Raw genomic sequence first — 123,330 nt, forward strand, 5'->3', positions numbered from 1 at the left:
TGTGAAAAAGGGATAGTTCTGTGATGGGCACCTGCTAGTGTGATGCGAGGAGGGGATTGAGCTGGGTGCTCTGGGCTCGGATCATTCCCAGAAAGGCTCCTGGTTTGAGCTCTGTGTGAGTGTGACGTGATGAGTGTTGGGGATGTGGCAAGCTCTGTATCACAGAGGCACCTGGTAACCTCTGAGGGCAGGATGAGGTGTCTGCCACGATCCTGCTGTGGAGAGGTGAGGTTGGGGGAGATGCAGCACTGGCTAGCACAGAGTCCAAAAGCTGTCAGACCAGATCCTGCTCAGACCGTGTGCGGAATACAATCATGTGTAAGCTTGGATAGAGCCCAGGCAGGAGCTGGATTCTCAGAAGGACTTTGCAAACTAAGGGGCTGTGTTAAGAAATCCTTAATCATTTCTGGCTAACCTAGGTGTGAGCACCAGCATCAAGCAGTGCAACTGCTGCTAGCACCACGCAGTCCCTGGAATAGTGAGCACTTGGCTGTAGGTGACTGACTGTGGCTTCAACCACGGAGTGTTGGTGAACAAGGGTGAGGGGATGTGAGCCGTAGTGCGTGTGTATGTGTGTGCTGCAGCGGGGTGAGCTTGCTCCTATGCAGAGGTGGAGGGTTTGCGGGGAGAAGCAAGCCCTTTTCTCAGATGGACAGGGCATACAAAGGAGTAATGCCAGGTGATGGTAACACTCCCGGCTCCTCTCTCACACTTCTGGGTGAAGCGAGTCCCATCAGGATTCCTGAGGATGACATAGGCTGGTGCACAGCAGGAAGGGTCAGCCCCTCTGAGTGGGGAGGCTCAATAAATATGCAAAAAGAAAAGGAGTACTTGTGGCACCTTAGAGACTAACAAATTTATTAGAGCATAAGCTTTCGTGAGCTACAGCTCACTTCATCGGATGCATTTGGTGGAAAAAACAGAGGAGAGATTTATATACACACACAGAGAACATGAAACAATGGGTTTATCATACACACTGTAAGGAGAAAAAAGAAAAGCAGTACTTGTGGCACCTTAGAGACTAACAAATTTATTAGAGCATAAGCTTTCGTGAGCTACATGAAGTGAGCTGTAGCTCACGAAAGCTTATGCTCTAATAAATTTGTTAGTCTCTAAGGTGCCACAAGTACTCCTTTTCTTTTTGCGAATACAGACTAACACGGCTGCTACTCTGAAACCTGTCAATAAATATGCAATCTGTGTTTCAGGCTGGGCTGGGGAGTGAAGGGGCTCTGTGTTCTGTGGGGAATGACGACTTGCTGTGATGCAGTTTATCTGCCGAGTCCTGTACAAATGAAGATGCTGTCAGGAGTAAAGCTAGCATCGGTGCTCAGTTTTATTACCTTCCACTGCAGGCTGGGGCCTATAAAGGGTCCCTGCTCCCCCAAGCCAGCTGGTGTCCAGCTCTGTCTCTGAGATGCAGGACTTGCAGGAGGAGACTCATTCAAACTCACCCTCAGCTAAACTCTTTTTCTGATTTCACACACTGCTGTTCACAGTCACCCTCTGGCTATTTCCATTAGGCTGCAATGCTGGTTACAATGGAAGCATCTGGGCTCCCAAGGTCTGTATTATATCCAGTGACTGCATTATGTACGGGGGGTGAGGGATGGATGACCAAGAACGGGATGGCATCAGTGTGTGCAGGATGAGAGAGCAGTGCAGAAACTAGACCATGCTCGGTCCTCCTCGGCAGCCGTTTTGGTTAAGGAGGCTCGTCGGTATTCAGGACCCATGCTTGGTGCTGTGAGTATTGCACTGTGCATGGGACACTGGCCTCTTTCAGAGACTCAGTTTGTTCAGAAGATTAACACAGCTTCTGGACAATTATGTAGTAGCAAAACCTCACTGCTGTTTGCCTGCTTTCTCCTCCATCCTTGCCCCGATCTTCACAGCGTGCGTGGTGCCTGGGAAGTGCCCGTTAGAGCCATCACCACTCTCACAATGCAAACTACATGTGTAATGGCTGCGTTTTACTTAGGAGCGCAGTCTCTTTCCTTGTAACCAGTTGTCTGCAAATGCTAAGGTCTGTTCTAAGTGGAGAGCAGCTTGTCCCATGCTTCACTCGCCAGGCATTTGAGAGCAGTAAAGGATTAGGAGCCTGCTCCTTTGTCCTTTCCTGACATTTCCAGTCAGAAGTGAGACAGAGTGCACAGGATGGCATGGGGGGCTGGAGGGGAGAGAGGAACCAGCTGGTAAGTAAAACTTGAGCAGAAAATAGGTGTCTGGCTGGGAGGGACATTGGCTCACACCTGACCCCCACCCTGTGGGACTTAGCCAGTGTTTGGGAGGAGGGGTCCCAAGGAGGGGTAATGATGCAAATCTGCATTGCTGCTATGCAGGCTGTTAAATTATTCAGGTAATAATGGGCTCCAGTATGCGCCTGGTGAGCCTGCCAGAGATGAGGGGATTGGACAGCGAGGGGGAAAATGTCTAAAACCTTGCAGAGTTCAGGAATCTGATTGTGGACTAATTCCTGGTCCATGGGCAGCACCCATCACAGCCATGTGCTTGCCCTTATCCTGCACTCCAGTCAGCAGGGCCAGGATACCAGCCCAGCCCTACCCGCAGACCCTGGTGTGTCATGCTGCAAGGGGGACAAAGGGGCATGCTGTGCTCTGAAGGACCCATGTGTGCATGTGCAGGGCTCTGCGTTTGCTGTAGAAAGCTGCCTGCAGGTCGCTGCTGCTGCAGAGGCATGGCAGCCGGAGTACAGCTCAGAGGAAGCATTTACAGAATGCTAAAATTAGAAGTTTTGTTTGAATTATGCTACTTTGGTTTAATTGCCTAAGTATGTCAAGGTTCTTCAGAAACAAACCCTCTCTGCCAGCCTGGAGCCCCACAGGGAGCTTGGTGCAGGAATGGGTCAGTTATTAGACAGGCTTCTGGGCTCGCTGCCCCACTTCAATCTAGGCAGCAGCCCTTGCCTGCAGCTCTTGACAAGACCCTGATAATGTCCTGCCCTGGGTAAGATCATTGATGTGAGAAGCTCATGTGGGCACAGAGCTGCAGCGCTTCAATGCTCGCCATGGAGCTCACGGCATCCTGGGGGCTGGGGAGTGTCTGACAAACACCTCGGTATAATGGGACTGCACAAAGCTCCAGAACATTGTGCAGATTCGCGCTCCCTTTCTGCTGCTAAGCCACATAGTGTTTTCAGACATAATGCAGCTGGGAGCAGCAGAATTCTAAGTCCCTCTCCATTCAGGGGCCAGGATGCTGGTGGATTTTGCTGAGTAGCAGAAATATGCCCGCAAGACCCATACATATCATTGTCTCTGCCTGTGCAGAGACTGGGAGAATAAGGGAACTGCCTATTAAATGTGGGGTTTCCAAACAGTCCAGTTCCTGGGATTGTTAGTGAAACACAATCGACAATAGAACCAAAACACCAGGTATCGAGCAAAGAGTCTGGGGAGGTGGAAGGAAAGAACGTAGCAGCAGGGGAGCCTTTAGATAACAGCCAAGATTTCTATATTTATACAGAGAGATGTGGGGTTGGGGGGGGAGAGTGAGCATGTGTCCGGGTCATTGAAAAGGCTTCTGTTTCAGCAGAAAGGTACTGCAGCAAGGCAGTGAGTGGGCACGCAGCTTACTGTCCTTTGCTGCAGTGTGGTGACAGGCCTTGCACAGGACCTGGGCTGGAGGGGTTGCACGCGCACACTAGCCAGGAAATGCAGAGTGCAGAAGTCTGAAACCTCCCGTGCTTGTGTATTGCTGTATGGGCTGTATTAGGTTGCCCGCTGCTCTGTGGTTCCTACAATATTTCTTAGTACTATTATAATCTTGCATCTATTCAGTGCCTCTCATCCAGAAGAATGGGACCCTAAGGTGTTTTTCAGATAATTTGTGTATCCAGGGATCATTTTATTTCTTTCATGCAGCCACGTCTACGTAGGAGCACACTGCATCTTTCTCAGCACCTGCAGCTTAGTACAAGCAGTGAAGAATAGGATAAATTCCAGTGCAAATCTGTCGGCAGGCATGGTGGGGTGAGCTAAGGACATGGTGGAGATCAATAAAGAAAATAGAGAACTTTGTGTGACGTACATGCTGGGAGGCAGCACAGCTTCCCTCTGCCATGCACATGTATCACGAAAGGCTCTGGACATCAGAGAGGTTTGTGATTAGTATCTCTAAGTTCTTATACCACATTTATCCCATAGTATCTGGGGGTTCCATGGTATTTGAGGCCTTCAGCCCAGCCAAACAGATGCCTGGATTCAGTGTGTTCTTCTATGGGATGTGGCTCCAGGCATGGCCAGCTATCTGGGTAATTCACTAGGGTGGGGCCCCCTCTGCATTCTCACTTCAGGGAAACTGTGTAGACACAAAAAGAAAAGGAGTAAGGAGTACTTGTGGCACCTTAGAGACTAACAAATTTATTAGAGCATAAGCTTTCGTGAGCTACAGCTCACTTCATCGGATGCATTTGGTGGAAAAAACAGAGGAGAGATTTATATACACACACACAGAGAACATGAAACAATGGGTTTATCATACACACTGTAAGAGAGAGTCACTCTCCTTACAGTGTGTATGATAAACCCATTGTTTCATGTTCTCTGTGTGTGTGTATATAAATCTCTCCTCTGTTTTTTCCACCAAATGCATCCGATGAAGTGAGCTGTAGCTCACGAAAGCTTATGCTCTAATAAATTTGTTAGTCTCTAAGGTGCCACAAGTACTCCTTACTCCTTTTCTTTTTGCGAATACAGACTAACACGGCTGCTACTCTGAAACCTGTGTAGACACACAGGCCCTGTGGTTCTCCCTAGCTCCATGACTGGCTGACACCTCCTGTCACCACACAAGGTCTCCTGACATCTTGGCCTAGAAGAGGCAGACCTGGAGGGCTCTGCTGATAGCAGTGCACTCTCCAGCGACTGAGGATAATAGTTTGAGCCCACATGCATTGCCATTTAAAACAAACAGCCTGCAGCAAGCCGTCCTTCTTCGGAAGTGCTGCAGTCTGTCCAGTGATGGCCTTGAGCCAGTGTGTGGCTTTGAGTCTTGTTATTTGCCTGGTAGGATGGAGCTCTTGGAGTCCATTGTGCTAACGCAGAGGGCACTGGACAGTTTTTAAAGTGTATTATTCACCTGCGAGATGATGCTGGCTCCTTCTGAACGGTCAGGTAAAGCTCTAGCGAGGCACTCTTGGAATGACTGTGTTACCACTTTCCGAGCTAACCCTTGGCCGTGCTACTGGAACAGGCAGCGTATTGCTCTGCAGCATGGTCTGTTCTCGTGGCAATATTGGTGTTTGCATAGAAATACGTTATTGGGGGGCTTCTATGGACATATATAAAACTTGACTGACTCAGCTTGCCAGGCTGTCTGGAATGCTTCACGCATGTGGGTGCCAATCTCAGGGCAGACTGTTACAAACCGGGCACAAACTCCTAACTGGCTGTTGTTCTTTAATTAGATTTCACCAGCCAAGTGTCAAGCGTGAACTCCTCAAGCACTAGAAAACAGCCTTAACATGGCGTTACAGACAGGCCTCTTGGGCATACCGGTCTGTCTTTCCAGCAGGGTGAGCCTGCCTTTGTGACAGATGGTCACTTACACCAAAAATCACAGTGCTGTTCAGGTAACTCCCAGTCCAAAGGACTAGTCACTTACCCCAGGTCAATTGCACTTCAGATCACACACCAAAGACAGTGTTTGTAGCCAATCCTGTAATAAACTAACTAAAGATTCACTAACTAAGAAAAGGAAATGAGTTATTTTTAAGGTTAAAGCAGGTAAACGTACACACAACAGTGAGTGACAGTCTAAGGTTCTAAATAACAACAGAAGCTGCTGTAATGAGCAAGCTGTATAAGTCCTTAGCTGTATATGTCCAAGCTGTATATGTCCCTAAGCTAAGCAGCTGGGGATCCCTTGCTTATGCTTAGAAATACTTCCCTCTCCAAATTCCAAGCAGCACAGTGATGACAATTTCTTCTTGACAGGAATTTTTATTCCCTTCCCCCAGAGTTCAAGCTATGATGGGACGAGCATTTGTGCACATCCCCTCTTCAGGGGTGTGGGGAAAACAATCAACAAAGTCTTTTGTCCACTTATGTTCCACAATGGTTTGTCTGGAGCCTATAGGCCTTCTTTTGTTGGCACCTCTTGTGGTAAACTAGGATTCCACACTTGGCAATGCTTCTCTCCTGACTGTGAGGATTGCCAGTTTCATCGCAAACACTTAAACATTACCTTATCACATGGGGCACAGAGATTATAAGTGTAATTGATTCCTGCAGCAACTCATAAACATTTCCTAAAGTCCAAACACTGAACACATCTCACTAACTCTGACTATTTTAACAATACTAACACATACGTGAGTTAGACTGGCTTCCAGCTATGCATGTGTCAGTGTTCAGTAAGGCCTAGGGACCTTGTCATGAGCTGGCACCTGCTCTGCCAGCATCACACAGACATTTAAAATGCAGAGCCCTGAACATGCTCTAGTTCCCATTTGGTCCTGTTGTCCTTTACAACAGTGTGTAAAATGAAGCTGTTTCTGAATTACTCAAGTTCCAAAGTCTCGGAAATGACTAGCCTTTTGGACACCTGAGAAAGACTAAACTGTTTGGGGGAAATGATGTTTAGAAACACAATTTGCCACCAGACTAAGACCATGAGAACAGGTTCCAACAAGAGTCAAATTCCTACAACTGAGATGCGCTTCCTCTTGCAGATCTGACATAGGGATCACAATGATGGGACAGACTAATGGGCCAGCTTGGGCTATGTCATGCTTCTATCGGAAGAGAGCAGGGAAACCCTATAACGCATCTATTTATCAGTGTATGGGGAGTGTCCTTTCTCAGCCTCGCTGGGGATCAGTGGTGCCTGCAGCCTGGTGACTGAGAGCTTTGGTTGTATTCAGGCTAAGGGCACTGCAGAGTCTTGTGCTTATACACATCTAAGCCCTTTCTAGGTTCATGCTGTACTATTTGCCTCAGTAATATCCTTCTGCAGTGAGTTCCATGGGTTTAGTTAGAGTGCAAAACTTGAACAGTACCCTTAGCTGAACTTGCAGAACTCTGTCATTCAGTTTCTCCCATTCTGGTCTCTGCCTGATTAACCTCATGGTAAAAGTATTCAGTCCCTTTTGCAAGGCTCATCTTCTGAGGCTTTCCCTCGCAGGGAAAGTGGGTTAGAGGAACTTTTTCTATAGTGGATAGTAAGTTTGGGGCTGTATGGGTGGGCTGCAGAATTTAGATGGCTATGAAGCCTGTCAAAATCATGGTACAAGTTCTTACAGATGGGGATGTGTTAAAGAGAAATAAGGCAGTGAACTGCAGCGTCACTGCCCAACCTGCCAGACCATAAGGAAGAGGGGCTCCATGTAGGCTGTAGCACAGACAAGAATCCCTTCTCCTGCCTCGTGCCAGTGACCACAGCACCAGCATACAAACAATTGGCACTAATTGCCACACGTAGGTCAGATGCTTCATTGGCCGCAGAGACTGGGAACTCTCCTGGTTCCCTAAAGGGCATCCTGGTGGAACAGGAGCTGCAGCAAGCACTAGTCTGAGCTCCTGCCTTTCCGTGCTGCTGATGCTGGAAGGGCGTCTTGTGTAGCTGATGAGGGGTAGCACAAATACCCAATGGAAGCAGACCTTTGCTTAGCTCCAGTAGAGATATTGGCCAGGACTGTGCTCTGCTTCCCAGCCTTCTGTACTGAGTTGTCTCTGTGTTAGCATTTTTGACGTGGGGTTAATGTAGCTCTGGAGTAAGTGGCCCAAGAGAATAAGTAGGAGTCATGCTGCCTGCATCAGGGCTGGATTTGGCCCACGGTCCATAATCCCCTAAGCAGGTCTTTCGGATTCTTCCTAATAGGCTCAGTCCTGCCAGCAGTGACACTGGCTTGCTGGTTCAAGCCATAATTTCTCACTGATGCCTGGCGTGGCTGCTTTCTCCACAAGCTGACTGGACTCCTCTCCAGGCTGGCACATAACACAGCATTCCCATAAAGCAACAACACATTGGTCAACAGACTGAGCTGTTTTCTGTGTGTGCTGGTGGAACATACAGATTGTTACCACCACTTTCAGACTTCTGCAGCACTGAGATTGCAGTAAGAGCAGCTGCAGTATCACAGGATGAGGGAAGGTGTAAAATGCTTGCTGGGCATTGGTACCCAGATACACCTGGGACTTATCCCCCTGAACAGCAAGAGTACGCTTCTCAAATGTACCAACCAGTGCCTTTAAGACAGCAGTGATTTGATAGGGAAGGGCAGGTTCAAAGGCATGGTAAGCAAGGGAGCAACCCTCCTTATTGCCAAGATGTTTGACTTTAATATGGTTGCCTGCTTTTTTTTCATTCCCCAGCCAGTGCTGTTAGCAAAGCAGCATGGTGGCAGGTGTTCTCACCATCTTTCGACCAGCGCCTGCCAAGGGATCTTAAGTCAGCAGCACAGGGGGCAGAGTGAGGAACTCATTCTGCCACTCCCTGTGCTGCTACCTGCTCTATGGGTACGAGAGGACTTCAGGGAGGATCCTTGGTATCGTTTGCTAGCACTACACTCATCTTGAGATAGCATCCTGGAGAGAGAGGACTGGACAGGAGCTGAAGGGACAAGCTAGCTTGAGCAGCAGCCATGACAGCAAAATAACCTACCTCTAAAAGAGAACAGGGCAGGGAAGCTCAAGCAACTGAACCAGAGAGATGGAATCTTGGTCAAAGCAGAGTCCTGCTCTGGGACACAATCTAGCATTTCTCCAAGCACCGGAGTTCAGACCTGCGTGATGCCAGTCTGAGGGCAGGAAACAGCCGGAGCTGCGGAGTGCTCAGAAGCTGCCAATGTAATTGGCATTCCCTTTGCCTTATAGATTCATAGATTCATAGATACTAAGGTCAGAAGGGACCACTCTGATCATCTAGTCCGACCTCCTGCACAGCGCAGGCCACAGAATGTCACTCACCCACTCCTATGAAAAACCTCACCCATGTCTGAGCTATTGAAGTCCTCAAATCATGGTTCAAAACTTCAAGGAGCAGAGAAGCCTCCCTCCAGTCAACCATGCCCCATGCTACAGAGGAAGGCAAAAAAACCTCCAGGGCTTCTCCAATCTGCCCTGGAGGAAAACTCCCTCCCGACCCCAAACATGGCAATCAGCCAAACCCTGAGCACATGGGCAATATTCACCAGCCAGATACCCAGGAAAGAGTTTTCTATAGTAAATCAGATCCCATCCATCTAATATCCCATCTCAGGGGATTTGGCCTATTTACCCTGAATATTTAAAGATCAATTACTTACCAAAATCCCATTATCCCATCATACCATCTCCTCCATAAACTTATCGAGTAGAATCTTAAAACCAGATAGATCTTTTGCCCCCACTGCTTCCCTTGGAAGGTTATTCCAAAACTTCACTCCTCTGATGGTTAAAAACCTTCGTCTGATTTCAAGTCTAAACTTCCTGGTGGCCAGTTTATACCCATTTGTTCTTGTGTCCACATTGGTGCTGAGCTTAAATAATTCCTCTCCCTCTCCTATATTTATCCCTCTGATATATTTATAGAGAGCAATCATATCTCCCCTCAACCTTCGTTTAGTTAGGCTAAACAAGCCCAGCTCCTTAAGTCTCCTTTCATAAGACAAGTTTTCCATTCCTCGGATCATCCTAGTAGCCCTTCTCTGTACCTGCTCCAGTTTGAATTCATCCTTTTTAAACATGGGAGACCAGAACTGCACACAGTATTCTAGGTGAGGTCTCACCAGTGCCTTGTATAACGGTACTAAAACCTCCTTATCCCTACTGGAAATGCCTCTCCTGATGCATCCCAAAACCGCATTAGCTTTTTTCACTTATGCTGGAGGCATCAGACATGTACAGTGCATGTTCCTTTGGAGCAGACTCTCTCTCCTCTTGCCACCTGGGGGTGGCAGCTGCCTGGTTCCACACGTGTCTCATGCTGCTCCCAGAAGTCTGTGCATTGTCAAGTGTGCAGAGAGAAGGGCGAGATCAATGGGAGTTTTGCAGCAGGCCTGGGCCAGGAGTTCCAGGCAGAGTAGGCCGCGTGTGGTGCACTGCTCTCTGTATATGACACTGAGGGGGTCAATGCCTGAGCTTGAAAAATGCCCAGTGCCTCATGGGATGTACTGAGCGTTTTCATGGAAGTCAGCGAAGGAGCTCATCATCTGGCAGTGCTGGGTCTCTAGCTCAGCAAGGAGCATCGTGTGCTGGGATGGAGCTGTAATCTCCCTGAACCTCAGTGGTGTTTCCACGGTGGTTAGATGCAATCTAGAAATTCTGTGCAGGTTATGGGCTGTCAACAAATGTATGATGTTGCCCTGGGTTGGGCAAAGTTTGGGTGCCCTGCACTAAGGCATAGGTGTATAGTTTGTTAAATTAGGCCACTCCTGATAGATCATACAGGGAAAAAGGGGGATAGCTGATGGAGGAGAGAGCTTTGGGGCTCCTTCTTGAGTTTTCGATTTAATGCTCTTGTGCAGACATGAGAGAAGCCTGAAGCAGGTAATGTGCTTTTTGTCCTCTTGCTTATAGCTACAGCCACTGCCATTAACTCCCTGCCCCTTTCTAGCCAGCAGCTTCTTCCTGCACAGCACCACTCCTAGCCAGCAGAGGGTTATTAGGATATAATTCTGTTTGCTTAGTGATTACAAGGGAAACAAAAATTCCCAAAACATATCCATCCGGCATGTTTATGCTTAAATGAAAACATGGATACAGTAGATATGAAAACCATTGATGTCAATGGGAGCTGCTAGGTCAGTGCAGAGCTTTAGAGCAGTTAGGTTCGTGCCTAAGTATGGCTTTAGGAGCCTACTTTTGGCCCAGATTTTCAAAAACAGGTGTCCGAAATTTTTTTTATATAAACTTGTGTGTTTATGGAGGCTGTGGAAACTATACACTCGTGTATATGCATCTTATGTGTGTGTTTATAGAGGCTGTGTATTGAACGGTGTAGAAAAGAGGGATAGGAATTATTTAGGTTTATCCTAAGGGCCATCACTAGGTAAGGGGAAGAAATTAAAGAAAGGGAAATCAACACTGAGCACATGAACATATTTTAACTGTGGAGCAGGTTCTGAATGGAAGGGCTCAGATTCTCATAACTGGTATCATTTAGGACTGAGCAAAATGTAGAATACATTAAAATGTTTGAAGTGTCTGCAGGAGCCCCGCATGCGTAAAACTCTCCCTATCAGGGTGCTCAGATTATGGCTTGATCGAAGGTTCACTGTTCACTGAGTATATTTCACACATGCTGCTAATGTTACACATTGGAGAAGCAGGGTTACAAGATTGTCTGTCCAGCCATAACCTATGTATTCATTAAACCACTATGGCAAACCTGATCAAACAGTTGGGAAATTAATTCTGTGGTAACTGAAGAGCTGTGTCTGCAAACTGCAAGATGTTAGCTACTGTTCTGATTCTAAACCCTATGACAAAGCAGCTGGAGACCCAGGTTCGGTCTCCACTACCAGCTGATGTAGGGATAGCAGCGTCGCTCAGCGACATAGTTCTACTGAACCAATCCCTGCTGTAGAGAGAGTTCTGTCAACAGAGGGCTGCTCTCATCAACATAGCTACTGCCACTCGGGGAGGTGGAGTACCTGCGCCAAAGCAAGAAGCTCTCCCATCGTGTTGGTGGCGTCTTCAATAAGTGCTGCTGTTGCACCGGTGCAGCTGTGACGCTGCAGCGCTGTAGGCATAGACAAGCCCTTAGTCTCCTTTCCTTCACAGAAGCATTACCAATGCTTGTATCTTGTTCTTGTTCCAAAGCATGAAGCGCGATCAGCAGAAGGCTCAGGAATGCCAGTAGTAACTAAACTTGTGTATTTCCCGCTCCGCTTCTCAGTGTGCGTGTCCTAGTGAGATGTGCGTCCCAGCCCTGAGCTGCCAGGTTGCTGGGCTGAGCAATTGGTTTCCCCTTTTCCTTTAAAAGGAATTCAAAGGAATGCAAAGGTCGAGTGACTGGGTTTGACTGGTAAGTTAATTCTGTTTGCACGTATAAACACCCACAGCCTTTATGGCATAAGAAGGATGCTCAGTCCCTTCCCTGTCCTCAGTTAAAGGGCAACGTTACCTTCCTGTTCAGAAATATTAAAAGACACGGTCAAAGGGTTTGGCTTCAAATGTGATTTATGGCTGTGTGGATGAGCTTTGAAACCAAAGCCCTGCCCACTGGGGTTATCAGAGCTCCTGTGGTGCTTTCCCCTTTTAACTATGCTGCTTTGGTCAAACTCCATCCCAGGTAATTCTATTCCTCCTTCATTCCCTCTGGAGTTTTCACTGGAGACTGGTTTATTGAATTGCTGTGTGGTGTTTCTGTGGGCTGTTTGAAGGCTATTTCTTCTTAGCCCAGAGGTGGCTGCTTTAGTTCAAGCACAGGGCAAATGATCCTTAGCCTTTGCTTTGTAAGAGGGCTGAGTCTTTAGGCTATGTGGAGGAATGTGGCGATAGATATGGCAGAGGTTAGTATATGTGAGTTTTCTCTTGCTCCATTTCTGGTTTCCGTGGCTCATATTTTAAAATTAATTTTGGCTGCATTTAGAATAAAGATCTTGCTTAGGAATATTTTAAAAATTGAAATAAATAAATAATTGCTCCTCCTTGCTCCCTTGACACAGGCTGTATGGATCGTCCCAGCCTAACCCAGCATGTTAGATTGGGGAGGGGTGAGGGTGGTTCATGGATCAATGTCTGCTAATGTTTCTTGGTGCTGGCAGCTTCGGTTTCACACAGAGCCTTGGGGAATCCTGAAGTTAAATGCTACATGAAAATTTGGCTTTGAAGGCAAGCAGTTGTGCAGGCCTTTTAAGCTTGAAGGTGTTCGCGTAGCACAGGGGCTCTCTGTAGAGCTGTATCTTGCTCTTTGGAGAGGAGATCAAACTGCCTGCTTTTCCTGGGGCTCTCAGAGCCTCTTTGTCACTTGGGATCCTTCCTCCTCCTCCCTGCTGCAATGGGAGACAGAGGCAGGTCCACACCACGTGCTGCCTGGCATGGCTGGTGTTTCCACTGCCTGTGCTGGCACCCCGCTTGGCTTGCATTGACTCCTCTGGAGCAGGTGCCCTGTGGAGCCCCACTCCCGGAGCAGCGCAGCGGTTGCAGTGTTAATTTGAAGTAACACCATTTTATCATTTCTGAATCACATAATGGGAGATTTTTTAGTAATAACCCAAGTTAGCCTGCAAGCCCAGCTTGTTGGGTGTTCCATATAAACCCGCCAAGGGGTGCGCTGGAGCGCAGACCCCAGAGTGCTCCATGCAACGGGCCTGCTCGGGTAGGCAGGGAGGGGCTGCCTGTGGATAGGTAGTTGCTGCTCTGGGGGATCACCCCTGTCAGCAGGAAGGGCAGGTGCATCCTCATGGCTGCCAGCCTTCAGTGCCATTTGACACGCTTTAAACGGCTCATCACATCAAAGGCTGGCAAATCCCCGCTCTGGCGTTGCCATGACAGCGACAGCAGCTCACAGGACTTTCATGTTTCTCAAGCAGGATTTTGTAGGCCTGGCTCCTTGGAGCAGGGTGGCTGCCCTCCCCATGCAAGCCCTGTGCCAGCATCTCTGCTAAGCTGTGTTGCAACGGTGCCTCCTGCCGGTATGCCCTGCACACTCAGCAGTGTCTGGTGCATGGAGAGCTCTGTCATCATGAGGTGTGCTTCAGGGCTCCCCCTCCTCCCATGGCTGCTCCCAGCTGGGGACAGGGCTCCGTGTGCGAGGACAGAGTCTTTAATTGCTTTCTGTGTGAGCCCCTTTGAGGTCCTGGGGCGAAAGGTTCTGTGCACATGCCATACGTTAGCGTTACTACAGCAGAGATACTGATATGCCTGTTCCTGGCAATACAGATATTACTGTTACCTCCAGCTAGTTGAAACTCTGTGTTTGCTTCGACCAATTCCAGACCCTCACTCTCCTTTGTTGTAACTGCCACTGGGAATTCAATACGCCCAGGCAAGATCTCTTGTGGGTGTTTCTGGCATCCATAGCTAATCACCTCCAAGGGGATATGGGGATATGCACATAGACCTGACTTAATCAGAAACCCTGTACACCCTTCCCCTGGGATAGCCATTGTGAGCTGCTTAGCAGGCCCTTTAGTCTGAGTGGGATGCACTCTTTGGGAGAGCACTGGTGTGCTCCTTGTTCAGCTCCTGTTTCCCTGTGTTTCTTATAATCAGCCGTCAGTTACATCTGCTGGCACATTGGTGTCAGAAATCATTTATGGCTGTCGGGAGATACAGCAGTATCACCAGGTACCATGTGTCCCACCATTGTTCACAGGAGTTACAGGGTAGTTACCATGAAGTTTCTGTGAATAACTTGAATTAATTACAAACCTGTCTGCTCTGGCTCATCACTGACACTGTGTGCACAAGACACTAACTTCCCCTGCTTCTGTAGAGAAGCGTTTCTGGGTCCAAATTCATATAAAACTTTATTTTATAGAGACCAGGCTTTCAATTCAGACAAATAAAGGCTTCTTTCCCACCCCTGCTCCTATACTGACCAGATCAATATTAAACAGGAGGCACAAATTCTTAGTTTACTCTAATATCCATTTAATATCCATATCAGAAATCAAATAACTTGATTCCTGGCTTCCTGCAGGCTGGAATTGCAAAGGATGAGGAGGAAGTTAGGTGCCTATTTTCAAAACTGACTTGTGTGCCTTACTCTCTCAGCTCCTCTAAAACTCCCAGCCTTAGCAGATATAGACTGTTGCCTTTTTCCATTTCCCCAGAGGGGACTGGCTATATCTGTCTTTTCCCTGGCACCCTTCTTCCCTTCTCAATTCCCCTCTTGTTTTTGCAGCGTTATTCTCCTCTCTGCCTTCCCTGCTTTATTCTACAATCTCTTCCATGAGTCCTTTTTCTTTTTCTGGGTGTGTCTCCTGCGGCTGGAGGTGGGATTGCAGCATATCCGTGCTAGCTTTAATCTGGCTAGCATGGCTAAAAATAGCAGTGAAGACGAGATGGCACAGCCCCAGCACAGGCTAGCAATGCGGGTACGTGCTCAAGGTCCTGGGCAGGTGTGTAGAGCCCACTCTGAAGCCATGCCGCTGCCTCTCCACGTTCTCTTTGGAGCTAGATTAAAGCTAGCACAAGTGTGCCTACCCAAACTGCAGTCACACCTTTGATCGCGGTGTAGACATACCATTCTTCTGGAGTTTCTTTTTGGTCTGGTTTACACTAGGGTTAATAATGGAGGAAGCGGTAGCAGAGAGAAGGTATCAGCAACTGCTGGAATATTAACCGCTGTGTTATGAAGACCTGGACAACACTGTGCATAAAATCCCAGTGCCCGCTGGAGTCCTGTCTATACTAGGGCTCCTACTATTGCTGCCAGTGGTGGGTACCCAGAAATATTGTAGATTCTGATGCTGAATTACATGCCTAATCTGTGGTGCTGGCTGCATGGAACCTAGTGCCATGAGCCTGGTCTGGAGCTTCTCACTGGGATAGGATGGCATAAGCAGACTCAGGCCAGGAGACCTACACTGGACATTTTGAGACCAGCCACTCGGGGAGGTGGACCATTGACATCAATGGAAAACCCCTTTCATTGCTGCAGGAAGCATTTACTCTCTGGTGCTACAGCAGCATAGCTGCATGGTGCTGCTGTGGTACCCATAGCGTAGATATGCCCCCGAGCTTTGCTTGTAGGCATGTCTCTTGCTGTGTTTTCTATATCGTAAATGCTTGAGCCTGGCTGCTGATTGCAGCTCTCCAGGCACAGGCCTTTCTTCAGGCTGCTTCTCCTTGTCCACGTTTTCACACCTGCCGATCAGCTCTTTCCCCTCCTTCCTTCTGCCTTTCCCAGACTCCGGCAGGGGAGCAGAGCTCTCTCCTCCACAGGTCCCTGCTGTGTCCACAGGACATCTCCCATGGAGACTGCCATCACTACCTCTGGACACTGCTCCATACAAGCCCTCCTGGTCTGGAGCGATGGCCTTGGTGTGTCGCCTGCCTGCTCCCCCATGCTGCGTAAGGGAACATCCCTGGTGTTTCTGGCTCTCTCTGGGATGTCTCGATGCAATGCCGAGCTGCTCAGAACGGCCTCGCCAGCTGGTGTGTGGCCCAGCAAAAGCTTTCTGGAGGGGTGATGGGAACCATCCACCCCATTGCCCTAGCTGGGTGCCTCTGGTCCTCTACACACTCATGTTCACTTCCCTGGGGCTTCTATGCCTGGAAGTAATTTTTCTGGTTCCCTGCACCCATGAGGATGCCCCTCCCCTTCTGTTACTGTGGGGTCTGGCCCCGGGTTGTAGGTGCTCTGCTTTTCACCTGCAGCCCAGTTTCCCTGCAGAGCCTCTGCTTAATGGAGTTGACATTTACGGTCTCTTCCTGCCCCGCCAGCCCTTTCTGAGCTGTAGCTGCTCAGTCTCTGCTCAGCCTGTTCTGGGGCTGCGAGGGGACAAACCTGCCCTCACTTCAGAGGAGTTACCAGTTCTACTTCTCTAGTTTTCCCTTATGCTCTTCTCTCTCCAGGGTGTGGCTCAGCCAGGGGGCACAGGCAGGAGTGCTGTGCTGTGGGGTGCAGGGGAGCCCCGAAGGGCCCAGGTGGTTACAGCAGAGCTCTGTAATGACCCAGAGAGACACAGATTGCCCCTGGAAGCAGCAATGTGGTGTTACCTACAGCATTGACTCAGGGTACCTACAGCGCCTGCCTCTGGGAATGTGCCTAGCCTAGTGCCTAACATCAAAAAGGTCTTGGAGTCCACAACAGCTGGAACAGTCTCCACAGCAACCTGGGCTGCAGACCTTTCTATGCTATTGTTGAGGATGCTTTTCAACAGCAGAGTCTCCTGTGAAAGGCCCAATTCTTCAGGTTCAATAACCTCCAGCTCCTGGGAAAGTCAAGTTCTCGGCAAATCCAGGCTGCAGCATATTGCAGTATTTGCTTGGAAAACAACATTTTTCACCTCGCAGACTTGGGCCAGATGGTGCAGGGCAGGAGACGCAGACACAGTGCATGTCAGGAACATGGCAAGCTAGGCAGTAGGCAGGGATGGAGCTGTGACCATGGGTTTTGGTTTGAAATCAGTGGGCCACATCTTGTTCCTCCTTTACCCCCATGCAGTCCCAATGGTGACAGCGCATGGACTGGTTTTAGTTGCTGTGGAGTTGCTTGAGGCATAGGGGAGACCAGAACCCAGCCATGGGTATGCAATGTGACTTAATCAGGGCCCTGATGGGTCCTTCATTGCTCTCTGCTGGAAGCCTCATCTGTTCCTGCTGCACACCAACACTGCCCCTGCACTGAAGGGAGAATAGAAAGAGGGAGACAGCTTCTATTCTAATCTTTACCAGTGTTCCGTTCAAGCCTTCTCTAGAGGTTAGAACAGGAGGCAGGGGGTCAGGACGCCTGGCCTCTAGTCCCAGTTCTGCCTCTGACTTTCTACTGGGCAAGTCTCTTTTCCTTGGTGCCCTTCAGTTTTCCCATCTGTGAAATGCACAAACTAGTGAAAATTAAGTACAGTGCCTGGACTGTCCACTCCCTTAAACCAGTGGTTCTCAATCTTTCCAGATTAGTACCCCTTTCAGGAGTCTGGTTTGTTTTATGGACCCCAAGTTTCACTTCACTTAAAAACTACTTGTTTAAAGAATCAGACATAAAAATACAGAAGTGTCAATGTACACTATTACTGAGAAATAGCTTACTTTCTCCTTTTGTCTATAGGAAATTATAGTTTGTACCGACTGTTTTGTTTTCAAGGGTCTGAGCAAGAGTTAACATGCAACTAGCTGGCAGTTGAGCTGCAAGAGTTGTGCAGGGAAGTGGCCCGGGTGCTGCCTGGCACAAGTTCATAACCGAGGTGCCAGCTTACAGCACAGGATGGGGATGGCAGTGGGGGAGTGCCACTCCTTTTTAAACCAGAAATGCTAAAATATGGGAGCATAAGCAGCAGCTTCAAAGGAGAGATTTCAGTCTAGCCCCTGTCCATTTCATGCCAGTTCAGATAGTGCTTGCATGTGGTATGGGAACAGTTGCGGTGGCATTTTGCAGTTGGCAGTGGAAGGTACTATTTCCTGCACTACATGGCCCCCTGTCCCCTTGCTCAGTAGCTGGTAGTGTGTTAAGGGGCAGGTTCCAGAAGAGGCTCTGGTTCCAGAGTGAATGCATTCTGGTCTTGTTTCTGAGGCCAGAGAAGAGCCCTGGTGCTGCAGGTGCTCAGTGAAAAGTTGTCAGCTGGGGGAAATAAAATAGTCAATCTCCTTCCATTTTAGGACAATAGTGAGGCTCCCATTAGCTCAGCTGGGTCAGCAGAGCTTTGTGCTCACTTTTATTCTTCACAATTGCTCACTTTCCAAAGTAGAGTCTATGCGAGTGTTTCTGGGATTCTGCTGCTCACATCTGGAGGCATCTTAAGTAATTGAATTAGATCTTAGGAAAAGCTACCACGAGATAAAATCATCCTAAATGCTGCTCGGTGAGAGCAGGGCTGTGGGTATACAGCAGAAATGTGCACATCTCTCTCAGAACAGTCATTAATTACCCTGCCTTATAATGTGTAGGGTTTAATCAGATTTAAAGTAGATTTTCTCCATATCAGAGCCACTTTTTCCTCCAGAACATTACAATAATGGGAGAAGGGCTCAGGTTAGTGTCTAATGAAGTGGAATTTGGTAACACAGGGCTGGGCTCTTGTGGTAACGTTTATACCATGTGATACACAGGCCAGGGGCAAGGGGAGCTGGCTAAAGGAAAATCAGCGTTCAATGGGAAAGTTAATTCAGCCTGGAAGCTGTGCACAACCATTAGTGCTTGGGGTGTGGGGGGGTATGGATCTGATTCTAGGAGGAAGACATTCGTCTCCCTGTGTAGACCTGTGCACTCGGGATTTTGGACAGGTTTCCCCACTCCTGGATCATTGGGAGAGGTGGCTGCTCTTTGCTAAGTCCCGTTGTGGAGCTACCACAGGGCAGCAAGTGGGAATCTTCCTCCCTCAGTGCTTTGGATCAGGCCACACACTTACGGGAGTGAGGCCTGTGCAAAACAGAGAGGCCAAAGCTGCCATTTACTAACTGGGAACAGCACAGTTTCCTCTGGGTTTATGTTACCAGAATAAGAAAGCAAGGCACCTGCTCTTGTGCACCTGTGTGTGCTGTGCTGTGAGGGACAGTACAGCCACTGGCTACCCAGTCACGGGTCAGGCCTGCCTGGGAACCAGTATTTGTCATGTCAGTTTCTTAGCAGGGAGGTGCCTAGAGCCAGGTGCTCTAATCCTTCAGCAGCTTCACTCTTTGCAATATAGAACACTCCAGCACATGGGTCACTCCTTCCAGAGAGGCTGTCTGCATTGCCTGTGAGGGTGCAGGGGAGACCTGCTCCTGCAGATTGCAAAGCATCTTCATTCAGCAGGTCTGTGGGATTGATCCTAAAATCCCACCAGCTGTGACATCCTACGGCACCCCAGAGAAGGTTCCCCCAGCAGGAGAAAACACAATGGTTTTGTACCCTGCCCCCTCTGGTAGGTTTCTTCAGGTTGGGCTGCAATATGCCTAAACTTCAATACACATCAGAGTAAAAACAACCATCCAAAGAGCAAATCTGGGGATGCTACTCCCAATAACGCAGCTTCAGAATAGTTAGAGCCAGAACGACAGCAAAAGGAAATGTCAGAGCACACTTTCGTCCATCGAAGTCCGGGGCTGAGGCTCTGCTCAGGAGTCTAGCCTGCACCTTCTCTGCCTGGTGCCCCCCAGACTGCCCCAGAAAATGCACGTGTTTGCCTGTCTCTTCTCCTTGATGCAGCTGGATAGAGCGGGGCTGTCAAACCATCGACACTAGGGCACGAGGTCAGTTCTGCTTAGTTAATGAGGTTGGCTCTCTCCTTTCCGAGGAGGAGTTCTCACAGGGGAAGTGAGTCTTCTGCTCCCCATGTAACTAAGCTGCCATCACCCCCCCCCCCCCGTGCCCTTCCCAATTGCCAGTCTTCCCAGGGGCTCTCTAGGAGTCCTGTGTTCTGTTGCATGTACTTTGCCCAATTCTAACTGTCTGGGCTGCCTCAGGCTGATTTTTATTTATTTATTTATTTAAAAATTTCAACTAAAAGTTTGTCCATTTCCAAGAATGAGAATTGAGGAAAATACATTGTTTTGCCCATGTTTTAAAAAAACTTCTTACAGCCATTTTGTTGAGGAGCTCTAGCATCTTCGTGCTTTGGAGAAGGGACTCAACATTCGGCAGGTTTTGCCCTTGTGTCAGGAATTTGCCGTTTGCTACCCCCATCAAAATGTGCCCAATCACAAGCCTCTGCAAAACTGCAATTCACACATGCTTTATGGAGGTTTGTGAGGCTGGCAGTATTATTCTGTTAAAGCGTCTTTCTGCCTTGAGCATCTCCATCCCCACCCAGCTCCTAGAAGCAGACAGAGCATATTCCATCCCCACAGAGGCGGTGAGCATGCACCATTGCGAGGGTATAGAAGCTGATCAGGACTTTCTCTGCAATTGTTCCTCCTCCTGGCAGACAGACACTGCTGGGGTGTTAGGCATTGAAATGCCAGGAGTGTTCTCAACGCTCCCCCTGCTGTCTCTGGGTTGTATGGTAAAGGAGGCTGTCATCCCTAGAAGCCCTGTCTTAATTGTTTCAGAAGTGGGGAAGCATGTCGTGAATGAGGCAGGAGATTGCAGGAAGAGTAAGGGTGGTATCTGGCTATGGCAGCTGAAAGCTGTCCTGGGGACCTGGATTCCATCCTTGTCTCTGCCACAAAGTTAAGCCAAAATGTTTGTAGCTGGCCACTAATTGCATAGGCCTTGTTTTTTGGTTATCTGCCTTGAAACACCTGGTGCCAGATTTGCAGAAGTGCAGTGCACTCACAACTACAATGGAGGGAAAGGGGAGCTGGGCTTTGAACATCGGCGCTGGAGCTGGGGGTGCTGCCACACCCCTGGCTTGAAGGGGTTTCCATCATACACAGGATTTACAGTTGGGATCAATGGCTCTCAGCACCCCCACTATGCAAATTGTTCCAGCGCCCCGGCTTTGAAGACATAAAGTACGATAAAAGTGCTAAAAGAAAAGGAGTACTTGTGGCATCTTAGAGACTAACAAATTTATTTGAGCATAAGCTTTCGTGAGCTACAGCTCACTTCATCGGATGCAAGTTCTCTAGGGCTTGATGTTCCAGGTGTTTCCCGTTGGGTACCCAAAATTGTCTGACACTTTTAACAATTTAGGCCATAATCTCCCTGGGTCTCAGTTCCCTGCCTATAAAATGGTGATAATGCCCTCTAACCCCACAAAGGTGTCATGAAGATACATTTGTTAATGTTTGTGAATACTCAGATACTCTGGTGAGAGCACCATGGAAAGCCCACAACGAAATTAATAAGTTGGTAGTCGGTGCAGGGTTTGGATGGTGTACAGTAAATAAGACCTAGGACTGCATGCCGAGTGAGGAGGATAAAAAGAAATACTGAATAGCGACCCATTCAGTGAGCACCAGGATCCTGTGTGGACTGCATGGGGGGGGGGAGCAGTGTATGATCATGTAATTAAAGACAGTATTATTTCATAATGCGCACACATAAGGTGGTTGCATGCGCAACCTTAATTCTGGCAATTTGTTACTTTTCAGTAACCGTAACATTTTTCACATTCTCCTTTTGTATCTAATTACTAGAAACAGAGTCTTCCTCAGTACTGAAAGAATGGCAGTTCAGGTAGGAATTTCTCTCTAAAGACCACGGGATGACAAGGTCTGGCTTTTGTGCTCCCACAAGGACCCCACCGAGATGTAGGTTTCTACTCCAAGCTTCAGTCAACAGCAAGTTTTCAGTTTTCCATTCATAGTAATTACCTTGTTTTGCCTTTTTTTGTTTTTAATTTGTAAGTGAGGCTTTCCACTTCAGGTGACTGTAACAATAACACCGCCCTACTCCAGGCTGCTCCGTGCGATGTCTGCAGTGTCCTGTCTGCTGAACAGCCCAGGTCTCCTGTTAGTATTGGCCACACCATACAACTGCCGAGGGGTTGCATCTTTGGCCGAACTGCTGAGTGAGTTCCAGTTGCAGAGTCTAATTCTGGGCTGAGCTACTTGTAGGTGAGGGGGAGACATAGGTGTAACGAAGAGCAGCATTTGAAGGCAATGGTGTTGCATAGGAGCATGTAACACCATAATATGCAAGGCAGGGGAGAACCATAGCTTGCACATCTTGCTAAATCTGTGGCTAGAGGAGTTATTACCAACCAAGGCAGCAGATATGAGGCAGTTTGGATGTGCACCTGTAGGTTGGGGTGAAGCTTCAGAATGGACCCCTCGTTTGTGTGAGATGAAAATGGCTCTTCAGTCATCCTGCCTAGACAATGCCATTTTATACATGGCACTTGGTCTTTTCCTTAAGTGGAGCAGACCATTCACCTTGATCACAAGCCTGAGCCCAGCCCAGACCCCTTCATTGCTCCACTGCTGCTGGTGTGACCCAACACAAGAATCAGGTTGTTTGATTTGGAAACATCTTCTCAAGTGACTGCCCTTCTTTTTGGATGTAGCTGCCAAGGAAGGGATGAATAGACATAGATTATAAAGTCAGATGAGATCATTGTGATCATCTAGCCTGACATCTTGTATAACATGGACCACAAGACTGCCCTAAATTAATTCCTGTTTGAACTTGAGCAAAGCTTTTGAAAAAACATCCAATTTTGATTTTAAAACTGCAAGCGATGGAGAATCCACCATGACCCTTGGTGAATTGTTCCAGTGGTAAATTACCTTAATTGTTAAAAATGTGCACCTTCTTTCTAGTCTGAATTCATCTAATTTCAACTTCCAGGCATGGGATCTTGCTATAACTTTGTCTGCTAAACTGAAGCACTAGAAATGCTTTTCAAAGTTGTGCTCTCCATGTAGGTATTTATAGACTATGATCAAGTCACCCCTTAACTTTCTCTTTGTAAACTAAACAGACTGAGCTTGAGCCTATCACTATAATGCATATTTCCCAACCCTTTAATCATTCTCGTGGCTCTTCTTTGAATCCTCTCCTGTTTATCAACATCCTTCTTGAACTGAGGACACCAGAACTGGACACAGTATTCCAGTAGCAGTTGCACCGGTGCCAAATACAGACATAACATAACTACAGACTGCTGCTCAGTATTCCCCTGTTTATACATCAAGGATCACATTAGCCCTTTTTGGCTACAGTATTGCCCTGGGACCTCATGTTCAGCTGATTATCTACCACAATCCCCCAATCTCTTTCAGAGTCCCTGCTTCCCAGGGTAGCGTCCCCCATCCTCTGAGCATGGCCTACAGACTCTGTTCCTAGGTGTATACTTTACATTTGGCCATATAGCAGCACAGCACTGTGCAGGAAATACTAGATTGCAATCTAGACAACAGAACCTATGGTTAGTTACAAAGTACCAAAGCTTGTGCCAGCGGCGCGGCATGTATATGCCGGCTTGTTGGCATGCAGTCCCTCAGACATGCCCCTTTGGGTGTAAGAGATGAGGGGGTTTGTCTTTAATGAGAGGAGGGAGACTGGTGTAAGAGAAGGCAAGACTAGAAACTCTTGGGTGCAGGGGCTGTGTCTCTTTGCTTGTGTCTCACCAAGAACAATAGGGCCCTGTCCTGCTCTGTGAGCGACTGCAGTATAAATATGACATAATGATCTCCAGGAGTCTCCTTGAATAAAGCCCCAGGGAGCATGTCTCAGTGAGAAATGGGTTTCCCTGGCACTTCATTGTTTTGGTGGCTATCCCGGGCAGTGTTTGTTGTGGAGTTTGTTCTCCTCTGATATTGGTGGCATTCTCCCAGTTTGTATTGCTGTGTGCGGCTGGCCTCAGGGGCTGCCTGAAGGGCGGGTCAATTACAGCTAGTCAGAAAATGGAAATTCCTTATGACTGTTTTCTTCAAATTTTTATTGGGATGGAAATTTTGTGGCCAGCTGCCCTCCAATGCCCAGCGCAGCACAGCGCTCTAGCTGCTTGACAGCACTGCCTCTGAAGGGCCAGGCGGCTCTTGCAATTCCAGAACGTTTCCTGCAGATCATCATTTTCTTATGTCTACCCAGACACTTGTCACATCCGTTCAGAGAAGTGAAGAGCTGAATAAGCTGCAGGAGATGCCGTGGTTTGAATATAGATTAGAATTAATTGAATTTCTGGTGTGAACGTTCCTGCCCTGGTATTGCGATCTGAGCCCTTCCTCAGACATTAAACAATTCCTGTAGCAGAGGGCAAGTGTGGCACCCATCTGTACTCCTGCAGGAAATGTGAACTCTGGCTTTCTTTGACTGCTGTTCTCTGTGGCTGCGAGCAGTGGAAAGGCAGAGCTATGGTCTCCAGAGGGACCGTGCCACAACGCACCTCCAGAGAGCAGCTTCACTCCATAGAGAAGGGTGCTAACCCCACTTCCCAGTGACGGAGCCTTGGCACTCATGGATGGTTAGAGGGAAGAGGACTGAGGAGCAGGTGGGATAGAAGGGTGGTAGCAAGAGGAAGGCGTACGGGTGGGTAGGGGGAGAGAGCGATTTTAGCCTGGGGTCACGACTCAGACCCTGGCTAGGCTTCTGCATCACTGCCATGGGGCTGTGCACAGTGGAAAGGGTCTCCTCAGCGGCCCTGCATGGGCTGTCATGGAAGGACATGATGGGGATGTGGCTAGCTTGGAGCAGCTGCAGCCCCTTTCTAGCTCCTAGCCTGGAATAGCAGGGGAGGGGTCTGCACAGCAGCCCTGCTCACTGACTCCATGTTGAGCAATCCACACACCCAGCCCAACTCTGGGGCTTTGCAGGATGGGAGTGGAGTAGATTTCACCCATCAAACTCAATAAGAGCATAGAAGTTTCTGGACGGGATCAGACCAGGGCTCCAGTTAGCCTGTGTCTGGCAGTGACCAGCACTAGCTTCAGCGGGGGCAGTGATGGGCTAACCTGCCCCCAGTGGCCATTTCTTCCCTTATCTCCAGTGGGTAGAGGGGGTGCATGCCTTGCCATAGGAGAGTTTGTAGCCCTTTCTAAACACTCATTTATCCATTTAATATTTTCTGTCACAACTCCGGGTGTTTCTGTTATCCATGTACATGTACAGTCTCAAGCCTGGTGAATCTTGCCCTGAGTTTTCCTGTGGCAATTATTTCTGCTTGCTAAATTATATGCTGTGTGAGAAAGTATTTCCCTCGGTGGGTGGGGATTGCCCAATCCAGGTGGCAAAGCCCTGTGGAGAGGCTGGGCTTTGACAGCCTGCTCTCTGATGCACGACCAGGTGGGAAAGGGTTTGGCAAAACGCAAAGCAGCACCATATTTATAAAGATGGCTTCTTTCCAGCTGTCTGAGCCCATGTGACCCAATAAAGGGGCCCTGGTTTGCAGGACCCAACATCCTGGCATGTTGCAGGCCTAGAGAATCCAGGAGGCTGTGTGGAGAGTAAAGGCATATTAGGAAGGGCTTGAGCCCACCTAAGGGACTAGTCCTGAACCCTGGTTCTCCATTGCTCCTGTGGAGAGTTCCCACTCTCCTTCCTGCAGGAGTCCACGAGGAGCAGGTGCAGGTGGCATCTCGTGTTCCTTCTGCACCCTCAGGATTCCCAGTCTGCCCTGCACGCTGGCGTACAGCATTCCTGGTCACCAAGAGCAAAGTGCCAGCCTTCGTCTTGAGCTCCCCAGGCAGGCGTGCTGTCTGAGCACCCGGGTGCAGCTGTAATCTCTCCAGTTACAACAGGACCAATGGATCCAACCAGGAGCAATAGCTGGGATCAATTAACTGCAGGCTGATGTGGGGCTCAGGATGTCTCTCAGACTGGTGGCTGCCCAAGCGAAAGCATAAACCTGCACTGTAAGCAGTAATTAAGAAGCAGTTTGCCCTTGGACCATGCTGCTGGGCGCAGTGCCAAGCTCTGCAAGTTCCCAGAGCTGGGATTTTTCACAAGAGACTCAGGCTGAGACAGATACCACTCGGCTCTCTGACTAGCCTGGCCTCTAGCTGGGAAACAACAGTGGGTGTTAAACCTGGGGGTGGGCTGCTCCCTGCCATGGGGGATGGAATGATCCAATGGGCACTTCTCTACAACTACAAAATTTGCCTTCTCCATTCAGGGGCGACTCTAGAGCTGAGCTAGCGGAATAAATGCTTACCCGTGAATATTCATTTGACTCAGGCAGCAGCTGGGTTTGTGCCCCTTTTGTGTTTGCATTCTGTAAACGTGTGAGCGCTTGAGCTTTACTTGCACAAATTGCATGTGACCCAGATGGTATGTGCAGTAGTAAAATTGACAGTTTTCATTAGCTAAGTCATCCAGTCAGGGAATGAAGAGAATAGCAATGTGAGTCATGTAACAAGCCAATGCTGTGCATATTCTCAATGGGCTGTGTACGTACAATTCCCAGACCAAGAACTATCCACTAGAGAAATTCACAGAGAACATAGAATATTTCATGTGTTTGAAAACTTCACTGTCTGCTTGTAGTTGGTTCATGAACAGGCACAAAAAGGAGCGATGTGCCAGGAAGTGGGGTGTTGTGAATTATTTGCTCAGTTCTAGGAGAATTCCTTTGGCCCTGGAGATACCAGCCAACCCAATTGGTATAATGTGCTATGATGTATTAGCAGCCAGGTGCTGGTGAGGAGCCCACTGTGCCCAAATGAAGTCAAACGCACCGGTCAAAAGATTTAAAAAATAATAATTAAAAAACAATTCAAACTTCAGGCCCCCAATCCATGTGTATTTGGTATCAGTCAATTTCACACTGAAGTCTGTCCCTTTTCTATAGACTTTGTCAGCCAGACTCTAATGGGGACTGGCCTCACAACATTCCCTCTCCTAAAGCCCCAGCTGCTCCTGACTGGCTCTACAAGAATACCATCATATGCATTTCATCTGGGATTATTTTTAACCATCCTAGACACTTGCCCTTCTGGGGTACACAAGTGGGGTGAGGTGATCGCCTCCCTCACTCCACTCAAGTTCTGGAGAAATCCTTGATATCACAGTAGCATTTAAAGCTATTTAAAAGGCATCACTCTCCTTTTTGCTTAGCCTGGCCAAGTGGTGTTTCATTATCATCATTCACGTATTGTGTGTATTACAGAAGTGCCTGGAGACCTAGCTAAGATCAGGAGCATTTGGGCTGGGCATGTTACCTCCTACTAGCATGTTGTCCACAGACATGGAAATGCAGTTGTCTGTATGTCTGTCTGATTTTTTGCAGTTCTTTTTATTATACATAATTTACTAATCTACTGAGATTTTAGAAGGGTTAAGGAGGTGACATCTCTCCAGGCCAATGGAGGGAGAGAAAACAGCAGCAGCAGCAGAGAATGGGAGACAGTTACATGTTAGCCTTTGTCTTGGAGAGATGTCACCTCCTTGCCCCTTCAAACCCTTACTCCTGAAAGTAAGGGCAGCTCTTACTCACTGCAGTCAGTGGGACTGTTTGAATCAGTGATGCTCATGTGAACAGTGATTTGCAGGGTCAGACCCTAGACCTTATGCTTGAGGGGACATTATTCTCTTGGTGCTTGCTGTAATGACAGGTTTGTGAATGGCAAAGATTTGATTTATCACTGAAATTGCTCCACACTCAGCTCTGTCAAATGCCATTTAATTCCATCAGTTCATATTGCATTAGTGTTATGTGTGTTATGATAGTGCCTTGGGACCCCAACCCAGAACACAACCCCTTGACCTGGGTGCTGTACCCTCACAGAATAGGAATCTGGAGGCCTTATAATCTAAATATTGTCTGGGAGGTGCCTGCCTTTTAGCTGGATTTGAGTGATAGAAGAAATCTATTTGTGGGCTAAGGGATTCCGCGCCTCTGGATTTTTCCCTGTTGGGATCCTTGCCAAGAGGAAGGACAGGAAACTCTCCTGTTTGTGTAACTGAAAACTTCTGCCAGTGTTGGGATTGATTGATTGATTTGGAAAGGTTTTTGCAATTGGCTCAGACTATCTGGCCCTGCTGTTTTAAGTTTCTCAGTTGTTACTGCTCTTTAATATCTTTTATCTACTGTATAATTTTGTAATGTGTTTCTGGCTTTCAAGTGTGATCTGGTGACTCAGTATATGTACAGTTGAAAAGTCTGGCTTTCATGTTCTAAGGCTGTGTTACTGCATACAGAGTTTGCTGTAAATCTGAGTGAAAGCTGATTGATTTCTCAAACTTTATTCATATTTCTCTTGTCTCTTCATGGCTGTCCCTGCCACTGGCTCTTTATGTCTAGTTGCAGGACATCAGTCAGTGCAGGAACCTGTGAGTTCATGTCACAATCTAGTTATGCCTCCGTCTGTGCAGCATGTCTCGCACAGCTCCTTGTGCATTGTCCCAGCTAATTGCTATCAGCTCCGAAGTTCCAAAGCACCTGGTTGGCCCATTTCTAGGAAGGGCTGTTCCCACCCTTTCACCTGCCTTATTCTCACAGAGAGGCCTTCTCTACTCCCACAGCTGTAAAGAAAAAATATGCAGTTGGGGAACTCTTCACTGCACAGTCAGATCCGGTACTGTAAGAGCCATTAAGGCAGCTGTCAAGGTTCCTTCCCCACTCTGAACTCTAGGTTACAGATGTGGGGACCTGCATGAAAAACCCCCTAAGCTTATTTTTACTAGTTTAGGTTAAAACTTCCCCAGGGTACAAACTATTTTACCTTTTGTCCCTGGATTTTATTGCTGCCACCACCAAGCATCTAACAAATATAACGGGGAAAGAGCCTGCTTGGAAACGTTTTTCCCCACAAAATCCCCTCAAGCCCTACACCCCCTTTCCTGGGGAAGGCTTGATAAAAATCCTCACTAATTTGCATAGGTGAGCACAGACCCAAACCCTTGGATCTTAAGAACAAGGAAAAAGCAATCAGGTTCTCAGAAGAATTTTAATTAAAGAAAAAGTAAAAGAATCACCTCTGTAAAATCAGGATGGTAAATACCTTACAGGGTAATCAGATTCAAAACATAGAGAATCCTTCTAGGCAAAACCTTAAGCTACAAAAAGACACAAAAACAGGAATATACATTCCATTCAGCACAGCTTATTTTATCAGCCATTTAAACAAAACAGAATCTAACGCATATCTAACTAGATTGCTTATTAGCACTTTACAGGAGTTCTGAGCTGCATTCCTGCTCTGGTCACACACACAGACAGAGAGAACCCTTTGTCCCCCCCCCCCCCCCAGCTTTGAAAGTATCTTGTCTCCTCATTGGTCATTTTGGTCAGGTGCCAGCGAGGTTATCTTTATTTTCTTAACCCTTTACAGGTGAATGGGTTTTTTCCTCTGGCCAGGAAGGATTTAAAGGTGATTAGCCTTCCCTTTATATTTATGACAGCAGCGTTTGCTGATAATGACTGTGCAGTTACTGTAGCTATCTGCTATTCTAGAGTGGGAAACTGGTAACCCTGTGGTACCACTCTGAGCTAACTCCTGGTGAATAGTGAGCCCCAGATCTCGCTGTGCCCTGCTCCGTCTTTTACCCTCTGCTTTGCACTCCTGGGCCGGCTCTGCTGTAACCAGAGCATCAGCATGAGGTGGGTAACATCCGTCAGCCTGAGTCTTCCAAGCTAGTGGTTTGCACCCAGGGGGATGTGTATTACTGGGGGGACGTAGGGCTCTTCCAATGGGTCCATCACCTCAGCTAGATATTTGTGTCGTTTTACAACAGGCTACATAAAAAGCCCTAGAGAAGTCAGTACAAATAAAAATTCCACACAGACAGTGACTGGTTTATACTGCTCTATATACTATACACTGAAATGTAAGTACAATATTTATATTCCAATTGATTTATTTTATAATTATATGGCAAAAATGAGAAAGTAAACCATTTTTCAGTAATAATGTGCTGTGACACTTCTGTATTTTTATGTCTGATTTTGTAAGCAAGTAGTTTTAAAGTGAGGCACAACTGGGGGTATGCAAAACAGATCAGACTCCTGAAAGGGGTACAGTAGTCTGGAAAGGTTGAGAGCCACTGCACCAAGCCACCTGCCCAGCTGACAAACACAGCAGTAACTTTGGTATCTTCCGGGTGTGCAGAACCCCCAGGAGAGCAGCTGGGCAGCATGTATAGTTTCTGACATTGGGTGCTCACACTGGATGTTGCACTGTTCAGGGTGAGCTGCCAGCAAGAGGCTCCGAAAACCAGGTCCAAATCAGAGAGTGTCTTTCAGATTTTCCTTCTGGGTTATTTCTGGGGGGTTCCTGGGGGGTTTATGGAGGTTGACTTGGAGGGGAGCCACCCAAGTACCTCAAGGTGGAAGTAAAGCAGCTTACTCCTGGGGGAATTCTGCACCACTGCACGTGTGCAGCATTCATGTCCCCCACAGACTTCTTTGCTTCCCCACAAAAAAATAACTTTCTGACAGGGAAGAAAGAGAAGCTGCAAGAGCAGTGACGCACCACTCCCTAGCAGTGCAGGTACATCATTTAAGGAACTGGAGCAGCCAGCGGAGAGGTAAATCATCGAAGGGCTGGGGACACCCCAGCCAGTGGCTCCTACCCTGAGCTGGGATCAGCTGCTGGGCTGGAGGCAGGAGAGGACGGGACTTCCTCTTCCCCTGCAAGGAGTGGCTGGGGCTGTGTCAGACCCACCCCCAGAAACCTCCCCCAGCTGCAGGAAGCTCAGCACCCTCTCCTGCTTCCTGCCCCCATAGCTCTTCAGCGGCAGGTGAGGGGTCATTGTACAGGGAGCAGCTCCCACATCTGTCCAGCCGCTGTGCATCTGGACCTCCAATACCCAAACACCTCTGCCAAGCCTCACCCCATACACCCAGAACCCTTCTAACTCTCCATACTCAAACCTCATCTCATTGAACCTCAACCCCTGCATCTGAAGCCTCTATCCCACGACCTCCCGCCTTCGGACCCCCACCCCTGCACTCAGACCACTCGCCACTGAGCTCCCTGCACTCAAACCCCACCCTGATGAGCCCCACCCCCTGCACCACCCTGAGCCCCCACATCCAGACCCCCATGCCACTGACCCCCAATTAGGTACACCCAGACTCTGACCCCATCAAGCCCCACTCCCCCAGTACCCATACCCTTCCGCTGAGCCCCAACCACTTTCACCTGGAAGCTCCTGCAGAGTTCAGTTGCCCCTGTACTTGGAACACACACCCCCCATGAGCCTCTGTGCATCCAGATCCCACCACACTACACCCCCCATTGAGCTGCTGTACCCAGATTGTCCCATACAGAATCCTTTCTCCCCACACTGAGCCCCTCCACACTTGGATCCTGCCTGTTTGAGCCTTCCTGCCCCAAACCTGGTGCACCTGGCACAGAGGGGCAGGGCCCAAGGTGTTTCTGGGGCAGGCCCAGGCCTTGTGCTGTGTCAGGGTTGGGTGCAGCCTCACCACTGAGTCCATGTCCCTGGGGTAGGGGATGGGGACACTGGGGAGGCTGCAGGATGATCTCCCACCTTCATGCAGCCAGTGGCCTGTGCTCCCCACTTCCATGCTGGTGCCTCTGCATTTATTTATTGACAAATAAAATTTTCAGAATTTTGTAGAATTTTAAAATATTGTGCACAGAATTTTTATTTTTTTGCAGCAGAATTTTTAATTTTTTGGCACAGAATGCCCTCAGGAGTAAATGCAGTAAAAGGGTTTGTTAGGTAAAGGGGAGAGGTTTCCAGGTCCTGGGGGAAAGTGCCCCTTACTTGCTGGGGTGAGTAAAATTGGCCCAGGCTTTTTCCAGGAAGGTGTGGTCTCGCCCATTTTTCTGGGAGCTGGAAATTGGCCTGGTTTGGCCGAGGCACTTGTTGCATGGTGCTTTCTCTCCATAAAGGAAAGAGACCAGAAGGAGGGGTAGTAAGAATTATAGCCTCTCCTGTGTTTGGCAGGTGTGTGTGTGTGTGTTCATCAGACTACTGGCCTGCCTGCTCTAATGCAGAGCTAACCGACAGATATGGAAAGAGCCAGGTGTCCCATGCGCGTTGTCAGCAATCTGCCTTGGGTGGCTCTTTGGAAGTGGAGGGGCTGGTTGTCAGAACAGCAGAGCTGCGGCCACACCCATTGAGGTCCCTTGGAGCTATGCGTTCTCAACACCTCTCAGGACTAACTAATGTAGCAGCAAAGCAGGTGGCTAGACAAGGCTTGTGGGATCTTATTCCAAACTGCAGAGGACCTGGAGCCTGCAAAGAGCCTCCTGCCCTACATTAAGGGGCTGTATGCAGCACTGCAGGTCATTGCTGATCTGCTCATCCCTGCCTGCATGACTGCTGCACTGTTTTCCATCCCATCTCCCTCTGTACCCCAAGCTGAGTACCTTTCTGTATCCAGAGCTAGGCAGCAGTAATGGAATTGCTAAGGATTTAAATTATTTAGCATCAGCTGCTGACTCAGCTTTAAAACAATATGCATGTTTCTTACAGTAACAGCCTGGTGGCCAAAACCTGAAGTGCCGGTTGCTCCCTGAAGCCACAGACAGGTGAGTGGAAAACAGGGATTATCACCAGACAGGATTGAAGAGGTAATACAGTGCAGGGACCAGGTAGCTGTTGATGCACCGGTGCATGGTGAATACATGCACACTTTGCAGTCACCTGCCCCAAACTTACCCAACACCCAGGACCATTGCAAATGCCTGATGGGAAAAGTGCAATTACCTTCCGAGTGATTCAGATCTGCACAGCTGTGGTTGCACCAAGACCATTATGGTTCAAAAAAGAACTAGATAAGTTCATGGAGGATAGGTTCATCAATGGCTATTAGCCAGGATGGGCAAGGATGGTATCCCTAGCCTCTGTTTGCCAGAAGCTGGGAACAAGCGACAGGGGACAGATCACTTGATGATTACCTGTTCTGTTCATTCCCTCTGGGGCACCTGGCATTGGTCACTGTCGGAAGACAGGATACTGGGCTAGATGGACCTTTGGTCTGACCCAATAGGGAAATTCTTATGTAAATGCAGAAAGCTGCTGCATACCAGTTCCCGTCAGTGCAGCAAAACATATGGCTTCCCCTAAATACCACAGCAAGCTATTAAAGGAAGGCATTTACTCTTCCCCAAGACAGTGTATTTAAGAGCTCTTTGCCGCATGGCCTCCCCATTCCCTTAAGTGAAAGAAAAAGAACAGCTGAGGATGGTGTCTTGAATATTGGCACCAGGCAACAAACAGTAAAGTGAGTGGTGCCCAGATTTCTCTGCTCTAGTTACAATACACGGACGATAACATTACAGTCAGAGGAAGGAGCCTTGCATTCTTTTGAGCCGATAAAGTGAGCTGTAGCTCACGAAAACTTATGCTCAAATAAATTTGTTAGTCTCTAAGGTGCCACAAGTACTCCTTTTCTTTTATCTGAGTACAGTTGAAGGTTTTCTTCAAAGTCTCTCAAGAGAAACTCAGGGACAGAACTTTGCAGCTTTAAAAAACTCTTTGTAGCTAAAGAAAAAGTTATCTTTGCAGGTCACCTTTTCCTTCTCGCTCCTGTCACAAAAGACAGGCTCTGATTGTTGGAGTCCTGACCAAATCCTAATCTGGTAACTGCTTTCTGCTATCCTATATTCCCCCTGCAGTTGCAACTGGAATACAGTATTCTTCTCACTTCCTACCTAAAACTGTAGTGCAGCATAAAGGTGGCAGAATGGCTGCGGTGTTCCAGCCCAGATGTATCTGCATTTCAGTGGGGGAAGAAATGAATTTGGGGGAAGTTGTATGGCCTCTGTGTCTGTGCGTGTAATATGGCCATATCCTAGCCTCAGATGACCATGGCTGAATTAAGGGAACTGCATGTTTTTCTCGCCCAGATTTGTATCCTAGTTTGCGAAGTGTCTGGAGGCCCCTGGGGGCAGAGGGGACAGTGTAAACCAGAAATGATAGCTGGTACTAATTGTGAGTTTTCTTGAACTTCTGTTCCTGCCACAAGTTTGACCTTCCGTAAAGGGCATCTTGTTGTGTGCATTGTAAATGGCTTTCCTTTGCAAATGCTCCTCGAGGGTGTCTGTAAGGAGAACTCCAGGTGCTCAGTCACCAGAGATAGAGGCATGGTACAGAAGCTTAGTGAAAGATTCACACACACTCCCAGGGGGTTTAGGGTCTGGAAATAGACAGATGAGGCCTCTTAGTGCATGTCTACACTGCAAGTAAAAACCTGCGGGCCAGCTGACTCAGGTTAAGGGGCTGATTGATTGCTGTGCAGACGTTTAGGCTCAGGCTGGAGCCGGGGCTCTAGGGTCCTGTGTGGGGAGGGTCCCAGAGCTCAGGCTGCAGCGAGAGCCCAAACATCTACACTGCAATTAAACAGTTCCTTAGCTCGAGTCAGCTGGTAAGGGCCAGTTGCATGGGTCTCACTGCAGTGTAGACAGGCCCTCAGTGTTAGTGAATCTCCTGAGGAGAAACATCCTGCCACCAGCACTGGCTTTGTTGGGTGGTTGAATGGGGGTGGAGACTGCTTTCCAGGCTCAGATCCCCAGCTTTATTGGGACACTCATATTGTGAAAGGTTTAAACCCTTCTCAGCCCTGTCTGTCCGGATGGGATTGCTCTCCTGTGCGGACGGTAGCCTTCCCCAGAACCCACAGCATTGGAGCTTTTAACTTTTCTGTATGGAGAGAGGCTGCTGATGGCAGGTTTCTAAGACTCATTGCCATTCACCCCCTGTGCTTACCCACAGAGCTAGCCACGTGCAGCCGTAGCCCATCTGTGGTGAGGGCAGGAAGGAGTTTAGAGATGGAGTTTGTTGCAGCTACCATGCTAGTGGGTGAGGTGAGGTGTAATACAGGGATGAGGGATCAGTGGGAAGTGTTAGGAAGCGTGATTAAAATGGGAATGCAATTAATGTAGCAAGGAGAATGGTTCCACTGGGAGCGGAGCCTGCTTCATCTACAAATAGCAACAAAAACAATTAGGGATTAATTTATTAAATGCGCTGTACCACAGAGCTGACTCTGGTGAGAAGAGAGAGCCAGGAAGGTACAAAATGACAGAGCCCATCACCCGTTACCACTAGATGCCTAGTGATTTTCATAGGATAGCAGGAATACAGATAATGGCAGGATTTGGCCCTAAGAGTCTGCAAATGTCTCCTCCAATCACTGCACATAATAGAAGAGGCAGGGCTGGTTCCAAGCTGCCCGGGGTTGGTTGTGGGGCACACTCCGAGGAGGACAGGGTGCGAGGCTGAACGGGGTGGGAGGTTATGTGGCACTGGCTCTGGGCAGAGGTTCAGTTTTTAATGGGATGAGTGAAAGATTCAAATGATGGAATTCGAATTGCTTCCCAATCCTGTGCCAGGCCCCAGTGAGCGCGGAGCCTGGGGGTGAAACACTTGGCTTTCTCAGAGGAGTTTCAGCCTGCCAATGCCCCTGGGTGGGACCCAATTTGTGCTGCTTCCCCATTTTCGCAGCCCAAGGAAAGCTCTTGTGGGCTGGTGGTGCTAAGCGGCAGTGACCCGCACTTTGCTCTTGCCCACAGCTTGCTCCAGAGACTTCTACAAATCCATCCGGTTGTCACCATTAAGATACCACACAGTCACCGCAGTTATTTCCTGCTCTGGGCACTGTGGGCCTGGAGCGTCCCATTCACTGCTGTGCCCTAGCCGTGGGCCTTTAAGAGAATTCCGAGGGGATGCAGGGCTCTGAGAGGAGGCTGTGTTATGCAGGCTGGCTGTTCCCTGCTTCCAGCTGCTCACTGGGCCTGAAGGAACTGCAGGCAGCAGGGACTCTGCCCAGTACAGCCATGGTGCTTCATCATGCAGGAAGTGACTTCCTGAGTGAGCAGGAAAACCCAGGCTCCCATTCTGGTGACCCAGTCTCTAGCTGGTGCCCTGCTAAGGAATGAGTTCCCTCACCAAGGAAATCATACCCAAGAGATGGCCTGTCCTCTGTGGGCCTCTCTGCAGCAGCGGAAAAGTTGCTCTTCTGACTGTTGTTAGTGGTTTCTGGTGGCAGCCATAATGTGCCGGGTACTATACCAACCCCAGATAAAGGCCCCAGCCCTGAGGAGCTCACATTCTCAGAGGACACAGCTAAGGAGAAGAGAAGAGGATCCACGATGCAGGGGTAGTGGCCAGGCAATGAGCAGGCTCAAAGGGATGGTGTTAGGTGATATGTTTGCATGGCCGGCAGTGTGTTCCTTAGAGGCAGGTGGGTTAGCCCCAGCCATGTGCACGTGCCTGTCTCTGGGGCCCATTCAGCAGTGATTTAAAAGTGACTTGGTTTAAAAATGGTTTCAAAGTGAGCTTTTAACTTGTCTGTGTGGAGAGAGGCTGATGATGGCAGGTTTCTAAGGTTCATTGCCATTCACCCCCTGTGCTTGCCCACAGAGCTAACCACATGCAGTTGTAGCCCTGGCCTTGTAGAAGGGTGGTCTGCATGGGGCTACTCCTGGAGTTTTGGAGTGGCCCCTCCCAGACGCCACCAGCCTTCAGACTCTGATCTACATTCATGACATGCAATTATGCAGAAAAAAATGCAGCATTGCATAAACTTTTGATACTGCTTCCTAGGTTAGGGGCAGCAGCATCTACCGACAGGCAGGTACCATGGACTTTCCGGGATACATTTAACTTCTCTAGCATTTTAAGGCAGGTGGACAAGTGTGCTAGGGAACAAATTCCAGAGAGATTTCAGGCTCCTAGGGAGGGTATTGTGCTCTGCACCTTTCCCTAGGCTCTACACTCCTCTTTGTGGTAAGCATGGGGAGTGCCTCCCAGCCCTGGCCTGCCCCCTACTGCCTCTCCCCCCTTAGCACCCACTGCCATGGAGCCCCAGGTCTGCTGGGGCCTTTGGTTCCTGCCATAATGTAAATGTTTGTTAGGGTAGGGGCTTAGGGTCAACCAGCAACAAGGCCCCCCAACCTGTGCCAGTACTGTCCAGACACTGAGCAGCAGCTGTCACTGCCCCAAAGAGCTGACAGTCGTGATGGACTGGGCAGACCAGGGTTGGGGAGAGGGAAAACGCACAAATAGAGTGAACAATGATAGCTGGGGGCATGCGTTTCCTATCAAAAAGAAATGCCTGGCCTGAGAGAGAGTGCCTGGCTTGGGAGCCAAGGAGCCGCTCCCTTCAGCCCCCAGTTACAGTCTGGTGTGTGTGCAGTGAATGTTCAGTCCTCTCTGCAGTTAGCTGTCTGTGTAAGGAGTTGGTGGGCCTGGTCTAGCGCCTAGTGGACAGCTGACCGCACTGCCATTATCCCTATTGGCAGAGTGAGCACAGAGCCCAAACTGCCTCACCCCCCAGAGGTGGTTGGCTCAGACCGGGGGGAGGCTGTTGGGGGAGGAGGTGAAGCCCACGGTGTCACTGCCTGCTCAGTATCTGTCCCAGGATAAGTAGTGGTCTTCAGCTCCTAGGCGTTCAAGCACACATCTTTCAGCAGCCCGACATTAACTTACTAACCAATGCATCACCCTGGACTGGGAGCGTGCTATGGCTGAGCGCTCTTCCTGGCGCTCTGCATCCCATTGTTTCCTCTGTTCTTCTAGCGCTCATTGCACACAACCGGTCAGCTTGGAAATTACACACTGTGCATCGTTAACATGAGAACATGCTTCACTCTCCGTTGGGTGGACACTGTGGGGATGGTGTAGCATGGAGCAGCACCTAGTTATGTATTCGGAGGAGTCTGTACCTTACCAAGTTCTATGTGTACACAGAAGAGCCAGTGGCCACTGGTAAAGCTGGACTTCCCCACAAGCCTGTCCTGACTGCTCAGTCCCCTTTGCTCTTTATATTCTCTCTTGCTTTTCCTCCCATCAAACAACTCAGAAATGCAGGTGTAGGACCTTTGTGGGGAAATGGGCTGACGCTGAATCCTTGGACAGGATTCTGCACAGATCCACAGTTCAGTAACAGCTGGATGGCTGGCTAGCTAGCTTCTTCTACAGCACCTGTCAGTGCAGGGATCAATGTACTCCAATCATTCACAGAAGAAAAGGAATGTGAATGGAATACAGGGGAAGGCTTGGTTCTGATGGACAGGCCCACTCACTGTTTTGTTTGTGCCCCACTCACACACAGTGGACATTCCTGCACTTGTATCACAGTGAGGGATTGTCAATGAACTGTGGGACTGTATTGATTGATGTGGGACACAGGACGCTAGACACCATGGAAGGGATTGGGGTCACCAGCCTGCACTGGTGTCGGCAGCCTGTGTGGTGACAGTGACAGTGCTTTGCATCAGAAGGGACTCTGCAGGGCTGTGATTCAGAGCTGCACGTATGTTATGTTACGCAGCAGGCAAGTGGTTTAATTTCAGGTCCCTGGTTCTGGCCTCCCTGACCACAACGGGCTCCCTAGAACCACATTCTGTGTCTCCCTGAGCTATCAGGCCCGCATCTGGCAGAGCATCTTCCACCCAATAACCTCTCTTGGGCAGCAGAACTGGGCAGTGTCTTCTGCTCATTTGACCCTGGGAAGTTAATGAACAAAAAGGGCTTTTGTAGCCCTTTCTTGCTCTCTCCTCTATGTTTACATGAGAGTCTGCAAACTCCTGCAGACTGTGGCAGTGTCTGCAAAGGATTCCTGGCTAATCTCCAGAGAAATTGGAACTGGTCAATGGAGCAGGATTAGCTGCGAATGAAGAGGGGAATAAAAATCTGAAAGGGGACCCAAAAGGGGGAGACATTCAGCACCAGGGAAACCATGCAAACAGGTCCTGCCCTTGCTAGCAACTGTTCATCTCCACTGGTGTTACTAATGCAGGGTGGCTGGGTGAAGATGGTCCACGAGCGACAGCATTTCAAGCACTGTGGCATCTGTCCTGGCTAGACAGGAACACGGAATATGATGTGATGCTGGCAGGCCAGGTGCCAGCTCAAGCCAAGGTCCCCGTTCCTCACCTGAACACTGACAAATCCATTGATGGAACAAGTCTGGCTCACTTGTGTGTTGGTATTGTTATGATAGATGTTAGGATTATAAGAATGTGTTTAGTGTTTAGACTTTATGGAATGCTGGTGAGTGGCTGCCTGCACTGATCTCACAGCATCTGTACCCCATATTGTATGGTAATATCTGAGCATTTGCATTGGGACCCTTGGTAGCTGTATAAATCACTGGACAGGAGAGAGGGATTAAGGAGTGTGAAATGCTGGTCTCCAGCAGAGGGTGTTCTACCCTGCCCCACAAGGAAGGCCCCTCAACACCAGCCAGACTAGAGTGGGACATTAAAGAGGACAAAAGTCCTTGTTGTTTACTCTCCCCCTCCAATGAAAATGGGTCTTGTTTACTCTCCCCCTCCCATCAGCTGAGTTTGCAGCAGCAAAGCAGAAGAGGGGAAGGGAATAAACCCCCCTACCGTGGTGGAATTGGAGCTCCTGAGCTGAATGCATACCTGTGTCAGGGTGGCACATGCATAAGAATTGCACTCTGGCTCTAGGAACCTGCCTGTTGCATTGTGGCACCTACTGCTAGAGTGAAGGCTCTGCCAGTGTTTCCATCAGAGCCGTGGGGGTGGTGGCATGCGCATGCACATGTCCAAAGGGGATTGTGTTTTAAAGGAAACTTTTTCTAATAAGGCCTGAGCTCTGCTGCCACTGCTGTAACTTGGAGCACAGCCCCTGCTGGGGTTAACCCACATCTTTCCATCATACAAAGCATTTGGCAGGCTCCATTTTTCATGCCTGCATCTGAGCACATCCCAGAGCACTCGCTGCAATGAGCGCTTTCCCAGGGATGGGCTCACCTGACTTGCAAGCATCCAGGTGGATGAAGCTGCTCAGCCATTGCTGTGAGCACCCCAGTCATGTTTGTGCTCAATGGCCTGTTGCATCCGATGAAGTGAGCTGTAGCTCACGAAAGCTTATGCTCAAATTTTTTAGACTCTAAGGTGCCACAAGTCCTCCTTTTCTTTTTGCCCACATGTAGTCACCTCAGGTTCTGAGGCATCTGCTGGCATGGCCCCAAGGCATCCAGATCACCACAGGTCATGGTGTTCCTGATGAATGGGAGCTAAAAACAGAAATGGAGCACTGTGCTGTCTTGTGTTCACCTAGCGCTTTGTAAACACCAGCTAATTAATCACCACACACCTGAGCAGGGTGAATAAAGCCACTGGCACCCTTTAGTGGAGAGCAGAATCTGGTCTTCCAGCCTGGAGTGCCAAGTAAACACTCCCCCGTCAGTGTTCATAGTGCACCCATTGTCATGGTATTGGAGCACAGACTGTCTGGAGGAGCTGTTTTCAAGGGGTCTGTTCTCATGAACTGTGCCATGACTTCCCGCTTCCTGTTCCAAGTAGCTTAGGGCTAACTCTCCTTCTCCCTGCATGCAGGGATCTCCGGGAGGGAAGGCTGGAGCCAGCATCTGCCCTGTGACTAGGAGAAGGAAGTTTCATTGTGTTGCAGTAACATGTAGGGATCAGGTCCCCTTGTGATGGTGCTACATGTAGAAAGTCAGAGGCAGTCCTGTCCCTGAGCAGCTTTCAGACGAGGAATTCTGTCCTTACTGTGTCTCATGTTTCCGAGACCTGCCCTGCACTTTTCCTGTTTGAAAGGCAGGGTTCAGGTGCCTGAGGTCGGAGCCCCATTCACCTGCCTGCAGACTTGTTTAGAAAGCATGTTCCAGACACCCTGCCCTCTCAGACGCTCGGAGAAGAGCCCAGCCGCTGTTTACCATGGGCCCTGGCATGGGGCAGCCCCTGTAATCTCCAGTCCCCAGGCAGGAGCCTCCCCTCGGCATCTGCACGTGTGAGGTGCGATAGGGCGGAGGTCTGCTGCTGCTGATAAAGCCCTGTGCCTGCTGGGATCTTGGGCACTTGTTTTGGAGGTAGAGCTCACTGTGCGTCTGTGGAGACCGCAAGCCCGGAGATGGGGGCTTCCCTTTCACCAGAAGGGATGCCAGGCCTGCTGCACCTATGGAAAGTGAGTACTCGGGCACTAAAGGCAGTGGGGGGCTCTTGCAACTCAATTCCTAGGGGAAGGATAGTTGGAAGGCTGTTTACCTATCCCGCCTGGCGTGTGTGTCTGTCGGAACTGGTAGCATGGGATCAGGGCCCCGTGGTGCTGGGCACCTGTGTGTGCACATGGTGAGACAGCCCCTGCCCCAGAGAGTTTGCAGACCAAACAGACGAGAGACACAGGATGAATCATTGTACAGATGGGGGACTTGGCCAAGGTCACACAGGGAGACAGTGGCAGAGCCAGGAACTGAGCTGAGCCCCTTGTTTCCAGGCTGGAGAGTTAGTAGCAAGACCATCCCTGCTCTCTACGCCAGCGTATTCTGAGCTGATATAGCTGAGGGGGGAGAGGGATTGGCTGCCAGTTTTTAACGGTAAACAGCAGCTGCCAAATTGTCATCTTTGCAGCCCACCTAAAGCACTGGGTTAGGCGCACTGGGTGGGGTTTCCATGCAGGCTCCATCTGCCTTTGCTGATGAACTGGGGGCTGGGCTGCCTTTGAAGCCATGCTAGCAGCAACTTTCCTTCACTAGGTGCAGGTGTTGCTCACAGGGTCCTAGCACAGCTCCCCTTGCCAGTGCAAGGTGGGATCTTTTCTAAGAGCTGTGCTGCAGGCAACCTCCCTCGGGGCCTTCTTCCCTTGATGGCTTAGAGCAGTGGTTCTCAACCAGGGGTCTGGGGCCCCCTGGGGCACTGCAAGCAGGTTACAGGGGGTCTGCCAAGCATGGCTGGTATTAGACTTGCTAGGGCCCAGGGCAGAAAGCCAAAACCCTGCCATGCAGGACTGCAGCTCGGGGCTCCGAGCCTCGCCACCTGGGGAAGAAGCCGAAGCCTGAGCAACTTAGCTTTGCGATGCCCCCTGTGGTATAGGGCCCTGGGCAACTGCCCTGCTTGCTACCCCTTAATGCCAGCCTTGGCTTTTATATGCAGAAAAACAGTAGTTGTGGCACAGCTGGGCCATGGAGTTTTTATGGCATGTTGGGAGGAGGCTCAGAAAGAAAAAGGTTGAGAACCCCTGGCTTAGAGAGGACGTCACATGCACAGCAGCCCGGACGGCATGAGAGCCCCTGTGTGTTCAGCCACAGTGCAGCGCCTGCCTCTCCCACAGTTTCAGCACAGTGATCAGCCACAGCTATACAGATTCTAACAGACAGTTCTCTGCTCAGGGCCTTTGCCCACTGCACCCAGGCAGAGCAGGTGTGAATTAGTCCTGCTGAAGCAGGGCTAGAAAAAATGAGGGGGAACAGATTGTAGAAATTAGAAGCTGCTCACAAGCAACATTTAAAAGCCTTCCCCTGGGCACAGAAGGAATCTGTTTGGAAGGAACCTGATTTGGGTCTGGGGCACTGTTGGTGGGTGCTGGAACCCAGCCCCTCTCCTCAGTGCTGGGAGCCATGTGCAGTGTCTGGGATAGATGAGGGTGGGTGCACCATACATGCCCTTTGCTGGAGAGGCTGCCCCTGCTCTGAGCTGCACCAGGCAGGCCCAGAATTTGTCCCTGGTTTTTATCAGCAAGTGGAATCTGTCACATACTTTCTGTGCACTGGGTTTTCCTGGTGTGTTCTCTGCACATCCCCATCTGCACAGACTCAACTATATTTATTTGCTGTCATGATTCAGGAAGAAAGTGCATTAGGAGAGTAAGAGGTAAAAAATCAAGTAGTCACATTGCTGCTATGTCTCTCTAACCAGCTGTAAGCCCTGGTAGGTTGTAATAAGAGGTGTAATGCATGAACAGCAAGCTCTAGAGGTTTGTCTTAAATTGGAACCTGTTGATACAAAAATAGCATTCCCCGCTCAGGAGGCACAAAGAGCGGGGGCTTCTGCTAGCCTCAAGAGGGAGTGACAGGTTTCACTGGGGTGTGCATGGCCCATGCTGACAGGAGCTGCAACCATGTTAACTCTTTCATAGCCTTGGCGCCCCAGTCTGCAGCTCCCTGGCCAAACACCATGGGATGCTGTTCCATTGACACCTCTGCTGGTGCTGGCTGCCTGGCTGTTGATCAAGGGCGATTGTGATTTGTGAATAACAGGACAGACTCTTAATCCTGCTTCTTAGAAAACCCATTCATGTCAAATGGGTGTAGTCTGGAAACAAATGTGCTCAGAGCAGCAGGATTTACGCCCTTATCAAAGGGATTTGATGCCTGCAGCGTGGGCTGTTCCCTGCTTGTGGCACCCTCCCTCTCTGTGTCCCCAAAGCTGCTCTGGCTGCAGCTGCCAGCCAAGTGGGACCCACCATGGGGGAGCTCAGCCACAGCAGCTGTTTAAGATCCTAAATGGCTAACCAGAGCTCTAGCTAACCCGGGCTCTGAGTGCGCTGTACATTGGTGAATGGCAGGCTGGAAAGCAGTCGCCAAGAGCTGTCTGTGTTGTCAACTGAGGTGACAAACTATAAGTGGTTCCTGAGAATTTGGCCCCAAAATGAAATATTTGAAATATAGTTTCCTCTCTCTCATTCCTGCCAGGGTCTGTGTTCCAAGAGAGAGGGAGCATGGTGGAGTGGGAGTCAGAGGTCCTGAGCTCTGTTCCTAGCTCTAAGAAAAGGAGTACTTGTGGCACCTAAGAGACTAACAAATTTATTAGAGCATAAGCTTTCGTGAGCTACAGCTCACTTCATCGGATGCATTTGGTGGAAAAAACAGAGGAGAGATTTATATACACACACACAGAGAACATGAAACAATGGGTTTATCATACATACTGTAAGGAGAGTGATCACTTAAGATAAGCCATCACCAGCAGCAGGGGGGGGAAAGGAGGAAAACCTTTCATGGTGACAAGCAAGGTAGGCTAATTCCAGCAGTTAACAAGAATATCAGATTTCAGAGTAGCAGCCGTGTTAGTCTGTATTCGCAAAAAGAAAAGGAGTACTTGTGGCACCTTAGAGACTAACAAATTTATTAGAGCATAAGCTTTCGTGAGCTACAGCTCACTTCATCGGATGCATTACAAGAATGCAAGAATATCAGAGGAACAGTGGGGGGTGGGGTGGGAGGGAGAAATACCATGGGGAAATAGTTTTACTTTGTGTAATGACTCATCCATTCCCAGTCTCTATTCAAGCCTAAGTTAATTGTATCCAGTTTGCAAATTAATTCCAATTCAGCAGTCTCTCGTTGGAGTCTGTTTTTGAAGCTTTTTTGTTGAAGTATAGCCACTCTTAGGTCTGTGATCGAGTGACCAGAGAGATTGAAGTGTTCTCCAACTGGTTTTTGAATGTTATAATTCTTGACGTCTGATTTGTGTCCATTCATTCTTTTACGTAGAGACTGTCCAGTTTGGCCAATGTACATGACAGAGGGGCATTGCTGGCACATGATGGCATATATCACATTGGTAGATGCGCAGGTGAACGAGCCTCTGATAGTGTGGCTGATGTGATTAGGCCCTATGATGGTATCCCCTGAATAGATATGTGGACAGAGTTGGCAACGGGCTTTGTTGCAAGGATAGGTTCCTGGGTTAGTGGTTCTGTTGTGTGGTGTGTGGTTGCTGGTGAGTATTTGCTTCAGATTGGGGGGCTGTCTGTAAGCAAGGACTGGTCTGTCTCCCAAGATCTGTGAGAGTGATGGGTCGTCCTTCAGGATAGGTTGTAGATCCTTGATGATGCGTTGGAGAGGTTTTAGTTGGGGGCTGAAGGTGATGGCTAGTGGCGTTCTGTTGTTTTCTTTGTTGGGCCTGTCCTGTAGTAGGTGACTTCTGGGTACTCTTCTGGCTCTGTCAATCTGTGGCTGCTACTCTGAAACCTGTCATTATGCAAGGCACTGAATTTAGCCATATAGAGTGGAAATCTGTCAACTTCATGAAAAAACTTGCACAGATACAGACAGACATCATCTTCCTCTCCAAATGCAAACAGATGGACATCATACCGAAAGGACTGAAGGTAAAAAATCCATTACAATCTACATACCACACAGACTATGCTGACAGCTTGTGCCACACACTCTCAAAGAAACTGCGGAACCACCTGATCAACATCCTCTACAGCAAACAGGGAAAGATTAAGAATGAGCTCTCAAAGAATGAGCTCTTAAAACTGGATACTCTCATAAAGAACCAACCTTCCACACAAACTGCCTCGTGGCTAGAATTTACAAAAACTAGACAAGCCATTTACAAAACACACTTTGCTTCTCTACAAAAGAAAAAGGACACTAAGCTATCTAAACTACTATATGCCACAAGGGGCCACAACAATGGTTCCCGTAACCCACCCAGCAATATTGTTAATCTATCCAACTATACTCTTAGCCCAGCGGAAGAATCTGTCCTATCTCGGGGCCTCTCCTTTTGCCCCTCCACCCCCACGAACATGATACAGTTCTGTGGTGACCTAGAATCCTATTTTCGACGTCTCAGACTCAAGGAATATTTCCAACACACCTCTGACCAACATATTAACCCACAGAGACCTTCCTGCCAACACTACAAAAAGAAGGATTCTGGGTGGACTCCTCCTGAAGGTCGAAACAGCAGCCTGGACTTCTACATAGAGTGCTTCCGCCGACGTGCACGAGCTGAAATTGTGGAAAAGCAGCATCGCTTACCCCATAACCTCAGTCATGCAGAACACAGTGCCATCCACAGCCTCAGAAACAACTCTGACATCATAATCAAAAAGGCTGACAAAGGAGGTGCTGTCGTCATCATGACCAGGTCGGAGTATGAACAAGAGGCTACTAGGCAGCTCTCCAACTCCACTTTCTACAAGCCATTACCCTCTGATCCCACTGAGAGTTACCAAAAGAAACTACAGCATTTGCTCAAGAAACTCCCTGAAAAAGCACAAGAACAAATCCGCACAGACACACCCCTGGGGCCCCGACCTGGGGTATTCTATCTGCTACCCAAGATCCATAAACCTGGAAATCCTGGACGCCCCATCATCTCAGGCATTGGCACCCTGACAGCAGGATTGTCTGGCTATGTAGACTCCCTCCTCAGGCCCTTCGTTACCAGCACTCCCAGCTATCTTCGAGACACCACTGACTTCCTGAGGAAACTACAATCCATTGGTGATCTTCCTAAAAACACCATCCTAGCCACTATGGATGTAGAAGCCTCTACACCAACATTCCACACAAAGATGGACTACAAGCCGTCAGGAACAGTATCCCCGATACTGTCACGGCTAACCTGGTGGCTGAATTTTGTGACTGTGTCCTGACCCATAACTATTTCACATTTGGTGACAATGTATACCTTCAAATCAGCGGCACTGCGATGGGTACCCGCATGGCCCCACAGTATGCCAACATTTTTATGGCTGACTTAGAACAACGCTTCCTCAGCTCTCGTCCCCTAATGCCCCTACTCTATTTGCGCTATATTGATGACATCTTCATCATCTGGACCCATGGAAAAGAAGCTCTTGAGGAATTCCACCATGATTTCAACAATTTCCATCCCACCATCAACCTCAGCCTGGACCAGTCCACACAAGAGATCCACTTCCTGGACACTACGGTGCTAATAAGCGATGGTCACATAAACACCACCCTATATCGGAAACCTACTGACCGCTATTCCTACCTACATGCCTCTAGCTTTCATCCAGATCATACCACTCAATCCATTGTCTACAGCCAAGCGCTACGATATAACCGCATTTGCTCCAACCCCTCAGACAGAGACAAACACCTACAAGATCTCTATCATGCATTCCTACAACTACAATACCCACCTGCTGAAGTGAAGAAACAGATTGACAGAGCCAGAAGAGTACCCAGAAGTCACCTACTACAGGACAGGCCCAACAAAGAAAACAACAGAACGCCACTAGCCATCACCTTCAGCACCCAACTAAAACCTCTCCAACGCATCATCAAGGATCTACAACCTATCCTGAAGGTCGACCCATCGCTCTCACAGATCTTGGGAGACAGACCAGTCCTTGCTTACAGACAGCCCCCCAATCTGAAGCAAATACTCACCAGCAACCATACACCACACAACAGAACCACTAACCCAGGAACCTATCCTTGCAACAAAGCCCATTGCCAACTCTGTCCACATATCTATTCAGGGGATACCATCATAGGGCCTAATCACATCAGCCACACTATCAGAGGCTCGTTCACCTGCGCATCTACCAATGTGATATATGCCATCATGTGCCAGCAATGCCCCTCTGCCATGTACATTGGCCAAACTGGACAGTCTCTACGTAAAAGAATGAATGGACACAAATCAGACGTCAAGAATTATAACATTCAAAAACCAGTTGGAGAACACTTCAATCTCTCTGGTCACTCGATCACAGACCTAAGAGTGGCTATACTTCAACAAAAAAGCTTCAAAAACAGACTCCAGCGAGAGACTGCTGAATTGGAATTAATTTGCAAACTGGATACAATTAACTTAGGCTTGAATAGAGACTGGGAATGGATGAGTCATTACACAAAGTAAACCTATTTCCCCATGGTATTTCTCCCCCCCACCCCACCCCCCCACTGTTCCTCTGATATTCTTAGGTTTCAGAGTAGCAGCCGTGTTAGTCTGTATTCGCAAAAAGAAAAGGAGTACTTGTGGCACCTTAGAGACTAACAAATTTATTAGAGCATAAGCTTTCGTGAGCTACAGCTCACTTCATCGGATGCATTTGGTGGAAAAAACAGAGGAGAGATTTATATACACACACACACAGAGAACATGAAACAATGGGTTTATCATACCCATTGTTTCATGTTCTCTGTGTGTGTGTATATAAATCTCTCCTCTGTTTTTTCCACCAAATGCATCCGATGAAGTGAGCTGTAGCTCACGAAAGCTTATGCTCTAATAAATTTGTTAGTCTCTAAGGTGCCACAAGTACTCCTTTTCTTTTTGCGAATAATTGTACTGATTGAGATGGAATAAATGGGTTTACGGGATTAGTATAATTTAGTCACCATTCAACATCAAACAGTATTAAATGCTATTAACACCTCTAGCCCATTTATTCCTTCTCATTCCCAGAACAGAACCCTTGGTGCTGCCGCTGCTGGACTTGCTGGTAGCTCTGTTTGTGTGGGGAGGGACGCCAGCACTCTGTGCAGGCTCCAGCTATGCTGCATATCACTGGCCATGAGGGGAAAAGCATAAAGGCCCTTTCAGAGTCGGAGCTCAAATCGATGGCAAATCGTCTGGCTCTCAGCTCACCGTTGCCAACTCTGTCCACGTATCTATTCAGGGGACACCATCATAGGACCTAATTGCATCAGCCACACTCTCAGGGGCTCATTCACTTGCCCATCTACCAATGTGATATGTGCCATCTTGTGCCAGCAATGCCCCTCTGCCATGTACATTGGCCAAACCAGACAATCTCTTCGTAAAAGAATAAATGGACACAAATCAGACGTCAAGAATTATAACATTCAAAAACCAGTTGGAGAACACTTCAATCTCCCTAGTCACTCGATTACAGACCTAAAAGTCACAATATTATAACAAAAAAACCGTCAAAAACAGACTCCGAGAGACTGCTGAATTGGAATTAATTTGCAAACTGGACACCATTAACTTAGGCTTGAATAAAGACTGGGAGTGGATGGGTCATTACACAAAGGAAAACTATTCCCCCCCCCACACACTGTTACTCTCACCTTCTTATCAACTGTTGGAAATGGGCCATCCTGATTATCACTACAAAAGGTTTTATTCTCCTGCTGATAATAGCTCGCCTTAATTGATCACTCTCATTATAGAGTGTATGGCAACACCCATTTTTTCATGTTCTCTGTGTGTGTATATATATATATCTTCCTACTGTATTTTCCACTGCATGCATCCGATGAAGTGGGTCTTAGCCTATGAAAGGTTATGCTCAAATAAATTTGTTAGTCTCTAAGGCGCCACAAGTCCTCCTCGTTCTTTCTTCCCACAGGGCTGGGCTTGGCTAGGTGCTTGCTGTGCTCTGGCCATTCCACTGCAGGTGGTGGTGGGGCCTGGGGAGCTCTGCAGCATCAAAGCATTGGGGTCATACAAGAAAACCCATGGGGAGGCTCCAGAAAAATGGATCTGGGTGCAGAATTGCTTCCTAGAGAGTGGCCCTGGGAGCCATCTGGCAGGTGCCAGCGCTTTCCCCAGCACTGGGAAGCAGCACTGGGGTTTGCTTTTGGTGGATTCCACAGGCACCTTTCTCTGGGGCTGCCAGCCTGGGAAGAGTGCAGTGCGTAGATGTGCTGGATGGCCGGGGGATCCCTGACTTGGGTCACAGGCCTTGGGATCTCTTCTCTGCCATGTCCCTAGCCAGGTCATCTCCCTGGATCCTCCACGTGCACATCTCCCCTCCCTCACAGTGAAGGTCCTCAGCAAATTGGAAGCGATAACAATTATTTTGCTGCTGCTGTCCAGCGATAAGTATGACAGATGTGCACCGTGCCACTGCTATTCAGCATTTCCAGTGCAGTCCAGCAGACCGGGGGGGTGGGGGGCTTTGTGCTCGGTGCTGTACAAACGTCCAGAAGTGACAGTCCCTGCTCCAAGTCGCGTACAGTCCAGCAGACAAGCAGACGGGGAGAGTGGGGTCACAAGTGTCGTACATGTGCCTATCCTTTAGTGTGTCAGAAGCAGTGATCACTACGCGCTACCTGCCTAGCTCAGTGGCTGAGGCAACATTGCTGAAGCAGCCTTAGCCTCCAGTGTTCCTAGCAACTGGGGCTGAACTCACGTTGCTGGGTGTTTGCCTGGAAAACATTATCTGCTCAGAGCTCCATAGGCAGCAGCGGACTCCCTGGGCTGATATAAATGTGTCTGTGTTTCATGGAACAAGGTGGAGTTACTAATAACCTCCCTTCCTTTATCAGGCTTGTGCAGAGATGCCTGGGTGGAACTGAAGGGGAGGAGATGAGAGCAGGACTCCGTCACTGTCCAGTGTCCTGAGCAGTGAGCTGGGACATCCATCCTCTGATCACTGGTCTGGAAACCCAGCCTGAGCCCAGGGTTAGGGACTTGCACAGTCGCTCACATATGATTTGTTAACTACAGGAAGTTTTTAGCCTTTCTGTTTGCAGATAACTTCAGCAGTTCCCAAGAGCAGCAGTTACTGCAGGGGACTAGGTGCCAGGGCTGTGGTTCCCCCTCTGGCTCTTCCAGCGGCTCACTGTGGGCTTTGGGCAGATACTTGGGCCTGCATTTCAAAAGTGGCTCCCAATTTGGGTGAATCCCACAGAGGCTGGTGCAGTGAGTGCAAAGTGAGTCTGAACCGAGAGCATAATGTGTGTATTGCATTGGGCTGGACTGCTTGGAAGAGCCCAGCGCTCGGGATTGGAAGGGAAATCCCCGCGCCGGAGAGGGACAAGGGTGAGAGTAAATCGTCAGCAGAAAGCAGGTAGAATAAGAGTAGTGTCACGTGCTCCTCTCTGGCCATTTGTCCTGGGCGTTGCAAAGCCTTTGGCAAAGTCTGGGTCTGATCCTTCTCCCATCAAGTCTCTCTTGTCGTTGCGTTCAGTGGGCAATGCCATGCCCAGCATCTCATTGGATCAGGGTCTGTATATGCATGAGCCCCTGGAACACAGTGCGTCTGGGGAGGAATCTGTGCCTCTTTCAGAGTGCAAGTGGTACAGGACAGGGAGTCAGGAAGAATATCTCCTCCTATTGGACTACACTGTCCCAGAAAACTGCCCGGGAGACGGAAAGGGACAGAGACTCGGTCCAAACAGTTTGAAGACAGAAAAATACAAATGGCTTCTCTGTGTATGGAGACAGTGAGTGCGTGTGTGTGTGCGAGCATGCAAGCACTTGTGTAAGTGGCAAGCGAACATACTGGGGTGTGTGTGTGTGTGCAGGGCTGATGGCAGACACACCCTTCTGAGCTCCTCTCGACCTGCCTGCCCTTATTTTAAGAATGATGCAGAAGCTCCTTTTGTTGGAAATTAGCCCTGCTGTGTCATCCCCTTGGTACTTTTTCAATGGCTGAGTTCATCTGCTCTGGCCTCTGACATGGTGACTCACTGACGTAGCAGAGAATCGCCATGAAAAGACACCCAGAAGTGACAGACAGATGTGCTGTGGCACCAAGAAGACAGTAGAGTCACAGATCTGTTTCCTGTGCTACTCACATCCAAGCTGAGCTGTCCTCTTTTCTCAGGCTGTCCGCGTTGTCTGGCTGCTGCTGTCTGACGTCCTAGGATGCGATATGCATCCCTGAGACATGCACATGGGTTGTGGGGAGAAAAGCTACAGTTTGCCTGGCTCCCCCAGGCCTCAGCCTGGTCTGCAGGGCCCTGTCCCCCAGCAGTTGGGGGCCTCAAGGACACCATAGCCCCCCTCCCTGGTGGCATGTGTTGCCCATTGAATGCTAGGCTCCTTGGCATGTCTTCTGAGCTCATCCTCTCTGCCGTTCTCAGGAGGGCACCTGCAGCTCCGACCTACGCCCTAGCCTGGGCAGCAGCCAGCTGCTTTCTGGAGGAGGCTCAGTAGTAAATATCCCAACTGACAGAATAATGGAGAGAAAATGAACCAATTCCATTAGTGTCTGGCGAGCCCTGCAGGGCCCGTGCTGGAGCGAGGAGGGAGCCTGTATTTTTAGCTAGAATGCAGTGTAACTCACTGGCTTGCACAAAGCTGGGGAGTAGCTAGCAAAGGAGGGGGAGAAGGGAGACCAGGTTCGGGTTTCAGCTCAAGTGCTGAACAATGGCAGTTCGACAGGGCAGGTCCGGTCTAGATGCGGCTGTGAGTATTCAACACGACTCTCCTTTGTGCACCAGGCGAGCTCTGCTTTGCTTTTCTGTTTGCTTTCTAGCTGCATTCCTGGCCACCTCCCTGCTCTGCTCTGTGCTGGGGCTTTGGCAGCCATGGGCTGTTGGAGCCCATGGAGTTATCTCATTTTAATCTTTGCAGTGCTATGTGTGAGTTATGGACAGGGAAGCTGTACTGTGCTCTGCTCTTCCAAGGGGATTTCTCTGCAAGGTCTCTGGGCAGTGGCTGAAATGCCCACACCAAGCTGAGGTGCTGCCCTTCTGTGGCTCCTGACTGAGCAAAGGAGGCTTTTAGCAGGATTCAGAGCTGGAAAATCCCTCTGCATTGAGGCTGCAACATAAAACGCTCAGCTCTGCCCTGCTGTGAATTGTGGGCTCTCCAGCTCAGCACCCCAGGCTCAGCGTGCAAACTGTGCACTGCTGAGCACGGCACGGGGATGTCTCTGGCTGCAGGTCCTGTCTATCACAGTAGATAAACCTGATTGAGCAGAAGGCATCTCAGTGGCACGTGATGCCTTCCTCATTACTCTGCACCATAAACAACGGGTCAGTCCCTGGAGTTGGGTCTTCCTTGGAAGGCTGGAGGGAGCCAGCAGGCAGGGGGGTTCACGCAGACTGTATACGCTTGCCTGGCATGAGGAGGCTGCTCTGCTGTGATCGGAAACCGCAGTGCTGCCTCCAGCACCTCTTCCCTGTATGCTAACGCCAGGAGCCTTGTTAGCCAGTGCTGGGTCCAGCGGCTCCCGCAAGAAATGCGGCTGAGGATCTTGCTGCATTTTGGGGTTGAATGGTGGCAAGGCCTGGGTGAGCCTGGTGGGCTGGGTGCTACTGGGGGCAGCCAATGCTGCTTTGACGGGACCTCCGCCCAAGTAATAATCAGACTCTTGTTTCTCTGGTGCATGAGATTGGATCGATAGCCGGGGCTTGGCTGCATTTCCCTGGAGCGAGAGCAGAGAGGTCAGTCGGCACTGGGTTATCGGACCAGGAGGCTGCAGTTGGAGTGGAGAGAGAGCTGGGTGATTGGGATGTCCTCACTCTACTGAGCGAACCCACAACTACTGCAGAGAGAGAAGAACAGAGCCCCAAACCCAGATACTGCTTCAGCCTGCAGCCATGGTACCACTGGCTTGTGTAGCAGCACCCACACTGCATTTTCCACCAAATGCATCCGATGAAGTGAGCTGTAGCTCACAAAAGCTTATGCTCAAATAAATTTGTTAATCTCTAAGGTGCCACAAGTACTCCTTTTCTTTTTGCGAATACAGACTAACACGGCTGCTACTCTGAAACCTGTCACTGTGCATTGTGCGTTCCAGAAGGAACCGTCCCTGCCCTGAGGGCCTTGCAGTCTCAAGGTAGCACCCAATGGAGTTCATGGACCAGGCTGAGCTGGGCCAGGCCCCCGAAGGAAGCAGCACTGGTGATTATGTGCCGGCTCCTGCTGGGTCAGAACAGAGCAGTGCTGCTGTCTGCCATGAGGGGTGCTATGCTGCAGAAACAGCTGCCTTTCCACTGAGTGGGCCTGCCCACTTGCCAGACGTATTCCAGGGCGCCTTGTGAAAGATGACTCTAGGGGTCAGATTGCTAAGAGCTCAGACTCACTGTGCTGTGCTTACCTGAATATCTGGCCCTAGGTGTGTTAACTCTGGTGTCCTGGGCAAATCCCAGTCTGGGTCATCACCTACAGCCACTCAGGATTTGCCCCATAGTTTCAGCTGGATTCACTGTTCTTCACTTCCTATCCCAAGTTGTTGAATAGTGTTACTTAAACAGCTGCTGCATCACCCCAGAGGTGGCTGCATTTCAGTGGTGGCTGGATTCCTAGTTCCTGATTGTGAAATGTTGTGTGATCCTTCAGAGTGCAAGGCGCCCAGTAAATGTGTGTTACTGTCATTACTTCCATTGCTTTAGTAAAGGTTTCAGAGGAGCAGCCGTGTTAGTCTGTATCTGCAAAAAGAACAGTAGTCCTTGTGGCACCTTAGAGACTAACAAATGTATTAGAGCATAAGCTTTCGTGGGCTGCAGCCCACTTCCTCGGATGCATAGCGCTGTGACGCTATGATCCCTTCTAGACCCATTTGAAGGGTTTTCTCCAGATAGCAGAGTTGGTTTTATTATTATTGTAGTTTAACCCACACCAGTTGTTGAGTTTCTGTGCCAAGAGACCCGGCTCTTCCCAAGTCACTTCTCACATCCTTCGAGCATCTCCGCCCCAGTCTCGCTTTGCTCTGCTGCTAATAAGTCATGATTTGCTTTGAAAATGTTACCGAACCGTGGCTGGGGCCTGCCAGCTCTGCCATTAGGTGCTCGTCCGTAGAGAAAGGATGGCCGTGAGCCTACAGCTCTGGACTGGAACACCGGAGATCTGGGTTTTGGCTCTGCCATAGATTGCCTGTGTGATTCTGGGCAAATCTCTCTAGGCCTGGTCCCCGTATGTGATGGAAAGGTGGTTATCTTTCCACCCGGCCTGTCTGGCCTGTTTACAGCATAAGCTCCTTAGGGCAGGGACTGTCTCACTGTGTATCTGTGCAGAGCCCAGACCCCTGGGTGCTGCCATAATACGCACCCTAATGCGCATAGGCAGTTGTAGTATCCAGGGAAGCGTGTGGTCTGGGGATGGGCTGAGCCAAGGGTTTGACCTGCTAACCAAATCTCTTGTCTTCCCCTCATGTTAGCTAATACACCTCTCTTCCAAATGACGACACGACAGCAAGCCGCAGCCCCAAGTGTGCACTCCTAGGGGGTTCTGGTCAGAGGCTTGGGGTCTGCATCACTATGCGAAGCGCTTCTCCCTGCCCCCCTGCCCTGTGCTCTGTCGCCTCCTGCTTTATGACCCGTGACTATATTAGCATCGCCCTGCACAGGAAGTGCAAGGTTAATAATAGCCCAAGTGTCTCAGTTAGCCATGTCTCTCCGGGGGCTCTGCCTGCTTGAGGGGCACTACGTTGCTGCTCAGGCTGGGGCCAAGGCCCGGGGCTGCATCCCAGACAAGCACCCAGAGCTGGGAGAGGGCCCTGCAGAGCCAAGCAGGACCAACAGCGGCTGGAAATGGTTCTGGATAAACTGGTGAGATTTCTGGTGTGGAGTAGGAGGGCATTGTAGCAAGCTTGGGTTCATTGTAGATTTGCGGCACTTTTATTTCAAGGGCTTTTTCATTGATTTCCATGCCAAGAATGGAGAAATAGTCCATGTCCCTCCCACACTGACTTTTCCTGGCCAGGGGAACAGGACCCTGGGCCAGACAGATGTGCCCAGCTGTGGGCAGGGCTATGGCTGGGTTATAAACTCTGTAGCTGTGGAAAGCCTGGCTGTGTGACTAGCTTCTCCATCTCTTCCCAGCTGCTTTGTGTCAGAACAGCCTTGGGAGCCTCACCCAGGAAGTGGCCAGGGACCACGTCCCTCATGGTGCCCCATCATCCATTTCCTCCTCTCCTGGTCCCTGTGCAGCCATCACTGCTGGGAGGTGCAGCCCCGAGCAGGCTGCTGGAGCTCCGCTATCTGGTGCTGGTTCTTTAACTCCCTCACACAAGACTGTGATGATGGTGGATTGTTTGCACTGCATTGCACTCTTTCTGCTAGGTGCACAAACACACTGGGCGTGACAGAGCTCTCCTCTCATCCCTTCCACTGACCTGATGTGATCCCCTCCCAGCACAGCAAGGGGGAGCCTGCCCCGCTGGCAGGGACCGGGAGGGGAAGCTGGTGCTGGGACGGGCACAGTGGAGGATTTGAATGGGGCATTGCATGCATGTTGTTGCAGCACTGAGAGCCCTGCTCCCTTTTCTTGCACATCCAGCGGCCGGCTCAGGCCTTTCAGCGCCGGTAAGAGCCAGGCGGGGTGAGAGCATTGGGGAAGGAAGCCGTTTCCCTTGTGTTCCTGAGCTGGGTCTGCATATAAATGGCAGCTTTGCTGCGGGGCATTTCAGAGACAGCTCCTTCTGCTTCAGCACAGACCCCCAGCCAGGCTCCAGCACTGAAAAGGCCACCTGCTAGCGACAGTTCCCTGTGCTGGTGTGGGACAGGGGCAGCAGGAATTGGGGGGATGGGGTGATTGAGCCCATGGTTGTTGCAAGGTCCCTGCTAGGTCCCCTGGAGCTGGCTGGTGCAGCTTGTTCCCTACGGTGTGTGCCCAGTGGTAGGAGTGACTCATGCCCCTAGCCCTGCAATGGGCATCCTGGGCTGGTAGGAGCCAGGGCACATGCTGACTCATGTGCTCTCTTTTCTCTCCCAGGCTGATGCTGCAACCAGCTTTCTGAGGGCTACGAGATCTGGGAACCTGGACAAAGCCTTGGATCACCTGAGGAACGGGGTAGATATTAACACCTGCAATCAGGTAGGTTAAGGTCACTAGGATTCTGGTACCAGCCCCTGAGGTCCTATAATAATGTGCCCTCTTAGCCCATGTATGACCGCCCCAGAGAGGGGGCGTTTGCTGGGTAGCAAGGGGAGCGAACTGGTAGGCAGGGAGCATGGCTGGCGGCTCCCCTGAAAGGTGTGAGGAGCTGAGGCTGCTGGGTGGGGTGCAGAGTGCTTGTCACAGGATAGAGGGCAGATCAGCAGTGGCGGGTGCAGTATGTGGGCCTGGAGGCCCATCCTCAAGGCCCTTTGTGGACCTCCCCTGCCCACAGCACTTGGTCTCCTGGCTCTCAGCAGCAGTAGATGAAGGTGGAGAGGGGTGTTACCAAAATGCCAGGCCCTTAGGGCTCCCTGGAGGTGCTGGGCTGGCAGAGCCACTCACACTGCCAGGCCCAGCTCCTCTGTCCAGGCAGTGAGAGCTGCAGACTCCAGAGGGATTGTCAACAACAGCTGGGCAGCTGCCAAAGAGCAGGGCCCGGGCTGAGCAGGGGGAGGCGCCTGCGGAGGGGGGGAAGGGGTGGGATGGCTCAGGCTGCAGTGGGTGCTCTCAGAGGAGGCTGGGCTAGAGGGGGGTGAGCTCTGACGCACAGACTCTGCAGACAGTGTCAGTGTATGTGCGCTTGCTTCGTGCTGAGCCCCAGAGCCGCCCCATTCATACTCACCACTCCCATTGATCCAGCCACTGCAGCTACGGGAGCAGGTGCTACAGCAGGTTGCACCTGAACGTGCCTTTTCTACACCGCCGGGTGGAGGGGTACATGTACAGCGTTGCTGTGCCCTGGCTCCAGCGAGCCCCTGGGAGCACATCAAAGGCCGCGCTCTGCTCCCAGTGACACTGGGGGAACTCCATTGACTGCAGGGGGTAATTCTTGTCACCGAGAGCCCACCCCAGCCCCAGCTCTCTGTAACAGAGTTTGCTCCTAAGGGGGAGCAGGTGCCTGCTGTCTCTCCCAGCTTGGAGAGAACTCCTCTGCTCCCAGCATCCAGCTCTGGGCTGGGCCCCTGCAGCACCTTTGCTGACCAGCATCCAGCAAGTGCAGGGGCGGTATGTGGCCACTGGAAGGTTAGAGGAAGCATCGCTGTGGGCAAAGGAAGGCGAAAGTTATAATGTCTCTGTCTCAGCTGGATGAGCCATTGTTCTCTTCGGTTTGTCAGACGCATACGTGGCTCATGCAAATGTACACGCTCCTCGCAGTTGTGTGTTTGTGTGTGGTGCTAGGGAGGTGTGTGTGGTGCTAGGGAGGTGTGTGTGCGCTGTGTGTATGGTGCTCTGTGTGGGTGTGGGTGTGGCGCTGTGGGGGTGTGTGCGGCGCTGTGGGTGTGTATGGCACTGTGTGTGTGGCGGTGGGTGTGTATGTGTGTGAGCTGTGTGGGTGGTGCTGTGTGTGTGTGTGTGTGTGTGTGTGTGTGTGTGTGGCGCTGTGGGTGTGTATGGCGCTGTGTGTGTGTGGCGGTGGATGTGTATGTGTGGGTGCTGTGTGCATGGTGCTGTGTGTGTGTGCGTGTGGTGCTGTGGGTGTGTACGCAGCGCTGTGTGTTTGTACGGCACTGTGTGTGTGTGTGTGTGTAGCGCTGGGTGTGCGGTGCTGTGTGTGTTTGCGTGGGGGGTTGGGCTGTCTGGGTTCAGCAGTCCACAGTGCCCTCACATGGGGCTTTGTTATCCTGCCATGCAGTGACCTGGCAGCAGCTTCTTCAGCTGGGCCGAGGTCTGGGGCTCCAGCTGCTCCCATATGCCTGCCACAGGCCCCACCTGTGCCTGAGACCTGTCCCCGTGGCTGCTGTTTGAAGGCAGCTGCCAGGTGGTCCTGCTCAGCGCTTGTCTGATCCAGTGTCCTGCTCGGGAGGCTGCTGAAGTGTGTCTGGTAGCCAGAGTCCAGGGCAGTGCTGTCTTGACAGCAGCCAATGTTCACAGGAGCCCAAACCAATGCAGGGGATATAAGGAACCGGGGCGGGAGTGGGAGGGCGATTCTCACTGGGAAAGTGCTAAAAGGCTGGGGGCAGGGGCAGAAGGAGGTGAGAGCAATGTGCTCTCAAGCCAACAGTATCTGGAGGGAGCCCCACTCATGTCCCAGTCCCAGGGGAGTTTCCTAAGCCAGCAAAGAGAAAGCCAGAAACCAGGCTCCTTGGTGGTAATAGCTGTATCCTGGCTGATGGAGGGGCCAGGCTGGAGCCGTGATCTCTGCATGCTCAGGAGGTACCCCAGGGGGCTGTTGCTCTGACACGTTGGAGCTCAGGACTGGTGGCATGTTGTTAGCCGGGGAGGGTTTCCCCAGTTGCGGTGGCTGTAGGAGGGTGAGTGTGGAGGGCTGGGGTCTGTGCAGTCACTGCTCCAGACCGTGCAGCGGTGAGTCCATCAAAGGCATCCTCCTTGCGCTGCGCTGGTCTCGCAGCAGCAAGGGAGTATCAAATTAGCAGCCCCCAGCTCAACACTTGGACCCGTCTCCAGGACGCATTGTCATTGCAATTTACGCTGTGTGAGCCAGTCACATCTGGGCCCATCATCACATACAAAGGCTTCTAGAGCCGATGCTCTGTTCTGCTCAGGTTCTCATGCCCATCACCATGGTGTATGAGAGCCTCTAGCCATCTGGCTCAAGTTCACATGCGGCCTGTGACTGCGCTGGGCTTGCAGGGGTGGAAGTCAGAAGTGAATTGGCCCAGAATTGACCTGTAGAAAGTCTCTACCTTTGCTGATCCTCTAAACTCTTTGAATGAGAGCTGCTCCCTTGGGCTCTCCCCTTTCCTGGGCTCCTTTCTCTGGGACAGAGACTTGGACCCCTGCCCAGGTCCTGGCAGGTGTGCAAAGCAGGAACTGATTGTATATTTTGCTACCGTGTAAGTCTCCATGGGGATGCTGCTATTGAGTCTCTGGCATGTGAAGGATTTGTAGATCTGAACAGTTCACCCTCACCTTAGTGCCAGGCCCCTGGGCTTTGTGCCAGGCTCCATGCTAAGTAGATCACAGACTTACACCGAATCCAGGCAGGATCTTCCGAGCGGCTGTGCTTTCGTTTCTGAATCCAGCACGCTCATTAAACCCAACTGCTGCTCTCTCCTGTGGACTCTCTGGCAGAGCAGATATTGATATTGAGCTGCAGCATGAGGCCGGTTACTTGGCACGCTCGCCCTGATCCTGGGCACATTCACTCACTCCTCAGTGAGGGTATTTAACAGGCCCGTTGCTCTCTCAGATCACTGGGAATGTGTGTGGGGGTTTTTTTTAAAGGGGGCGAGGGAAGTTTAATTCTGAGTCACGTTCTTTTCCTATGAGTTCTGGAGCTCCCCCCAGTGCAGCACGGCGTTGCTGGATGCAAAGGGAAGCTGGGATCTATTAGTTCTGCCTGCTTTGTGCTCAGCTTTGGGTGTCCCCAAGGTGGGGGGGTAGCAGGCAAGATTGAGCTGAGGGGGCTGTGGCTACTTCCAAGGTGTGAGAAGTCATGAATAGAGGGTGACTTGAACCATGCTGCTACTTCACCTTTGAGAATAACTGAAAGCTCCTGAGGAGACCTGGGAATGTGCCCAGCCCCATCGCTTTATTCCCAGAGAGAAGGAATGCTGGGGTCTGGAGGAGGCTGTGCGGGCAGAGAGCAGAGCTCACGCGGCTGGTTCTGGACGGCCCTTTCCTAGCACGGTGGGGAATGCAAGTTCCCGTCAGCCAGAGTTTCCATTCGGTGATGTGCAGGGAGCCCTGCCAAGCCTGCTGCTGGTGAGATGCTGTAGTGCCTGGACTGGGAGGACCTGGGAGCGTGTGACTGCGGCAGTCAGGAGCCTCCGTCAGTGATGTCTTCAAACTGGTTCCCGTTTGCTTTGTGCCATCTTGCTGTGGTTAGATGGCACCTTTGGGTTTCCCTCCTGGGGAATATCAGACCTGTGGGAAAGGTCCAACCTCACATGTCCTGTATATAATAAAGGGGATATATGTGGTCAGACCTATCCCACAGGCCCTGTATTCTTACACAAATGCAGAGACCTTAACATGCCATCTGATCTTCATCCCCATCCTTCTGATTCCATCATCATCGTCAGCACCAGTACCAGCATCTTCACTGTGCATCTCCTTCCTCCACGTGTCTGTCCGATTCCTGAGCACTTCACTGCCCTCACTTTTGGTTCAAGACCTGAGAACAGGCAAAGCCCGTTGCTGCCAGCTCCTTGGTCAATAGGAGCTAGCATTACCTGCTGCCCTCCTGCCATCTGGGCTGTCCAGGTGTGCAGCCAGGTCAATCTCCTAATCTATAACCTCGCCCAGGCCCTGTACCTCGCTCCCTGCGGAGAGCAAAGACCCATCTCTCATGTTTTCGGAATGGTTGAGTGTATTGTGCATGCAGCCACTGGCCAGAGTATTTCTGGGCAGCGTTCTCAGCAGTTAGGTGTGGGAACATGACGCCTTTCCGATTAGGGCACTGCATAGACTCCGGTCCTGCAGATTGGTTTGGGTCAAATGCTTGAACAGACTGCGTTGTTCTCGAGGCTTGAATACAGCCCTTGTAAACACTCAACTCATCACTCTGGGGCCAGAGAATAATGATTTTTCACAGGTTTCCCAGCATCTGAGAGGATATAAACTGGCCATCGGAAAGTTTAGACTTGAAATTAGATGGTTTCTAACCATCAGAAGAGTGAAGTTCTGGAATAGCCTTCCAAGGGAAGCAGTGGGGGCAAAAGACCTATCTGGCTTCAAGATTAAGCTTGATAAGTTTATGGAGGAGATGGTATGATGGGATAACATGATTTTGGCAATTAATTGATCTTTAAATATTCATGGTAAATAGGCCCAATGGCCTGTGATGGGATGTTAGATGGGGTGGGATCTGAGTTACTACAGAGAATTCTTTCCTGGGTATCTGACTGGTGAATCTTGCCCATATGCTCAGGGTTTAGCTGATTGCCATATTTGGAGTCGGGAAAGAATTTTCCTCCAGGGCAGATTGGAAGAGGCCCTGGGGGTGTTTTGCCTTCCTCTGTAGCATGGGGCATGGGTCACTTGCTGGAGGATTCTCTGCACCGTGAAGTCTTTAAACCACGATTTGAGGACTTCAATAGCTCAGACATAGGTGAGAGGTTTATCGTAGGAGTGGGTGGGTGAGATTCTGTGGCCTGCGTTGTGCAGGAGGTCGGACTAGATGATCATAATGGTCCCTTCTGACCTTGATATCTATGAATCTATGAATCTATATTTACTGACCCTGAACGTGACAAGATGTGTGTGTTACAGAGAGAGAATCTGAGTGTTTATCGCCGTGTGTGTGTGTCACAGACAGAGTGCCTGTGTGTCTATGTTCACGTGCCTGGTATGCAAATGTTCCAGAATGTGTGTCTATAGCCATGTAACCACTGTGCGTGTGTGTTAGTTACAGAGTGAGTGTGTCTATGGCCGTGTGTGTTTTACAGAACCTGCTTTCACTGCACAATATCCATCTCTCCACTTCAGCATGTTTTCTAGGAGCTTTGCATCCTCCCAGGCTAGGTGCATTTCCGCTTGGCATGATGCCTCTCCCCTCTTGGGATCTGAAAGTCTTTTGAGTCAATTTTCAGCAGATGTGTGTTGATTTGTAGATTTTACTCTGGTACGATTGGGGCTGTCTCCAGAGCTGAACAGAAGAATATTTTACAAGGAATAAATTCATCTCTTGGCTCTGGTACTTTGCAAGGGGCTTTTCTAGCAGGAGATAGAAGGAAAGAATTGAGTCGAAAGAATAGTAAATATGGCAGGCGACCAGCTTGGCTTAATGGTGAAATCCTAGCGGATCTTAAACATAAAAAAGAAGCTTACAAGAAGTGGAAGGTTGGACATATGACCAGGGAAGAGTATAAAAATATTGCCCGGGCATGTAGGAAAGATATCAGGAGGGCCAAATCGCACCTGGAGCTGCAGCTAGCAAGAGATGTCAAGAGTAACAAGAAGGGTTTCTTCAGGTATGTTGGCAACAAGAAGAAAGCCAAGGAAAGTGTGGGCCCCTTACTGAATGAGGGAGGCAAGCTAGTGACAGAGGATGTGGAAAAAGCTAATGTACTCAATGCTTTTTTTGCCTCTGTTTTCACTAACAAGGTCAGCTCCCAGACTGCTGTGCTGGGCAACACAAAATGGGGAAGAGATGGCCAGCCCTCTGTAGAGATAGAGGTGGTTAGGGACTATTTAGAAAAGCTGGACGTGCACAAGTCCATGGGGCCGGACGAATTGCATCCGAGAGTGCTGAAGGAATTGGCGGCTGTGATTGCAGAGCCCTTGGCCATTATCTTTGAAAACTCGTGGCGAACGGGGGAAGTCCCGGATGACTGGAAAAAGGCTAATGTAGTGCCCATCTTTAAAAAAGGGAAGAAGGAGGATCCTGGGAACTACAGGCCGGTCAGCCTCACCTCAGTCCCTGGAAAAATCATGGAGCAGGTCCTCAAAGAATCAATCCTGAAGCACTTAGAGGAGAGGAAAGTGATCAGGAACAGTCAGCATGGATTCACCAAGGGAAGGTCATGCCTGACTAATCTAATCGCCTTTTATGATGAGATTACTGGTTCTGTGGATGAAGGGAAAGCAGTGGATGTATTGTTTCTTGACTTTAGCAAAGCTTTTGACACGGTCTCCCACAGCATTCTTGTCAGCAAGTTAAGGAAGTATGGGCTGGATGAATGCACTATAAGGTGGGTAGAAAGCTGGCTAGATTGTCGGGCTCAACGGGTAGTGATCAATGGCTCCATGTCTAGTTGGCAGCCGGTGTCAAGTGGAGTGCCCCAGGGGTCGGTCCTGGGGCCCGTTTTGTTCAATATCTTCATAAATGATCTGGAGGATGGTGTGGATTGCACTCTCAGCAAATTTGCGGATGATACTAAACTGGGAGGAGTGGTAGATACGCTGGAGGGGAGGGATAGGATACAGAAGGACCTAGACAAATTGGAGGATTGGGCCAAAAGAAATCTAATGAGGTTCAATAAGGATAAGTGCAGGGTCCTGCACTTAGGATGGAAGAATCCAATGCACCGCTACAGACTAGGGACCGAATGGCTCGGCAGCAGTTCTGCGGAAAAGGACCTAGGGGTGACAGTGGACGAGAAGCTGGATATGAGTCAGCAGTGTGCCCTTGTTGCCAAGAAGGCCAATGGCATTTTGGGATGTATAAGTAGGGGCATAGCGAGCAGATCGAGGGACGTGATCGTTCCCCTCTATTCGACACGGGTGAGGCCTCATCTGGAGTACTGTGTCCAGTTTTGGGCCCCACACTACAGGAAGGATGTGGATAAATTGGAAAGAGTACAACGAAGGGCAACGAAAATGATTAGGGGTCTAGAGCACATGACTTATGAGGAGAGGCTGAGGGAGCTGGGATTGTTTAGTCTGCAGAAGAGAAGAATGAGGGGGGATTTGATAGCTGCTTTCAACTACCTGAAAGGGGGTTTCAAAGAGGATGGCTCTAGACTGTTCTCAATGGTAGCAGATGACAGAACGAGGAGTAATGGTCTCAAGTTGCAATGGGGGAGGTTTAGATTGGATATTAGGAAAAACTTTTTCACTAAGAGGGTGGTGAAACACTGGAATGCGTTACCTAGGGAGGTGGTAGAATCTCCTTCCTTAGAGGTTTTTAAGGTCAGGCTTGACAAAGCCCTGGCTGGGATGATTTAACTGGGACTTGGTCCTGCTTTGAGCAGGGGGTTGGACTAGATGACCTTCTGGGGTCCCTTCCAACCCTGATATTCTATGATTCTATGAAAGACTCTGTAGTAAAATTACTCAACCATGATGGGTTTTTTAAGTTGAATGTTAGTGTTGAGTGCTTCCCGGAAGCTGGTTGGAGCTGGAACTCCAGGGATGCTGCTGGGAGCCCTTCCTTGTGTCTCCGCGCAAGCCGGATTTCAGTGTAGACAAATCAATGTCCTAAAGTGACCTTTTACTGCTTTAGAGAAGCACTGGCAGACAGCCAGCACGTGTGATGCACCAGGCAAGAGTGTGTCCCCACAGGGGATGCTCACAGCTCAGATGGGCTCCACACACCCAGCTGCAGGAACAAGGAAGCACCCACGTGTGGGAGGCATTCTCTGGGGGCAGAAGTCCTGGTTGAAACGGCCTATGAGGGTTTAAGTCCCTCCCCACCTGCCACCCCAGCCCTGTTGGTCACCCCTGGGATACTGAACTGGGCACCAGAAATAAGAGCAGAAGCTGCCTCCGTGGCCTCTCGGGTGCTGGCTGTGCTGACAGCTGGATGTGGTGAAATGCTAGCTGCATACCGAGGCTGTGTGTAGGAGAGATGCCAAACCGAGCACTAGTAGAAATGTCCCTGGTGCGTTTGTTTTATTGATGACACAGTTTCCTGGAGTGTGTGCAGCTTATCAGCCACACAGTCTCTTCCTGACCCTGCACTCCTCACTACCAGTGAAGACAATGGAAGCTGTAACTGAGTGAGAGCAGCATGCCTGGGCCCTCCCTGTGCAGCTTGCAAAGCAAGGAAGAAACCAACAGCTTGTTTGGGTTTTGGCCTCCCCTTGCAGAGTTTGCAGCCCCAGTAGTGCAGCGCTGCAGGAGGGTGGGGTGCATGGGAACCACAAGGCAAGGTTGGCTAGGAATGGGCTCAGCTGAATGAAGGGCAGAACAAACAGTGTCAAAGGGGAAGGTGAATGAGCTGCACATCGTGTCGGGCACTGCAGGGTAACAGAGATATGTAAAAGTCATTTGCCATTGGACACAGGCCTCTGCAACTGGTTCTTCTGCTGATGGAAAATAATGAGCTAATATTTGCACCTAATGTTTTGTACAGTAACTTCAGTGAAAAATATTCCCCTGGGGCATTCCCTCTAATACCTGGCGGGTTTTGTGTGCCTGTGTCTGGAGCCAAGGTTAAAGGCATCTGCTGTTTCTGATACGATCAGTGGCCCAGACAGAGCGCCAAGGTACATTTTAAGTTTTTATTTAAACGTTGGTGAATGTTAGGGCTTCTGCAGACTTGTCCTGCCTGGCTGGTCCGATGCAGCTCAGTCCTGATCAGCAACCCCCTGCTAGCCGAGCTGTGGGTGCGTGCTGCCCACCTTCGCTCTGCCAACGCACTGTAACCCTGACCTGCAGCACCTAATGCTGGGTCCTCTTCAGCAGGGCCAGGAAGTCATTCCCCACTGTGTGCTGTGGGGACTGAGCTGAGCCCGTTGTATTAATGTCATTGTGCCAGGGTGGGAATTTGCCAGGACCTCCGAAGTGAGCAGATAAGCCGTGGGCAGGGAGAGCTGCATTGTGGAAGAGTCGTTATCTTTCTCACAGAGCTGCTGATGGCTCACGGCGTTCGTTGAGCCCCCTCACAGAGCCCACGGCTCCCAAGTAAGCTCCAGCACCACGCACTAAGTCAGCCTTTGTCACGGAGTCCCCGGGCGATGCTCTGGCACTGCTCCCTATGAAGCCAGTCAGGACTCTTTTCAGAGTAGCAGCCATGTTAGTCTGTATTCGCAAAAAGAAAAGGAGGACTTGTGGCACCTTAGAGACTAACAAATTTATCTGAGCATAAGCTTTTGTGAGCTACAGCTCACTTCATCGGATGCATGCAGTCAGGACTCTGGTGAACTCTCCTCTCTGTGAGCAGACTGTCTTCAGGGCAAGAAGCTCACATGGCTTCCACCTTCCTGGGTCTGACCTTGGAACATTCAGCATCCTTTGCTCCTCTGTGCGCTTCCCACAGCGAGTCCGCCCAGGTGGGGTCCTGGGGAAGCCAGAGGGTCCTGCACCCCAACTTCGCAGTCAGACGTGACTCTTAGCCAGCCAATAAAACAGAAGGTTTATTAGATGACAGGAACACGATCTAAAACAGAGCTTGTAGGTGCAGAGAACAGGACCCCTCAGCTGGGTCCATTTTGGGGGGTAGTGAGCCAGACAACCACGTCTGCACTTTACTTCATGTCCCCAGCCAGCCCCAAACTGAAACTCTCTACAGCCCCCCCTCCTCTGGGCTTTGTCCCTTTCCCAGGCCAGAAAGTCACCGGATTCCTTTGTTCTCCAACCCTTTAGCTCTCACCTTGCAGGGGGGAAGGGCCCAGGCCATCAGTTGCCAGGAGACAGAGTGTCAGCCCTTTATGTACCCTGGCCCTTTGCTCTGCAACAATTACACCCCCTTATCCCATCACCTAGAGACTTAAGAAATGCATAGGGGAAACTGAGGCACTCCTACGGTATTCAGAGGAAACATTAAGAACAGTCCCGCTTCGCCACAGCCTTCATAGAATCATAGAATCATAGAATATCAGGGTTGGAAGGGACCCCAGAAGGTCATCTAGTCCAACCCCCTGCTCAAAGCAGGACCAAGTCCCAGTTAAATCATCCCAGCCAGGGCTTTGTCAAGCCTGACCTTAAAAACCTCTAAGGAAGGAGATTCTACCACCTCCCTAGGTAACGCATTCCAGTGTTTCACCACCCTCTTAGTGAAAAAGTTTTTCCTAATATCCAATCTAAACCTCCCCCATTGCAACTTGAGACCATTACTCCTCGTTCTGTCATCTGCTACCATTGAGAACAGTCTAGAGCCATCCTCTTTGAAACCCCCTTTCAGGTAGTTGAAAGCAGCTATCAAATCCCCCCTCATTCTTCTCTTCTGCAGACTAAACAATCCCAGCTCCCTCAGCCTCTCCTCATAAGTCATGTGCTCTAGACCCCTAATCATTTTCGTTGCCCTTCGTTGTACTCTTTCCAATTTATCCACATCCTTCCTGTAGTGTGGGGCCCAAAACTGGACACAGTACTCCAGATGAGGCCTCACCAGTGTCGAATAGAGGGGAACGATCACGTCCCTCGATCTGCTCGCTATGCCCCTACTTATACAACCCAAAATGCCATTGGCCTTCTTGGCAACAAGGGCACACTGCTGACTCATATCCAGCTTCTCGTCCACTGTCACCCCTAGGTCCTTTTCCGCAGAACTGCTGCCGAGCCATTCGGTCCCTAGTCTGTAGCGGTGCATTGGATTCTTCCATCCTAAGTGCAGGACCCTGCATTTATCCTTATTGAACCTCATTAGATTTCTTTTGGCCCAATCCTCCAATTTGTCTAGGTCCTTCTGTATCCTATCCCTCCCCTCCAGCGTATCTACCACTCCTCCCAGTTTAGTATCATCCGCAAATTTGCTGAGAGTGCAATCCACACCATCCTCCAGATCATTTATGAAGATATTGAACAAAACGGGCCCCAGGACCGACCCCTGGGGCACTCCACTTGACACCGGCTGCCAACTAGACATGGAGCCATTGATCACTACCCGTTGAGCCCGACAATCTAGCCAGCTTTCTACCCACCTTATAGTGCATTCATCCAGCCCATACTTCCTTAACTTGCTGACAAGAATGCTGTGGGAGACCGTGTCAAAAGCTTTGCTAAAGTCAAGAAACAATACATCCACTGCTTTCCCTTCATCCACAGAACCAGTAATCTCATCATAAAAGGCGATTAGATTAGTCAGGCATGACCTTCCCTTGGTGAATCCATGCTGACTGTTCCTGATCACTTTCCTCTCCTCTAAGTGCTTCAGGATTGATTCTTTGAGGACCTGCTCCATGATTTTTCCAGGGACTGAGGTGAGGCTGACCGGCCTGTAGTTCCCAGGATCCTCCTTCTTCCCTTTTTTAAAGATGGGCACTACATTAGCCTTTTTCCAGTCATCCGGGACTTCCCCCGTTCGCCACGAGTTTTCAAAGATAATGGCCAAGGGCTCTGCAATCACAGCCGCCAATTCCTTCAGCACTCTCGGATGCAATTCGTCCGGCCCCATGGACTTGTGCACGTCCAGCTTTTCTAAATAGTCCCTAACCACCTCTATCTCTACAGAGGGCTGGCCATCTCTTCCCCATTTTGTGTTGCCCAGCACAGCAGTCTGGGAGCTGACCTTGTTAGTGAAAACAGAGGCAAAAAAAGCATTGAGTACATTAGCTTTTTCCACATCCTCTGTCACTAGCTTGCCTCCCTCATTCAGTAAGGGGCCCACACTTTCCTTGGCTTTCTTCTTGTTGCCAACATACCTGAAGAAACCCTTCTTGTTACTCTTGACATCTCTTGCTAGCTGCAGCTCCAGGTGCGATTTGGCCCTCCTGATATCTTTCCTACATGCCCGAGCAATATTTTTATACTCTTCCCTGGTCATATGTCCAACCTTCCACTTCTTGTAAGCTTCTTTTTTATGTTTAAGATCCGCTAGGATTTCACCATTAAGCCAAGCTGGTCGCCTGCCATATTTACTATTCTTTCGACTCATCGGGATGGTTTGTCCCTGTAACCTCAACAGGGATTCCTTGAAATACAGCCAGCTCTCCTGGACTCCAAAAACTTTCCAAAAACTTCCTGGATTGTCTATGCACCGCTGTATTGCTCTCCCAGCAGATATCAGGAAAATTAAAGTCACCCATGAGAATCAGGGCATGCGATCTAGTAGCTTCCGTGAGTTGCCGGAAGAAAGCCTCATCCACCTCATCCCCCTGGTCCGGTGGTCTATAGCAGACTCCCACCATGACATCACTCTTGTTGCACACACTTCTAAACTTAATCCAGAGACACTCAGGTTTTTCCACAGTTTCGTACCGGAGCTCTGAGCAGTCATACTGCTCCCTTACATACAGTGCTACTCCCCCACCTTTTCTGCCCTGCCTGTCCTTCCTGAACAGTTTATAACCATCCATGACTGTACTCCAGTCATGTGAGTTATCCCACCAAGTCATCCTCCACTGCAAGGTGCAGGGAGAAGACTCCATCAGCAGCTGCAGTGTGGCACCTCGGCATTGGGCTCTGACAGCAGGGCAAACACTCCCACTGCTTCCCCAGCAGGTGCCTGCTGCGGCACCAGCCCTTGGCCTGCCTTGTAAAGACATCCTCTGGGAAGGGGATCTGGGCAGGACTCCCCAGGATAGGAAGGGCTGCTCCCAGCTGAGGCTTTGGAGCCCACAGCTCTGGGTCCAGGGTACTGGGAGCGGGCCGGGGTTTGTACTGTGCCTAGCCCGAGGGTTCCTGGTCTCTGAGCGGGGTCTCTGGGTGCTGCTGCAGTGCTGATACTAAGAGCGAATGTCTGGAGGAGTAGAGCATTGTGCTGGTAAAGGGAAAACAGTTGGGGCATTTGTGTTCACCCTGCAGCAGCTAATGGCATCCCAGACACCAGGGGCCAGGGGAACCTGACGGGCAGCAGGGTGTGTGTGAGCAGAACAGGCCGTCCTGTGCTGTGCTACTCAGAGCAGCACCACAAGGTGTTCGTCCCAACTGGGGCGGTGGGTGTCTCTGGGAGTCCCAGTGTTGGCTTGGCTGGTGGGGTTTTGTGCTAAACCTAGCAGCCTGCTGTGCAGAGTGTTGGCACTGGGGCATTGCTGGAAGAACGATGCTGGGGGTGGTGATGCTGCTGCCAGATGCTGGTGGGTTTGTCTGGCACAGGAGCTTTGTGGGTGGGCAGATGGCAGGCACCAAAACACCAGGTGCCAGCGGATTCTCCCCACCCCACTGGATGCTGATGTGAGCTGATCTCCTGAGGCAGCAGCTCCTCACAGGGGTTTATCGCTCTGGGATTATGATGTCCCTGCTTAGAGAGGAGCATTTCGTGGGAGAGTGAACTGGCTGGGCACCAGGAACTGCTGAATCGTAGTCTCCAGCTCTGAGGTCTCGAGCAAGTTACACCTGCCTCTGTTTCCCCATCTGTATCACAGGGCAGTGAGATTGGTCTTCATTGGGTTTGGGGTAGCTGATATCTAAAGGCTCAATGCTGTTAGCAGCTGGTTGCCCAGGGCTTCGCTCTTCTCCGTGCAGCCTCGTGGACTTTGTGTTTGCAGCCCAGGCTCCATGGTCTCCATGGCAGTGGGGCTCCCTTGTGCTGCCCACAGCTTCCACAAGTGTGTTCCCCAACCTGGCTAACCAGCCCGCCACTCTGCTCTTTCCAGAATGGGCTGAACGCCCTGCATCTGGCCTCCAAGGAAGGCCACGTGAAGATGGTGGCTGAGCTGCTGCACAAGGAAATCGTTTTAGAAACAACAACCAAGGTAAGGGCTGGCACGGGCAGGAGATGGGGGCTCAGCACATCCTTTGCCCACATTGTACCCGGGAGAGGCTGGGCTTGTAGCAATGGCACTGGACTGACACGCAGGAGACTTGGGTTCTGTTTCTGTCTCTGCCACAGCCTCTCTCTGCAGCCTTGGGCAGGTTTCTTCCCCTCTCTGCTCTATAAACTGGGGTGGGTGATACTGACTTGCCTCCCGGGGCGCAGGGGCCTTCTCCATGTCGTGTGTAAAGCACAATGGGACTCCCAGTTGGATGACAGGGCTAGAGGAATCATAAAATCAAAGAAGATTAGGGTTAGAAGAGACCTCAGGAGGTCATCTAGTCCAATCCCCTGCTCAAAGCAGGACCATGGAGACATCCTTGGGTGAGTAGGTGCAAAGGTGGAAATGTGAGAAATCCAGGCCTGGGTTCAGAGCCTGCCAGGGGAGCACAGGGGGAGAACCTGCTCCATAGAATCATAGAATCATAGAATATCAGGGTTGGAAGGGACCCCAGAAGGTCATCTAGTCCAAACCTCCAGGAGCAGTGAGGGGCTTTCTGACGCTGGGAAAGAGGAGACCACGTAACTGCGCATCCAGGAGAAGGGCAGCAGCAGGTACCTCACCTGTGAGAGCTTCCTCCTGTCCGTATCTCCTATCCCAGGTCCAGCAGAACCCCACAGTCCCTTCCTCCCAGCCCTGGGCTGAGCTACTCAGACCCACCCTGGTCCCTGCTGCCCCGAGGCAGCTCCCTGCAGTCCTAGTTCCGCAGCTCTCTGAATAATGAGTCATTGTCACCTTGCCTCACCCGAAAGTCACCGCGGAGGAGAGCAGTGCTCACTTGTGACAGGCGGGACAAAGGCTTTAGCTAACAGGCTGATAAATGAACAACCTCAAGTACAGTTTGTGCCTGCATCTCCCTGCCGGCGTGTTCCCAGCACTTCTGGGTTAGGAGGGCGCTGACATCCATGGCGTGAGACCCGCAAAGGGGATGCAGCACAGCTTGGCAATGGATCGGCTAAGCTACTGCTCCTGCTCCCCCTGCTCGGGCTCTGGCCGTTGAGGCCCATTGAGCCTGACTCAGGGTTTTCAGGCTGCGCTGCCATTGATTTAATGTGGAATACAAAATCCCCCTCCTCCTTGTGCTGAAAAAAAGGATGTGGGCCAAGCATCCTGTGCGTACTGTACGGAGCTGCAGGGCCATCCACGGGACACAGTGGGTTCAGGAGCATCCGCTCCCGAGGGGGCCAGGCCCTGCTCTCCCCTCCCCACCCCAGCGCTGCGGGGCTGGGCCCTGCCTGCTCCAGTACTCGCTCCTAGGCACAGCAGGCTCTGTCTGCTGACTTGGGCCCTCTTGCCTTTGGGTGGGCTGGCTCCAGTCACTTGTTCTCTCATTTATTGTCTCCCTTTCTCTGCTCCTTGCCCTCCCTGCGCTGCCTTCATCCCTCCCTGCATTGTCTGACCCCCGTCACACCTTTGCCTCTTGGCTCTTGTGTCCCACTCCCCTGCTGCGGCCTTGCTCCCACACGAGCCCTGTTTCCCCTGGCTGGCAAGGTGCCAGCTGGCCTGATCCAGCGGGGCCCCTCTCGCTGGCCCAGGGACTCAGGCAACCTGTGGCTCTGCAGAGCTGCTCACAGAGCAGATGCAGTCAGGGCAGCAGGAGCAGCTGGGGGCATAGGGAGAGCAGCCTGCTGGGTGAGTTAGCAGGGGGGCAACCCTGGTCTCAGGCAAACCCAGATCAGCAAGGGGCACCTGAGATGGGTGTTCAGCAGCCCCCTGTCCCACACTGATCTTCCCGAGGAAGCAGGGTCTCCACAGCCGCCTGCACACAGTGAATCCCTCCCAGTCGCCCCCTACACGCCTCTCCAGCATGGAAACAGCCACCAGCCCACATGGCCCCAGCATGGCCTCCCGGCTCCCAGGACCAGGGACACAGAGACATACACACTTCGTCCCCCTCCCTGGCACAGAGCCATGCCCATGGCTAGTGCACACAGCCCTCCTGTGTGCACGCTGGGTTTGCCTACCCTGGAGTGCTTGTTTGCCAGTTAACTCTCTGTGCCCTTTCCTGGGACATGTGTGGAAATGCCATGGCTTGTCTGCACGTGGGGTTTACACATGTTGGTTAGGTGTCAGCTAACGCATGTTGAATTACACGTTCCCCTGAGTGCAGACTTGGCCTGCGTGGACAGGTGTGCACTCCCCAGTAGCTCACAGCCTAAAACACCAGGTCCAAGCACACCTGCCTGGCTTCCCCATGCACAGCTGTGCTCACACCCTGACCCGTATGCTGCAGGCTGCTCTGTGGCGTGCCCTGACTCGCCCTGTCCTGCTGTGTTTCAGAAGGGGAACACGGCCCTGCACATCGCGGCCCTGGCAGGACAGGAGGACGTGGTCCGGGAACTGGTGAACTATGGGGCAAACGTCAACGCACAGTCGCAGGTAAAACATGCTCTCTGGAACCGGGTCTGGGTGTTAAACAGCCCACAGGCAGGTGCGCTGGCTCCTGGCGTGGCTCCTAGCTGGGGTGCCCTGACAGTGCTGAGCAGCCATGCCCCAGATCCCGCCAGCTTCCCAGCCCCACAGTGCTGATGGCCACTCCTTGGCTGGCTTTTCTCTTCCCATTGTCCTTTGAATCATTGGCAAGCCTTGTGCCTGGGCAGACACGGCGCCTCTGTCCGGCTGGGGAGGGTTAGAAATGTCATGACAGGGGGACACAAACATGCTACCAGTGGTGGACTGCAGCTGCTGCTCTCCTGGAGGGTCAGTAAGAGCTGGACAGATAGAGAGAGAGAGAGGGTAGAAAGGAGGAAAGTGAAACATCCAGGGTCAGGTTTCCAAGGGCTCAGCACCCAACTCTGTGGCCATAGGTACTCAGCTTCCAGCATACACCTGGCATGCTCAGCGCAGCTTGAACTCGGCCCCTAATGACTGGGGATGGGGATGGGGATGGGGAAAGCATGTTACCACATTTCATGTACAAAACCACCCAGGAACTGGGTATGTGACAGGGAGATGGCATCGATTTGATCGCCTCCCTGTCACTGGTCACCTGTCTGGCGAGGCGCTGAGCCCTGCAGGGCAATAGCATAACTTGGATGTGTCTGTGCAGTGCCTGGCACAACAAGGCCCCGTCTGGAGCCGCTGGGTGCTACTGGGGTGTGGATATTTACTAGCATTAGCGAATAGAGACGCTTTCCCATCTTGTACAGACCAAGCTCTTGACCGTTTGTTCTCCTCAGAGATCCTATGGCACTTTCTGAAGAGCAAGAGAGTTACCACTGCCAGGTTTCCAGGGCCAGTCCCAGCATCCATTCTGCCCCCCAAATGCCACTGGGGTTTCACTTCTCCTCCCACCCCTGCTGTGTTTCACCATGTGGGGTGGGGGTGGCTGCAGGCTTGCAGGGAGCTCTGAGTCCTACAGGGTGAGGAGCAGTCCGTGATGGTGTGACGGCGTCCCCGGGCGATGCTCTGGAACTGCTCCCTACAAAGCCAGGCAGGACTCTGGGGAAGTCTCCTCTCTGGGATCAGACTCTCTGCAGGACCCACAGCTCACCCGGCTTCCCCCTTCCTGGGTCTGACCTCAGAGCATTCGGCATCCTCTGCCCCTCCGTGCGCTTCCCACAGCGAGTCCGCCCAGGCGAGCTCCTGGGGAAGTCAGAGGGTCCTGCCCCCCAACTCCGCAGTCAGACGTGACTCTCAGTCAGCCAGTAATACAGAAGGTTTATTAGATGACAGGAACATGGTCTAACACAGAGCTTGTAGGTGCAGAGAACAGGACCCCTCAGCTGGGTCCATTTTGGGGGGCAGTGAGCCAGACAACCACGTCTGCACTTTACTTCATGTCCCCAGCCAGCCCCAAACTGAAACTCTCTCCAGCCCCCACTCCTCTGGGCTTTGTCCCTTTCCCGGGCCAGAAGGTCACCGGATTCCTTTGTTCTCCAACCCTTTAGCTCTCACCTTGCAGGGGGGAAGGGCCCAGGACATCAGTTGCCAGGAAACAGGGTGTTGGCCATTCTCTGTGTCCAGACCCCTGCACACACCTGCCCTCTAGGGCTCTGCAATGATCACACACCCTTATCCCACCACCTAGATACTTAAGAACTGCATAGGGGAAGCTGAGGCACCCCCACAATATTTAGAGGAAATATTAAGAACAGTCCTGCTTCGTCACCGATGGTCATGCATGGCTCTGTGTTTGCAGAAAGGCTTCACGCCCCTCTACATGGCAGCGCAGGAAAATCACCTGGAAGTCGTCAAATTCCTGCTGGAGAGCGGCGCCAACCAAAATGTAGCCACAGAGGTGAGACCCTGCAGGAGGTGGTGCCCAGAGTCCGTGGCCATTGCTGCTGTCGGGCTATCATGTTCTGCACAGGCTCCCCCTTTGCTCTGCATCTTACCTCCTGCTCTGTCTCCGGCAGGACGGCTTCACACCGCTGGCCGTTGCTCTGCAGCAAGGGCATGAGAACGTGGTCGCCCACCTCATCAACTATGGGACAAAGGGGAAGGTCCGTCTGCCCGCCCTGCACATCGCTGCCCGCAACGATGACACCAGGACGGCTGCGGTGCTCCTGCAGAATGACCCCAACGCTGACGTCCTCTCCAAGGTACAATGGGCTCCCCTGCGAGGGCTGATGTCAGCTGGCACTCCCATCGGAAGCCATGCTGCAGAGGCTGCCCAGAGCCCGGCAGTCCTGCCTTGCTCCCCTCTCCCTGCTGAAGGGTTTGCAAGTCCCATTTCCTTCCAGGCCCTGCGGACCTGGGCTGGCTCAGACTGCACCGTAAAGCATGCTGGGGCAGGGGATCGGCAGCTGGCCCAGGTCCCTGGGACAGGGGGCTGCAGTCAGGGTTAGAGCCTGTCTGCAGTCAGTTGGTCTGCCTGGGGGGCTGCATTGACCCGCCCTTTCTCTCCCCAGACTGGATTTACCCCCCTGCATATCGCGGCTCACTATGAGAATCTCAACGTGGCCCAGCTCCTGCTGAACCGCGGTGCTAGTGTCAACTTCACCCCACAGGTGGGTCAGAGGCAGCCCAGTGCCGCACACGTTTGGCAGCAAGGGGTGGGGATGTCTCACTGTGCTGTCGGGATGGCATGATCCACCTGGAGTCTGCCCGGCTGCTCTGGGGTGTGCGGACTGGAGGGCAGAGATCCCATGGGCTGGGCAGATGGCTGCCTCGCCAGGGGCTCCTAATGGCAGTCAGCAATTACTACCTCATCCCCTCCCACCTGTCCCAGCTGCTTTCACCCCACTGGGGACCTTCAGCCTCTCTCGACTCAGCTGGGAACTGACCCCTCACAGCCCCGTCTTCATGCGGCGCACGAATGACCCGTCTCCTCACGACAAGCGCGTAGCCTAGGGTATCCCAGCTCTGACTGCTCCCCCCTCCCCCCACAAGCTCCGTGGGGCAGTGGGTGCTTGTCATGGAGTCCCCAGGTGATGCTCTGGAACTGCTCCCGACGAAGCCAGGCAGGACCCTGGGGAAGTCTCCTCTCTGGGAGCAGCCTGTCTGCAGGACACACGGCTCACCCGGCTTCCCCCTTCCTGGGTCTGACCTCGGAGCATTCAGCATCCTCTGCCCCTCCTTGCGCTTCCCACAGTGAGTCCGCCCAGGCGGGGTCCTGGGGAAGCCAGAGGGTCCTGCCCCCCAACTTCGCAGTCAGACATGACTCTCAGCCAGCCAGTAAAACAGACGGTTTATTAGACGACAGGAACATGGTCTAACACAGAGCTTGTAGGTGCAGAGAACAGGACCCCTCAGCTGGGTCCATTTTGGGGGGCAGTGAGCCAGACAACCACGTCTGCACTTTACTTCATGTCCCCAGCCAGCCCCAAACTGAAACTCTCTCCAGCCCCCACTCCTCTGGGCTTTGTCCCTTTCCCGGGCCAGAAGGTCACCGGATTCCTTTGTTCTCCAACCCTTTAGCTCTCACCTTGCAGGGGGGAAGGGCCAGCCACAAGTTGCCAGGAAACAGGGTGTTGGCCATTCTCTGTGTCCAGACCCCTGCACACACCTGCCCTCTAGGGCTCTGCAATGATCACACACCCTTATCCCACCACCTAGATACTTAAGAACTGCATAGGAGAAACTGAGGCACCCCCACACTATTCAGAGGAAACATTAAGAACAGTCCCGCTTCGTCACAGTGCTGACCTGTCTCCCCCAGCTCTGTGGGGCAGTGGGCGCTGACCGTCCTACCTCCAGCTCCGTGGGGCAGTGGGCTCTGACAGCCCGTGGGGTTCCCAGCTCGACACTCTCTGATGCTATTTCTCTGCCACTAGAACGGGATTACTCCACTGCATGTGGCTTCCCGCCGGGGCAATATCATCATGGTGCGGCTGCTGCTGGACCGAGGGGCCCAGATAGAGACAAGGACCAAGGTGAGACTCACCGTGTCCCCAGCTTGTGTCCCCCCACTCAATGTGTGCATGGGCCAGAGACCCCCCCGGGGGCGGAGCTGTGCAGAGCCCCTGCAGACCAGAGCCCTTGCGCAGCGGGAGCCACTGGCCATGTGCGTGCACTGTGCAGACAGTCTGGTGAGTGGGTGTGTTGCTGGGCCCTGGGAAGGGGGCAGCATGATGGAGATGTGTGGCTGGCTCCTGGAGCGTGCAGGGAGCGTCAGGCTGGGACAAGCCTCCTGTACCCTGTGCGCTTGATTTCACATCCCTGAGGTCCCCAGAGTCTCTAGTCACACCCACCCGCCCCGAGACTCTGACCTCCCTCTGTGTTCTCTAGGATGAGCTGACTCCCCTGCACTGTGCAGCCAGGAATGGACACATGCGAATCATGGAGATCCTGCTGGACCACGGGGCTCCCATCCAAGCAAAAACCAAGGTGCCTGGCCCTGGCCTGTGGGGCTCTGAGTGTTGCCTTGCCAGTTGGCTCTGCCTTGGAGCCTGGGCCTGCTCCCTGGGCGCTGGGGAAGCTAGGGCTCTGAGTGGCCCATGCTAGCTGGGCATTGCCAGTGGGCAGAAACCTGGGAATGCCCCGCACTACAGAGGCTCCCTGAGCTGTAGTGCATGCTTGGGCCTGCCCCAGCAGCCTGGAGTGGGCTCTTGGCACTCTGCGGGTGGGGAAGAGCAGCTCTGATTTGACGCACAAGGGAGAGTGGGCTTCCCCAGCCCGCACCGAGCAGTGCCCCTCACTCGCACCCACCTGCTGCCTTCTGGGGCCAGGCCACAAACATCCCCTGCAGTGGGCTCAAGGCTTCAGAGAAAAGTGCAGTTCCCATACCGCAGCCAGCCAGGCAGCAGTGCTGCAGCTTGTCCCCCGGCCTCAGCCCAGCACCATGCATCCTCTGCCCTTTTGCAGGGATCTCAACGCCTGTGCAGGGCCCCCAGTCCCTCTCCCTGCCCTGGGTCTCCGGCAGGGGCCAGATTTGTGCCCCATTGGCCCAGGGGAAGCCCCTGTGTCCTGCCTGGCTCTGCCCTAATGCCCAGGCTGTTCCCTGCCCTCAGAACGGCCTGTCGCCCATTCACATGGCGGCTCAGGGAGACCACCTGGACTGTGTGCGGCTGCTGCTGCAGTACAACGCTGAGATCGACGACATCACCCTGGACCACCTCACGCCGCTGCATGTGGCCGCGCACTGCGGGCACCACCGTGTGGCCAAGATGCTGCTGGACAAGGGGGCCAAGCCCAATGCCCGAGCACTGGTGAGTAGCGTGGGCTGGGCAGGGGGCCTGGTGGGAGGGCTGTGTGCCGAGGGTCTGACCAGATGCCTCCCTGTCTGTTCACAGAATGGCTTTACGCCACTGCACATCGCCTGCAAGAAGAACCACATCCGGGTGATGGAGCTGCTGCTGAAGACTGGCGCCTCCATTGATGCTGTCACGGAGGTATGCAGCCCTGCTCCAGCTGCAGAGACGCACTTGCCTTGGCTGCCCTTCCTGTGTTCAGGGTGTTGCTGCCGGCAGGCCTGCATGTGGCAGGATGGACCAGCCCGGGGGAGGCTGCGGTCCATGGGGTGGTGGCCCCGGCCCTGCCAGGTGCATTGCTCTGGTGGCGCTGCCATCTCTGATGCGGTGAGCAGAAAGGCCATGGCCTAGCAGCACCTTGGAGCAGTGCCGCAGGCTCACTGCCCATGGTGGGAGGGAGCAGGGAGCTCTTCTCTGCCAGCCTGGCCGGGGGCCCGGGCAGCCAGGCTGGGTGTGCTGGGCTGCGGCACCTCCCGGATCTGGGAACGGAGACACCGTTCTGCCTCACCTGTGGCCTGTGAGTTTGGGCACCAGCATGAGACACCCCAGGGCTTCTGGGCCTGAGGCCTGATCTGGGGGCATGTGGGAAACTCCCCGTCACTGAGCCAAGGTGTCAACCCTGGAAAGGCCAAGGCCATCGCTGCTGCTTGTGTCAGCAGGGGGCTTCCCCATGCTCCCTGCAGAGCTGGGAAGGGCCCCCCCATGCCACAGCAGGGGCTGCTGGCGGCCTGGAGCAGAGCTGCTTGCAGGAGCTCAGACACTCTGCCCAGGCTCTTCCCAGCCCCCCGATCCCCTCCCAGGGCCATCACATACACACAGGGGATAAGTCCACGGGGTGGGGGGGCAGGGACTCCTCCCCCCAGCCCTTCCCTGGGGCTAGCCTGTCTCAGCTGGCAGCAGGAGCCTGGTCTGTCGGTGATGGTGTCAACCCCTGAAGTGCAGGGTGGAGTGGACTCTCGTCCCCCATACGCAGGCATCACGCCGGCTGTACTGACTCCCTGCCTGTCTCTCTTGTCCCCCGTGTGTGGGCAGCGAGCCAGCTGTACTGACTCTGCCTGTCTCTCTTGTCCCCTGTGTGTGGGCAGCGAGCCAGCTGTACTGACTTTGCCTGTCTCTCTCTCTCTCGTCCCCCATACGCGGGCACCACACTGGCTGTACTGACTCCCTGCCTGTCTCTCTCATCCCCCGTACGCGGGCACCGCGCCGGCTGTCCTGACTCTCTGCCTGTCTCTCTCATCCCCCATACGTGGGTACCGCGCCGGCTGTACTGACTCCCTGCCTGTCTTCCTTGCAGTCAGGCCTGACCCCTCTGCACGTGGCCGCCTTCATGGGGCACCTGTCCATCGTTAAGATCTTGCTCCAGCGCGGCGCGTCCCCCAACGTCTTTAATGTGGTGAGTCCCATCAGGGCAAGAGGGCATGTTGTGTGGGGTCCTGCCATCCCCATTTGGGCTTCCAAGCTGCAGAGGCTCTCGAGGTGTCTCCCTGGACCCTCCCTCGCATGTGTTCGGCCTGAGGCTGCTCTCCGTGGGGTGAAGCCTTCATGCAGTGACTGACAGGCTGCACTGGGGCAGCTCCCTGGGGAGCATGGAACCCCTGATTCACTCTCCTCTCCCTTGTCCCTGGATGCAGAAGGTGGAGACACCCCTGCACATGGCGGCCAGAGCTGGGCACACAGAAGTGGCCAAGTACCTGCTGCAGAACAAAGCCAAAGTAAATGCAAAAGCCAAGGTATGTCTGTCAGGGAGGGAGTTCCGGCCAGCTGGGTCCCCTCTCTCCTTCCACCTGCCTGGGGCTGAGCTGGGCCAGGGGGTTGTGCAATGGCAGGAAACGGTCTGTGGGTTCCCCTTGTGGTTGGATAGCTTCCTACACCAGGAGCTGCCACTTGCCATGGGGAGCTGCAAATATAGTAGGTGCCTGTGGGGCAGGGCGCACTGAGACCAACCTCCCTGGGCAGGTTGATGTCCCCAGCTCTATGGGTCTCTCCTTTTCCCTGAGGCCAGGCTGGGTGCTGGGGGCAATAGGTGCTGGTCTCTCTCCAGAGTGCCATGCAATGCCCCAGTGGCAGGTCTGAGGGCTGTCACTCAGTGGGAGGGCTCCAGACTCTGACAGGGCACATCTGTCCCCGACGCAGCTGTTCCTGGCCTGATGGAGACACCTGCTGGGTGAGCGAGAGCTGCCCCGAGCATCATCCTGCCTGCTGCCGAGGCACAGAGCTCAGTTAGGAAGGAGATCAGACCTGTGGCCTGTCCGGTCTGACTTGGGCCAGCTCCTGCTGAGCCAGGGAGGGTAGGCTCCTCTCCATGTCCCTGGCTGGGCTGGGAGAGGGCAGTGGGTCCCTCCCTAATCTCTCTCTGCTCCTTTCCCAGGATGACCAGACCCCGTTGCACTGTGCTGCACGTATTGGCCACACAAGCATGGTGAAGCTTCTGCTGGAAAACAATGCCAACCCCAACCTGGCCACCACAGCTGGGCACACTCCCCTGCACATCACTGCCCGGGAGGGGCATATGGACACCGCCCTGGTGCTGCTGGACAAGGAGGCCTCGCAGGCCTGTATGACCAAGGTAGGCTGGTGCGGCCTTTCAGGGCTGAGGCGGGGCTGGGTTGGGCCGCTGCTGGGGAAGCCTGGGCCATGTGTCTCCTCAGTGCCTTCCCTAGAGGGGAGAGAGGAGGGCTCCCTCGTGCCCCAGCTAGTCTCCACGCTGCATCTCGGATCCCTCCCCAGCTGTGTATGGCCCTGACACTCTGTGTTTGTCCTCAGAAAGGATTTACCCCTCTCCACGTTGCAGCCAAATACGGGAAGGTGGATGTGGCCAGGGTGCTGCTGGAGCATGATGCCCACCCCAATGCGGCAGGGAAGGTGAGTGCTGCCTGGCCATGGGAGCCAGGGAGCCGGGGGGCTGGGCTGCAACTGACCTGTCTGTGCTTCCCCCCAGAATGGCCTGACCCCGCTGCACGTGGCTGTCCACCACAATAACCTGGAGATCGTGAGACTGCTGCTGCCCAAGGGGAGCTCCCCGCACAGCTCAGCCTGGGTAAGGCACCGGTGGGGCCGGGGCTGGCGGCCTTGGGGCCTTGGGCTGTATGTGGTTGGGAAAACCCACATGGTCCAGCCCTGTTGTGTGCAGAACCGGCCTCCTCCGGCTGCCCACGGCCCTTCCACCGTGACTGGGCATGGAGCCACAGCAGGGACCAGCAGGCCCACTTGGGAGCAAAGGGTGCTGAGCCAATTAACCCTGAACATGCCCTGTCCCTCTGCCAGCCCCGTGGCACCCTCCCCCCTTCCCCTTTTATCCACAGCCTGTCCAGCTCTCTGCCCCTCCTTCCCCTGCAGCCTGCCGGGCCCCCTGCTCTGCCACTCCCCCCAATGGCCAGAGCCCTTCACTGGCTCTGGGCTCCCGGGCTGGGGGGTGGGAGCTGGCTGCATGGGAGGATCACCCACAGAGGAGAGCCCCATGCAGGCCATCAGCGAGGGATGTGGTCTCCATGGCGACCACTGTTAGACATGCTGCTGTCTGGCAGTTTGGGAAATTGCACGTGGCCTGGGCATTGGGGAACCACCAATGTTAGAAACCTCTATGCTGGCAGCCACTGGGCCAGGCTCGCCCCTGCTCTGAGCCACTGGCCAGGCCTGGAAGGGGCCCCATACACCTGTCCAGCCACCTCAGAGACAGGATAATTTCAGAAGCAGTATTCTCTGAATGTGCACGCGGCCTGCTATGCCTGACTCTCCCACTGCCTAGTCTGCACGCCAATACCCTCCTGGCCTGACAGCCCTGCTGACACCCCGGAGAGGGGTGCTGCACTGGATGGGCTCCTGCTCCATGCTCACACATGGCAGAGCACAGGACAGCAAGCGGGGAGGCCCAATCTGCACCCCATCCCTGGGACACTGTCCAAAGGCTGAGCCAGAAGCAAGCAGGAGCAATAACTGCCAGTTCCTGGGGAGTCCCTGGCTGGCCCCAGTCAATGTTGGAACAGGTGGTCTCTCAGATCCCTGCCCTGCTTTGAACTTTGGCTGCCCGGCAGGGAGACGTTGGCTCTGGCAGAGAGAGGGAAGCCTCGGGGCTCTGGATATGTGTTGGGGGGAGCAGTACTGCCTGGAGCCTGGCCCGTGGGTGGATTGGTTGGGACCTAGCAGGGCTGTTCCCTCCTCAGCGTCTGCTGGGTGAGTGACTCCTCTCTCCCTGCAGAATGGTTACACCCCCCTGCACATTGCGGCCAAGCAGAACCAGCTGGAGGTGGCCAGCAGCCTGCTGCAGTACGGGGCCTCTGCTAACGCTGAGTCCATGCAGGGTGTGATGCCTCTGCACCTTGCTGCCCAGGAGGGGCACGCGGACATGGCGGCACTGCTCATCTCCAAACAGGCCAATGGGAACCTGGGCAACAAGGTGAGCAGAGCGGAGCCAGGGACATGGGCTCTTGCCTGGAAGGCTGGGAACAACCCGCTTCGCCAGGCTTTCCTGGCACAGAGGGAGCCCTCCAGGGTGGGAAGGAGCCAAGGAAACAGCAAGGGCTAGGTGGCTGGAGGGCAGGGCCCCCAAGTCCTGACCCCTGCACGGTCCTGCTGGCTCTGGGCAAGTCCTGGCACCTGGCTACGTTGAGGAGCCCACTTCCCCCATCGCCCTCCCCTGGGGCAGGGGCAGTGGTTGTGTCCAGGGGGACCTGTCTTGCTCCTGCCCTGGGGAGCTTTAAAGGTGTCGCTGGGTGTGCTGTGTTTGAACTGCATATTTGGATGCCAAATTCAAACTGACGTTCCCCAGAGCCGCTGCACCAGCTTCTCTGGGTTACGCTGGGGCTGGACTCGCCTGCCGCCTGCCTCCAGTGTTGTGCTGCGCTGGACGGCAGTGCCCACGGTCATGTATGTCTGACATGTTGATAACTGACTCTGCATCGCGTCACCCTGACCCCCACGGAGGCAGGAGGGGTGGCGCAGCCCTGACCCCCATGGAGGCAGGGGGGCGTCACAGCCCTGCCCTCCTCAGAGGTGGGGTGCCACGGCCCTGACCCCCATGGAGGCGGGTGGCCCGACCATAGTACGTGACCTGGCTTTCTTTTCAGAGTGGCCTGACTCCTCTGCACCTGGTAGCCCAAGAGGGGCATGTGCCAGTCGCTGATGTTCTGATCAGACATGGCGTCACAATGGATGCAGTGACCCGGGTAAAGAGGGAGGCACAGGCTCTCAGTGCAGACGTGCAGGGGCTTAGCTCTCCCCCCCCGCCCCCAGTCCGCCCAACCCTGCTCTCTAGCTTCCTGTTCCTGAAAGCCAACAGCAGAAGGCATTTCTCCTTCTGATAGTCTCCTCAGCTTACCTCTCAGGGCTCCTGGCACACTGTTCCCCTCTTGCCCCAAAGGACGCGCTGATAGGAGGGGGCTCCTGGCACAGCCAGGGGGCAGGGTGCTTGGGGCACTCTGCAATGGCTCTGAGCTCTTGGCATGGCGCTGCCAGGGCACAAGGTTGGTGCCAGGAGTGGCTCCAATCTGATATGCCTGCTGCCCTGAGGGCCCCCAATCCCCATGTGGATGGTGCACCCTGAGTCAGGGCGAGGGGGTGGGTTGGCGTGCGATGGCTATGTGAGACCGGGTCCCTGGTCTGCCTTTCAGATGGGCTACACACCGCTGCACGTGGCCAGCCATTATGGGAACATCAAGCTGGTGAAATTTTTGTTGCAACACCAGGCAGACGTCAATGCAAAGACGAAGGTACAGAGAGCCCTCTAACCTTCTCTGCGCCCATATGCCACGCCTGCCTGCAGTGGGCAGCCATGCCCGCCTCCTCTCTGCTCTGTGGGATGCCTCCACAGGCTGCGGGAGGGGGCAGAGCACCTGGGTTTGGCTCTATCTCATGCCGTGGCCTGGTGACTGCTGCTTGCAGGGGTCAGGTGATGGCTAGGCCCAGCACAGACTATGGCTGACTGAGCCTTCCTGGGAGCCCAGAGCCAGCAGCTGGCTCTGCTGGGCACCTCCCCACAGCCCAGCTGCTTTGAGCAGCCCATGTGTTTCTGACTAGGAGGGGCAGAGTGGAAGAGGGCAGAGCAGCCTGGGGACCATCCAGCATGTCCCGGAGAATGGGCCCAGCCCCCTGTGCCTCTCTGACTCCGGGCACCCAGAGAGGTGGACAAATCCCTCTTCCTCTGGGTTGTTGGCTGCTGGGTGTCAGTGTCCTGGGGGTTGCATTTGTCATTGTCTTCTCAGATAGATGCTCCATTGATCTGGAGTTAGCTTCAGCCAGTCCTTTCAAATGACCCATTCAAGCTTCAGGCCAGGAGGTGACATTCCTGCCTGAGTCTCTTGTCCTGCCCTGAGAGCACAGTCCCGCACTGCCCCATCCTACCCCCCGCCAGGTAACAGTGTAGCTTATAAGGGAATCTGAGGCACACTCAGGGATCATAAAAACATTGCAACCTGTCGCTTTGTCACAGCCCTCTGCCTCCCTTTGCAGCTAGGGTACACCCCTCTGCACCAGGCTGCTCAGCAGGGTCACACGGATATCGTCACGCTGCTGCTGAAGCACGGCGCCTCCCCCAATGAGGTCAGCACGGTGAGTACCGCGGGTGACACCAGCCCCGAGGCTGCTCTCTGAGATGTGCCACTCACACTTGCCCTGCACACTCGCCCTGCCCTGCAGCTCATGCCCTGCCTCCCCTCGCTTACACGCTCTCCCTCTTACAAGTGTCCTCTCGCTTGCCCCCTCTGTCACCCCTCACACTCCCACTCTGGGATCCTGCCACCCACACCAGTGCAGTGCCGCCCCACATGGCTAACCCTGCCCCCTCTCTCCCTGTGCAGAATGGCACCACGCCCCTGGCCATCGCTAAGCGCCTCGGCTACATCTCTGTCACGGACGTGCTAAAATTAGTTACAGAAGAAACCAGCATCCCGGTGAGTCCCTGCCCCTCCCTCGCAGCGCGGGGTGCTCCCTGCACACGCTCTGGGGTGATCCCTGAGGCCTGGCCTTGGGGAGAGGATCCCCTGGGGGGTCGGCTCAGCCACGGGGAGCTCTGCTGCCACCTCGTGCTGCCCACAGTGGCGCGGACTGGTGAGGCTCCTGCTGCCCAGCTGTGGTGTCAGCTTCCGCCCTGGGTGGGTTGTCGGTGGAGAGGTTTGAACCCAGGCTTCTGGGTCTGAGTCCCTGGGGTGAGCTAATGGCCCAGCTCCATTAGCTCTAGGCTGGCCCAGCGAGCCGCACTGGGTGGGCTGGGTGTGCCTAGCTGAGGCTCTGGGACCAGCCCAGCTCTGACTCTCTCTCCCTCTCACAGTTGGTCAGTGACAAGCACCGCATGAGCTTCCCTGAGACGGTAGATGAGATCCTGGATGTGTCCGAGGATGAAGGTGAGGGCAGGACAGCAGAGCTCCTGCAGGCCAGGGAGCCCCCTGGGCTGGGGGCTCTGCCAGGCACATGTCTCTGGAGGTCAGATAGGAGATGTGCCAGGAAGAGTCTTGGCAGTGGAAATAGGGGGAGCTCTGACGGGAGGGATCTCCCTGGCGGGTGCAGGGGGGAGCTCTGACAGGCAGGGTCTCCCTGGGGAGTGAAGGGGGGAGCTGTGCCAGGCAGGATCTCCCTAGGGGGTGAAGGGGGGAGCTCTGATGGGCAGGGTTTCCCTGGGGGTGAAGGAGGGAGCTCCGAGGGGCAGGGTCTCCCTAGAATAAAGGGGGGAGCTGCGCTGGGCGGGGTCTCCCTGGGATCAAGGGGGGAGCTGTGCCGGGCGGGCTCTTGGGGGGCCTGTGACATCAGAGATTTGCACACTTCCCCAAGGCCACCAAGGAGAGACACCCCAGACCCCTGTAGCCCCTGCCCAGACCCAGGGGCTCTTGCCATGGGTGCAGAGCTGCCCACGGCTGAGGCTGCCCAAGGAGGGTGGGTGCTGGCAGCACACACCGCTGCCCCCAGTCAGGCCACACCATCGGGGTCCCAGCTGTAGCAGTTCCCAGTTCCCTGCTGCGGCAAGCCTTGGTGAGCTGCCCCCACGAGCATGGCAGGGGCCGTGCCTGGTATCCACAGTGCAGTGAGCGTCACATGTGGCTCACGCGCCTCTCCCACTGCTCCTCAACTCTGACTCTTCTTGCTTTGCAGGCTCCACTCAGGTCACTGTCATGGGTATGGACTGTGTGTGTCACTGTGGCCCCACTTCACTGCCCCATTTCACCCACACGCACTCACTGACCCATCCCACTCCGCGGGGCTTCCCATCGGCCCTGGTTGCTGCTGGGCTGGAGCCAGCCTGGGCCCTAACACCATCGCGCCCTGCCCATCTGTCTGTGCCCATGCTGCTGTCCTTGTGCTGATTGCATGAATGGGCATTGTCTCCTCCTGACCGCCCCCTCGCTCCCAGGCCAGCCAGGGGCAAGGGCTGCTCGCTGAAGGAAGGGAGCCTGAGCCTGTGTTTTATGGGAGATGGGCGCCCAGGTTTGCCCAACAGGGACTATCCACTGCAGCGCTCCTGATTTCATCTGGGTGCCGTGATGTCCCGGGGCTGCTGTGTCCAGGCCCCTCCTGCCCCAGCGGCTCTGGCCTCTCCGACACCAGCATGCTGAGTTTTGCTCCCGCGGGAATCCCGTCAGAGTGGGCTGAGCCCCCTGCCCCAAGTGTAAATTGGGCTGGTGATCGGGGAGCACGGGTCTCTCCCATCCCATGCACAAACCCTTCATCCTGCTGCACCATGCCCTCGGCAGGGCGCTCAGGGAGCAGGCCGGGCAGGAGAGCACCCGTCAGCAGGAAGGGTAAGGATCTTCTGGGAGAGGGGCCAGCGTGCTCCGTGGGCAGCTCTAACATCAACCATAGCTCATGTCATGCTAACCCGTGGCATGGACCTCGCACCCAGAGACAAGGCAGCCCAGCTGGCAGATAGCGTCCCCTGGAGATGGGCTGGCCAAAAGCGGCGCAGTGACGGGCGGGGGGGGTGTTGCTGACTGACACCAGGAGCCCAGGAACAAGCCCTGGCTTGGGGGTGGAGATGCCAGCCCATGTGAAGCTGGGCACAACCAGCTTAGCTCTGTGCCAGCCCAGGCCAGGGGCGGGGAGAGGACCTGATATCTGGCCCTCTGCCATTCTGCCCTGGTGGGCTGAGCTATGTCTTGGTTCCAGGGGAGGAGCTGGCTGACACCAGGCCTGAGAAGCAGGATTCCAGGGAGCAGGATGAGGAGAAGGAGATGGAGTTTGTCCCCAAGCTGGATCAAGTGTAAGAAGCACTGCACGGCGGTGTGGTGGTAGTCATGGCATAGTGGGGCAGATGCTGTGAGGCAGAGGTGGCGTGTTGCTGGGGGGGTGCTCTAGGGCAGAGCTGGCATGGCAGGGCAGGTGGGTGCTGTGGGGTGGCCATGACATGGTGGGGCAGGTGTGGTGCTGTGGGGCAGAGATGGCATGGTGGGGCAGGCATGGAGCTGTGGGGTGGGTGCTGTGGGACAGGCATGGGGCTGTGGGGCAGAGGTAGCATGGTGGGGCTGTGGGTCAGACATGGCATGGGGGGGCTGGTTGGGGGGTTCAGCCTAGCTCAGCCTACAAGGCCCTTTCCAGCCTGAGCTTTACCTCCCTGCTGCTGTCCCCAGGGTAATGCTGTCTCCCTTTCCCCCAAGCCAGTGGCTCACACCAGGGGTGCTGGAAGCATGGAGATGCCCCCTGCCCAACCAGCCCTCAGCACAAGGCCCACTCCCCAGAGACGCGGTGGGGTCAGGCCAGTGCCGGGGAGTCAGTGCTTGTAGGCCTGGGGTCTGTGCAGAGCCCTCTCTCAGGGACACCCCACACTCGGCGGGTGATCCGGGGCCTGGGGCCCACAGGGGAATCATAGCACACGAGCGTTGCTGTCACAGGCTGCTTGTGACCGTATCCCTTGTCACCTGCCCAGGGTGGAGTCTCCAGCCATCCCACGGATCCCCTGCGTCACACCTGAGACTGTGGTGATCAAACTGGAGGAGTCTGAGCAGGTGGGTTCTGCCCCACCCAGGGCCAGGGAGTCAAGGCTGGCTGCACTGCAGGGTAATGCCTGGCACAACCGAGGTCTGGCCCGGTCCATTCCAAACGCCTTGTCTAGCAAGAGAACGGCTGGGGAGGGCAATCAGAAGCCAGCTGGAGACGTGAGGAGCAGGAGCTGCAGAGGAGCCGCCTCCTTCAACTGCCCTGGGGAGAGGGGGCTTGCAGCCACCACACCTCCGCCCTCACGATGTGCTGGCCATCCAGCTTTTGTGGGGTCTGGCTCAGAGCTGTCCTCTGGGCAGGGCTTTCCTCAGCCAGCCTGGGCTTGGCAGACCCCCTCTCTCTTGTGTCCCTATTCCCACCCATGCAGAGTGGGTGCCATCCTGAGCTGCATCCCTGGCAATGCCTGTGGGCAGGCCAGGCCCAGGCTGGGAGGTCGGCTGGGGCAGCTTTGAGGGGCCTCTGGCAGACAGGGGTGCTGCGGCTGTATCTCTGGGTGCATGCTGGGTTCCAGGGGCCTCAGAGGAGGCTGGAGCTGAGGCCAGGCCCTCTCTGGCTGGTGGGGAGAGGCAGAGCTGCTGGCAGAGGTGATAAGGGTGCTGAGTTCCAGGCCACAGGGCTTGCAGGAGTCCAAGGCCACTGCCTCTTGGTTCCTCAGCTTTCCAATATTTGGGCCCTTCCCAAGCTGGCTCTGAGCCTCACCAGGTCCCAGTACCAGCACCTGGCTGAGGTTTTGTAATGGGCTGTAATGAGAAGGGACATTTTCTCCCCTCAGTCTTCAGTGGGCCTGGCTCTGTCCCCAGCAAGGTCTCAACTGGCATGGGAGTGGTGATAGCCCACCGTACGGGAGCCAGGATTTTGCCAGGAGCCCCAGAGTAGCAAGATGGGAAGGGCAAGCAAGCTGTCTAACGAGCTGTTTCCTATTCACTCAGCCGTCCAAGGAGTTCGACGAAGACTCCCTAATCCCCAGCAGCCCAGCAACAGAGACCTCGGACAACATCAGCCCTGTGGCCAGCCCCGTGCACACAGGGTGAGTGCCCAGCTCCCATGCACACCCTCGTGCCAGGCAGTTGGTGAGTCTCAGTGGGACACCCGGGTTTGTCTGTCCTTGCAGGTTTCTGGTGAGCTTCATGGTGGACGCCCGCGGCGGCTCCATGAGGGGCAGCCGTCACAACGGGCTGCGAGTGATCATCCCCCCCCGGACCTGCGCCGCACCCACCCGCATCACCTGCCGCCTGGTAAAGCCGCAGAAACTGACAACACCACCGCCCCTGGCTGAGGAGGAGGGTCTTGCTAGTAGGATCATTGCACTGGGTCCCGCTGGGGCACAGTTCCTGAGGTGAGCGCTGGGGAGGTGTCAGTTCCCAGCCAGAGCCTCGATCTCTACCCCCCTGGAGGGAGCAGGGGAGGTGACAGCCAGGCCTCTGCTTCACTGTGCTGCTAGCACTGGCAGAGAGAGGGGCCTGGCCCTCCACTGGGGTCAACTGGCACAGCCCCACTGTAGCCACAGGCACTGCCCAGGCGAATGGTGCCATACCAGCCTGTGGCCAATGGCGCTTTGGCAGTTTACACCACCTGAGGGTCAGGCCCAGGGATTTTACACCTTCTGGTCTGTGCCCCGTGTCGAGCTGCCCTTCAGTGACATGGGAGCATGAGTTCTGACCCCATTGGTGGTGTGTTCTGCCCTTAGAACCAGCCAGTTATCAAGGCTAACTCCTCTGGCACTGTAACAGCCTTAACATGAGTCACAGACTGGTCTGTTGTCACCCAAGGGGGCCTGCCTTTGTGGCTGATGGTCCCTTACAGCACCAATCGCAGCCATGCAGGTCACTCCCAGTCCCAAAGGCCAGTCTCTTACCCCAGATCAGTTGCACCTGGAGCTCACACCAAAGCCAGTGCTTGTAGCCAGTCCTGTAATAAATGATGTACAGATTTGTTACCAGGGAAAGGAAACGAGAGTTATTTACAAAGTTAAAGCAGATACACATAGATATACACACACAGAGTTTCAAAAAGTATTAGAAGCTTCTATAATAAGCAAGCTCGATATGTCCTTTAGGGCTAACCCAGGCTGAGCAGCTGGGGAGCCCTAGAAACCTTGCCTTCAGAGTTCAAGCAGCATAGAGATCCAGTTCCTTCGTGTCAGAGGTTTTTATTCCCTTCCCCCCCCCCCCCCCCCCGTGCTCTGAGCTGAGAACTCAGCTGCTGGGAGGAATCCACTTGTGTGACTCATCTTCATGGGGGGAAGAACAGAGCTACAAACTCTTTTGTCCTCTTTTAATGTCCCACTTTAGTCCATCTGGTGTCGATGAGTCTTCCTTGTTGGCCAGGACATAACAGCCCTTGGTGGAGAGCAGCACTTTATACTAGTTAATGTCTCTCTCCTCTCTGGTGCTTTGCAATGGCAGAGACGCTTACAAAACAAATGCTCAAATATTACCATACAATATGGGATCCAGATGCTATGAGACCTATGCAGGCAGCCGCTCATCAGCGTTCTTAAAGTCTAAACACATGCTGAGAATCCTAATGCCCATTTTAACAATACTAACACACAGGTGAGTCAGATGGGTTCCAGCCATGTATTTGTCAGTGTGCAGCAGCGACATGGGCCCTTGGCATGAGCTGGCACCTGGCCTGCCAGCGTCACACCCCGTAGGCAGGGGCTTGGCCCTTGGAGCCCGGCACACTGACATCAAGTGTCGCAGGCAGGCAGGCCCCATTATAATGGGCCAATGGGACCTGTGGAGTCCTTTGCAAGCGGCCAGTCCCATGACGCCTGGGGGGATTGGCACCTTTGGGGCGGGGGGAGGCCGAGGATCAGTGCAAAGAGACTAGCCCAAGGCCACAGGATGGGTCCCAGACCACAGATGTCCTGGTTCCCTCTTCTGGGCTTTACCCACTAGGCTCCTCTGCCCTCCCCCGTCTGGGTGGCTTGATTCCCTCCGGCTAGGCCCTGCTGAGTGGTGCTCCGTGCTGTGGCAGCAGCGCACCTCAGCCCCAGGCCCCTCTCAGCGCCATGCTCTCCTGCAGCCCTGTGATTGTGGAGATCCCACACTTTGGGTCATACGGGCGGCGGGATCGGGAGCTGGTGGTGCTGCGCAGTGAGAACGGCTCCATCTGGAAGGAACACCACAACCGCTACAGCGAGAGATACCTGGACCAGGTGCTCAATGGCATGGACGAAGGTGAGTGTGCGAGGCCGGGGGCAGGCTGGAGGGGCTTTGCAGAGGCAGAGCAGCTCCCCCTGGGGCAGGGCGGCTGTGCCTGGCTGCAGGTGACAGCCAGGGCGGTAGGCAGAGTGTGTCTGGGCAGGGCTGGCACATGCAGGCAGGGCTGAGGCTTGGTCGGGCAGGGATGGGGCATGGCTGGGCAGGATGGGTAGGGGTGGGGCTGACTAGTGGCCAAATGGGGTGGGTTAGTGGTGGGGCTGGGGCAGAGTGTTGGCAAGGCTGGCATGGGGCTGGGTGACAAGGGGATGGGTGAAGTGGAGGCGGGGCCAGTGCATGGCTGGACCCTGCTTTCTCACAGTGGGGCTGCTGCTACAGAGCTGGAGAGCCTGGAGGAGCTGGAGAAGAAGAGGATTTGCCGCATCATCAGCACCGATTTCCCCCTCTACTTCGTGGTTATGTCCCGTGTGTGCCAGGACTGCGACCTGATTGGCCCCGAAGGGGGGTGTCTGAAGAGTACGCTGGTTCCCATGGTGCAGGCCACTTTCCCGGAGACAGCCGTGACCAAGAGAGTCAAACTGGCTCTGCAGGTACCAGATATATCCCTGCCCCTGGGGACGGACAGAGGGATGGGGCCTGGGCCAGCAATGCAGGTACCGGGTGTCCCCGCCCCTGGGGACGGACAGACGGACAGAGGGATGGGGCCTGGGCCAGCAGTGCAGGTACCGGGTGTCCCCGCCCCTGGGGACGGACAGACGGACAGAGGGATGGGGCCTGGGCCAGCAGTGCAGGTACCGGGTGTCCCTGCCCCTGGGGTGGATGGGCAGACGAAGATGAGGTGGGCTCTTCGCAGGCAGCGTGCTGGTTCCAGACCAGCCGTGCTGGGCAGCAGTACTCCATCATCTCCCGGGGCAAGGGGTGCCAGCCGGTGACTGCTCCCGACTTGGGGGGCGAGGTGGGGCTGGCCCTCATGGCCCTGCCTGTTCTGTCCCACAGGCGCAGCCCGTGCCGGATGAGCTGGTGACAAAGCTGCTGGGGAACCAGGCGACCTTCAGTCCCATCGTCACTGTAGAGCCGCGCCGCAGGAAGTTCCACCGGCCCATAGGGCTCCGCATCCCGCTCCCGCCCTCCTGGAAGGACAATCCCCGGGACAGTGGGGAGGGAGACACCACCAGTCTGCGTCTGCTCTGCAGCGTTGTTGGTGAGAGCACCTGCCCCACTCTGCTGCAGCCGCCGTAGGGCAGTGCCGGGTGGCTCTTTCCCCTGGCTCCACCACCGGCCCCTGGGCTCCTTCTCCTCCCCTTCCACCCTGCACTGCTCCCTGGGGTCCTTCCCTCTTCCCCTCTGCGCTGCTCCCTGGGGTCCTTCCACCCTGCGCTGCTCCCTGGGGTCCTTCCACCCTGCGCTGCTCCCTGCTCCCTGGGGTCCTTCCACCCTGCGCTGCTCCCTGGGGTCCTTCCACCCTGCGCTGCTCCCTGCTCCCTGGGGTCCTTTCCCCTTCCACCCTGCGCTGCTCCCTGCTCCCTGGGGTCCTTTCCCCTTCCACCCTGCACTGCTCCCTGGGGTCCTTCCACCCTGCTCTGCTCCCTGCTCCCTGGGGTCCTTCCACTCTGTGCTGCTCCCTGGGGTCCTTCCCCCTTCCACCTTGCACTGCTCCCTGGGGTCCTACCACCCTGCACTGCTCCCTGCTCCCTGGGGTCCTTCCCCCTTCCCCTCTGCGCTGCTCCCTGGGGTCCTTCCCCCTTCCACCCTGCGCTGCTCCCTGGGGTCCTTCCCCCTTCCACCTTGCACTGCTCCCTGCTCCGCAGGTTCCTTCCCTCTCCCTGTGCACTCCCCTGCTTTGCTGCAAATGAGGTTCACTCTTCCGCTGCTAGGTCGGGGCTGGGGGATGGAAGTCGGTGTCTCCAGGGTAGTGTGGTCTCTGTGCAGACAGGCGGCTCGGGGAGTGGCTTGGTGGGGGTGGTGAGGGGAAGGTGCTGAGGGGCTGGGATGGAGCTAAAGAAGCTGCGGGCAGGCAGACGGTGCATCCTGGGCAGTAAGGGTGCTGAGGGGCAGATCACAGTAGAGTAGGGGGCAAATCACGGGGCACTGGGGAGTCATATTCCAGTTGATGAGGGAGCCAGGGGGCAGAGTCTAGGGGACAGAGGGGGCCAGGGTAGATCACAGGCAGCAAGGGGCTGGGGAGGATCCGGGGGGGCAAGGGGGTGAATCCTCGGTGGTGATGGAGCGCAGGGCAGACCCCAGGGAATGAAGCAGCCAGGGGCAGATTCCAAGCAGCAAGGGGGCCAGGTGGTGGACCTCAGTGGGGCCAGGGGCAGATCACAAGCTGCAGAGGGGCCAGGGACAGATTCTGCGGGCTGGGGCGGTGCGTCAGCCCCTGTTGTGTTGTTACAGGAGGCACAGCCCAAGCGCAGTGGGAGGATATCACAGGAACCACAAAGCTGGTCTATGCCAACGAGTGTGCCAACTTCACCACTAATGTATCCGCCAGGTGAGCGACGGGTGCACGGTGCCTTGTCTGGCCTGGGGGCTGATGATCTGGCTGGTGCTGTGGGGCATATGGAGCTTGGCCAGAGTCCATCTAGGTGCCGGGTCACAGGGCAGGGCTGAGGCGCAGGTGATCCAGTGACTCAGCTGCAGTCCCACAGGAGGCTGTGGCAGGGCTGGGACCTGAACTCAGCACCCCTGAGTCCCAGCCCAGAGCCTGGATCACAAGGCCAGCTCTTGCCGCCTGAAGGGAAAAGTGCCAGTATTCCCCAGGGTTCCCCTCTGGCACCTCAAGCCCCTGGGCCACCAAACCCCGGTGGCGTCTGAACAAAGATTCCCATGTGCCTAGGCCACTGCAAGCCTCGCATGCTTGTACTATCACATATGTGCAAACGCAGACCTGCCCTGTCTTCTGTGAACACAGCAATGTCCAGCGGGGGCGCCCTGGCCAAAAGCAGGGGCCAAGCAATCCCCCAGGGCGAGTCTGCTCTGGGCTGCTCGCGAGCGGAGAGCCCGCAGTCATGCTGGAGGGTTGCGTTGGAGTTCATTTTATTTTATGGGGTTTCCCCCATTTTTCTGTTCTCTTCCTTTGTCGCTTTCTCGTGACCGACCAGTGCCCAGTGTGCCGTGCACTGCGATGCTGGCCTGGTGCCCCGAACGGCCCAAAATAGCTGAAATCTTTGTTCTTTCTTGGGAAATCAGCAAGGGCCGCTGGTACTCAGCGCTGGGGGAGGCCTGGCCTGGGTGCGTCAGGCTCGAGGAGCCCCCGGCTGTGCCATAATGACCAGCCTAGGGCTTGTGCCCTGCAGGTTCTGGCTGGCAGATTGCCCGCGCACGGCCGAGGCCATCCATTTTGCCGCCATGCTCTACAAGGAGCTGACGGCCGTGCCCTACATGGCCAAGTTTGTCGTGTTTGCCAAGATGAACAATGCACGGGAGGGGCGACTGCGCTGCTACTGCATGACCGACGACAAGGTGGACAAGACGCTGGAGCAGCACGAGAACTTCCGCGAAGTGGCCCGCAGCAGGGACATCGAGGTAGCGCCCCTCCCCCCGCCTGGTGCGCGGACGGCCCTCGGGGTGTCCCCGCCCTCCCCTGCTCACTGCACAATAAGGTCTGGTTTGTGCGGCCCCAGCCCACTAACCCAGCTTCAGTGCTGCGGGCTTGGGGGGGGGCTGGGTCCTGCCTGCTCCCTGGCTAAGGGACGTCCGGGAGGAGTCATAGAATCACAGCGAGCCCGCCCAGGCGGGGTCCTGAGGAAGCCAGAGGGTCCTGCACCCCAGCTTTGCAGTCAGACATGACTCTTAGCCAGCCAGTAAAACAGAGGTTTATTAGATGACAGGAACACGGTCTCAAACAGAGCTTGTAGGTACAGAGAACAGGACCCCTCAGCCGGGTCCATTTTGGGGGGCAGTGAGCCAGACAACCACATCACTCCTCGTCCCTAGAATATCAGAATACCAGGGTTGGAAGGGACCTCAGGAGGTCATCTACGCTGGGGCCCTGTGGGGCAGGGGGAAAGGGAACTCTGAGCCTGACCCCTCCCCGCTCTCCCAGGTGCTGGAGGGGATGCCCCTGCATGTCGAGCTCTCGGGGAACCTGGTGCCTGTCAAGAAGGCCACGCAGCAACGCAGCTTCCACTTCCAGTCCTTCCAGGAGAACCGGCTGGCCATCCCCGTCAAGGTAACAGCCACCTGAGGGTTTGAGCGGCTGGGCCGGGCTGGGCCGCGGGCCCGTCTCTGCTCCATGCTGCCCACCTGTGTTGTGGTGTCTAGGTAAGGGACAGCAGCCGGGAGACAGGTGGCTCACTCTCCTTCCTGCGCAAGGCCATGAAGTACGAGGACTTGCAGCATGTCCTGTGCCACTTGAACATCACCATGCCGCCATGCACCAAGGTCAGTGAGCGCTGGGCCAGGAGCCCTGGCAGCTGGGGAGTTACTGGGGGATCCAACCCAAACCCCCGGGGTGGGCTGGGCTCCCTGGGTCTTGCCAGTTCCCGCCAGGGAGCTCCTAGACTGAGGGGCTAGATGGCTCCATTTCCTGTGGGGCTGGTGACCCATGGTGGCTTCTCCTCCAGGGGACTGGCAGCGAGGAGCGAAGGAGGACTCTGACACCGTTGGCTCTGCGAGAGAGATACAGCATCCTCAGTGAGAACACTCTGGGTATGCAGCCTGCCCTGGCTATCCATTCCTGGCCAGGCACCCGGCCCACCCTGCCTATCCAACCCCCGAGCCTGCCCTGCCTATCCAACCCCCGAGCCTGCCCTGCCTATCCAACCCCCGAGCCTGCCCTGCCTATCCACCCCCGAGCCTCCCCTGCCTATCCACCCTGCCGCGCGGCTCCCACACCCACCCTGCCTAGTCACCCCCCAACCCACCCTGCCTATCCACGTCCATCCTGGCTTCCCAGCCCGCCCTGCCTATCCATGCCTGGCTCTCCACAGCCCACTGGTGCTTGGGAAGAGCCACAAAAGGGAGGGGCTGGGCCCAGTGGCTAGGCTGCCCTGCCCTACCCCACCCTGAGGGGAGTGCAGTGCGTGCAGCTCCCCTTTTCCCTGGGTTCTGGCCAGGTTCCCTGCCTGTGACCACACCTGGACTGCGAGTAGGAGCAGGGCCTGAGCAGACACTGCTGTGACGTGTTCATGTCCCCTAGGGCCTCTGAGCGGCACAGAGAAGGCTGATGTGAAGATGGCTGTTATCTCGGAGCAACTGGGCCTCAGCTGGGCTGGTGAGTGTGTGCCTGGCGTTCTCTGCACTGAGGGGGTGCGGACCCCTGCTCTCTGCAGTTCAGTGCACCAGGGCAGGCTTTGCTTGCATGGCTCCCAGCTCCCAGCAGGGCACTGCAAGGCAGTGCGGGGCGCTGCCCGGCCCAGTTCACTCTGACATCGAATCAGGTAGCTGGGCTGACAGCAGGCACGAGTTTACACTGCCTGTCTGGCTGTGGGACTGTTCTAGGGGCTGTGGAGCAGTTGGGGGCTGAGCTTGGGCAGCCTCCTTCATCTGTGTGCACCCCAACAGCAGCTCACTGGCTAGGCTGCTGCAGCAAGTGGTGGGTGTGTTCACTGGGAGCACCAGGTCCACATCCTGCTCTGTCTCCCTGACAGCGGGGCTAGGAAAGAGAGTACAGACCCAGCCAGTGTGCATGAATGCCGGTGCACCGTCCTCTCGCACGTCTCTGCATGCCGGTGCACCGTCCCCTCGCACATCCCCGCATGCCAGTGCACCATCCCCTCGCACGTCCCCGCACGCCAGTACACCGTCCCCTCGCATGTCTCTGCATGCTGGTGCACCGTCCCCTTGCACGGGCCCACATGCCAGTGCACCGTCCCCTCACATGTCCCTGCACGCCAATGCACCTTCCCCTCGCACATGCCTATGCACACATGCCTGTGCGCTACCTTTTTGTATGCATGCACACCAGTGCACCACCACCTTGTGCACCCATGCACAATGGTGCATTGCCCCCTTGCGGGGATGTGCACACACACCTTCACATGCACACACTGCTGTGCACCGCCCTGTGGCATGGATGTACACTGTTGTGCACTGCCCTCTTCCACACACGCAGGCATGCACCTGTGCACCCTGCACATCAGCTAGCATGCACACACACCCCAGCTCTGTGCAAGCCAGGACAGGATTTTGCTCTGCATTTGTAAGTTTTCCTGCTTCCTGATGCAGGGCAGCAAGGTCTTTGGCACGGGGCCCAACCCGGCAGGGGCAGTGATGATATCACTTGTTACATTACAGCCATGGCTACCAGGAGGCTCAGGAACCGTCCTTCCCGGTTGGAGCAGTTTGTGACCCAGCTGCAGGCAGCCAGGCTGAGCCCAGCGGGCCCCGTTTCACATCCGCTGACACTAAACTGGGACCTTCTGCCCTTTTACTCCCCCCACATTGTACTATCGCACAGGCGGGATGTGCAAGCTCTGGGTGGACATGGGTGGAGACACATTGGGGACAGCTGGACCTGGGTAGCATCCCCAGGTCTACTTGCCTAGAAGTGTCTCGAGCAGAGGTGGCTGCGCCTGTGATGCTGGCGAGCAGATGCTGTCCCCTGCTCTCTTTGCTGCAAGGGAGCCTGGGACGATGCCTAACGCATGCGCTGTGTTTCCTACAGAGCTGGCCCGGGAGCTGCAGTTTGGGGTGGACGATATCAACAGGATCCGGGTGGAGAACCCCAACTCCCTGCTGGAGCAGAGTGTGGCCCTGCTCAACCTATGGGTCAGCCGTGAGGGCAAGAATGCCAAGAGTGGGTATTTGCCACCTTCTGCAGGGGCGAGGGCACAGGTAGCACCCCAGGGGTTCCACAGGCGGTCTGTGCCTCCAGCCCGGGGCTCTAGCAGGCATGCTGGCCGGGGAGCTGAGCGGGGGGTGGGTAGGCAAGGTGGGCTGGGGAGCCGGGCCGGGCTTGGGTAGGCAGGGAAGGCCAGGGAGCTGAGCCAGGTGTGGGTAGGCAGGGCAGGCCGGGGAGAAGGGACGGGGGTGGATACACATGGTAGGTTGGGGAAGAGGGGACCACTATATCTATCCAGTCTTTCCCCCCAAAAGAGGTGGGGCCGTCCACAGACATGCAGTGCTTCCTTGCACACGCCATGCTATGCTGGCTCATACGTGTGCAGATGGGCACTGTTGGCTCCCATGCAGAGCTGGCCTGCGCTGGGTCACAGGTCTGCATGCGTGTCTGTTCCCAGGGGGATTTGCAGCGCAGTTTGAGAGTGGCTGAGTCCATCGGGCTGGGCCCTCTTTCCAGAGGGTGGGTGAGGCTGGCGTGTCGTGGGTGGGGGCAGCGGGGACTGATCTGCCTGGCAGGGGTGGGCCTGTGCTGTCTTTTGATGACACCAGCTGCTCCCCCTGACAGTGGAGAATCTGTACGCGGCCCTGAGGAGCATCGACCGCAGCGAGATTGTCAACATGCTGGAGGGCTCGGGCTGGCAGAGCCGCAGCCTGAAAGGCGACCAGCATTACGCTGACAAGGACTATTCCCTCTCGCCCTCCCAGATTAATGGTGAGTCCCTGGCACTCAGCTGTGAACCCACTGGGGACCCTGTGCTCCCGCAGGTGAGCCTGAGCCATGAGTCCCTCGGCAGGGCGGACGTGACATTGCCCTGGGGAGGGATGGCAGCCAAGCAGAGACAAGACACATCAATGAGACTAGTGGCCCTGCCAGGCTGCTCTGCTCCAGCCGTGCGGAGAAAATCCGAGTTCCCACTGACGTAAAGGCTGGGGGGCCTGGGGCAGGACGTTGAGCCTGTCTGGGCTGCCCACAGACTGGCTGACTGTGTGGGCAGAGAAAGCAGCCTTAGACCAAGGGCCCGGCCTGTGTGGCTCTATGCTGTGGCCAGGTGTGAGTGCGACACAGGTAGACATACCTGCCCCAGCACAGCTAAGAAAGCGGTGTCAATGTGACAGCTCAAACTGTCCAAACCAGGCACCCTAGGTCCATAGCTGGGTTGCTAGCCCATGCCGAAGTCTGCACCACTGCGTCTGCATGGTCTGTAGCCTCCCGTGCCGCAGGCATGCCTTGGCAAGTCAGTGCGGCCATAGGGGATGTCTGCAGTGTGGGGTGGGTGTGCCCGTGCTAGCGCTCTGGGAGAAGTGCAGCTGCAAGGAGCTAAGCGCCCCCAGGCCAGCCCCAGCCAGGCTCTAGGAATGTCCTGGGAGCAGCTAGCCTCTCCCGCCACCCAGTCTGCAGCAGCCACATGGCTCCTTTTAATGTGCCCATACGTCTGCCCATGCTGGAAAAGACCCCTCCAGCTCCAGTGTAGATGTGCTGCACCCAGCAAGGCCTGACCCCAGCTCTCCAGCCTGCGCGCCCAACCTCCCTGGGCCCCTCAGCCGCAAGGTTGCACGGTTCTTCAGGCTCAGCCCGGGTTTCAGCGTGTTACTAGTGAGCAGACATGCCCTGCCGGCCCCACCCCTCCCACCCAGCTGACAGGTCTCTGCCCTCTGCCTGCCTTCTGCTGCAAGTCGGGCTCACACAACTTCCCGGGGGCGTGGTCGGGTGCCTGCAGTAAGCGTAGTGGTCCAGTGTCCCTTTGGGCCCAGGCAGGGGTGTGTGGTTGGGTACCAGCCGTGGCGGCAGGAGTCCCTTTGGGCCCTTGTGCCTTGCCCGGGGGCATGGCCATGAGCTCTGCATGCTGAATACTCTCCCCTTTGTTCTGTTCTCTCACACATGCCATTCAGGGCTGCCGGGTGCAGGCCGCTCCTGTTGATCACATCCTGTCACCTTTCTCCTCTGACCTCCTCCTGAACTCTTGTTCTCTCATCCTCCTTCACTGCCTGTCTCCACTGTCTCCACCTCAGCTGAGCCCTGGGAGAGTGGCCGTCCTGCTCGGGCGAGTGCATGGCACCAAGGCACTGCCTCCACCTCATGGCTTTGCGTGTCCGCTTGGCCCTCTGTGTGCTTCCCCCAGCAATGCCCCAGGGCCGGCTCCGCACGGTATCCCCAGCACAGGGAACAGTGTCTCTGAGTGGGAGCTGGGCGAGCAAAGCCACCTGCCTGGTGAAGAACCCCGGGTGCTGCTGTCCTGTGCCAGGCCTGGCCCTAACTCACTCTGTGCCCAGCCCAGAGGGTGATGGCCTGTGCCCAGCACTGAGCCCATGGCACAGAAGGGTTAATAACCGATCACCACTTGTAGGGAGTCGTGCCCCCTGCAAGGAAGTGTTGCTGGACACCCTGGAACAGCTGTGTCTCAGTTAGCAGTGAGCTGCCAGCGCAGCAGAGCCCTCGGCGGGGAGTTCACCGGCAGAGACTTGGGCAGCACCGGCTCTGGGCCCAGCCAGCAGAGCCCCCAGGGTTTGTGTGGGCAGCAGAATCGCGGGGGCTGTGCAGGCTGAAGAGGCAGGTGGCCTGTCCTCCGGGTGCTGACGTTGGGGGAGAGGAGGTTGGCATGGCTCAGGGCAGCTGTGAGATGGGAATGGGGCAGCTCCAAGGCCGGAGCCATTGCAGACTGGCCAATCTGTAGGGAGCGACCCTGGGTTGGGCGAGAGGTGACCAGTGGGGATTCTCTGGCTCTGGAGGTCTGGTCAGGGTGTGCCCAGCACTGGGCAAGTCTTGGCTCTGCTGGTGAGTGCCCTGCTGCAGGGTAAAGACGTCTCTGTGCTGCAGACACGTGTTCAGGTCAGAACCCGTGACTGGGTCCCTGGCACCTGAGGAGAGCAGGGCATGAACAGGCAGAGGTGGTGTGATGTGCAGGGCCGTGGTGGCTGGCACTCCTACCTCTGCCTTGTTGGCTGCCCCGGGCAGTCAGCCACAAGGTGCAAGGACCTGGCAGCACTCGCAGCCACAGAGTGACCGGGGCGGGGCCCTTCAGGCCGGAGCCCCAGGGCTGTGTGTGCAAACAGCACTGATGTGAGCCGGTTTGGTTACAGGGCAAAGTGCCGGGGCAGCCTCAGCGGCAGGGCACAGGTCCCTGTGGAAATGCCCGCGACGTGCTCTCCATGGGCGTGCAAATGGCAGCGGGGGTGCCACCAGGATGCCCCCCTCCCTGCTCACCACAGGTGCTACTGGGATACCCCTACCCTGCCCCCAAGTGTCCCCAGGACATGCGGCGCCCCATGCCCGTCACTGATGCAACGTCATGCGACGTCACTGGCCATCAGGGCTGTTGGGTAGGAGAGAGATCCAGAGCCCTCCAGCGCCTGTAGGGTCTCTGGCCATGGCCCGTGCGTGCCGCACTGCTGGCCAGCCGCATCTCCATTTTAATGCCCACCCGGAGCTCAGTGGGTGACTCAGGAACTGAGCAGCTGCTGCCGGGGTGTTGGGTCCTCGTGCACCCAGCCTCCTCCATGCCTCCACCCCTTAGCACTGCGCTGCGCCTATAGGGCAAGAGGGGCCTGGCTGGCTAGCTCTGCCCGCAGCTCACAAACCAGCCATGCCTGATCAGAGGGGTTCCTGAAGCCCCTACCCTCCTGTCTCTGCCCCATTCTGCTTCGGAGCTGCAGTCCAAGGGAATCCTGTACCGTCTCTCCCAGAGCCAGACTGGAGTTGAGCCTGGAGGCTTAGCTATGTGCAGGTACAAGACTTGGAAAGGGGCACTGTGGGTTGGAATTGAGAGATCTCAGCGGAGGCAGGGAGGGAGCCCAGGCAGGGCTAGCAGGGAGCCGGGGGGCACCAGCAGAGCTGTGGGCAGGGAGCCCAGGCAGGATTAGCAGAGCCTGGGAGGCTCCAGCAGAGCTGTGGAGGGGAGCTCAGGGCAGGGCTAGCAGGGGGCTGAGGGGCACCGGCAGAGCTGTGGGGCAGGGGAGCCTGGGGTGGGGATAGCAGGGGACTGGGGGCGCTGGCAGAACTGTGGGATGGGGAAGCCCAGGCAGGCTAGCAGGGGGCTGATGAGCACGGACAGAGCTGTGAAGGGGAGCCCAGGGCAGGGCTAGCAGGGAGCTGGGGGGAACTGGCAGAGCTGGGAGGGTAACCCAGGCAGGCTAGCAGGGGTCTGGAGGACATGGGCAGAGCTGTGGAGGGGCGCCCAGGGCAGGGCTAGCAGGGGGCTGGGGGGCACTGGCAGAGCTCTAGATAGGGGGGAGCTGGCACAGCACCACGCCGTGCACTCAGGCTCCAGAGAAGTAAAACATGAGCAGCTGTCTCCACTCCTCCCGGGAACCCGGCTGGAGCCAGCTCATCCTGCAAAGGGGGTCCTGTTATCTAGCTCACTGGGACCAGCCCAGTGCCAGGTGCTGCCCAAGGCCTGTGCTCCTCTCTCAGACCCTTCCACTGGGGCACGGGCTCTGCTGGCACCCAGTGCCGCCAGGGGAGCAGTACAGGGCGCTGGGGTGGTGGCTGCTCTGGGGTGCTCCTCTGCCCTGGAAAGGACTTTCTTAAGCAGCTCTGGCATGGGCAGGGATGCAGGGAATGCAGCACTGCCCAGGGGTTGGGGACAGTGTGGGCCTGTCCCATACTCTCCGTGTCTGCACAGAAATGCTGGAGCTGTTACCTCTGTCTGCCCCTGCAGGTTACACTTCGCTGCAGGATGAGCTCCTCTCCCCTGCCTCCCTGCAGTACACTCTGCCGTCCCCGCTGCGTGCAGACCAGTACTGGAACGAGGTGGCCATCCTGGACGCCATCCCCATGGCCCCCACCGAGCAGGACGCCCTGCTGGAGCTGTCCGACATGCAGGTGTGGTCCTCGGGGCTCACCCCCTCGCTGGTGACTGCTGAAGACTCCTCTCTGGAGTGCAGCAAGGCCGAGGACTCGGACGCCATGAGTGAAGGCCGCTTCCCGGGGCAGCTGCTGGATGATGTGCACGGCCTGGACCACCTGGGCTTGCTGGATCTGGCTGAGGACGACACAGTGGATTCAGATGCCATGAATGGCCTTATCGACCTGCTGGAGCAGGAGGAAGGTCAGAGGTCCGAGGTGAAGCTGCCAGCGTGTGAGCGCCAGGCTGGGCTGGCGGGGGAGCAGGGCTCAGAGGATGAAGTCTCTTTTGTTTCAGGCCAGCAGAGGGTGCAGGCCAGGATCCTGGAGTCGCCAACTGTGAGCCGGGTCATGGAGAGGAGCAAGGGCAGGTAATGCTTCCTGGCCAGGCTGCTCGGAGCTGGATAGGGCAGCCCGAGGGACCCTGGGGTGCCCATGCCACAGGGCAGAGCCATGGGGTAAGGTGGGGAGGGATGAGCAGCCGTGCAGCTCCTGCTCCGTAGGCCCCCGTTCGAGCATGCTGCCCCAGACAGCTGGGAGCGCGCTGGGCCAGGGGAAGGGTTGGATCAGCCAGGGAGCTTCCCACGGCTTTGGGGAATCCCTCAGCCACCACCTGGGGTACCAGCCCAGCTCCAGCCTCGGGGATGGCTGTGGTGCTGTCATTGGCAGGGAGCTGAGCTCCCGATGAAGGTAGTCTGCTGGGGCTGAAGGCTGCCTGACAGTCCCTGCCGCTTCTTGCCATAGTGCCTGGGGCAGGCAGGGGCGGGGCGAGCACAAAGGGCCTGGCTGGCCCCTAGGCCAGCTCCCTCCCCTTCCTCACCTTGTGCCATCAGCCTGCTGCTGTGCCCAGACAGGGCCGGGCCGCCCGTGGGTATCTCCAGAGGGCATTCTGTTGCTCTGTGGGTGGGGTGGGAAGTAGGATGTGGGGCTAGTTCAGGATCCACGTTACAAAGGGGGGCTGCGAGTGCAAAGGCCGGTCAGTGGGGCCAACAGCCTGTGTGTGGGCTGGAGAGCGAGGCTGGGCCCACACGGGGGGCAGCATGCCATAGGGTAGAAACTGACCCTGTCTCTCTCTGTCCTTGTTCCTCTCTCTGCTGCCCAGGCTGAGGGACTGGAATGCAGAAGGCTCCTTTGTCTCCTGCCTGCAGGACCTGCCTGAGGGCTCCTGGCAGGAGGGGGTTCCCAGAAGCCCACGTCTGCTGCCCAGAGCAGCCCCTGGGGCAGCCCCCCAGGGGAGGGGCCAGGAGCATGTTCTGGGGCCCCCGTCCGAGCGTCTGCGAATCGACCCCCCCGAGGAGAGCGACTGGCAGCTCCAGCACACGAGGAGCCAGGACTACAGCCAATGGCTGGAGGAGGCGGATAGCAGCTTCTTTAGACAAACGAGGGTACGAGAATGACAGGAAGAGCCAGCCCCCGGGGGCTGTGTATTGCAATGGAGCCACTGGTTGGAGCCCCCTCGCTGTGTGTGAGGCTCATGGCACCCTTGCCGGGGGGCCAGAGCACACACAGGAGTGAATGCCAGGCTGCCCTGTCTGAAGATCCTGGCCTGGGAGCCTCCGCTTGTTGAGCAGAGGCACCAGAGCCTGGTGACCTGCCCACCCCTGCCCCCGCCCAGCAGCTGGGATCCCTCAGCAGAATAACCCATGCTTTGGCACAGAGTGCTGGGCAAGTGCCTCCTGCTGCCCTGCCCCCAGCTCCGGGCACTGCCCCCTGCCAGCCTCCCTGCCCTGGCTCCTGCGGGGGAAGGGGCCCAGAATAGCCTGGCTTGCACTAGGCCCAGGGGTTTGATTTCACATATGAGCCTCTGCCTCTGTTCTTCATTTATAACCCAGACAGCCACCCTGCATGTTTCCTAATTGGGTAGCTCCCGGGGCGCCTGCCCTCTTCGGGTCAGCCAGCACCAGGCATGAAGAGTCCAGAAATAGAGCTGGTCCGGATGGCCAGGGGCAGGGTTGGGGTTTTGGGAATCCTGCCGTGGCCAGGCAGAGCTGGGGAGTGCCAGGGCAGGGCTAGTACAGGATGGCACGTGGAGCAGGGTGGGCATGGCGTAGCAGGCCCTAGGGTGCTGCGGGGCACCCTGGACCAATCCTCCCAGGAGCCTCAGGGTGGGGGACGGGGGAGGAAGAGCCCTGCGGTGAATGCAGCGATGCTGGGGGCTGGCCGGCTTGCAGCCCCTTGGCTGGAGTCACTGAGGGGCTGCGTGACTTCTCCACACTCGTTACAAGTATGCGGGGGGTGAGAAGTCCCGGCCCCAGCCCCACACAGGAGCCCAGGTTCATATCGCCCATGCTGCCCTCCTGCCCCATCTGCAGCCAGCCTGCAGAGACACTGCGGGGAGGCAGCTCCCCTCTGCCTGGGGGGAGGGGCCGTGGCTGTCAGTCTGAGGCCAGATGACTTTGACAGAGGTCCGAGTGCAGAGGACAAACCCACCTGCCTGCCCAGCAAGTGGTGCAGCCGGCTGGTATGCAGCGGCTACAATTACAGCAGCCTGCACAGGCTGTGCACAGAGCAGGGGGCAGCCGAGCTTGAGGCAGGGTGCACGCCTCACTGCAGAGTGATGCCATGGCCAGGATCTAGGCGCTGGGCTCAGCAAGTGGCCATGCGCTTGTGGCCCTAGCAGATGCACCATGTTGGCCTTCCTGACCCAGCTGCTGATCACCCTGGTGCTGCTGAGCTTCTTCCTGGTCAGCTGCCAGAATGTCCTGCACATTGTCAAGGGCTCTGTACGCTTCCTGCTCAAGCACGTCCACCAGGAGCTGGACAAGGAGCTGGGTGAGAGCGAGGGGCTGACGGACGATGAGGAGTCCATCTGCACCAGGGTGGTCCGTCGGCGCGTCATTGTGAAGGTAACACAGGCTGGGAGCAGCAGCCCCGAGGCATCAGGCACTGCCTTGCCTGTGGGGCTGTCGCTGGCCCCAGGGGAGCCATGCATAGCCCTGCAGAGCCAGCCTGGCTCGTCAGCTCCTGTTCCAGCTCAGGGCTCTGAGCCTGGCTCATTCCTGCATGAAAGGAGTGTAGCACTAGTGTGCCCTGGTGCTGGCCTCGCCCCTGTGTTTCCAGCAATGGCTGCTTCCCAGTGAGGGGTCTGGCAGGGCTAGGGGCTGGTGGGGTGTGGTGCAGGGGATTGGCGCATGGGGTTGGCAGTCAGCGAGGAAGTCGGATTTGGTGTCACTTACGCAGGGGCTGGGGCTTTTGCCCTACTTGGTGCCGTGCAGTGAACACAAGGGGCTACCTGTAGGGCTTTGACTCCCTGCCCTCCCCCTCACTGCCTCGCTCTGTTCTCCCCCTGGTGCTGCAGGGCAATCAGGTTCAGGATATTCCGGGGGAGCAGGTGACCGAGGAGCAATTCACTGACGAGCAAGGCAACATCATCACCAAGAAGGTGAGTACGCGCCAGACACAGAGCCCCCCAGTCTCCGCCCAACGTCTGCCCTGCTCTCCTTGCCCCCAGGGCTGGATATTCTGGGGTCTTCCCTGGAAACACCCCTCACCCAGCCCTGTCTCGGGGGAGCAGCATGCCCCAGCTTGGGGGGCCGATGGCAGGGCAGGGCAGGGCCAAGCGGGAGTAGGACTGGAGGGGTGGTGTGGCTGAGTCCCTGGGGGTGTGTGGGGCCTAGCCTGGCCTGTGGCAGGCAGCTCTAATGCCCGCTCTCTGCAGATCATCCGGAAGGTGGTGCGGCGGATCAGCGCGGGCGATGAGGAGAAGGAGGTGATTCTTGAGGGCTCTCTGCAGGAGCCCCAGGAGCTGGAAGCTGAGGCAGATCACTTTATGAAATATGCCATCCTGCATCAGGACAGTCTGGGCAGCAAGGTACAGAGCCTGCTCCTCTCCTGGCCCTTCACCAGCTCTGGGCAGCACAGACATGCGCCCGGCCATGCAGGGCTCCTTGAGGGCTCTGGCTGGATCCTCCCTGGCCTCCTCTCCTTCCCTGTGCTCTTCTTCTGCTGTACCTCTGGGGCTGTGAGGGGCCACGCTTCCCCCCTCGCTGCAGCCTTCTCCTTGCCAGGCGGCTCTCCCGTCCTCCTCCTCGTCCTCTCTGTGTCTGTCTGTCTGTCTGTGTGACGCCTCCTGCTTCCTCTCTCTGCTGCTCTCCCCAGGAGGAGGCGCAAGGGCACGTCCCAGAATCGGAGCTGATCGGGGGCAGGATGGGGGCTTACATAGTGAAACGAGCCAGCCTGAAAAGGGGAAAGCAGTGACCCCTCCCAGGGCCTCTTCCGAGGTAATGCCACCTTTGTTCTGACTACAGATCCAGCTCTCTGTGCTGTGTGCCCTGCGTGGAGCCCACCCAACCACTGTGTGCTCCCCCTGCCCAGAGGGGAGACACGGTTGCTCCATTAGAGCATGCTGGAGAATAAGCCCAGAGCTGGCTGCCTCTTCCCCACTGCTGCCAAGCCTGCAAGCCCCATGCTGCTCCTGGGGAAGGGGGCTGGCTTCTCTGCACACTGCATGCCAGGGAGGCTGCCATTGTAGCACCTGTCTGTCTGGCTCACATGGCATTCTAGGGGAGGAGGGTGTCAGGCTGTCACCTCGGTTACGACAGCCGGATGGATTGTTACTATGGGTTACAGTGTACTGTGAGGACTGTGATGGTGTCACTGCCGTTACAACAGCTAGGGGGCTTGTTACCCCGAGTTACAGTGCACCGTGGGGACCAGAGTGGTATCACCATGGTTATGACAGCCAAGGGCATTGTTACCCCAGGTTACAGTGTACCATGGGGGCTGCGATGGTGTCACCACAAATTACAACAGCCAAGGGCACTGTTACCCCAGGTTACAGTGTACCGTGGTGGCCACAATGGTGTTACCACAGTGACAGCATTCCAGGGGATTGTAACCAGTAGCTACAGCATGCAGTGCTGGAGATTGCCCTTGGCACAGTCCATCCCTGCCAGCTCTTGGGCTGAGCTTTGCCCTGGACCCCATTCCCTAGTGCAGCTGCCCCATTCCCCATTTCTCTGCGTGCTCACCTTGCCCCTTGCAGAGGCCTCAATGCCGCTGCTATAAATAGCCCCTGAATGCTGCCCCAGTGACAAGTTGCTGACATTCCAGCCTGTCAGGCAGTCCCTGCACTGTCAGCTGTGCCCCAGAGCTTGTCCTGGAGCCTGGATCTGGGGTCGGGTTTCCTGGAATGAGGTGCCAAGTGCCCTGGAGCATGGGGCTGACACACGGCGGCTCCTCCTCATATCAAACGCCCTCTCAATGACTGGGTGCTGCAGAGAGCTGCGCATTGCACCCGGGGGAGACCAGCCCCTGCTCATGGCACCCATAACTCACAGCCGCCTCCACCTGCCACATAAGCCGCTTTCACCCGCAGCACCCATTGGGCACTGCTGTCTGGCAGTGCTGCTAACATGCCATGCAGGGCCCTCTTGGTGGGGTCATGAGGGGCTCTGGGCACCAGAGGGCAGCAGAGAACCTACGGCTTGCAGGCGGCTGCAGGTAGGGATGGGGGCTGTGAGCAGTGGTGGGAGGCGGGTGCAGGCAGTGTGCCCGTGGCCTGGGGGGGCCATGTGACCAGGGTGGAGTATAGGGAGCGGGCAGCAGTGAGGGAATAGGAAGGTCAGTGTGCCCATGGCAGATATGTGTGCACTAGCGATGGGGCGGGGGGCTGCATGCCCATGGCAGAGTGTTCAGTGCATTGTGCCCGGGGGGTGAAGGGGTAGATGGGGCAGCGGGCAGTGCGTGCCTATGACAGAGATGGTTGTTTTTGCTGGTGGGGTGGAAGTGCCAGGCTCCAGTCCCACCAGGATCTCCCGGCTGCTCAGGGCCTGTCTGCAGTGACGTCTGCGTGGGTCTCAGAGCGCTGAGCCAGATTGGCAGCTGGATGCCAGGGCTGTGGGGTGAGCAGAGGGCTGGTGCCTCCTACATTGCCCTCGATGCGGCTTGTTGCGCTGGACACTGTGACTCTGGGTGTTGGGTCGTTTCCTGGCCCTCGGACATGGCTGGCTGCATGCTTGGACACAGCGTGCCTTGCTGTCCCTCGCGCGCTTGCACCCAGGAGCCCTGCAGTGCTGCAGTTCCTGCTGAGAGGCCAGGGGGCTGATCTGCAGCAGGAACCCTTTCCTGGCTGCCTCTATCCTGCTAGAGTGCAGCCAGCACTGACTGAGCTGGGGGATGGGTGCCTACCCCGCAAGGACAGGCGCTCCCTCGGGTCTCTGTCGTTGGTGCATGCATGGGTGCCTGAGACGCATGGCATGGCCTGTACTGCAGGAACACGGATATCCAGCCTAGCTCATTTCTCTGCAGTGCTCTGGGGAGGGGGTCCTGGGGCTGGCTGTCCCCAGGGGCGGGGTCTCCCTGCTCCCTCACCCGTGCTCTGCGAGCTGCACGTCTGGCCCAGCCAGCTGTGCTACCTGCATTGCAGCGCAGGAAACCTGGGTTCTTTCCCTGGAACAGCCTGGGCTGAGCGGGCTGTTAAGCCACCAGGAGGAACTGGAGCCAGCTCCCCCAGGCAAAGGCTGGTGGCTGCAGTGGTGGCTTTGAGGTGGGGTGTATGTTCCTGCACAGAGTGCTCGTGGACCGGTGTGGCAGGGAAATAACCCGAGAGAGCCCATCTGGCCCCTGCACAAGGCTGCAAGTAACAGTTAAACCTGGTGATGAGGTGGGGGACACTCACCCCCTATGATTCATCATCACACCCTGCCCAGGGACCACCTCCCCTCCCAAACCACCACAGGGCAGTAACCCCAGTCCATGCATTCTGTCTCACGCCTCTGCATCCCCCACACAGCTGCCCGGGCTGAGCACATCTCCAGTGCAGACAGCCATTGCCGGGGCCTGTTCCCTCTGAGCAGGTAACTGACTCCTGCTGTTCACAGCTGTGGCTCCAGCACCCTCCTCACTCCAGACCCTTGGAAATGAACAGATAGGGGCTGGTTTCAGCCAGCATCTCGCCCTTTGCTGGCTGCTGCAGCGTTGGGTGCCAGAGGGTCTCACATCCAGCACCAGGGCTTCTCCTTTCCCAGCTGCCTCCTACCTTTGTCCCTGCCCCCAGCACCAGCCAGTGCCTTGGAGCTGCTGTCCTCTGGTCCAGTAGCCATGCCTGTAAGTGGAGCGTTGGGTCATGCCCCCAGCTCTGGCCTACTGCCCAGTGGGGAAGCCCAGCAGGGAGCTGTTTGTAACCCAAGCTCCGTCTTTTCTGTTCTTCAGGATCTCACCTCCACCCCGAACCACTGAACTGCCGCCACGTGCGGCCAGCCCCACGAGGAGAGGCGAAAGCAGACAGGCGACGGGAGCAGGGCTGGCTGTACATGTTGTTCTAGGCTAATGGCATGATTTCTGTAAGAGACTTACTTCCCGTCCTATTCGCATGATTGACTGACTGCCAACGCATGAGCCACAGTTCTTACAACGGACGGGGACCCCAGGAGCCAGCAGCACCCGGGGCAGCGTTTCTCTGGCAGGGACGTGACTCTGCTGCGCACACCCTGAGTCCAGACAGGAGGCTGCGGCTATGAAGGGCTGCCCAGGGTGGGGCATCAGCTCCCACCTATCCCTCATGTTGTCTCCTGGCTGGATTTTGCTGCTTCATCCTCTTCCAAGGAGTGTGTGCGGAGGGGGGATGTCAGAGCCTAAGGAGGTGGTGGGGGGAGGGCAGAACTGCAGCTCTCGAGGGAGCAGCCCTGGCAAGGGCAGGGGGAGGGGACTGGATTGTGGCTGCCTTGCCCCTGTTTCTCCAGAAGTTTCCCCCCGTGTGAGCGTGTGGCTCCCAGCAGCACTGAGCTCCTCGCTTGTGTTGAAAGTGTAAACTGTACAGTATTCAGCCTTGTGTATATGAACAAATAAATACTATGCAACGCCCGAGGGCACTCAGCGGGGTGCAGAGCACTGCCCGCTCCGTGCCCACATACCTCGCCAGCTGTAGGACAGGGATGGCTCATCAGCCCCTGCCAGGGAGGAGCTCTGGCCAGTGCAGCTGGGAAGCTGGAGGTATCAGAGGGCAACAGAGCCAAACCTCCCAGTGTCAGCCTGGCGCTTTTACTCCCTTTGGCCTTGTTCATTTCCTGACACCCACCCGGGGCCGGGCAGGGGGCTGGGGCATGTGTGCCAGCCCCTGCCCACTTTGGTTACATATGGGGCAGAGCTGAGGGCCTCCTACCAGGCCCTACCGCCCTGGCACAGGATGGGCAGGTGGTGAGCACTGGCACAGCCCAACACCTGCCTCAGCCCATGCTAGGCTCTACCCAGCACAATGGCTGCTCAGGAGAGATGCAAGGAAACAGCAGCGGGGTTTGCACCCCTGTCCTCTGCACCATTTGTGAGGCCCTCCAGGGTTCCTTGGCCTCTCTGAAAGGCCAAAGTCAGCACAGCCCCCGTGTCCCCGACCCTTCCAGGACCAACCCCCAGTGTCTAGGGCAAAGGAGACGCATGAGAGCAGCTCTCCCAGGCTCTTGCACTGCGTCAGCACCACAACCCGTACTGCTGCAGTCTGGCCGGAACAGAGAGGGTCACCCTGCGACCTGGAGTCTGAGCCCTGGGAGCTTTAACTGGGGACAGCAGAGCTCTGCCCCTGGCTGGCCCCTTGGCTCAGCTGTTCCTGCCAACAGCTCTGTCCTGGCAGGAGGCAGGGGGGAGGAACTACCTGGGCTATTTAAAGGTGCTCAGTAGAAATCTTTTGTGACATGTGACCCCAGGCGGGCTGGTTGCAGGAAGGGGGTGCTGGCTGCCACGTCCCTCACCTCCCTTAAGGGTGCAGGAAGGAGCCAGGCAGAAACAATTGGGACTTGCGCTTTCCCCAGGAGGTCGACATGGGGCTCAAAGGGGCTGACATGTTTCCAGGTGGCAACGCCCAGGCCAAGCCCACCACGGGAGCCAGGCTGCAGCCGCCATGCCCAGCAGGCCTTGGCTGGTGGGCATGTCTCGTCAAAAAGCCCTCTGCTCCGCTACAGGCTGAGGAGGTGGAGTAGATGCAGACACGACTAGGCCAGCCTTCTCCATGGAGAGCAAAGCGGCACCGTACAAACCATGTAGGGTACAGACCGTCCATCCACAACCCTCCGCTCTGTAACATAATGTCCCTAGAATGGCTGACTTTGATAGCATCTCCGCAGAGTCTAGTGCGGGCCCCCTGCTTTGGCCTCTATACTCCGTAGGGAATGCTCCACTGCACTGTGCCGGCCCCGCGGGAGCCGTTGCTTCGCGCTCTGATTGCTAGTAGGAGCTGGTAGGGGCGGGGGCGCGCTCCACATGACGCCTAGAGAATGCTGCAGGCTGCGCACTAGACGCTTTTTAGAAGTTTTAAAATAATTTTATTTCCTTTTTTTACTGTTATGATGATGAGCCTTTTGGCTCTCCCTGCCCCCATCTTAGCTGCTGATGTATAGACCATTCTCCCTGTACACCAGCTACTAGACTACAACTGAATAAAGAAACCAACAAGACCTGGGCCTTGTCTCTGCTTTTCTGCGGGGGGACAGGGGTGTCCTGGCCAGACAGCAGCTCCCTCCCTGGATTCCCCATTGCCCAGGCTAATGGAGGGAGGGGTAACAAGGCTGCAGATCTGGCGGTCAAGTCCGTGTCCTGCCATGAATGCACACCACTGCCTTCCCTGCTCACCAGGGTGGGAGGGAGGGAGAGCTGCAAACAGAAAGGTGCCCAGGGGTACAAAAGATTCAGGTCTGCTGCCCCAGCACAGGGCTATCCCCTTGAGGTGGGACCCAGCCGTGGCATCCTCTGGGGATGTGCTGAGGCCTGGAGGCTCAATATCCTGATGGGACACAGAGTAGAAATACCCACCCGGACAGCACCAGCCCTGTGCAGGGAATGACGTCACTGCCCCTGCTTCTCCTGTGTCAGTTGCTGCCTTGCCACAGCTGAGCGCTGCCCCTTGTGGTACGGCCACCCGGAGGCACAGCCAGGTGCACTGACTGCTTTCACTGTGGCTGCAATGGCATCTTTCCTGTGACCTTTGCCTCCCAGCCCCCAGTCCCATCAGAGAGCAGTGGGGAATGGCCCATGGCTTTGGCCGTGTGGGCACCTGGGCACAGAGCCCCGTTCGTGCACACAGCAGGTGTCTGGCTGGATTGAACAGTACCGACTCAAGGGAGGGAGATGGGAACCAGCTTCCCGGTTGGTGCCGTTTGTTAATCGTTTTCCTGCCTGCTGCCTGGGCAGGGGAAGGGCGTATTTGCATGTGTGCACGCATGACTGTGCATGCAGGGACAGATGTATGGGGTGTGGGGGGAGATGCAGGGACAGGTGTGGTGGGGCATGCATGCAGGGACTTGGGGGGGCACATGTGTGGCAGGGGGGCACATGCAGAGACAGGTGTGGTGGGGAGAGCATGCAAGGACTGTGGGGGGGCACATGCAGGGACAGGTGTGTGGCGGAGGCTGGAGCGGGAGGACACTGTACAAGTAGGGATGACTAATACTACAAAATGGAGCCCGCCAGGCTGGGGCAATCACACTCGTCCCGCCCCATTCATTGAGCTGACACACCATATGAACCAGGAGCCCTGCGCTGCAGCCCAAGGATCAGGCCTGTTGGCTGCTCTCACCTCCCCACAGCTGCTGTCTATCAGTGCGGGCGGGTGCGTGGGCCCTGGGGTCAGAGGGAGCGGTGCGGCCTCTGCCCTGGAACCCCTGCAGGGCCCAGGCGCCAAATGGGCTGAGGCCAGGCAAGCCCACCAACCAGAAGCCAAGGGGAGCTGCACCCCAGACACATGCGTGCTCCCGCCCCTGTACACACAATACCTCCCATACACATCTGCACAACACACAAAAGCCCCCCGCCCCCGCACACACGCTCTATCACATGCAGCCCCGCTACCGTCTCCACGCCAGCCATGCAAATACTGGTGCGCACAGGTGTGGGCCCCCATGGCCGGGGCTGGGGCACTGCACACACAGGCAGCTCCGCCCACCCGCCTGCGCTCTCAGACATGTGCACGTAGCCAGACCTGCACAATCACCCACGCCCCGCTGCGCACACGTGGCCTCGCACCCTCTGGCCCCTGCACACACCTGTGTGGTGTGGTGTGGCGTGGCCCTGCCCTGCCCTGCCCAGCCCAGCCCAGCCCAGCCCAGCCTGGGCTCCTGGCGCAGCGTCCCTGGCTGGGGCCAGCGGGTGCCCAGGCATGGGGCAGCCAGGCGCTCTGAGCCCCGCAGCAAGCAGCTGATTATTTTTTACAGCTAATCTTTCAAATTGCAATTTGTCTGGGATGAGCCAATCCAGGGCCTGCCCTGTCACCCAGCCAATGGGAGCTTAGCCCCAGAAGCTCAGCCAATCGGGGCCCAGTATTCTAATAGCCCACATCTTTATCAGAGAAATGTTGCTTCTCCTGAAGTTAAACTTCTGTGGCAGGGACCTGGATGCAGCGTCTCTGGGGGCACCTGGGGTCAGCCAGGCCAGCCGGCCCCGGCATCGCATGGGCTTGGACCTGAGCCCTGGCCAGCACCTGGCAGGGTGCTCCCGGACCAGTCTGCCCGCTGGAGTCACGTGGCTGCCGTGGTGCCTGCTGGCTGGGCAGTGCCAGCAGCTGACGCCCAGGCAGGGCTGTAGGGAAGCAGCAGGACTGGGGCCAGCGGGCACGGCCCCCCACAGAGGCCGGGCTGCCTGGGATGGCTTTGCTGGCACGCGGCACGCAGCCGGGGCGCTAGGGGCTGGCTTGGTGCATTCGCTGGCCTCTGCCGGGGCGAAGCAGCGCCATGGACTCCAACCTGCAGGGGACATTCCTGCTCAACAGCCCCTCGCTGGCCCCCTTCCCGGAGGCAAAGGCCCCCATGTGCCAGTACTCGGTGCAGAACTCCTTCTACAAACTCAGCCCACCAGGACTCAGCGCCCAACTGGCAGCCGGCACGCCGCATGGCATCACCGATATCCTGAGCCGTCCAAACAGCAGCCTGCTCTCAGCCTACCCCCACACGGGTGGCTTTAACAGCCTGAGCTCCCAGCCCGTCTACTACGGACCCCAGGTGAGGCCCTTCTCCAAGGCAGGGAGCGACTATCCATCCCGGGGCAGGGACTGCTGGGCAGACACCGGCCAGGACTGGCGAGGAGGCCGACTGTGCGGCAGCAGTAAGTACTTGCCTTGGCACCGCAGCTGGGGGGGACACAGGGGGCTCGGCAGCACGAGGCCAGACACAGAAGTTTGGCTCAGCAGACACTACTAGCCCATGCTCCCCATGCCCCTACCAACTGCCTTAGCCCGCCTGTGCCCCATAGCCTGTGCTCTGCTCCCTGTCTGGGCAGCAAAGCCACCGCTGCTCCCAGCCTGGGGCAGGTGCCAGGCACTTGGGGCAGGGCCATCCCCCACGGGACCATTCTGCTGGGGAGGTCAGACACAGCTCACAAGGGCCCAGCCCTGCCCCCTGCACTCTGCCCGGCCATGACCCACTCAGAGGCAGGGCTGTGAGGGCCCCGGAGCTGCGCTCAGAGGCTGGTGAATGTCTGTACTGAGCACCAGGGAGGATGCCTGGGAAGGATGGCAGGTGACGGCACAACTGCTTTCTTGGGCCACTGCTGCTTGGACCCAAGTCACTTTGCGCACCCGCTGGTGGGAGGAGGGGAGAGGTTAGAATTGTTCTAGGGCAGGGCAGAAATCAGCATCCTTCCCCCAGCAGGGACAGAGCTGAGCCCCCACAGGGAGAGGGACTGAGCCCCAGAATCCCGAGCTGGGGGCAGAATCCCCCTGCCCCAGCTGGGCGCCTTGCTCTGGCACCCACCTGCATGGGTGGGAACTCTGCTCTCTTTGCCACCAGCGTGAGCTCCAGGACGCCCTACATTCAGCCCTACATTCAGGGAGAGGAGCTGGCTCAGGGACCACCTGGCTCAAGGGAGAGGGTGGGACAGCAGGATTGGGGCAGAGCCTGCAGGGACCTGTCAGCCTGCCCTGCCTACCCCTCCAAGGGATGCGTTGGATGAGTGCTGGGAGGAGTGGGTTGATTGATACCCAACCCTGTGGGGGCCCTTAGGGGCTCAGCACCCAAAACACACCTGACATGTGGGTACCCCGGAAAGCCTGTCCCTATAGCCACAAGCCCCTGTCCCAGAACCCCATGGCGGCCAGCATGGGGGGAGCCCAGGCCCTGAGGGACGGGCTGCCCTGGGGCACTTCCCCACTGCTCATGCTAGCGCGAGCCCTTGGGCCACGACTGGCTGCTTTAAGCTGGCCATAGCAGCTGGCCTTGACTTGGGAGCAGCCAGGATGGGCACCTACAGGCGAATGGCCTGCTGGCCTCATGCACCTGGCTGGCTGGGCGAGGCAGCGTGCACGTCCCACTCGCTGCCGGGCACCGGGTGTCATGTGGCACAAGGGCCACTGGGCCTCTCAAGGGCATTTGATGTCACTCGTGGGAGTGGGGCTGGGCCTCCATTTCCCTGATGGAGGCATGGGGGGCCCATCCCTTGTGGCTGTGATGACAGCACCCGAAACAGGCCCAGCAGCTGCCAGACCCCACTCAGGGGACAGAATAGCGGACTCAATACAGGGTGTTACTGTCACCCTGGGGGCTGGGGGGGGCACAGAGAGCGGCCCACTGGGGGGGCGGAATTACTGTCACCTGGGGGGCACAGGGAGCAGCCCACTGGGTGGGGGGGAGTTACTGTTACCTGGGGAGGCTGTGGGGAATGTCCAGCTTTATGGGTGAGGAGTTATCACTCTGGTCAGGGCATGGGGAACATCCCACTCAAAAGCAGTGTTACCATCACCCTTGGGGAGGCATGTCCTGCTCTGGGGGGAGGGGGTGTCCTGCTCTGGGGGGGTGTCACTCTGCAGGAGAGGGCCTGCTCTGGGGGGGGGGTGTTACTGTCACCTTGTGGGGGGGGGTTACCAGCTCCCTGGGGAAGGCTGCAGGGCACATTCCCCTCTGGGGGTTACTGTTACCCGAGGGGGGCATGAGGCATGTCCTGCTCACGGGGGGGGGGGGGGGGAAACTGTCACGAAAGGGGGGACCATGGGGAACAACCCACTCGGGGGGGAGGGGTTCAGGCACAGCTCCCACTGGGCTCCGCTAGGGCTCTGCGTATCCTGCCCAGCTGCGCCCTCTGGGGCAGAAGGTGCCTGGCTGGTCAGCTCAAGCTGTGCCAGACCCCCCGCACTGACCAGTCCCCTCCCTCCGCCAGCCCCGGCTCACCTGGCCGACAGCATCCACAAGAAGAAGCACACGCGCCCCACCTTCACTGGCCACCAGATCTTTGCGCTGGAGAAAACCTTTGAACAGACCAAGTACCTGGCAGGGCCCGAGCGGGCGCGTCTGGCCTATTCCCTCGGCATGACCGAGTCGCAGGTGAAGGTGAGTGAGGGTCAGCGCTGGGACTCGGGCCGGGCCGCTCAGGACTGTTTTGTTAAAGGGGCCAGTGGAGACTGACCCGAGCTCCCTCAGGGCCAGGCTGGATCCTTCGGCAAACTGCCCTGTGGGGGGTGCCGGTTCACTGGGCACTGAGGGGCTTGGCCAGGGCACTGAGGGCTGGTCACCCCTCAGCAGCAGTGGCAATGAACAGGGAGCTGGGAGGGGGGCCCATCAGCTCTGTGCAGCCCTAACGCGCTCCCCATCCTGGGCCAGGTGTGGTTCCAGAACCGACGGACCAAGTGGCGGAAGAAGAGCGCGCTGGAGCCCTCGTCCTCCTCGCAGCGGGTGGCGGGCGAGCGGGCCACCTCTGAGACCGAGGACGACGAGTACAACAAGCCCCTGGACCCTGACTCGGACGACGAGAAGATCCGCCTGCTGCTGAGGAAGCACCGGGCTGCGTTCTCGGTGCTCAGCCTGGGCACCCACAGTGGCTGAGCCCCCGGCCCCCTGCAGTGCCTGGCACTGGCCCCGTGCCCAAGATGCCTGTGCACCAGCCTGCTCAGAGCCAGAGACACGCAGAGCAGCGCCCGAGCTGGCAGGGGCTGCTCTGAGCGGGAGGGGTCGAGCTGTGAGGTACAGGGTCCTGGAGCAGGGATGCTGGAGCCTGCCTCCTCCCGGCTGAGTCGTGAGGGGACAGGAGCAGACCTGACCCAACAGGAGCTGCTGGCGCAGCCTTGGGCCATAGAGCCAGGCTGCAAATGGGAAAGGGGGACTCTGCCTCTGTTCCTGCCCCATGCTGGGAGGGGGCTGCCCCCACTCTGGGCAGGAGGGAGCCGGGCTCCAGCATGTTACAGACCCTGCTGTGCCGTGAGCAGTGATGAAATAAAGGTCCCAGCCCGCTCTCCATCTGGGCAGTTATTTGACTGCGGCGTGTCCGTGGGTGCAGCTGGCTGGGGCGGTAGCGGAGTGTCGATGGCTGACCTTCCTGGTGGGAGGGTTAAGCTGTAACCCATTGAACCCCACACTGAGCAAAGGGTCCCTGCGGGACCTGCACCGAGAGTTGGCTGGCCTGGGTCTTGGCTCAGCACGCAACTAGGGGGAGGCGCTGGGACACTCACTGGGGCAGAAAGACAGTAGCTGAGCTGGGGAGCAGCTGACAGGACACTGGCACTGCCATGATGACACTGGCACGCAGTCTTGACAGCACTGCTGTGGGAAAGGTCGCAGTCCTGGAGCCACCAGCACTAGATTCCTGTGGGTACATTATTTATTAATTAATTTGAAGTTTGACCTGGGGCGTTGCCCCATCTTTCCTCATTAGCCCAGCCCTGCTTTCTGCCCCATGGACTCAGCAGGGCCTGCGTGCTGTTACCCTGCTCCTGCCTGAGTCAGTGCTGGTCAATTGCCCGGGCGAACCCGACCCGCGCGGCTCCCTGGCCTGGGCGAACCTGAGCCATGCAGCTTCATGCAGGGCAGGTACCACAGCAGGTGGCATTTGGAGCCCTCTGGCCAAGCATTAGAGTCCGAGGCCGGGCCAGCAGCTGTTGCTGTGGCACCCTTCACGCACAAGCACTAATGCTGTGAGTGCTGCTGCCCTGAGCCATGGAGAACCAGCCGCAGAGACACTGTTGTACACCAGCCTCATTCAGCAGAGTGCTGAATGCAGCAGGAGCACCAAGTTACCCCAGTGCCAGCCTCTCCCAGCCGGGGTGCTGTGGGGAGGAGGGTCAGCGCCCTGGAGGGGGAGGGGAGCTCTGGGTTTCTTTGCAGCATGCAACTCTTGGGTGCTCAGCGTACCCTGAGCTACTGCAGGAGGCACCAGTTCAAAAGTCGCTCATTAGGCCTCTTGTTGGAACATATTAGCAGCAAATAAATACCATTTATCTTGGGGCGGTGAGTGAAAGCCCATTCAGCTGTCGCAGCCACACGATTGATGCTGTGTCAATAGCAAAGGAGTATTTACTGCCACTCCAACCTGCACACGCCCTCCGCCCACCCTATGCGTGGGTCACAAGTGCGTGTGCCCAGAGCAGCATGTGTGCACCCTCGCCCATGCTAGGCCCCCAGGCCGGCTTGCCCAGCCCCTCCTGGGCACAGTGCTGCCGGTAGGGCGCATATGGGCTGCCCCCAAGGGACTGAGCTGGCCTGCGCTCAGAGACGGAGCCAGGCTTGCTCCGAGACGCGCCGGGGCGGGGGGACTACATACCATGTGTTCAGTTGAAGTACGGGCACAGCCCCTGCACTAGGGGATGAGTGTGCACTTGTGCACATATGCCATGTTCCCATGTAAAGATGGTTCGCCTGCTCCTACTGCACCAACCACGGGCTGGCCAAACTCTGGGTGAGGTAGCCCTGGGGTAGCGGGTAGTTTGGGGTGATGGGGGAGAGGGAGGCTTTTGTAGTGCAAGCCAACCCCCCCTGCAGCTCTTTTCCCATGCGTCTGGGCTTTCCCCTCAGTTCCAGACATCGTAAACTGGTGCAAAGCTTCTCCAATTTGGCCTCCATCATTCACAATAGTATCGCTGGCGAGCTGGCTACAGCCCCACAGGACAGGAGCTGCTGCTGCAGCCTGTGGTGGGACAGGCTCCCGTTCCACGGCCCGAGAGGGATTAAGGTGGCCATGCCAGGGCAGAAGATGCTCTGGCCGATGGGCACTGGTCCCTCCCAGGAAGGCGAGGCAATGTTGGAGAAGGACGCTGGTCTGATTTTAGGTGCCACCCCACAAAAAATTTGTCCTGTGGGTGGATTGCAAAAAAGACAAACTGCAGTTGGTGGGTAACCTTGGTACAAGGTTTGGGCCTTACTGTATTGGCCATGCCAAGGCTCAGGGACAGGGTGCCCTAGCCAGGCCACGTGCGACAGGCCTGGGCACCCCCAATTGTGAGCCATGTGTGCGAACTCACGCACGCTCACGACACTGTGTGCTAGCAAATAACCCAGCCCCCGATAAGCTCTCCTACTTCCCAAAGGTGAGACCCAATTACATGGCGGCCAGCTGTGGGCAAACAAGCTGCAGTGTCCTGGGAGGAAATCGATAGGAGATAAGGTGGTGTGGGCCTATCATAGAGCGATTAGTATGGCGGGGGGAGGCACCTTTAACCAGGTAGCCCAGCTCAGCTGCCATGACCCATTGCGGTCTGGACCCCCAACAGACCTCCAGCAGCCCCTGCCTGGCAACAAAGCCCAGCGCTGCACTGTCCGCCAGTCCTCACTGCCGTGAAACCACCACCAATGCAATGCAGCCCCAGGGTCACAGCACAGCCTGCCTGCTGGCAACACAGTCCAGCCCCTCCCAATGCCATGGCATGACCCCCCCGCACACAGCCCACCCACCCCCCAATGCCACAGCATGGCCCCCCCAGCCCAGTCCCCTCAATGCCATGGCATGGCCCTCCCAATGCCACAGCATAGCCCCCCCCAGCCCCTCCCAATGCCATGGCATGCCCTCTCCACACACAGCCCACCCACCCCAATGCCACAGCATGCCCCCCCATGCCATGGCATGCCCCCCCAGTGTAATTGTCCCCCCACGCCTCCAATGCCACGGCATAGCTGCCCCCCCCACCACACAGCCCGTCCATTGGTGCCAGGGCACAGCCCCCAGCGCCACTGCCCATCCCCAATGCCACAGCCTGGTCTGCAGCCCGGCTCCCCCAACGCCAAGGCATGCCCACCAACCCAGCCCCTGACCACTCAGCCTGACTCTATAGTAACCCCCAATATAGCCCCAGGGCCTACAGTGAGCCTCCCTCCCCAGCACAGCCTGGCTCCTGGCAGCACAAGAGCCCTGCCAGGTGAATGATGACCTATAGCAAAATCTCTGCCCTGGCGCTATGGGGGAGCAGGGCGGGATCCCGTGGGGCAGCCCCGGGGTACGCCATTGTGGGAGGGGGCTCATTAGGTGACAGGCTGGGGCCTGCAGCATGGAGACTAGCAGGGCCCCATGAGCCTGGAGCCTGGCCTGGCCGCACGAGTGCCAAGCCCCAGGCCCCAGGGCGCCGCGCTGGCTGCCCAGGGAGGACTCCGGCACCGCCGGGCTCCGGGCACATGGGCGCCGTGCTGGCTAGCCCTGTGCAGAGCCTAACAGGCCACACAGCCCCATCCACGTACCTGTCCTGAGCCACAGGCGGCCTGCCCTCCCCCCCCCCGGCAGCCTGTGCCCCCGTCCGCAGTACCTGGCTCCCCGCTGGCCCCGGCCCTGGCAGCCCCTCCCGTTCGCCCTCGGGCCCTGTGACGCCCGCATGCACGTAGCTCACCTGCTGCCAGCCTCTCCCCGGCACCGCTCCTCCTTCGACTGCCCCGGCTCCCTCAGCCTCTCAAGGGAGGGGCTGAGCTCAGAGCCAGCGCCTGGCAGTGTGGGACCCTCCCTGATCTGCAGGCCTGTTGGCAGCCCTGGCATTGCAAAGCGCAGGCCCCTCGGCTGGCCCCACTCTGAGCACAGTCCCCACCCCCTCAGTGGGGTCCCCTGGGTGTCTGGGGCCAGCAGCCCCTGCCCTCACCCACCTAACGAAGAGATGCCAGGGGCAGCAACACTGCCCAGGGTGTGCCATCCCCCGACTCCTCCTGGGGGGCAGGTGGGGATGAAGGAATGCCAGCGAAAGAAGCAGCCCCGAAGAGAGCCAGGGGCGAGGTGGGCAGGCTGGAGGCCTCACACCAGGGTGCCAAGACCATCAAGGCCTGGTCCTGTCCAGAGACTCAGGTAAGCTGGTGGTTGGAGAAGCCAGACCCCAAGAATATGGGGCTCCCCCTGCAAACTCCTCTGGTCAGTGGGTTCTTGGGGGTCTCGGCAGCCCTGAGCCCCAGAGGTAGCCGCTTGGCTGGGAGCCTGGGCTCTGCTCTGCGAGGAAGCTGGCGGGATATTTTTTTGACATTTTCTAAGCTGCTCGGTGTGGCTGACAATTTTTAATGTACTAACTGCCTGGTCCAGTGAGCTGATTAATTGGTGCTGGGGAGATCAATAAAAAACAGAAAATTAAAACAATTTTAAAGTGATTAAGTAGTTTAACACCTGTCTGCTGCCACGTCAGCACCGGGAGACAAATAAAGCAGGTGGCAAAGGGCCTCCTGCAGCCAGAGAGAGTGACAAATAGCAGCTGTAACTCGCCTGCCCCAACTCGGCTCCTCTGCTGCAGCCCTTCCAGAGGGGCCAGCTCTGCCCCACAGACCCCTGTGCTGCCAAGGAGGGCTAGTTCACTCCCTTTACCCCCACACCTAGGCCCCCATCACCCTCTGGCCTAGCCATGCTCATGTCTCCAAGCCAGGCGACACAGTGGGCCAGAAGCTCTCCACACACAGACACTCAGATCTAGAAGCGCAGCCATCGAATGGGTGCTGCTCTACCTGCTCTGGGTTACACCTGGCCAACAGGGTGCCAGCCTCTCCCCCAGCTGTGGGGCTCAGACAGTACCCAGAGCCAGGCAGGCCCCCCAATGGGGGACACACTACTATCCTGAAAAAACTAGTCACCCCTTCGGTTCCCTCGGCCCCCAGCTCCTGCACCATCCACTGGTTACCCACAGGGAGCTCAGATTGCTGGGGTGAGTGAGGGGGGTGTACCCTAGCCCAGACTGGCACAGACAGCCTATTGCCGTTCTCAGCACTGGGGCCTGGCTGGTCACAGATAGGGCACTGCTATGCAGAAGCTCACAGCACAGGAGGCCCAGTGAGGCAGTGCAGGGCACTGCTGCAGAGAAGCTCACAGCACTAGCATCTGAGCTGGGCACTGTGCTGGGGGAGCTCACAGCAGGTTGTCAGTCCTTTCTCTCCCTGAGTTTGCTGGTTCCTCCGTTACCTCCCGATCCAATGCCGCAGCAGTTGTCTGTGCTTGGGCCTGCAGCCGTCAGAGCAGGACAATGGGATGTGGATGCTACCCAAGTTAAGCGTTCACAGAAACTCAGGCTGGCAGCTGCTCTGAGCAGAGAGCCCTGACACAGACAAAGTTTCCCTGGCCCCCAGCTCCCTGGCCGGCTGGGCTGTTTGTGTTAAAAGGCAATTGTTTGTGGATGGTGAGTGCGGGCAGGCAGGCTGGCCTGGCAGGCAGATGGATGGCGTCTCCACTTCAATTCCACATCCCTTTTCTCCCAGACAAACCCCGTCGGATTTTCATAAATCAAAGCGCCACACTGTTTAATAAAAATTTATTGACTTACAAGTGATTATTTATCAAAAGGCCATTAATAGCAGCTCCTGGAATGATGTGCTACGGGGTGGTGCAGGGAGACTAATAGGAAATCAATGCCGGCAACAGGGCAGAATGTAGATGAGGGGCCAAGTGCCCCCCGTCCCCATCTCCCCACTGCTGCACCAGCCAGAGCCAGCAGCAGCTGCCTTGTGGGCTGCTCAGAGCGCCCCCTGTTTATTTATCGTTTACAAATGAAATGATCGATACTTTTAATCTAGAGCTAAATTTATTAACTTTCCCATTGGAGAGAGACGTATTGACTGAGGCCACGGGAAGGGGGAGCGCGGCAAGATGGATGTTAACGTGGCTGGCACTCACCTTGCCTGCTGGAGCCTGCCCAGGCAGCAGGAGGGAGCAGCCAGCCTGGCCGCCTGGGGAAGACATGGTGCGTGGCTCTGCAGCATGGGCACTCACAGAGACACTTGCAGCACCTCAGAGCTGAGGGCAGGAGCAGGGACACCCAGATAACACCACCACGTCCTGTCTCCCTTCCTTACCCTAAGGGGAGCAGAACCGGGGCCCTGTAATAGTGAGGAGAATGATTAGGCACTTCCCGGGGACAAGGCCATTGTCCGTAAAGAGCCCCCTACCACCCCTGAGAGCAGGCACTTCTAAGCCCCAGCTGGGGCCTGGCATCAGAGCCCTGGTGCCCACGTAACTGCGCTGGTTAAGGTGGCGCTGGAAGGCTTTGGCTGTCCACACGTTCAGAGCCCAGCCCCACTGCGTGGAGGGAAG

At 55.2% G+C, this 123,330-nt stretch overlaps 2 protein-coding genes across 19 annotated transcripts; both read left to right on the top strand.

Moving 5' to 3' along the window:
* The first annotated feature begins 40,583 nt into the window (after positions 1-40,583).
* ANK1 (ankyrin 1) lies at positions 40,584-111,563 on the top strand. Of its 18 annotated transcripts, none has more exons than XM_043503093.1 (45): positions 40,585-40,740; positions 55,695-55,796; positions 69,683-69,781; positions 72,122-72,220; positions 73,983-74,081; positions 74,200-74,385; positions 74,695-74,793; positions 76,060-76,158; positions 76,514-76,612; positions 77,236-77,433; positions 77,518-77,616; positions 78,770-78,868; positions 79,107-79,205; positions 79,844-80,041; positions 80,239-80,337; positions 80,414-80,512; positions 81,671-81,868; positions 82,539-82,637; positions 83,082-83,180; positions 83,920-84,018; positions 84,267-84,359; positions 84,737-84,809; positions 85,552-85,575; positions 86,563-86,656; positions 87,320-87,398; positions 88,320-88,417; positions 88,502-88,726; positions 90,421-90,575; positions 90,936-91,147; positions 91,554-91,758; positions 92,952-93,048; positions 93,854-94,082; positions 94,603-94,728; positions 94,821-94,940; positions 95,123-95,207; positions 95,698-95,772; positions 97,165-97,296; positions 97,906-98,052; positions 101,996-102,385; positions 102,479-102,551; positions 103,283-103,565; positions 105,479-105,562; positions 105,839-105,991; positions 106,279-106,400; positions 109,333-109,470. In XM_043503093.1, the coding sequence occupies exons 1-44, from the start codon at positions 40,687-40,689 to the stop codon at positions 106,375-106,377; spliced, it is 5,673 nt and encodes a 1,890-aa protein (XP_043359028.1). In that variant the 5' UTR covers positions 40,585-40,686; the 3' UTR covers positions 106,378-106,400; positions 109,333-109,470. The 18 variants fall into 18 exon arrangements, 16 of the variants coding, with proteins under 16 accessions (XP_043359028.1, XP_043359030.1, XP_038240630.1 ...); XM_043503091.1 differs by adding an exon at positions 52,368-52,579 and having other exon boundaries at positions 40,593-40,740; positions 101,996-102,551; XM_043503095.1 differs by lacking the exon at positions 106,279-106,400 and having other exon boundaries at positions 109,333-111,563.
* A 1,895-nt stretch (positions 111,564-113,458) lies between these two features.
* NKX6-3 (NK6 homeobox 3) lies at positions 113,459-117,317 on the top strand. Its single transcript, XM_038384828.2, has 3 exons — positions 113,459-114,201; positions 116,248-116,417; positions 116,688-117,317. The coding sequence occupies exons 1-3, from the start codon at positions 113,832-113,834 to the stop codon at positions 116,907-116,909; spliced, it is 762 nt and encodes a 253-aa protein (XP_038240756.1). The 5' UTR covers positions 113,459-113,831; the 3' UTR covers positions 116,910-117,317.
* Positions 117,318-123,330: the final 6,013 nt, after the last annotated feature.

This window comes from Dermochelys coriacea, chromosome 26 (assembly GCF_009764565.3).
Source record: "Dermochelys coriacea isolate rDerCor1 chromosome 26, rDerCor1.pri.v4, whole genome shotgun sequence".
Lineage (NCBI taxonomy): Eukaryota > Metazoa > Chordata > Testudines > Dermochelyidae > Dermochelys > Dermochelys coriacea.

Excerpts from the sequence above, each read along its gene's own strand:
- NKX6-3 (XM_038384828.2), top strand. The coding sequence starts at position 113,832 with ATGGACTCCAACCTGCAGGGGACATTCCTGCTCAACAGCCCCTCGCTG. Across the intron at positions 114,202-116,247 it reads AGGCCGACTGTGCGGCAGCA|CCCCGGCTCACCTGGCCGAC; the intron begins GTAAGTACTTGC and ends TCCCTCCGCCAG. Across the intron at positions 116,418-116,687 it reads TGACCGAGTCGCAGGTGAAG|GTGTGGTTCCAGAACCGACG; the intron begins GTGAGTGAGGGT and ends ATCCTGGGCCAG.
- ANK1 (XM_038384702.2), top strand. The coding sequence starts at position 40,687 with ATGGGGGCTTCCCTTTCACCAGAAGGGATGCCAGGCCTGCTGCACCTA. Across the intron at positions 77,617-78,769 it reads CCATTGATGCTGTCACGGAG|TCAGGCCTGACCCCTCTGCA; the intron begins GTATGCAGCCCT and ends TCTTCCTTGCAG. Across the intron at positions 95,773-97,164 it reads ACTGGGCCTCAGCTGGGCTG|AGCTGGCCCGGGAGCTGCAG; the intron begins GTGAGTGTGTGC and ends TGTTTCCTACAG.